Source organism: Vigna unguiculata, chromosome 4 (assembly GCF_037176805.1).
Source record: "Vigna unguiculata cultivar grain cowpea cultivar isolate G323 ecotype 2 chromosome 4, ASM3717680v1, whole genome shotgun sequence".
In the NCBI taxonomy this organism is placed as follows: Eukaryota; Viridiplantae; Streptophyta; class Magnoliopsida; order Fabales; family Fabaceae; genus Vigna; species Vigna unguiculata.
In genome coordinates, this window is record NC_140795.1 from 43,744,090 (window position 1) to 43,875,873 (window position 131,784).

The 131,784-nt window shown below is 31.4% G+C and overlaps 12 protein-coding genes, 1 long non-coding RNA gene, 1 other non-coding gene and 1 pseudogene across 27 annotated transcripts; 4 read left to right on the forward strand and 11 right to left on the reverse strand.

Annotated features, from left to right (window-relative positions):
* Positions 1–493: 493 nt before the first annotated feature.
* Positions 494–8,253, forward strand: LOC114182318 (SKP1-like protein 21). 6 transcript variants are annotated; one of them, XR_014994563.1, is made up of 12 exons: positions 505–697; positions 2,579–2,816; positions 3,717–3,938; positions 4,212–4,403; positions 4,497–4,607; positions 4,739–4,817; positions 5,634–5,731; positions 5,880–6,061; positions 7,293–7,423; positions 7,721–7,916; positions 8,001–8,076; positions 8,166–8,253. XR_014994563.1 is itself a non-coding variant. In XM_085672530.1 (10 exons), exons 2-10 carry the CDS (start codon positions 2,796–2,798, stop codon positions 7,729–7,731), a joined length of 1,047 nt encoding a protein of 348 aa, XP_085528656.1. In that variant the 5' UTR covers positions 505–697; positions 2,579–2,795; the 3' UTR covers positions 7,732–8,082. The 6 variants fall into 6 exon arrangements, 3 of the variants coding, with proteins under 3 accessions (XP_085528655.1, XP_085528656.1, XP_085528654.1); XR_014994562.1 differs by having other exon boundaries at positions 7,721–8,076; XR_014994561.1 differs by lacking the exon at positions 8,001–8,076.
* Positions 8,254–10,242: 1,989 nt separating this feature from the next.
* LOC114182553 (uncharacterized) lies at positions 10,243–11,206 on the reverse strand. Its single transcript, XM_028069443.2, has one exon. The coding sequence runs from the start codon at positions 10,997–10,999 to the stop codon at positions 10,253–10,255; it is 747 nt and encodes a 248-aa protein (XP_027925244.1). The 5' UTR covers positions 11,000–11,206; the 3' UTR covers positions 10,243–10,252.
* Positions 11,207–13,595: 2,389 nt separating this feature from the next.
* Positions 13,596–18,326, reverse strand: LOC114180859 (uncharacterized). The gene is made up of 10 exons (XM_085671782.1): positions 18,132–18,326; positions 17,291–17,459; positions 16,725–16,852; positions 16,541–16,591; positions 16,404–16,457; positions 15,650–15,754; positions 15,343–15,546; positions 14,924–15,009; positions 13,958–14,706; positions 13,596–13,876 (listed from the first exon to the last, which is right to left on the reverse strand). Exons 2-10 carry the CDS (start codon positions 17,382–17,384, stop codon positions 13,785–13,787), a joined length of 1,563 nt encoding a protein of 520 aa, XP_085527908.1. The 5' UTR covers positions 17,385–17,459; positions 18,132–18,326; the 3' UTR covers positions 13,596–13,784.
* Positions 18,327–19,946: 1,620 nt separating this feature from the next.
* Positions 19,947–23,372, reverse strand: LOC114180860 (uncharacterized). The gene is made up of 3 exons (XM_085672077.1): positions 22,499–23,372; positions 21,171–22,274; positions 19,947–21,088 (listed from the first exon to the last, which is right to left on the reverse strand). Exons 1-3 carry the CDS (start codon positions 23,370–23,372, stop codon positions 19,947–19,949), a joined length of 3,120 nt encoding a protein of 1,039 aa, XP_085528203.1.
* Positions 23,373–28,291: 4,919 nt separating this feature from the next.
* On the reverse strand, positions 28,292–33,798 carry LOC114181212 (ATP binding microtubule motor family protein). Of its 2 annotated transcripts, none has more exons than XM_028067601.2 (18): positions 33,672–33,798; positions 33,316–33,513; positions 31,895–32,051; positions 31,562–31,762; positions 31,269–31,440; positions 30,958–31,163; positions 30,654–30,844; positions 30,520–30,565; positions 30,076–30,108; positions 29,851–29,997; positions 29,697–29,753; positions 29,472–29,562; positions 29,145–29,371; positions 29,020–29,066; positions 28,896–28,917; positions 28,751–28,819; positions 28,621–28,659; positions 28,292–28,507 (listed from the first exon to the last, which is right to left on the reverse strand). In XM_028067601.2, the coding sequence occupies exons 2-18, from the start codon at positions 33,489–33,491 to the stop codon at positions 28,457–28,459; spliced, it is 1,932 nt and encodes a 643-aa protein (XP_027923402.1). In that variant the 5' UTR covers positions 33,492–33,513; positions 33,672–33,798; the 3' UTR covers positions 28,292–28,456. The 2 variants fall into 2 exon arrangements, with proteins under 2 accessions (XP_027923402.1, XP_027923403.1); XM_028067602.2 differs by having other exon boundaries at positions 33,639–33,773.
* A 1,907-nt stretch (positions 33,799–35,705) lies between these two features.
* LOC114181685 (protein MOR1-like) lies at positions 35,706–53,609 on the reverse strand. Of its 5 annotated transcripts, XM_085672185.1 has the most exons (45): positions 53,292–53,609; positions 53,020–53,125; positions 52,799–52,922; positions 51,226–51,305; positions 50,960–51,137; positions 50,802–50,866; positions 50,424–50,506; positions 50,224–50,309; positions 50,003–50,116; positions 47,878–47,997; positions 47,365–47,467; positions 46,926–47,062; positions 46,189–46,254; positions 45,978–46,095; positions 45,519–45,559; positions 45,080–45,151; positions 44,889–44,996; positions 44,677–44,782; positions 44,165–44,277; positions 43,984–44,071; positions 43,798–43,898; positions 43,064–43,171; positions 42,872–42,977; positions 42,726–42,805; positions 42,501–42,647; positions 40,987–41,062; positions 40,736–40,860; positions 40,544–40,654; positions 40,315–40,464; positions 40,115–40,189; positions 39,942–40,023; positions 39,747–39,856; positions 39,569–39,667; positions 39,421–39,495; positions 39,258–39,353; positions 39,080–39,181; positions 38,875–38,976; positions 38,309–38,503; positions 38,158–38,237; positions 37,604–37,663; positions 37,365–37,491; positions 37,121–37,243; positions 36,964–37,041; positions 36,421–36,576; positions 35,706–36,323 (listed from the first exon to the last, which is right to left on the reverse strand). In XM_085672185.1, exons 1-45 carry the CDS (start codon positions 53,449–53,451, stop codon positions 36,162–36,164), a joined length of 4,794 nt encoding a protein of 1,597 aa, XP_085528311.1. In that variant the 5' UTR covers positions 53,452–53,609; the 3' UTR covers positions 35,706–36,161. The 5 variants fall into 5 exon arrangements, 4 of the variants coding, with proteins under 4 accessions (XP_085528311.1, XP_085528314.1, XP_085528312.1 ...); XM_085672186.1 differs by lacking the exon at positions 35,706–36,323 and having other exon boundaries at positions 36,438–36,576; positions 37,183–37,243; XM_085672187.1 differs by lacking the exons at positions 35,706–36,323; positions 36,421–36,576; positions 36,964–37,041 and having other exon boundaries at positions 37,120–37,243; positions 37,365–37,432.
* A 7,336-nt stretch (positions 53,610–60,945) lies between these two features.
* LOC146887264 (uncharacterized) lies at positions 60,946–62,204 on the forward strand (annotated as a pseudogene). The gene is made up of 2 exons (XR_014994501.1): positions 60,946–61,930; positions 62,167–62,204. The product of XR_014994501.1 is annotated as an uncharacterized LOC146887264 (transcript).
* A 778-nt stretch (positions 62,205–62,982) lies between these two features.
* Positions 62,983–65,303, forward strand: LOC146887265 (secreted RxLR effector protein 161-like). Its single transcript, XM_085672432.1, has 2 exons — positions 62,983–63,942; positions 64,780–65,303. Exons 1-2 carry the CDS (start codon positions 63,735–63,737, stop codon positions 65,301–65,303), a joined length of 732 nt encoding a protein of 243 aa, XP_085528558.1. The 5' UTR covers positions 62,983–63,734.
* Positions 65,304–69,747: 4,444 nt separating this feature from the next.
* Positions 69,748–69,820, reverse strand: TRNAR-UCU (transfer RNA arginine (anticodon UCU)). The gene has a single exon. It is a non-coding gene; the product is annotated as a tRNA-Arg (tRNA).
* A 1,470-nt stretch (positions 69,821–71,290) lies between these two features.
* On the reverse strand, positions 71,291–75,126 carry LOC114181196 (Oxoglutarate/iron-dependent oxygenase). The gene is made up of 7 exons (XM_028067573.2): positions 74,830–75,126; positions 73,498–73,611; positions 73,282–73,339; positions 73,127–73,183; positions 72,305–72,362; positions 72,040–72,212; positions 71,291–71,963 (listed from the first exon to the last, which is right to left on the reverse strand). The coding sequence occupies exons 1-7, from the start codon at positions 74,895–74,897 to the stop codon at positions 71,610–71,612; spliced, it is 882 nt and encodes a 293-aa protein (XP_027923374.1). The 5' UTR covers positions 74,898–75,126; the 3' UTR covers positions 71,291–71,609.
* Positions 75,127–75,974: 848 nt separating this feature from the next.
* On the reverse strand, positions 75,975–80,352 carry LOC114182240 (uncharacterized). The gene is made up of 5 exons (XM_028069054.2): positions 78,797–80,352; positions 77,861–77,919; positions 77,322–77,450; positions 77,007–77,142; positions 75,975–76,526 (listed from the first exon to the last, which is right to left on the reverse strand). Exons 1-5 carry the CDS (start codon positions 79,499–79,501, stop codon positions 76,221–76,223), a joined length of 1,335 nt encoding a protein of 444 aa, XP_027924855.1. The 5' UTR covers positions 79,502–80,352; the 3' UTR covers positions 75,975–76,220.
* A 5,909-nt stretch (positions 80,353–86,261) lies between these two features.
* Positions 86,262–94,223, reverse strand: LOC114181821 (uncharacterized). Of its 3 annotated transcripts, none has more exons than XM_028068398.2 (11): positions 93,853–94,222; positions 92,833–92,919; positions 92,568–92,696; positions 91,636–92,480; positions 91,427–91,515; positions 91,217–91,320; positions 91,029–91,128; positions 90,727–90,802; positions 90,508–90,622; positions 89,820–90,351; positions 86,262–87,182 (listed from the first exon to the last, which is right to left on the reverse strand). In XM_028068398.2, the coding sequence occupies exons 1-11, from the start codon at positions 94,097–94,099 to the stop codon at positions 86,678–86,680; spliced, it is 2,829 nt and encodes a 942-aa protein (XP_027924199.1). In that variant the 5' UTR covers positions 94,100–94,222; the 3' UTR covers positions 86,262–86,677. The 3 variants fall into 3 exon arrangements, with proteins under 3 accessions (XP_027924199.1, XP_027924200.1, XP_027924198.1); XM_028068399.2 differs by having other exon boundaries at positions 91,636–92,213; positions 93,853–94,221; XM_028068397.2 differs by having other exon boundaries at positions 91,636–92,696; positions 93,853–94,223.
* An 11,393-nt stretch (positions 94,224–105,616) lies between these two features.
* Positions 105,617–107,319, reverse strand: LOC146887266 (uncharacterized). Its single transcript, XR_014994188.1, has 3 exons — positions 107,143–107,319; positions 106,959–107,026; positions 105,617–105,877 (listed from the first exon to the last, which is right to left on the reverse strand). It is a non-coding gene; the product is annotated as an uncharacterized LOC146887266 (long non-coding RNA).
* Positions 107,320–109,303: 1,984 nt separating this feature from the next.
* Positions 109,304–120,131, forward strand: CPSF100 (cleavage and polyadenylation specificity factor 100). Its single transcript, XM_028069195.2, has 18 exons — positions 109,304–109,566; positions 110,018–110,186; positions 110,377–110,473; positions 111,526–111,652; positions 111,736–111,851; positions 112,097–112,191; positions 112,287–112,438; positions 112,733–112,790; positions 112,864–112,971; positions 113,914–114,163; positions 114,710–114,894; positions 115,378–115,470; positions 116,173–116,271; positions 118,572–118,703; positions 118,785–118,829; positions 118,923–119,090; positions 119,282–119,356; positions 119,489–120,131. The coding sequence occupies exons 1-18, from the start codon at positions 109,418–109,420 to the stop codon at positions 119,588–119,590; spliced, it is 2,220 nt and encodes a 739-aa protein (XP_027924996.1). The 5' UTR covers positions 109,304–109,417; the 3' UTR covers positions 119,591–120,131.
* Positions 120,132–120,904: 773 nt separating this feature from the next.
* LOC114181756 (protein NLP6-like) lies at positions 120,905–126,092 on the reverse strand. The gene is made up of 5 exons (XM_028068302.2): positions 125,733–126,092; positions 124,420–124,994; positions 123,598–123,645; positions 122,487–123,423; positions 120,905–122,190 (listed from the first exon to the last, which is right to left on the reverse strand). Exons 1-5 carry the CDS (start codon positions 125,971–125,973, stop codon positions 121,022–121,024), a joined length of 2,970 nt encoding a protein of 989 aa, XP_027924103.1. The 5' UTR covers positions 125,974–126,092; the 3' UTR covers positions 120,905–121,021.
* Positions 126,093–131,784: the final 5,692 nt, after the last annotated feature.

Here is a 131,784-nt window from a genome sequence, read left to right on the forward strand (position 1 = left end):
TTTTTATAAATTGCATCAATCACTATTAAATTGGAAATAATTGATGACATCACAAACCACCTTCCAAATACATACATATATATATATATATATATATATATATATATATATATATATATATATATATTATTACAAAATCAAAATAACCATTCTCATACTTTTTTCTTCCATGCATGATCAACCAAATATTTCTCCACATGCTATAACATAATACAGCTTAGATTAGACCTAAAATAACCATACATCATCCATCATGCTAACAATCCTATGGATAAGGCTTAGATCATGGGAAAAGATAAATAGAAAATATATTAGAGAATAAAATTCTCTTTCTAAATTATAAATATTATTTAGAGCTACATTACAAAAATATCTCCTATATCTAAATTTCTTTTTCACAAAATATTATTATTAAGATTATGATTTACATTTTTAGTTTGCACCTACCTCACCACACGTGTCACTTTCGTTTTCCTTATCCGCTCTTAAAATTAAGGATACGTAGCAACACGTGCCATATCTCCTTGGTTTGGTAGACTCACGTGCCTACACTCAACGACGGTACACAAAGCCGATAAACATCGGAAAACCCTAATAATATGGTCTGTTTCCATGTTATTCACTTTATATAACTGTTTCTTCCAGCTTCCACCTTCGCTTCGTGCATGCTTTCCTCCATTTTCTCATCTTCTTCGAGGTACTTATCTGTGTATATCGCTGTGTGCATTTCAATTTACGGTTTTGACATTGAATTTTAACTCTACTGGTTACGGCGGTGATTACGGAGTTGATATTGGTTTGGTGTTGTGAGTTTAGCTTAATTTGGTGAAAACTTGAGTTTTGCTTTTTGGTTTCATGTCGGTGTTGCCTTTGGTAGCTTGACTTGTCGGAGTGGTCTTTGTTTACTTTATTCTGAAGTTCCTGGAAATGAATGGTTTAAACTTCGATTTGTGTAAGTTAGAGTGTTTAGGCTACGGCTTGTGTGTTTGTCCATTGGTAACACACTCGAGGTTTTGGAATGTATTTCGGTGTATTTTTGTTTGAATAGTAGAGTGCGTTCTGATTTTGATTTGTGTGTGTATTTTCAATTGACAGTTTTAGAAACTAGTAAATGCACATCTCGCAATGGAATTTGGAAACTATGGTTGGTATGAATGGTTAGATGTTTAAATTGGAAATCTTTTATAGAAGTCTTTTCAGTTAACACTAAATGTTAGATATTTTTAATAAAAGTTGGCTACTTTTGATTCCGTCAGCCATGAATCTAAATCCATTTAATGGCAGCAAGCTATTTTGATAATAGTAACAGAAATGGCACATTGTTTGAGTCCCATTATTTGGTTTTATGATTTTTTGAAGTAGATGGTTAAAACAAGATGCATGGTTTTGGGTTCACAAAATCGTGAAATTAGTGTACAAGGTAAAAACAATTTGTCACTTTTGTGATTAATTGTGGCAAACATAAACCAAGCAACTCCCGTTACTAATGTTTACCTCGGGTTTTCTAGCAGTAGCATTCATTGATATATAGTAGTGCGGTGGTAAGGTAATAAGACATACCATATTTTTTTTGTTATCACTTGCAATAATGTTGGATTGTAAAATATAATTGTGGTCGGTAGTGGAATTGAGGAAGCTGTTGCATGGTATACCGAACAAGCAACATTAAACAACACAGATTGAATATACAGAATAAACTGTTTCAACTTAAAGTTCTGATTTTGTTTTTTTATCAGCAAAAAAAGTATTATTATAAGCACCCAAACAAACACAAGCTGTGTCAGTGTTTGCTACACGGGTACAGAAAAAGGGAGATAAATAACTACACGACAGCCCCCCAAAGTATTTACTGTTGCAAGCTTGTGGACAGCAACAAAATTTGCCCCTGCTACCCCTTTGTCTTGAAAGATCTCACCAGTTATGGAACATATGGCTGCACCCGCTGCACCCACTTTTTAATCCTCTAACAGAAAAATATGCCACAACTTCGTGGTTGAAATCACGATGATTAACTTAATTTCATAGACTAGGTTGTGTTTTCTTGATGAATATAAATGTATGCCGCATAGATCTCAGGGTAAGTTTCTGCTTCACCATTTATAATAGAGAAACTTAGAAAGGATTTGCATTTTTATTTCTGTAATTTAAATTAAGTTGAAACATCAGTTACTGGCTATTGTGGAAAGCGGAGTACAAAATTTTATAGTTATGAGGAAGTTTGAAATGAAAAAGAAAATCTTTTTACTTTAATCACCTTTAAAATAGATTAATTCAGGTTTTTTCTGCATAGAGTAAGACTAGATAGCAGTTTTTGAGATGAAACTTTGTTACTTTATCATACTGATTTTAAAATCATTGTCTAACAATATGGTTGTTTCCCTCTGGAAGTGCAGTTATTGAATATTCAATGTTATTGCATTGATAAATATTTCTCAAAATTGTGGTCACTTCTTTGTTTTCTTGATTCTCAACATATTCGTGCATGCATAAAATTATCATTGTGATAAAAAACTTGAATTGATAAAATATTTGTAAATGTTGTAATGTTGCGACCTTCACCTTCTTTTGATATGTTTAGGCTGCACATCACAGGGTTTATTGCTATAGCACCTCCTGCTTTATCATTTAGTACAGGACTTGTGGAAACACTTCTCTCATGAGAATGCTGTTAAACCTGTCATTGGCGTCCTGAGCAATCTCGTTTTGCAAACCAAGGTCTTTGAAGGAGTGAAAGTTCCCTTTGTGTTTTAATTTCCTTGCTACCAACCTCTGTGTTTTCATTGTCTGGCGCAACTATGGCAGTTGTGAAACCTGAGGTATGGTGTCATTATATTCTATCTATTCTTTTTCTTTTATTTCATGAGTTATCTGTTGTTTTGGTCTTGTGTGTTGGCTCAATGCATATTAAACTATTGTATTTGAAATTGCATTCTCATCTTATAACAGCCAGTCCTAATGGCTGGGTAACGAGTTGGCCTATACTTCTAGTTACCACTGTTAATTCGTTTTCTTCTTTTACGTGTCTTAAATATTTTAGATTATGTAAGTAAGAAAATTGTTCAGATATAAAGCTTGGTCTCTCCTTTTCCTTCTTTTTCTGTTTCTTGCTTCTATTCTTTATGTAAATAAATATTATTTTTCTGTTCAAATTATCTGCCATTATGGTTTTTGCAGATGATTTTTTTTCTGAGAGATCACAAAGGATATGTCCTTTTATTCAATCATTTCTATGTTTTAGGCCCATATGTAGCACTTATGGGCCATTAATTTTCTCACACAAGGCTCATTACCCATATAGGATGATTAAATGAAGACATAAGAAGGAAAATTACTTGGTGTTGAAGCTGTATAATATTAGGATGGGAAGAAATTGCTTGTATCAGATCTTTGAATTTGTAGATAAGATCACCTTAACATTGTAGGGTTTTTCTAATATTACATATTCTGTTACATCTTTAATACAAATGAATATCAGTTAGGTTCAGATGCAAGAATTTTTTTTCAGCTGGGACAACTAAATAATATGATATCACATAAATAAATAAACTCATTTTTTTCTTCTTCTCCAAGTATAGTTATTTTTCTATTACTTTAAATGAAGAAACAATAACGAGGTTACTGAGTTGTTTTTGAAATTTAGAACATGGTAGTAAAGTCAGGTTTATTGTTGTCCCATGAGTAGTTTGTTGATTTCACCTTGCCTTTGGCATGCTTAGATGAAATCCTACATCTGGCTTCAAACTGTGGATGGTTCTATTCATCAAGTAGAGGAAGAGGTAGCCATGTTTTGCCCCATGATTTGCCAGGAAGTACTTCAAACAGGCATGGGATCTTCCAAAACTTGTGCTATATCTCTTCCACATCATGTCAATCCTGCAATCTTGGATATGATACTTGATTACTGTCGGTTTCACCAAGTACCAGGACATTCTAACAAGGTATGGAATAATCCAACTTTCATGTGATTCGTTTTTACTTTGATTTTAGGAATATATATTTTTCGGTATTCCTTCATTATTTAAAGATTTCATGCTTCTTTGTTTAAAAGTATATTTTTATTTTAAACTACTACTTGATCCCATCTGGGCAACATTTGGTAACTTGTCTGCGCTATCAAAGTATTATCTGTACCATTGCTTTTACCAGCTGAAATTCTGGGGAAATCACATGATTTATAGATTAACCAGTATTTGGTTGTGCTACTATTGTAGGAGCTCAAACTTTTCAATGAAAAGTTTGTTCGGATCGATACAAAGAAGTTATGTGAGTTGACATCTGCTGCTGACAGCCTCCAACTGAAGCCTTTGGTTGATCTGACCAGTCGAGCCCTTGCTAGGATTATTGAAGGAAAAACTCCTGAGGAGATTCGTGAAACATTTCATTTGCCTGATGACCTAACTGAGGTATGTGATAAAAGCAAAAGTGAGGTCATATGTTCTCATTTGCATAGATGACCTCTGCAAACACGTTTCTTGATTTACATCTATCTCTCACAGGAAGAGAAGCTGGAGCCTCTGAGAAACATAACTGATGATCCACGGATTCGACTTCTAAACAGATTGTATGCTAGAAAGAGGAAAGAACTACAAGAGAGAAAGAAACCGAAGGTATTTTCTACCATTTTAATTTCATCAATGTTCTTGAACCTTGCATATTGAATGTTCATATGATTCTTGGTTATGACAAACTTCTTGTCAGATTGTGTTGCAAGCACACTAAAATGTTTCACCTGTTTCAGGATGTTGCAGTTGAGGAGGAACCAAAGGATGAGCGTTCGGTTGAAGATCTTCTATCATTTATTAATGGCGCAGATGGAGGTATGTCATGTCATTCACCCTGACCTCTTCTATAAATTCGATTAATCAGTACTTCTGTTTCCTTGCGGCTATCTTATCAGATCTTTCATTTTATTTTTGGAGAGGGGTGATGCAGATGAACGATGATAATCTTGTATTGTTAAAGGAAAAGTATATTGCATTAATTTATTTTATTTTTCTATGCCATACTGCAATGAGACTTGTTTGCTTAGCTTTGAGTTTTATTGGTGTAAACTATATACATCATAAATTATTTAAATCTAATAATGCTGATTAAATTTTAGTTTTGGAAGTTGCTTGGAATATAAGATTTGCCTGCTGCTATTGTTGATTATAATTGTTATTATTATTATTATTATTATTATTATTATTATTATTATTATTATTTTCATTATTTTAGAATATCTAAAATTGATCTGATCATATAATTTATTCTAGCTTATGTTATAGTACAATAATGATACAATGCTATAATTTTTAGATTTTCTAGGAGACTGCATTTGGGACAATGATTTCCAGTGTTTGGGACTGGAGATGGGGTTAGTCTGGGGAGATGACAAATGGGACAAAGACCAGCTACTTTATGCTACTACTGATATTATTTAGTTTTGTTATTACTATTTTGATGCGTGAAGTTGCTCTCTTGTTTGTGATAGATCCTAGAGCAATTAGGTTGATTTCTTGTCATGGATAATCACATAAAATTTTCTACATTTGTTCAATCACATTTCTTTTAGTTATTATAATATTTTTAATGCACCCTATCTTGTTTTGATTTTTCGTTAGCTTACTTTGGAGATATGAATGTTTTGGCAGAAATAAAGGGAACTAGAGCAAATAAAAATAAAAAGAAGAATAGAAGGAAAGACCAGACAAAGGATCTTTCTTCAAAAAATGCAAATGAAAACAATAAGGTTAGACTCTGCCACCTAATAAAACACTTGTTGAGCATCTATTACACAACATATTTTATTAGACTTGTGTCCTCATTTGCATTGTTTATATTCACAATACCTGTTTTTAAAAAAGTATTGTTTCTCATTCAATATGCTTTTATATTAGGGGTTGAATCTTCTTCCTTCTGCATATCACAATGTCAATTTTGACAAGGCCTTAGAGGCCTCTTCAAGTAAACACTCAAGGATGCAAACCCTTCCAGATGTTAATTTTTCTCCAAAATTTGAATTTATTGATGGTGATGTTGACGATGATTTAGATCCTGCTGTGAAGGAGGAGCTTGACAGGTTAGATACATGCTTCTGCTAGTTCTTCAATTGATGAGGAATAAGTTCAAAACTGATGGTTCAAAAGCTTGAAGCTTGAAGATTTGATGTTTTTCTTATTTGTGCAATAGTTCGACCTTGAAAGATGTTGTAATTCCTGAAATCATAAATCACATGATATCTTTTTCCCCTTTTGTCATTATCAAATGCAATAAAATCACATGAAAAGAGAGGAAAGTAGATAACAAAGACTTATTCATTGATAAGGCAAGCTGGAATACAAGTCATTGGATAAAATATTAGAGAGAATACATTAGAAATTAACAAAAGGTAATAACACACGAATCAGAAGAAAATACAACTATCAAACCAACAAGTAACTATGAAGACACTCAATGAAAAGACAGAAAACACAAAAACAAGTCTATTTTCCCATATGGAGAGAAAATACAACTTATCAAACCAACAAGTAACTATAAAGACACTCGATGAAAAGACAAAGAAAACATATAAAAGAAGCCTATTTTCATGTGTGGAGATGCATCTCATTAATTTGATCTTTGATGACTTGATTCTTGTCACAAAGATTGTCACAAAGATTAGTGAATCCCCTTTCACAAGGTGAGAAAGGTCTTTTGTGTTTTATGATTTCAGGAATTAAAACATCTTCAGGATCAAACTATTGCGCAAATAAGGATGACCACTTGTCATCATCAAATGAGTTTGTTGGTTCAAAAGCTTGAAACTAGAAGATTTGATGTTTTCAACCACAGAGAGCTAAAGGGTTTCGATCTTGTGTCTGTAGTTTTGATTTTGTGGATAATCTTGTGTAAATGATTCTGCTGCCTAAGATTATGTAGAGGAATCATTTTGGATTGCCTTTGTAAAGGTTAAGTTGGGAAGGATATTTTTAATGGGTTAAGAACATCAGTTGACTGTAGAATATATTTTTCCTCCTCACAAGATTCTATGGACCATAGAATCTTTCTGGTTGGTTGGTTTAGTGGTTATTTTTATGGATTCATTCCTCTAAAATTATAATTACTCGAGGATTCCTGCACAATTGAATTTGGTGTGGAATGTGATGCAGTTGTCTTAGTAGTGCACTCATACTTTATGAGTAGATAACTAGTGGAATGCTTATATCATATATAACTTATGAAAGAGGATAGCCTTATCAGCTAATTCTTGCGAGGTTATTTTATTGTATTCTCTTGTACCTTGCATTTATTGACTGTTTCTTTTCCTGTAGGGAAGTGGAAGATTTTGCACGAAGATTGAATTCAGATTGGCCTGAAAGGATGCAAATTTTATCTTTGGGTCAAGGCAGAAGACTGGTACCAATCTCTGTGAATGGCAATGGTTCAACGCACCTGTACACAAGTATATCTTTCTTTCTTAATATATTCCGACATGCTGTCCTGATTTTTATTAGAAGCATCTAGACATTCTGGTCTGGTTCTGTGGTTCTGTTAGTTGTGATTCTGAACTGAGGCTAAAGAAGCAGTGATGTATTGTTGCATATGTTAATTGTTTTCAAAGGCTTGTGTTATTTCCTAGGGCTTGATCATTGTGTATGTTTTTAGTCTCTGTCTCACCCTTTTTTATCATCTGTGCATCATGCTGACTATAAGTTTTGAATCTGAAAATAATTTGAATTGATAACTGATAATTGACTAGGTCTGTGTTGAGGGTGAGGAGTTGCAGCTGAGTTCATGATTGCAAGTCTATCATTGAGCATTTAACTTATGGTACATATAGGCTTTTGATGATAGTACAGCCACTGGTTGATAATTCAATTTCCAAGTTGAGAGAAAGTTGAAGTGATCTGAAAGGATGGCAGCTCAGGGTTTGAAAGTCTCTTGATAAACACCATGTGAGTAATATTTATTTGTTCCTTATATCTTATAATCAAATGTGGCTTTGTTTTTTAAATTTGAGCTTTTTTGAATTCCGCGAGCAAGGGGAGAGGGACTACAGAGAGAGAAAGTGTGTGAAAAAATGATGAATAAAAAGAATCTTGAAAAGCAATTTGAGTATAATCCTTACCCTTGTTTCCTTGTTTTCACCTCTTATTCATTTTGTATCTTCTTCTGCTTACGTGTTGAAAAATTTATTTAAACAGGTTCGAGCGATTGGAAGGAAATGGCTTTTATGGTTTCTAAACGCTATATACTGTTGATTCATATCCATTTCTCAACTATTTCAATTTCTCCCTGCTATCTTTATTTACTGCTTTTAGCCTGTTTTTGAAATATAGAGGATAGGTATTGCAAAAAAATAAGTGGGAAATTATGGACATGTTTTATTTAAACTTAAAATAAGTTTTTTGAAATATATTTTTCTAAAAGTAGGTGAGATTTGTTAGGGAAATTACTTATCTTTAAAATAAGTGGATTGAACATGCTAATGAAAAAGAGTAGGAAATACTTATTTTATGCAAAGTATTATTTTTAACATAAACAATTCTAGGAGTCTCTCGTATGTAAGCGTAATGTAGGAATATAATAAGATAAATATCGGTTTCTTTAAAGTAAAAATTTATTTATTAAGTTAAAAATTTATCTATTTTTTTTAGGAATCAAATTGTTGTTTCATATTCATTGGAAATGGGTATATCTATATTTTTTTTAGAGGTTTTGAATATTAATTAAATAATTTTTTAATTTAAAATAAATAATAAGAAATAAATTATAATTATATAAAAGAGTATCAAATAATAATTTATTAAAGAAATTAAATAAAGTTTAAATCATTATAAAAAGATTAAAAATGATTAAATGTAAGTTGTTGTAATAAATTATGAAATTTAAGATTAAATAAAAGTTAATGTGATTTTTTAAAATGGATGGGTACAAACATGTATAAATTTACCCTAAGTTCATCTTTTATTTTAAAAGTTAAATATTATAATTTTACAATTTTATAATCATTACTTATGATTTGAATTAATAATCTTAATTATAATTCTCTCAATCCATCAATGAGTTTTTAATCTCGCTCGTAATCTCTTCAATAAAAAAATTCTTTCACTAACCTTAATAAGAGAATTATTTTAGGCGTTTTTGCTCGTAGATTCAGCTTTTTGGTTCAGTCTTCATCTTCGCTTGTAGAATCAGTTTTTTGGTTCAGTTCTTATATTTTATCTTTTATTTTTCTATGCTGTGCAATGTGCATTTACAAGGAGTGAAATTTGAGTTTTTTTTTATTAAATAATATTATAGATTTATAAAATAGAAGTTTAATTATTTCATTAAAAAAATTAAAAAATTATAAATTTATAAAATAAGAGTTTAACTCTTTCATAAAAAAATTAAAAAATTATAAATTTATAAAATAACATCGGATGAGGCCACAACTAAACCATGTGACAAAGACAGTACAACATACTCGGTTAACATAAATTTAACAGCATGAGCATGAACGCTGAAGAATATAAAATGTATACAAAACTTAATTAAGCAGTTTCTTCCCATACCTCCATAATTTCAACTTTCTTAAAATTTCAATTTTACTTCTTAGAATTTTCAGTTTGACTTCTAGAATGCACAATCTTGTATACAAAATAAACCAATTTTAGAGTTCCTGACAATGATAAAGTGTTCCGTCTGAAACAAAAATGGAAGGAGGGAAGAAGAAAATAAAGATAAATAAACCAATTCACTAATCCATTGGTGCAAATTGAAATGTAGAAGAAGAAGAAAATAAAGATAAATAAACCAATTCACTAATCCATTGGTGCAAATTGAAATGTATAGAGGTGCAGGAAGAAACTGGGATACAGGAAGAAGCTATGAGCATGTCTACTTTGATGGTTATTGAAGTCTGGGGTAATTGTCTGGTCTTCTATAATGAATTCAACTTAAATTATTTTTCTCAACCCTTTTGGCCATGATAAGTAAAATACTTAACGGCTTCGTAAATAATACAAACTTTATTTCATCAGCTTAAAAAAATATATTAATTAGTGTTTGTGTTTGTGTTATGTGAGGAATAAATTATAATTTTTAATTTAATTTTCATTCCACCCCTTATCCTTTTTACTTAAAATGAATGTCTACTGCAAAAGGAAAAAGAAAAGAAAAGAAAAGAAATAGGAATTATACATATGATATATGTCTCTACAAATACATTTTTGAGTGTGTAAAAATTATAGAGCAAAAGCTGGTAAATTGTGGTTCAAGACCTTATACATCAAAACTAAATGCATCTTCATTGCTCTTTGTCATTGTTCTGTGTGTAATAAGCCTTCAAAACTTTAGGAATATAGAGTGGCAACATGAACCCAAACAGATTGAAAGACCAAAAAGCCATGTTAGTCACAGCAAGTGCTCTTCCAACAGTGACCCTCCAAGCAGATCCACTGTGCTCCTGATTCATCTTGTACACCTCACTCCTAACCCAATCCACAATGGTGAAAATCCTTCTTGCGTTGTAGAATGCAGGAACAAGGGCTCTAATTGGAGCAGAAAATTTTTGTGAAGTGGCCACACCTTCCATGAAAACTTGGCTGGCCAAGAGAAAAACATGGGGTGTTGCTGCTTTGATCCCTTCTTTGTCACCCTCAAAAACACCCTCTAATATATAGGCTATTGGAGTGAAAAGGCCAATGGTGGCACCTGTGAGTGCATAAAGTTGAAGGAGCTTGCTTTGGGGGTTGAAAACTTGAGGATCTTTTGAAGGGTTAAGAGTGGGAAAAGCCACCTTGGATATGAAGTACATGTAAAATAGGGAGAAGAACACAAAGGCAAAGTCTTCAGGACTCACCATGCCACTGGCAGATAAGATAATTACCACTGCAAGGGAATTGAGCTGAGTGAATGAGAGAAAACCCACTTTGTTTTGTGGGGTGGATTTGTTGAATGTTTTGGCTGGTTTGTCTTCTTCTTCTTTGTAATCAATTTCCTCTTCTTTTGGGAGGCTAATGTCACAGGCAGTTGCACCAATACCACCTGACATGTTTCTGCAATGGGAATGTCCTTTTTGCTGGATCCAAGGACTAGGCTGAGTTTGTTTCTCTTTGGTTGTCTTCAGAAGGAAAATGAAAATGAAAACTCGGTCTTTTTGGTATGGAGAAATTGATGGGTTTTTGTTGAACTGTGATTTCGTTTTGTGGTGGTAAATGCATGCAAAGGAAAAGAAAGAAAGTAAATGGGGTTTGGGGTATTTATTGATGGGTAGGTTTCCCAATGGATCAGAAAGAAGGTGAGATAAGTATACGAGAAATATGGAAAGTTGAAACACCTGTTTTGTTAGTTCCAAGTTGTGAAATGTGATAATGCTTTGTCTAAATTATATATCAATCCTTCAAGTCATCTCATATGTTCAAATTGCACATTTTTTCAACTTTTATTTTATGATATTCTTTTAAATAGTTTAACTTTAATTAATGATTAATACGGCGGTATACTTTTATTTTATGATAAAAATATTTTTTGTTGAATTAAATATATTTTTCATTTTAAATTATTATAAAGTACTATATTTTATTTTAAAGTAATGCTTATATTATAGACCTAACGAAAAGTCTACATGAAATAGTAAAACATAAAGATAATGATACAATGCTTCAGTTTTTTATCCCAATTTTACTCATCTAAGTGACATGGGTTATTTTAATGTTTTGTTAAATATGAAAAAAGAACTTACGCGTGAGGTTAAGAATGGTTTGTAGTGTTCGCACAGAAAAATTGAGAAAAAAACAAGTGAAAATGAAAAAATAGAGTGCGGTTTTGGGAAAGGAAAACAGAGGCAGGCTTTGTGGCTATTGCAGCTTCCTCCACAATCGCTGCTAATCGCTACTGCAGCTTCCTCCACAATTGCAAGCCCTAATTTTGGTGTTGTTCTTCTCCAAATCAAAGGTCAATTTGGTATGTTTTATTTCCCCGATTGCAATCCCGTATTTTTGTGTTGTTCTTCCCAAAATGAAACCCTATTGTCGTATGTTCTTGTTTCCCAATTGAAATGTCAGTTTTATGTGTTGTTGTTTGCCAAATCTATGCTCTCTCAATCTTAAATGTTGTTGTGGACTATTAATTCGAAATGTGAACGGGTTTGTCTGAGCAAAAATGCTTCGAATGTGCAAATGCTTTTGAAGAAGAAGTGTTTCGACAGTGATGCTTGGGTGGGTACAAAATGCGAACTGCAGCTGTGTTGTTGGATGTTAGAAAGTAAATTTATTGGTTTCGACATTTAGGCTTGGGTGGGTACAAAAAGTAAACTGGATTTGTATTGTTGGATGTTAGAAAGTTAGTTTGTTAGTTTTTGACTATATATATTTCGATTACATTATTTCTTAATATTATTCTCTTAATAGATGATGAATAACTTATTTATAGGAGTATTCTTTAAAACTAAATTAACATATAATTAGGGTATAAGATATTTCAAAAAGTGTCATTTATCAATTTTAAGCATATATAAAATATACAAATTTTATATCATGATGTTGTCTTTTTAAAAATATTATCTGTTGTTTATTTATCATTAATCATTAATATTTAATCTTTTATTGTTGTTCAATAATATTAATTATTAATTAGAATTAATAAAACTAAAAGAACAGTTTAAAAATATTGCATCAGAATCCAAAATTTTCTTCCATTAATGTCTTTGAAACTGATTGATCTATTATTATACTTATATTCTCAAATTTATATCAATTTATAATTAAATTTAAATTTAAATTTATATAAAATTAATGTGATATTATCATTTTATAATTTTATATAATTTTACATTATATTGAATTTATATTGAAAACTTTTTTTTTATTTAATATCCTTGAAAGATGATCTCTACATCTTATAGTCCATTTTTCAAACATTAGATAATAGGTAATATTATGTAATATATTTATTCTTTTCAGAATAAATTTCAAAAATAATTCATTGAAAATTAAAATGTTTTCTCTGATTTTAAATTATGAGAAATATCTCATAATATATATATATAATAATAATAATAATAATAATAATAATAATAAAGTTTAGATTTAAATAAAAACAAAAAATATGTGAGAACAAAACTTAAATTTAACATTTAAATAAAATAAATATACAAAAACTTTTTTTTAATAAACATATTTAATATTTCTGATAAAAAATATATAAATTCAAAAATTTTAAAAAACTTGATGATTATAATTATATAATAATATGTTATAAAATATAATATTTAAACATTGTCTATTCAGTAAATTATTTAAAATTAAGTTTAATTCTTAATTTTAATTAATTCAATCTTAATATAATATTTAAAATAATTATATACAATACATTTTATTAAAAAAGTACAAAAATAATTTAATACAATTTTATTATAAAATTAATTAAAAAAATATTATTTAATTTTATAAAATAAAATATTTATATTAAATTTAATTATCTTTTAATAACTTTAAATTAATTTAATAAATATATAATAATTTTAAACTTTTAAAATTCCCGCGTTGCACGGGTATAAATGCTGGTAACATGGACATTTTCGAATTACAGCTACAAACAAAATTTAGACAATTATGCTAAAAAATAAGGAAGAGAATCTCTAGCACAATGGAACAAAAAGTAAAAGTAAACTTGTACAGAAAGAAAAGATGTTTATTAGAAAAAATGGTAACTATAACATGTAAAAAAAATCAGCTAAAACGTGTAACAAACTAATTGGAAATGTATAACTTTTCACAGAGGTATTTGTCTATTTTTCTTCCGTTTGGGAAGATTCTTGGTTCACTTTTCAGACTTCATCAATCCTGCGTCTCTTGGGACGAAGAAGATTCTTCTGAGTCAGAGCTAATATTCAATATCACATGTTCTGATGAAATAGTTTCACCCCATCCTGCATGAAAATAGTTTTTGATTCGATCACACCACACTAAATGGAAAAAACATGACAAAGGGATAAAGTCACAAAGCTTACTTCTGTCTAAGAAAGCTCTTGCATCCTGGAAGAAGGACTGCAAGCTTCTAGAGTCCATTCTACCCTGTGTTCTACCCGTGCTTAAACTTGGAACATTTCGATGAACTGCATCACCTTCTGTCTCGTCACTTTGAATTGGAACTTCATCTTCAGTTTCCATTGGCTTACCCACATTCTCAACCATAGAATCCTTTTGAGAAGCCACCGTATTACCCTCTGATTGTTTGCAAGTGTCAATATTAACAGGTATAGATCCTATCAAAATTTCTTGGCTCTTAAGTTGGTCTGCTTGTTTTTCTTGTGTGGTTTTTAAAACTCCCTTGTCAGTTTTTTCTTCAGACTTTGGACTCAATACCTTGTTATCATGCTTGGCTTCAGCTTTCTGATTGACTTCAACTTTTGGCAGAGGAGAAATATGGTCTGTATGCAAGACATTAGGTTCAGCCGATTTGCTCTCAAGATTCTGATCAGGGATGGTATCATACTCTGAAGGAGTATCCACCTTTATTTCCTCATTGGTGTCAATATATTGGGGAGGTACAGGTGAAGCTACGTTATCTGAAAATGCATTTGGATTATGAGCTTCGAGATTGTGCGTATCTGAAGATGCTTCAGTCAGTGATAAAGCCTTTACACCACGGTCAATATAGCCTTTAATTTCTGCCTCAGCTTTCTCTCTTCGTTCCCTAGCTTTCTGTTCTTTTTGTCTGAGCTTCTTCTGGCGTTTCTTCCCCAAAATCTCAGCTTGTCTATAAAATTAGAGTGAATTATTTAATAACACTTTTAAGATTTTTCAGCAGTATCTCTCGTAATTTTTGCTCAACAGAAGCATAAAGAATAACTTGAAATGACGTAGTAGATTTCAATATATATAGTATTGCAAAACAAAGCAGTAACAAAAAAAGTGTTTTGTTCAGACTTCATTCTAAATGTCATTCAAATCAGATGATTTCTATAGAAAAATACCTTTTTTGAGCAGCTTTTTCCTCCTCCACCAATTGCTCCTGACACCTAAGTGCTTCGGCATCCTGGTCAGTAAGCCACGCCTTCACCTTAGAGAACAAAAGCTCACACTTCATCATGACAGAAAAAAATAACTAATTGGGAAAGTGAGAATATTAGTGTTATAAAATACAATTTGGGCTTCATATAATGTATTTTACATGCAAGGTATTTAAACAAATTCAAATATTACAAAATGACATGAGCTGGACCTCATGAGTCAATTATTAAAAAAGAAAAGACATTTGAATTGCATTGGTTTATTCTGCAGCCTTAGATGCTGAAGAAAACACAGCTTGAAACCAAATTCAAAAGGCACGCTGCATGAAGAAGAAGGGGAGGGGGGTGTTATATGAACAAACTTTGAAATTTAAGACACTTACCAATTTTTGTTCTATCAAGAAACCTGTGCAAGCAACTAGGTTTTTCAGTTCAAGACAAATTTTTCCCGCATCTCCATCAAATACATATTTTTTCACTGACTCTGTTGTTCCGCATAACCATGTTTTTTCACTGGCATCATCAAGAAAACCGAACAACAATTGGGAAGATATGGGAAAGCTGGAAGGTCTAGATTGAGCAATACCCTGCAAACAATTAAGGTATATTGCATTAATATACCAAAGATACAAATTTAACAAAAGTTAACACGAAAAACTAATTAGAAAGTCAGACTGCAAAACTGCTTACCAAAAGGACAGCGCCAGACATCATATAATGCGGAGGAAATGAATACAATCTTTGGTTTTGAATAAGAGTTGTCAATGATTTTAAAATTGAAGCAGCCGGAACTTCCTAGAAAGCATTGTCAATAAGGAAAAACAAGATATTTAGATTAATTTATAGAAAATAGATATGTGAAAACAGTCAGAGATGAAAAGATGAGACACCACAAGGGATGTGCAGCATGCGAAAAAAGTAAGAGATGAAAAGATGAGAAATCATGTGGGATGTTTTGCCTCTCTGCATTCTGCAGTTTATGCCTTATCCAGCTTTCCTATTGGAGTCTGGAGTCATATATGTTTTGAATTCTTCCTTACTTGCTCCTCTTTAAAAATTCAGTATAAAGAAAACAGGTTCAAAGTATCTCTCAGTGTAAGGTGATTAATTTCCTGGGACAACCTTTAAAGTTATGGGGAGCATTGCGTCACTACAATGCTTCTGGTAAAAAGTAAGGACACAAATTTTATGAAGTTTACATGTTATGTGGTTCCCTAACTGGATATGCATCACTTAAGGGAGTTCATTTGTCCCCGTTTCCATACAATATGATGAAGTACACCAGAGATGTGACTTAATTTCACTGCACTCCTCATGGTCTCATCTCCCAATTCTCAGCCTAATATATATCATATATGGTATATAGCAACATGCATGCAGGGTGATTTAACATTAAAATAATTTCATGTTCAAATAACTTATATATGAAGGAACAAGATTTTACCTCCAGCAGAACATTTTCCAATGATACAACTTCCTTTGCCTCTTCTGCAGAGAGCTATTCAAACCACGAATAAAAATAAAAACATTAAAAAAAGTTGTCTTATTCATATATGTTGATTCACAATAATGAAATATCACCTTATCCCAATATGCTCCTACAAGATCCCTGCTTTTTGTAAAATCCTGAACCTATTAGAAACAGCATGGGAAAACTTTAGGAAAAGAAACAAACAAGCTTATATCTATTAGAAAATATAAAAGGGTTAATGTGTGAACAAAGAACTAACATGATATAATTATTTTTTAGATCCAAAAAAAATACCTTGTCAAGCTTTTGCAGCCGATGATGTACACGAATATGTCTTCTATAGTTAAGGGTGGAGCAAAACACTTGAGAACATTTGTCACAATGCTCCAACTGAAGCTTCATAGGAGAGAGCAAAGGCCAACCTGGAAATGATGTCAAATGAGTGAGAAGTGATATCGAATAAGGTTTTCTTTTGGATAAATTTCTCTATACATACTTATAGGACAAGAAAATAACAAGGTGAAATGGATTGAGTTTTAGGACAAGCTAAATAAAAAAGTTTCCATTAAAGTAGAGCACATAAGTTGATTTTAGTTTATATGAGTAGTTTAATTGATTTTACCCTATTTTCTCCAATGAGCTCCTATTAAAAAGTTTATCTAATTAGGACCTAAATGGCTTTTCAAAATTAAATGTGTCTGTCATGACAAGCCCAAGTTACCTATGCTATAATATCACATGATTAGTACATACTTGAATTCATTTACATCAATGTAAAAAAAAATGTTATCACCTTAATGCTGTTGAAAATGAACCTCCAAAGATATGAACATTCAAACTTGAAAAAGAATTGTTAACACCTTGTGAATCTAAAGCCTCAAGTAATCGAAGCAAATCATCAGAGTTGTCATCGCCCGTGGGAAAATAAAGGGAAGATTCTCCGCCCATCGTCATGAAATCAGGCGAGCTAGAGGCTTTAAGTTTTGCCTATCTATTCACTTGAACTGTTTATCAAGAAATCTCCCAAGACTACCTGCATAAAGTATAAAGAAATACATGTAAATAGATTGAACATGATATCACGAGAAATTGAAATTTTAATAATCAAGTTAATGCTGCCAAGACATGCTTTAAGAGGGAAAGAAAGAAAAAACACTTCTGATTTAGTTTTGATGTGATAAATCTCCCAGAAACCAATAGTTTAGTATTGAAGACTTTGGCAAATAGTTTTATTTCGCTAACCCAAAATTCGTCTACCTCAAGACGAAAGGTCTTTCTTAGCCATTACCTGCCACAACTACTGAACACACAAAACAGATACAATGGGACTTGATTAGGGTGGATAAAGAAACAAAGAACTCCCAGCTGTTCAAGTTGGGTGGCACAGCTATGTCCATTTTAGAATATCTTATTCACACATCACAAGAAACATTACAGGCTAAATTACAAGACAAGAAAACAAAAAAGAAAACTCGGAAGCTACTAGTTCTTGCCTTCTCGGAAACAGAATGGATAAAGAAAAGGAATTAAGCAAAAAAGAATCTCATTTTTCCTTCGTTGTTTCAAGAAAACATGCCGCAATCGCAATTGCAGCTGCATTTACCCACAATTTCACGTAACACCATAACAAATTTAGGATGCAATGAACTAAACCAAAAAGAACAACACCATAACAAAGTCACTGCACGTAAAAAGAACAACCTACCCGTTTACAGAGTTCAACGCACAGACTGGTAGTACTACTCACTTCATTGCTCAATTCATTCTTATGACTTTTCTCCAAAAAAGAAGTTTCAAATGCTATATATTTATAAGAATTAAACACTGCATCGATATCAACACCGCACGACTTGCTGTTTCTTTTGATGTGACTTTTTCTTTTTTTCAGAAAACAATAAATAAAATGAAGAGCAGTCCGAAACGGCCTAGACTGAGTTTCCTCTCCCTCAAAAACTAACTAACTTTTAACTTCAAAAATTATCTGTATAGAATTTAAATATTCTAAATTCATAAATTTTATATTCATATTTTTTTTATTTATAAAAATATCGTTTAACTTAACCAATCGCATGCATTGGCGACCTTTCGTAGACTTAGACTCTGTTCCTATGATAATATAGATATAGATTTGGAAGAGAGTGTGAGGATAGATTTGTGTGGATTTAAGAAGATGAATATAGTGTTTTTTTTAGTAGATTTAGATAATAGAGTGAAAGAATTTGAAAATAAATTTTGTGAAATTTAATGAATGATTTGATTGATATAATAAATTAAAAAAAAAAGTTATAATAGATAAAATTTAAAATTTACTAAAATATCCGTCATAATAAAAATTTAATAAAATTACAATTTATTAAATAAAAAAAAATTAAAATTTAAGAATATTTTAATTTATTTTTATATATTAATTATATATATAAATATAAATTAATAATAATAACTACATATATTATTAGTTTTTAACAATATTATAATTATTATTAATTATTATATACTTTAATTAATTAATAATAATAATCATTTTATATATATTACTAGTTTTTGTATCCATGCAACGCACGGGGTTTTTTAGATTATATTTTTTTGTAAATGGTAATGAACAATGAGTGCTATGCAATAACCTATATATGAAAATATGATGTCTTAAAAAAATTTTGAAGTGTAGAAATGAATTAAACAAATAATAAAATACATATTGTTGTTGCTTTGAGAAGCATTATTGTTGTATGTCATTTGGTTGTCTATTCTTTTATCTGCAATAACAAACACAAAAAAAAAAAAAAAATCACTGATAGAAATGTTAAGTTATGCTGAAAATATGATTTCTTTAGAAGACAATGATTTTCGTCCAATATACAATAGAACATGTTGTAGTTTGAAACATAACAATTGAAGAAGAAGCAAAAAGATAAATAAGTTCATGTATGTTTTTACAAACTAATAAGTTAAATTAGAAATGAAAAATACTAAATTACATACCTATAATCTCTTATTTATTAAAGAGTTTCAAAAATTTCTTTGTACACAACATTTTTTGTTGTGTTTGTGACATTTCCATCTTCATCCAGTATAAGTATTTTCAATCCCTTTTTTGTTTTGACTTTAGAAATAGCAACATATAACTGACCATGTGTGAATACAGGACGTGGAAGGTAAAGTCTGACTCTAGAAAGGGTTTGTCCTTGACTTTTGTTAATCGTCATGGCAAAGCATAAGGATATCGGAAACTGTCTTCTTTGAAATTTGAAAGGCAATCCTGAATCAGATGGAACTAAATCCATTCTTGGTATACAAATTCTGTCACCAATATTTTTTCCAGTAATTACAGTTGCAGAGATTACATTTTTTTCTAAATGGTTAACTTGCAATCGTGTGCCATTGCAAAGACCTTTTGCTTGATCAATATTTCTCAAGAGCATGATTGGGACACCTGTTTTCAACTTCAGTTCATGATTTGGTATCCCTGAACATTTGATATCATTTAAGAATTCATATGTAAACCATTCAGATTGAACTTTATCTTTGTCCATCAGATTGGCAAGGTGTATCAGAACTTAAATAAGTGACATCTTCACCACCTAATAAAGACAACATAAATTCATTTACTTCTTCTACAAAATCATTTGTTAGGCACAAGATTGTTCCATCATCAAAATAACCAGGCTTCATCATGTTAACCACAAATTTAGGATAGACAAATTCAACCAATGACATTAAAGGTAATTCTATATTTTCAATGAGCAACTGTTTTGGAATCTCAACCATGCACTCACCATTCTCATTTAAATCCATGTCTCCGTCTCCAATCTTCAATATCCGATCAGCAAATTCTTTGATATCATTTGCTGTTTTAGTATCTGTTGCAGTACTTAATCTCATGTTCTTTGATAGTTTTAGCACTTTACAACACTTCCATAACTTAGAATAATTGATTGTTGCTTTGATGATATCAAACCTAGATCCTTTCTTGATAACAGGTAAAATTTGCCTGAAGTCACCTCCCAAAACCACTGCTTTACCACCAAAGGGTTTTTCATTATTGGCATCATCAACATTTTTCATAATATCTCTTAGTGTTCTATCAAATGACTCAAAGCATATTCTATTCATCATTGGTGCTTCATCCCAGATAATAAGATTGGTTGCCATCAAAAGTTTAGCACGTAGACTACCTTGAGGTATGTTGCAAGTTGAATCATCATTAATTAATAGTGGGATGCAGAAGGTTGAGTGTGTTGTTTTTCCACCAAGAAGTAGTAAAGAAGCAATTCCACTTGATGCTACATTCAAAACAATCATACCCTTGCTTCTTAGAGCAGCTGACAATGTCTTCCACATAAATGTTTTACCTATACCACCATAGCCATATAAAAAGAAGAATCCTCCCTTTTTTGAAAGAATTGTTGTCATGATATCCTCATACACTTGTACTTGTTCATCATTGAGTGCTTGAAAGTAAATGTCATGTTCTTTGGCCATGTCTTCTTTATTATACTGCAGCTCATCAACAATAAATCTATTTTGGAATGTATTTAGATATGAAATATCAAGTTGCGGTAATGAAGGATAATCTTTTAGACATCTACCATTTGACATTAGCATTTCTTGTATTTGAAGCAGACACATTTTCTGTAATTCAGCATCTTCAATTTGAAGACCTACATGAAAAAGGTTATGGAATCAGAAATTATATTTCTATTCATTTTAAGAAATTATATTTCGTGTCATTTTAAGAAATACCTGGTAAGTTCATCTCCTTTCTTTTTGGGTACAAAATTCCATCACATAAGAGACTCCAAGTAGAATTCCAAACTACATCAGGTTTAGAAATTGTATTCATGGACAACAAAGTGACAAATAATCTTCTAATTTGATAGCCAGGAGCAAATTCGCTTGCTTCTTTGATTGCATCAATGTATTCTTTGTCGTCAGCCAACAATCCCAAAGCATAGCAAGCTTCTTCGTAGGTTTCATAAAATTTACCATCAATGGTCTTTATGCTGTCATAATCAATACAACATTTTTGAATGGTCAGTAAGATCCTCAAATAATAAAGGTCTCCAGACCCAAAAGGAATATAAGTAAGTCTACCAATGTTGTAGCCTTTCTTCCTTAGTTTCCATTCTTTTTCTTTAGCAAACCACACAAATTTGCTGGGAAATTCATAATAAGTCAATTGTTTTCCTTCTATATAAATTTTGTTAACCTCAAACCAAGCTAGAAACATTGTGTTACCATTTTCGTATCTATTGAACACCACATTAATATCATCATCATCTTTAAACAAAGCAGATTGTTGGCCAGGAATATGGAATGTCAATCTTTGAACAAGAGGCCATCTGTGATGAATGTCAAAAGCAAATATTCGCCAAGCTGCTTCACATGGTGATAGATAGCTATAATCATAATACCTCTTAATCTCATCAATAATGATTGATTTGTCTGATTTTGCAGAGTTATTGCTTATTTTAAGAGTAGCTTTGTCAGGACCTTTGTTCACATATTTAAACAAATACTTGATTGAATTGGTCTTGTTGCAATACTCTGTATTTACATGAGCTTGATACCTCATTAGAAGAGGTGGATTGTAAGGAACAACACTTTTATTGTCAAGCTTAATTCCATTCTTCTCAACAAATGTACCATTATCAAGTCTTCTGTAGGAAGGATATCCTTCTTCATCAATTGAAGTTGAAGATTTGAAATTTTTTGGATAAAATTTAGAACATCTACCTTCTTTCATGCACGGAGAATTATATCTTGCAGGTCCGCATGGACCATGGATCATGTAACTTGAAACAACTTTTTCCAATTTTGGGTACAAATCCGCATTGGGAAATTCAGCTGATATTACTTTATCATTATCAGTTGCATTTTTTCAATTTGCATTCTCCATCCAACCACAAAAGTATATGGGCATGAGGTAATCCTCTTTTTTGGAATTCTATTGTGTACATTCCTGGATATATAAAAAAATGTTATTATTTATATTATTTTGACACATTTAGTTGTAACAATTTCATTTAATGAATATGCATATAATGTATATTATTTGATACAAAACATACCTGCAGTGGTTTTTCCAAAGAAATCCTTCTTCTTAAAATCTGTCATCATTTGATCAAGCTTCATTTTCAACACTCTACATACAATATCAGGTCTGTCTGATGTAGATAATCCTTTGGCCAAAATAAACTCTTTGATTTCACTCCAATTGACATTGCATGTTATAGTAATGAACAAATCAGGATATCCAATTTTTTTACAAATGGTCATATCATCTTTACAATTGTTGAACATATATCTGGTACCACTAGTGAATGAAGCAGGCAAGACAATACGTCTTCCAATTGAAGAAGGATTTGTTTTTCCTCTATTAACAACCTCTTTTAATCCATTAAGAATATCACAACGAATTAATTTCTGATTAGCTCTAATGAAAGACAACCTTTGTGCTTCAACCATTGTATAACAATCAACTAAAAATTGTTGGAACAATCGGCATGCATTGACAATATTACCATATTCTATACATCTTTGTTGTATTTTGAATGCAATAAATTCTCTCAAAGAAATTCGAATTCTCACTCTTGATTTACTTTTTGAATGAGATTCTCTTATTGGAATATCTTCTTGATAACCATCTTCTCCATATGGAAACATGAGAGGATATTGCAGTGGAATGAAAGCAGTGTGAGTTTCATGCAATCTTATCAATTCACCAGAACATTTTTTGACAATTATATCTCTGCCTACATCCAAATTGTCAAAATCACCAACTATTAGTGCAATTATTTCATCACATGAAGGTGTGTTATAGACTCTAGGGTCTTTGTTTCTGCCTCTAAATAGTCTTAGTGTGAAATCTGATTTAGTACTTTGCAGTAACAAATCTCTAACTCTTCGAAAAGATTTGGCAAGAACATTGTTATTGTCAATCATTTCAATTAAATCAGCAATCAATGATTCATCTAGAACAGATTCCTTAGAGTTTGACCTAAAACATGATAATGTTAATTTTTACCATTATCCAAGCTATATTTCATTAGCAAAATAATCTCTTCCAAAGCTTTTAACCTACTTAATCCTTAATTTTACCTTACTTTTGTAAATAAATACATTTTGGGTTACATTGATCTAAATATACCACTAATCCCATTTTTGTGTCCTTTTTGTAAATTGGAAGCTTTGCTCCAAAAGTCCAGACAAATGAGTGACCCAGAATAGCAAGGAGAAAAGCAAAATTGTCAACAGGAAGCGCTCGGCGACACAGAGCCAGCGGCAGGCGCAACAGGCCGCCAGCGCCAAGTACCAGACAAGCGCCAGCCAGGCGCCACTGCTGCTCACTGCCTGGCGGTAGATGAAAATTTTGGCCCCTGTTTGATGGCTAGCGCCTGGCGCTGAGAGGCTTCCGCCAGGCGCCAATTTTCGCTGATGTGTCAAATGGCCCTTTTTCTTCTGTTTTTGCGAAGGGAAACTCATCTTGGACACTTTGGAGCTCGAGCAACACCTCTTGGAGCGCTTGGAGGTCTGCTAGGGCTAGTGGAAACTACCCTTTCTTCCTCTTTGTATCTCCTCCCTCTTCCATTTCATTTTGTAAGCTTGAGCTCTCCATGACAATGTAGAGCTAAACCCATTTTTGTTGGGGTTAGATGTAGCCACTGAACTTTCATGTATTTTTGAATGATTTGAATATATAAATGCTTATTCCATTGATTGCTAGTATCTTTGTTTATGTGCTTAAAGCTTGCTTTGTTTTGACTATTCATTGCATGATATTTGGGTCATTAGGTATTGGAAAATATCTCTTGAAACCTAGAATTGGAACAAGATACCTAATGGAACTTGTAACTAGGAATGGAACTTGACCCATTATTTATCTTAAACCCTAATTTGTAAAGCGGGTTTGTTTATTTAGGGATTCAAGGAATTGACTCTAAATAAGGAAACCTAGGCTCATTCAACTAAGGGATTAGAGTTTGAGTAGACTTGTGGGTTGACATTTGTAATTAATGGAGAAGAGTTTTATTGCTTAATATACATGAGAGTGAAGTAGGTGAAGTCTAACTCCAACAATATTAATCCATTGCATTTCTAGTCTTTACCATTTTTTAGAGTCTTCAAATATCCAAATTCAATTTTACTTGTTTATGAAATATTTACTTTCTTGCATACAAAAACCCAAATTATGAATTTATTCATTAGTTTAAATTAGTCACTAATTACACAATTATTTAGTATACACGAGTCTCTTGGGAAACGATATACCGATCTTACCGGTTACTACTTGCGCGACTTGGTACACTTGCCAAAGTCTTAACAAGTTTTTGGCGCCGTTGCCGGGGACCCGTGTCTAATACTAGACTTTTGTGTGATGTTTGACTTATTTAGACTTAAATTCTTTTGTTCATATTTACTATTTTTGTTTACTTATATACGCACATTATTGTTTGGCTAACTTGTAGTTCGAGCTTGCTTTTGTTGTTGCTCTATAGTTTATGCAGGGTAGGATCCGTACAAGGAGGACTGCATCTTCAGAACCACTCCTTGCCGATCCTGAGATAGAGAAAACTGCCCGTAGAAACAACATTGCCACAAGGAGAAGACGAGCTCAAGCACAACAAGTTGTCCATCATTCTTCTGCTTCAGACACTCTTTCATCTACTCCTCAGAATCTTGATTCTTATCCAGAAGAAGAAATGGCAGACAATCCTCATGGTGATGGTAGAGTTCGTGAAAGACGCACTTTGGAAGATTATGTAGCATTCACAGGCCATATTAACTTCAACAGTATTGCTAGGCCAACTGTCAATGCCACCAACATGGAGATGAAGCCAGCTCTTATTCATCTGGTGTAGAGTAATCAGTTCAACGGTCTGTCTCGTGAGAATCCTTACACTCATCTGGCCACATTCTTAGAGATATGCAATACTGTGAAGATCCATCAAGTTCCTGATGAAGCCATACGACTGAGTCTCTTCCCGTTCTCACTAGCTGGACCTGCAAAAGCCTGGCTGAATTCCTTTCCTGAAAATAGTCTCACTAACTGGGATGATGTGATTGCAAAGTTCCTGAGCAAATATTTTCCCTAGTCCAAGGTTAATAAGGGAAAACAGGAAATCTCGGCATTTCAACAAGATATGGATGAGTCTTTAGGCCAAGCATGGGATAGATTCAAATGACTGATGAGGAAAACTCCCATTCATGAGTTTGATCAACCTACACAACTTACTCTTTTCTTGGCAGGTCTGCCGGTGGGAGTATCAAATGGAAGACGCCAGAGGAAGCGTATGAGTTAATAGAGAACATGGCAGCTAGTGATAATGAAGCCTATACTGAGAGAGCCCATTCTCAAAAGAAGGGTATTCTAGAACTTCAATCTCAAGATGCTTTATTGGCTCAAAACAAGATTATGACTCAGCAGCTGGAGACCCTGATGAAGAAATTGTCACAACTTCCTCAAGAGCTTCAAAATGCCTCTATAGCTCAACTCCAACAAGTGCAAAGTTGTGAGTTATGTGGAGGAAACCATACCAATGGGGAATGTGCTATGCCAAGCACATCTCAAGAGGAAGTTAGTTATATGGGCAATCAAGGCCGACCAGGGAACTATAATCAAGGATGGAAACCTCACCAAAACATGGGCCAAGCAGGACCTTCCAATAGGACCCCACATCAACAAACTTACCAACATCCCTCTTTGACTGACAGAACCTCAAAGCTTGAGGACATGATTGCAACAGTTCTTGCAGATGTCAATTCAAAATCAAAAGAACACTGATGCATCAATAAAAAAACTTGGAGGTGCAAGTGGGACAATTAGCCAAGCAATTGGCTGATCAACGAGGAAGTTCTTTTTCCGCCAACACTGAAGCCAACCCCAAAGAGCAATGTAAGGCCATCTTCACTAGCAATGTAAGGCCATCTTCACTAGCAATGTAAGGCCATTTTCAACCTTATGAAATATAAGTTTATATTTAATTTGATTTTACAAGCTCACGTGTTGTGTATGTCTCCTGTGATTTTCTTTTATTTTAAATATTAGGTTAAATTATTCATTTGGTCCCAATTTTCGTAACTAAATTTGAATTTGGTCCCTTAATTTTTACAAGTGTTACCTAGGTCCTTAATTTTGATATTTTGTATCAATGAAGCCACTTCCGTTTAAATGGGAGAAACGACGTTAAAAGCATAGTGATTTGGAGATATGAAAGTGAACTAAACAATGAAGTGACACAATAAATGGTGTACACGTGGAATTACAAATGTTGTAATAATTCATTGATGACGAATAAAAGCTGTAATGCTTTGTATTTAATATGTAATAAAATGGAATTAGGGTTTGCAATACAGTCTATCGACCAAATTGGGAATTACACTTCGAGCTGGATTTAGGGTTTAGGTTCGTCGACAAAATTGGGGAACGAGGGGTTTGTAAAAGAATCACGAGTTCGTGGAATCACATTGATGGAAAGTTCGCGTTTGACTGCCCATGTTACTCATCGTTGCAACATAAATAGCTCTGTGACGAGTCCATGATTTTATACCTTCTGGTGTTGGATCTATTGTCAGTTATTTGCTGGGAATGCTTATATGGGGATGGTTCAATTCTTGATTGAATTCAGAAGATCCCTTGCGAATTTATGGATTCTTGTGGATTATGAAGCAACTGTTGATTGCATTTGCATCTGTTCCAATTACATGTCTTAATTTGATCTGCCTTATTTATGGTTTCCCCTCCTTTCTATTTCTCTTTTCCTCTCACCCATGGAGAGCATTAGTATCATAGGAATTTAGCCGCACTCTGCTGTCAAATATTATTATTAGTTTTGCCAAGCAGGCAGTAAGTGTTGGTTGTAGAATATGAATAAGATTGTTGCACGGGTTGTAGAACATGAATAAGGCAGAAAGAACATTAATGAATTAATGATTTACTACAGCATTTTAATTCTACGTGTATATTATTTACTATGCCACTTCACTGTTCAGTTCACTTTCATATCTCCATATCACTGTGCTCCTAACGCTGTTTCTCCCATTTAAACGGAAAGGGCTTCATTGATACAAAGGGACCTAGGTAACACTTTTAAAAATTAAGGGACTAAATTCAAATTTACTTACGAAAATTGGGACCAAATAAATAATTTAACCTAAATATTAATACCGGCTACATTACTATTATCATTCAAAATAGTAGATTTTCCAAGAAATAATTTTAAATAAATAACATATCAAAATTTTTAAAGCAAATTCATTATTATTATTATTATATATTCTCAGCCAATTACGACCTTTGATAATAATTTATGATATACATATATGATACATGTATCGGATACAACACATATCTAATATACCGATATACTAAGTTTGAAAATAATAAAACACGACATGTAATATATACGATTTTTTTTAAAGAAAAACATGAGAAATATATAACTATTTTTGTGTAAATCTAAATTAAAATCAAAATGTATTAAATATTTTCAACATAATAATTTATAAATTATAGTCATTATAAAGACATTATTGATTTATATATTAAAAAAAATACTTCATTGATAAATATCTGTAAAATATCTTAAAATGTCAGATACATATACATGTTAAATACGAATACGTGTCAGACACGAATACATGATACAAATTAAAATATCCGTACATCATAGATAATAATTATCCAAACATAAATAGGTTGAAAATGTAAAATGTTCCAACCTTTATATGCATAGTATGCTTGATTATACTTATAAATAAATAGGTTGGTATTTTTGTTAAAATTATTTGAATCATTTATTATTTTACTTGAAACTATAATTTGATTTTGATAATAAGCATGGAGAAAAATTATTTGCATAATATTTTTTCACAAAATATATAATTTTTTAATTTTAAAATCATCGATCATTACATTCAAATATCTATCTAGATATCTCATGATTTACAAATAAAGGGCAACTTTGGTTACCAATACAAGTTATCCTTACATTATAGTTCAAAGGCTTGCATAGATTTCAATAATGCATTTATAATTCACTGAAAAGCTCTCCAACTTCCTTCTTCATCATTCCCTTAATCTGTGTAAGAAAACACAATTATAATGATTGTTGATATTCTCTTACATTAACCATCGAATCAAATAAAAAATAAACTCGTAAATATTGTGACATATGCTTAGGGATTATGTTACCTGCTTTGCAGAAAGCCCAATGTCCTTTAAATCGTTTAGCTATTTGAAAAAAATGGGTTTCAACAGAAGTTGTTAGATATGTACACTTATCAAACAATATAAAAATTTATGAATTTTTTTAGAGACATACACTTTTGAAAGGTTCTGGAGATTCTTGTCTGAGTTCAAGTATAAAGTTAGCCCTCTTGTCTCCAATTCCCTGTAAGAACAAAAATTAAACTAGTTATAAGACAAGATCATCACAAGGTTTTGATGAAAGGTGAAATATTACTGACCTTTAATCTTTTTAATTCTTCCCTATTTGTATTCGAGTATTTTGAAAAGAAAAGAAAAAGTAAATCAGTGAGATTCTCAGTTATAAAAACAAAAAAGAAAATACATATAACAGCAGAAACTTACTTGTCAGCAGTGTTCAAAAATCTAAGATATTCTTGAACGATGGAACTCTGTACTCAAAATAAATAAATTATATTTATAACTGAAAAACATTACATAAAATACAGCCATTTAACTATATATCAAACCTTCATCCCAGAGCCTCGCATGCTGAATGTCTCCCAAGGACTTTTTCCATTCATTTCATTCCATTGGTTAATGTTCATGTTTTGTTTATTTATAGGAGTTTTTGGTTCTAGAACTGAAATGGGTTGTTTTTCTGAATTTTGCAAGCATGATGAAGTTGAAGAGCATAGCATTTTAAGACTATTGGAAAGATCGCGCAACTGTGAACTAATGGGTGGTGAATTATGACCTGGAAATGACAAAAAGATGGGAATTGAAAGTTAATCAAGACATGTATCATACGTTAGTCAAAAAATTTATCACTTTTATATATGTATCAACTGCTCTACCTTCGTGAACTATTATTGACAATGGTTCAGAGGAATGATTGATACAAGGGGTATGCTCCTTTTTACCGTCATCTCCATCCACTAAAATATCCTATGTGACCACAAAAATAAGAAAAATATTAAACATAAAATTAACATTTAAGTACCAGAAAGGTTTCGTTTCAGTATATTTTAATAATGTCCCACTGAAAAAAAAAAAGGTTGTGATAGCACTTAAAAAATTACCTTAGCTGCTAGGGAACTGAATTCCACTTCACTGCTGGCGTTCAAGGACGAATCACCCTGTATGGCAGAGAACACATGTCGTGACTAACTCCACAAATTTTATTGGTTGAAAGAAAATTTAAACATATTTCAATACTATATGTGTTATGATTACATTTTCTAACGTCGGATCAAGTTTCATGTCCTGACTAGCTTTTGCAAAGTCATCCTCCGTAAATGAAACATTTGTCAATGCTAAATTATTCACTATCGTTTCCACTCCAGAGTTGTCATGATTTCCAGTCTCAGGTAATGAGTTATCCTGTGTTAGACACCAAATCATGCACTGAGCTTCCTAATCTGTTGGTCAACAGTATACAAAATATGACAGATGTATTACCATCAAAGGCTTTGATGCTTCAGTCACCATTTCCTGCAAAAAGAAAATACAACTTTCTATTGGTAACACCTCATATAGTTCGTACAAATGAACAGTAATACAATTTTTTTTCCACTTCAAAGAGACCTAATTTACCAATAAGTAATAAAATTTTAATGTTTACCTTTTCAATGGTCGAACTCTTATGTGATAAGAATGACCTTACTTATATAAAAACCATTTATGATCGGATAAATGAAGTTCTAACATAAATTTAGCTTTTAATTCCTTACAACTAGAATATTTCTAGCAAGAGAAAATAATTGATTATTATGACTTCCAAGTTTAATTTCAAATCGTGTCAGACAGAATATATTTATCCCCTCTACATACTTGCCCTTCCATGTCCTCTAGAAAAGATAGTGAGGAAAGAACAATATAGTAAATAGAAAAGAAGAAAGTTACCTTCTTAACCTTAGGTGTGGAATGACTAGCTTCATCAAACAATTTCCTTTAATAAGACAAAGTCAATATCAATAATTTGAAAAAAGTACAACATACCAAACCTAATAAAATATGCACATAACCTTAGTACAAACCTTCCTTTCATTGGTTTAGAAGAACCGTGTAATTTCTTTGCTGTCCCAGAAACGCTTTTAGGTATCTGTCTCATATTTGCTGAACTTACACTTTTCTTGGTGGAATCTAAGAATGTCTGATGATGAATCCGATGACATGACCGTGATGCCAAGCTTAGCATGTAAATAGTGTCTTGGCAAAATGATGGGTTCTAAGTTCAAAATACAGAAAAAAAAAAGTTAATTACAAATCAAAGTTAAATTTGGAAAATTACTTATAAGGAATAAGAAAAGAAATTTTAAACTCAAAATCAGTCATACTAACCAAGCATGAAACCAGTAAAATTCTGCTAGTTCCCCTCAAAGAATCCTGCAGTATGCGTGTAAGCTTGCTTTCCCGGTAGGGAATATGACTTTCATTTGTACTCAAAGCATGGCAAATATTCAATAATGCATATATTGACTTGTTAATTTTGCTAATCTCAGTTAGGCAGGAGCCATCACTAGTTTTCTTTCTAGTATCTTCATACCCTGATAACAGCATAATATTGTTAGTCAAATTTTAAAAATGTTTTCAAGGAACGAGAAAAGAAAAATAGAAGATTATTTGGCATCTTTCACAACAAAGATTATAACCTGCCAAGTCAACAAAATTCATTTTGCTGACAATACTTCCTACATTCTGGGAAACGACATGCACAATCAATCCCATATGACTTCTATGAACACCTTTTTTGGGAGCTCCCTTAAAGCTAAAACATGCAGTGGAGTACAAATTCTGAAATTCACTAACTGATCTCACAGGAACCTGCAGATGGAAACATTACGCAAAGCTTCATACAACTTGTCTGCGACCCATCTTTAGAAATGTTCTCTTCTCTGCTAGACTAAAAAAGTGAGACAGCAGAAATAGTCAAATAGATTTCTACCTGAGTCAATCCTTTAAACTGAATTCTACCACGATCTTCAAAAACAGAGATTGGCGGGTTTTCTGGATTTAATAAATCCATGGCCCGTTCCTGATGATCAATCTCATAGAGAGAAACATTTATGGATTTCCCATTTTTCTCAGCAATTGAAAGAAACTCAGCAACAGCAAGCACTGCCAAACCCGGACTCTCAACAGAGCCCTTAAACAACAAAGGAGTAATTGTTAGCATAAAAAAAGGTACAATTTCATAGAGAAATCAATAATCAAAATTCATAAAAAGCACTCTTCCAACCAATAAAGTAAAAAAGAAAACAAGCACAATATGTCAAACCTGAATTATGTGGGTCTTTCCACTACCCCTAGCTCCATGTGCAATAACAGTGCTGTTATGACCTTCAAAAGCTGCAGACACAAAAGGCTTTACCTCCCTTGAATATATCATTTCACTGTCTTCATCTTCCTTATAGCAATAGTCCACCAAATAACGACTACTCAACAAAAATTAACTCAAATGAGTACCATGACCCCATGTTCATCAATTCACTCGAACAAGAAAAATATTCATAATAATTTGGAAAAAAAAAATGAAAAGAAAATAAAGACAAGACAATTCAACTTGCCAGACCCAACAGACCACAAATTTCAAGATTGTAAATACACTTTCTAATTTTTATTCTTCATCCTAAGCTTAATATTTAAAAGATGTATGAATCAAGAAAATTCTATTCCTCCAAACATTACACAATCCAAGAACCACAAACCTTCAAGATTCTTGGGCTGCATATTTAGCTAATTTTTAACAACAAAATTTAGGAAGAGGAAATGGTGCCCCAGTGTTTTCAAGGCAGGGAAAACTTACAGGTTTGAAGAGTACTAACAAATCTACAATTATTAGAGATGATACCTAAGTCTTACTCCACTCAACCTAACCTTTAGGTTGTATTATTCAGCTATAACTCAAGCTCCAATTTTGCAGCATCACAATTCAAGAATCACAGACCCTTGAGATTTTGGGGATGTGTACTATCTAGCTATGGCTCAAGAAAACTCTAAATGCCCAAACATTATACAACTTAAGAACCAAAAACACTCAAGAGCACAATGGTAAAGTAGTATCTTGGTGATCAGGAGTTCAAATCCGGAAAAGGTCGATTTGCATATGCAAGGGTATGTGAGGATAATACTGCATTAGCAAGGTTTCGGGAAAGGATTACTACTATTCAGCTATGGCACATGAAAACTCTAATTGCCCAAACATCAAACACCTGAAAAACCACAAAGCCTCAAGTGTAGAACGGTATAGTTTTGTCTTGGTCCCATACCTTCAACTAGTGAGGAACCTTCTGACTCCAGGATACCAAATTAAAAAAATATATAAATTCATATTAAGATTCACGAGATGTATAATTGTTCAGCTATTATGACTCGCGAAAAGTCCAATTCTCCAAAGTCCAAACATTACACAATTGAAGTACCAGAAACCCTCAACATCTAGGTACATACTATTCAGCCATGCTAACAAAATTCCAATCATCCAAACATCACAGAACTCAGTAACCACAAAAACCCTCAAAAGATTTAGAGGATGTATTACTATGCCATGACTAATGAAAACTCTAATCACCAAAACATTACATATTTCAAGATGCCCTCAAAAACTTGGAATTCAATCAATTTCTTTTCATTACAGTTCTCATCCATCAACAAAATTCACAAAAGCAGAAGCCACACAACTCAAACCCTAAAACGTACCTAGGATGGTCTCTGAAGGAGATGGACACATCATCAGAATTTTCGCCATTCACCGAAATCCATTCCACAGTCCTTGCAGTGCCAGACTCCGAATTAGCCTCAGGACCCGAAAACCCGCGGATCCTGGCCACGACCCGAACCTTACCACCCACGCGATCGATTTGCTTTGAAACCATTGAAGTGCTAAAGCGGTAGAATCTATGAAACAGAGAAAACACTAGAAGTTGAGAGAGGAAAGAAAGTATTTTGATTTCGAATGGAGAAAGAAGAAAATAAATATAGAAGAGATAGAAGCAGATTAGGAAGTAGCCGTTAAAATTTACAATAGATATTTCAAAAATAGTTCTCCCTCTTACTCTCTGACTAACGCTCCTCAGATAAAGACTTTTTTATTTACAACATTACAAAACTTCTCTAGCACGCTCTGTAAGTAACCATGTAAGTTCTTAAGCTGTGCGTTTTGGTGTGAATATTAAAAATAAGAGGAAAAAAAAAATTACAACATTACAAAACTTCTCGAGCACGCTCTCTAGTAGTAACCAAGTAAGCTCTTAAGCTGTGCGTTTTTGTGTGGATATTAAAAATAAGAGGAAAAAAAAATAATATAACACATGACTAATATATGCTTAAATTATGTATTCTATTATATTTGTTTGAAATATATAAACAGATAAATTTTTTAATTTTTAAAATATTTAAAATGTATCGGTGTAATAAATTTAAATTCAATGAAATGATTAATTATATTTTAAAATGAATAAATTTTGTACTAAAAAAAGTTAAGTATGATAAATTTTATTTTCATTTATTGTTTGTAAATAATAATTATGACGTAATAATACGTATACAAAGAGCATAAATTAGAAAAAAATGATATATGTGAATATGAAACTATTTTGAATTGAATGTTCACTTATTTGTGGTTTAGATTGACTTTTGTGGTTTTTAATATCTAGTTATATATTTTTCTTTTATTAAAGATTAACTATTTATTTTCATCTTTTAAATTAAAATATAACAAAAAAAAATATGTTACTTAAAATATAATAAACACAATGAAATAGTAAACTAATAGAATAATAATGTTAAATATTTAATAACCTATTGAAAATAAAAAATCATCACTTAAACTTTAATTTTCACATTTTATTTTATTTCTTTATAAATGAAATATATATTGTAAAAAAAAAAAATTCTGATCATAGCTAATCAGACTCAACATCAAAGTTCTCTTCATTTAGTGGTGAGATTTTACAAAGTTCTAAAAACATAATAACCAATATTATTGAAAAATTAAATAAAAATAATTAATGATAATGATGGAGTGAAGCCAAGTAATAATGTTACTTTTAAAGAAGAGTTGATAACGTGAATGATACAAAAATAGATGGTTTAATTACTTGGATGATATCTACTTACTTTCATAGAGATGTATCAGATACTCCTTCTAAAAAAGAATGTCAATTGTACCTAATTTTTAAAAAAATATTTTAATTAAGTCTCTTTCAGACAAAAATGACTAACACCATTAATATCATGTCACATGTCATACCTGATTTTTTTAATTTCCTTTTTGAAAAAAAAAATTAAAAAAAAAATGTCAGGTGTTAGAAATTTTACTGGTTAATATTTGGAGGAAGTAAGTCATAGGAGTTTAGTTTCATCTTTTGTTCTCTTTCAAGGGAGTACTGATCTACTTTCATGTAATTTGTTTCTTCATCTGTCCTTAGTAAGAAATTGCTACTTATATAAAGGTCCATATTTGTTTATTTACATCTGGCTTCCCCTATTCCCAGTGAGTTTAATGAATAACCTTTTAAAAATTACGTTGTCCTTTAATCGTAGCTTGTAACTAACCAACTAATTGAATTTATCAAGTTTGTCTTATCAACTCACATTCCAATCTACGTAAAATTTGGAGATCAGAAATTACTACAGGAAATTTTCTCAATTATCAACAGAATATCACGAATAACAAATCTGTCGATAAAGTCATTTATCAACTAATTTTTTTAACAATTTCACATTTTAATTTATTAATGAATATTTTTGTCGGTACAAAATCTATTTACAAAATCTAATAGAAAAATTTGTCAATAACATATAATCACAAATACTAGAAGAGGAGAAAGAGATGTGATGATGGTAGTTCGATGGTGACACAATGATGATGTGCATCAATGACGCTAATGATCGATGGTGACACACACCAAGGACACTAATGATCGCTGATGACATTTAAGTGAAAAACATTGTCAAAGATGTCAAAATTAGAGGAGGTGAAGGAAGAAGACAAATAGAAGGAGGAGACCGTGGTACAGGGGCTCGACGAAGACAAGAAGGAAAGAAGAAAGAAGATGAAGAAATAAAAGAAAAAAAAAGGAGAGGAAGGATCGGATAAAGAAGGAGAACTAATTACGTATTTTACCAAAAAAAATGTTACTAACGGCCAATCATAGAGGGATTTGTCACCAGTAATAATGGCCTCCAGATTTTGTAACCATTGATAAAGTTTACCAACATATTTGTTCTAGTACCAACGAATCATGCCCGTGAGTAATATGCTGTTTAGTGAATATAAATTATTCATTTTAAGATGCTAAATTAGGATACCGCATAAGCCGCTAAATTTATCTCATTGTATTTACAGGACTTTGGGTATTTACTATTTAGCGCAATAGAGAAAAAAAAAATACAAGTGACTTTGAATATTTGATAAATTCTTAATAATGTTGGTAAAGTAGTATATTAACAATTTTGTACAAATCTCTTGAAGTTCAAAACTCACAAAACCTGTTTTGCTTCTGGTCTTCTTTCTGTCAATTGAAAAATCTACAAGTTTGTTTCTACGAAGATGTTAACTCTGTAAGCTTGATAAGGCATTTCACGACCAGATCAGAAAACTTTTGATTTCTGGAAGCAAGTGATCCATTTGACCACCTGGATGAATCTAAAGGCCGTAAAAGAATGATCAAGACAACAAAGGATGATGTACGATCTGCATTAGCCTGTATTGACAATAATAGTTACTAAATTTGCACAATAATACATTTTCATAATGCCTGACATATCAGTTCAACAATAGAGATTGACAAAGTTTCTAACCAGAATCTTAAGAATCAATACATTCAATGCTTTCAACAAGGTTCCATCTTCCATACGAGGAACCCTGTCATCCAAGAGCCACAGAAGCAGCTCGGTAATGAGACTTTCAAGAGTGCTCTCCTTCACAGCATGCGCTAATCTTTTATTCTGAAATATCTGTATAGACCAAAACAAATTACAGCAATGGGATGATACAAATTTCAGATATATAAGGATGACTTAGTGATAAAGTTGGAATGACTTAGTGATAAAGTTGGAAGAGAAGGTGGGAGAGGTTGCTACTTCGACTCTCACCACTAATAATTTGGAAATATAAGATTGGTTTGATGAGTTTGGAAGGAAGAATAAAAAAGATTATGAGTTCAACTCTCCTAATAACAAATATTAACTAACATTGCCGATAAAAAGAAAATGATACAAATTCCCATCCCCACCACCAAAAGAAATCTACCTGCATGAGAGTCGACTAACATTGTCGATAAAAAAGAAAAAAATAGAAAAAGATGATAAAAATTCCCATCCCCACTGCCAAAAAACATCTACCTGCATGAGAGTGTTAAGCACATGTTGACAACATCGTGACGAAGCCCCAGTCAAAATAGAGTGAAAAGTTCTCCCAGCCTATTTGAAATAAATAGGAGAATAATTAAAATATGAAGATCTTTCCCCAAAAGAGGGAAGCAGTTTAGAAAACTCTGACCTTATTTGCAAGGTCTAAAACTAGCCTATCTGCATCTTTCACAAGTTCATCCATAACAATACCTTCTGGATCTTTAGTGGCTTGATGTAACTTACAACAAACAACTTTCATTCCATCAATAGACTGCAAAAGAAAATAAATTGAAAATCAGATTTCAAACTCCAATTACCAAAATCCAGAATGAGAATAGGGGAATCTCAAAAATACATTTGCATCTAACAGCAAATTATTCAGTTTAATTCACCTGTTCAGGAGAACCAAAAGAAATCATATCAAGTACTTCATTCCAATCTTTGGGTACATTGGCAAAAGCTGAAGAATGGGAAATCAACTGTCTGTCAATGTTACTATCAGGTTGACCATAACATTTCCTGACATCAACATGAGTGATAAGGAACAATAATAGAGAGTAATGTGGTACAGGGTCAATTTCCCTTTAACAAGGAGATAAAAGAATGAATTTGAATAAAACTTTTATCATACCGCAATACAGGATCACTAAGAGATCTAGACATCTCTCCACTTTGCTCTGCAACATTAGACCTGGTAATAGAAGCAATAACAGAAAATATTCACCGTTAAACATCAAATTTAACATTTTCTGTTTTCGCTCAAAAATGTTAAGTTTTTTCTCCACTTTTTTTTTATTCTCATTTTAATCCTAATTTGTGAAAATTGATATCATTTGATTCTGATTTGTGAAAAGTTGATATAATTTGGTCTTTTCATTAAATTTTTTGAAATGAGTAAAGGATTTTTCATAAAAGTTGAAACTTCTCTATAAGAATAATTTGTTTTGTTGATTTAATTAACATATTTTTAGTATCAATTTTGATGAAGAAGTTTTTATCCATTTCAAGAAATTTAAAAAAAATAACTAAATTGTATCATTTTTTAAAAATCAGTACTAAATTGTATCAACTTTTGCATATCAGAAATAAATTGAGATTGAAAAAATTAGAAGACCAATTTAATATTTTTGAACAAAAACAAAAACCAAATCTGTAATTAAACCAAAAAATAAATAATAAACGCACCTATTCCCCTTGACTGAGCTCCTTAAAATGGCCCTTGGTTCTCCATTATTCCCTTCCTCCTTTCTTTTTATCTTTGAGACCTAATAAATTACACGACCAACATCATCAAGAATTCAATATATCAAACAGACATGAGTAAGTATGTACTGACCTTGCACTTTAATCTATCATCTAAAATCCTTTTCTCAGCATCTGTTGGCTTAACAATAGATTTCCATATGTCGTTATTCTTGGAGCGCAAACCCTCCAATATATATCGGAAACATCTAGACCCAGAATACATGACAACAAATTGTTTGGTCAGCTCCCGCACCTTTTCTCGTACTTTCTCAATGTTATGCCCTAACTACAACATTAAAATAAGAAATTAAATTCTACTTCCCCATCTGTCACACCAAAGTAAATACATTACTCAAACCTAGCCCTATAACCAAACATTAGCATAAATAAACTAAACTAGGATTCATATATATATATATATATATATATATATATATATATATATATATATATATATATATATATATATATATATATATATATATATATATATATATTAAGGAGTGAATTTTAAACCTAACTCAATTTCACAAAATCGACTTATAAACGAAGGTTTGTACTCATTTATATATTCTAAATTTATCTTATTTCTAATCCACGTAAGCCTTCCAACAACAGAAATCATAATGTGTTCCAAATACAGTTGTTAAAATTAACCTTCTCTACTAGGAATGGAAGAAACACCGCCATTTCAGATTCTGTCAGAGAGTACCCCTCATCCTTCAAGGTGTCAAGAAGCTCTTGAAGAAATTCTAGCAACTGTGCAATTAAACCGAATAAAGTTACAACCGACACCATACATTTCCAAAAGAAAGGAAAACAAAGAAATTGAAATCAGAAAATAAACAATAATAAATCAAACCTTTAATAGATATGTTGTGTTTGATTGGCAAAACTGTAACACAAACCACCTCAGAAGAATGTCCAAAACTTCTATGACTTCCTTAGCAATGGACGGAAGTGCCTGAATTTGCAATTGCAGTTTGTATAAGTTCCGGTACATTCAACACTTCAAAAGTATGAAAGTTAAAGAACAACACCTTCTGCAGCATTTCAAGTCCTTCAACTTGCTTCCTAAAATCTGCACTCAAGAGTCTCCTACATAAATCCTCTCTGAAATACTTCATCATATCACTCTGCAAATTGCAATCGCATTTAACAAGTTGGAGTTATGTATGATTATTCCTCAACAAACATTCCCACCTTAAGATCTTGAATCTGTTTAGCGCGTTGGTCCTCAAACTTGCTTCTTTGAAGCACTCTTCTCTCTCTTTCTTCCTGCATGTAAGACAACCATCAAGATCAATCCACCTACGGATACTTTTGAGATCATAAGTAACATTCAATATACCTTATTTGAATGCTTGATATTCAACAAGGATTGAGACCGAACCACTGTATCTTGAACAGATACTGATTTAGATTTAGCGTCTTTTGTTACCACAGCTCTCTTTTAGATGATGAAACAAATAGTTAGGAGTCCAAACAATTTTAGAAGTAATTAACATATTAACATAAAAACAACATACCAAAGATGCAACTCTATTTCCCTGTTTTGAAACACCACTGGCAGTTGATTTCTGCACCTTCAATTTTGGTGGTGCTTCCACTGAAATTGATTTAGCTGACTCAAATGACTCTGAAAGATAAAAATTGTGAAGGTAAGAGAAAGAAAACAAGAAGCAAAAATTCAACATGATTCGCAAAGAAGAATGAGAACTTACCTTGAAAATCTCCATATGGTTTTAACTTCTCCAGAATTAGTGTCAGTGCCGGTCCGTGAATGTCTTTAACCACCTTTTCAATCTGAATAAACGATTCAAAGATGCTTTGTATCACAATATTATTGAAGAAACTGGAGAAGAAAAAAGCATTTTTATTTTTCTCACACACATACTATGTCAGGTCTACCAATTCTCAGCATCTCATTAATGCAAGCCTCTCCTGCTTTACGAACATCCAAAGATTTATCCTAAGAAGAAGCCATCATAAATTTTGTTCAGAGAATAGTGTGAATTAAAACAAAAATAATTACAATTAACATTTGCAGATTAAAAAAACCGCAAAAAATTAGAAAGCTGAGTAACCGGATTTTACTGTCAATGCAGAAGAAGCAGGCTTAAGAAGTTCTGCAGCTTCAGCAAAACTACTTAACCCAGAAAGTTGCTTAGATAACCAATCGAAAAGATCTCTACGGCCAACCGCACCAATTCTAGAGTCCATCAAAGCCGTTGCAATATATGGCACCTAAAGTAATAACCATACTTAGGACAGCAATACTAAGAACACAGAATAACATTACAATTTACACAGGATAAGGACAAACCATTTTATCAAGATGAACAGCAGCCACCCAAGAATCTAAAGTATTCAGCGCACATTCTCTAGTGTGCTTATTCTTGTCACCAAGACATTTCAATATATCAGACAGAATACCCTGTAACATACCATTTAAATTAAGTTCAAATAGCAAACACCAACTGGGCATAATTAAGAAAACATAACAGAATCCTCTTACCTTGCTTGCCTTCTCAGCAGCTTGTCCCATTGCTGATGCAACATTGCCAACTGTCACCAAGGTAGCCGTGACGATGTTTTTGTTGCTATCAAAGAGCCTTCCCCTAAGAGCTCCAAACAACTCAACTGGTAACAAAACAGTTAGGAAAAAATTAAAAGGATTGACAAAGTTTATAATAAACTAGAACAATTGGTAAAATATGGAATGCATTTTACTAAATGGGTAAAAGTTGAACAAAGAATATGGAGTACCAGTTCCAGTCGCTTGAATGCGATTATTTGCCTCTTCCAATATTTTGTCTACAGCATGAACAGAAACCACACGAACCTATAGTAAATAAAAGGTTAAATCATTTCAGAAGTCCTAATTTTTGTAGTGAAATCTCAAGTAGGTCCCCCTATTTTTATTTGACTCATTTGAGTCCCTATTTTTGAAAATTCATTGCAATTGGTTCCTTTCCGTTAGTTGTCCAGTAATGGTGCTAATTATGTGTCACGTGTCAACACCTGATTTTTTTTAATTTTTAATTTTTTTTAAAAAAAAAATTGTCACGTGTCAATCTGACATTGTGCCACGTGACAGAGACAATGTGATGTGGCAGTGCCACGTGTCACTATTGAATGTCAAAAGTCTCAATATAATCCCTGTATTTGTTATTTTGTCTCAATTTGGTCCCAACTTTGTTTAAAACTGAATCAATTTCAAAACTATATCAAATTTAATTTTTATATAAATTTACAATGGTATTTTTATTATAATTGATATTTTTAACAAAATTAAGTTTATTTAAATGTATATTTTGCATTGAACTTTATTTAAATATTGTTTCAAATATTTCTATATTAATAATTTATAGACAAATGTTAGAATTGTTATAATTTTTTTTTTAAATTTTATATTTGAATTTATAAAGTTTTTATTTTTAAAGCAACTCTAACATTTATCTATAAATTATGGATATATAAATATTTAAAATAAAATTTAAATAAATATCAGTGCAAAATATACATTTAAATAAATTTAATTTTGTTAAAAATATCAACTATAATAAAAATACCATTGTAAAATTTATATAAAATTTAAATTTGATACATGATGAAATTGATTCAGTTTTAACAAAATTGGGACCAAATTGAGACAAAATAACAAATATAGGGACTACATTAAGACTTTTCACATCCAACAGTGACACGTGGCACAATGTCAGATTGACACGTGACAATTTTAATTTTTTTAAAAAAAATATAAATTATTAAAAAAATTAAAAAAATTAAAAAAAACCACGTGCTAACACGTGGCACATAATTAACACCATTACTGGACAACTAACAGAAAGGAACCGATTACAACGAATTTTCAAAAATAGGGACTCAATTGAGTCAAATAAAAATGGGGGGACCTACTTGAGATTTCGCTACAAAAGTGGGGACCTCTGGAATGATTTAACCTAAATAAAATTGTGCAACAAAGTTAGAAACAACATCACAGTAACATACTTCTCCTTAATAACTGAAAGTGAAAGCAGAAAACTACTTTAAGTACAAAGAGATGGACTTTAGGCTTAATTCAACCCTACAAACTTGGTTTGTAAGGTAAAGTTTGCATCCAATTATATATTCTAAATTGACTTTATCTCTAATTGATGTGAGACTTCCAACACACTTCCTCGTGTTGAGGTATATACAAATCGAGCATAAGACTAATGGATAACAACTAACATTGCTGATTAAAAAACAATAGCAACAGCTAGATTTATCAAACAAACCTTCCAATCAGGGCTTCCCAAGCTCTTCAGGAGAGTCGGAGTGATCTTTCCACTGATGTCTTCGCGAGGCAACCCATCAAGTCCTCCAGTAACATCAGATGAAGAGTCTAATGTTCTGACAGTTCTTTTGGTAATTGCAGATGCTCCCTAGCACAGTGGAAATATAATGACAACATTAGGAAACCAAAACATAACACAGAACTAACCTCAGTAAACATAACATACCTCAAATGGATTCTTCTCATATTCTGTATCAAGGGCACTTAGCAGTGCAGGCTTTACATCAGTAAGAAACCCTCTAATTTCTGCAAAAAGAAAAGGCTTAGACCCTTGAATACAAAATTGAGATGGAATTTGAAACGCAAAGTCACCTGGACCAACAAATCTGTGCAGAACACCCAAAAGCTTAATTGATGCATTTCTAGTAGCAGCAGCACTTGAATGCAACCCAATGTCTTTAAGAAAATCAATTAAATCCTGCAGAAGATTTGCATTATACATAGATACTTTAACCAAATCATTCTATAATAAAAAAATACAGAAATAAAATATCCATGGTGCACCTTAAGATTTATTTGTGAGACACCAAAATCCTCAACAGCAGAAACCATCCACAAAATCCCCTCACTAAGAACCTTAGGATTCTTATGTTCCTTCACGATCTTGTAAAGCTACAGTAAATACAGTTTTTCAAGCATGATTTGTTTAATGCATCAAGATAAACAAACTCAATAATATACAGCAAAAAACGAACAACCTACATTTCATATGAATCCAGACATAGGCCTAAACCTAATAACAAATTAACTACAAAATGTAAACTGCTACGCTAAGAGAGTTTGGCTGATTGCAGTCACAAACTAAAACTATTTACTGCCAACTTTTTTAAGTCTTACCTTTTGTCAAGTTTTAAAAAAATATTATTTAAAAACCTAACAAATTATGAAATTCTACAATGAAATATATATAACTTAACCTCTACTAAGTCAACAAATTGTTAAGGAGATATAATTTTGTCAAGCGAACTATCATTCACAAAACTGCATAGATTTGACGTAAGCTCACCTCTTAAACTTCAGATGATTAATAATGGAAAATCAAGATTCACCTTGTGTAAATGTTGATATAATGAACACTAGTGATGCAGACACAATAGTGCTAATTGATCATATTTTTACCATATTCCAAAAGAAAAATTGTAAGCACCCTTTCCATGTGCATATATTTACAGGATTCACAAGCTAGAAGCACAATAGTTTTGTTAATATTTAGAATATATGCTTATAACCGTGCTTACTCTTTCAAAAATGAATCCTGGACCAACTACTTCACACAATGTACTCAGGCATCGCATTGCATGTGCACGTGTCTTAATATCCGCTACACGTTCACTTAGTCCTAACAATGAAAAACAAGTAGCAAATCAAACCAGCCCTTCAAGAAGTAAACTGGGTTTAAAAATATTAATAACTAAAATACCTACCTGAAAGGCAAAGTACTACACACTTCTTTGGAAATTTAGCCACAGTTGAACCTATAAGAGTGACAACTTCAATAACCTGAAGCTGAACCTGCGCAAGGAAAATACAAGTTTAGGAACCTTTAATAATATCCAACCCATATTTGAAAAAAAAAACATTTTAAATTCTAAAGAAAATAAGAACCTGAACATTTTTCTCGCCCCATCCAGGTAAAGTGCAGAGTAAATGAATCAAAATTTCTGCTGATTGGTCGAGGTCCTGTAAGCCTTCTACTTGCTCTTTCAGTGAAGAAATGGCTGCAAAATTCTAACTTCAGCAGCCACATTCTATCAAGCATTTTCAAAAAGCATTTATTACCAGAAAATTAGAAGGAAAAAAACTATATTTATTATCTTTTACACAATCATTTTTTATTACAGGGAATAGCAGGCCATGTTTCGTCACAGAATAGAATTCTCAACTTTTATACTTCTTTCTAATATAAAAATTTTAGAAGAGTAACGCATCACAATCAGCAAATTTGTAAGGGATGATGGGAGGGGCTGTGGGTTGAACTCCTCCACTAACACTCGGGGATATAGGTTGGTTTGATGGATTTGAAAGGGAGGATGGGAGAGGTTCAACTCCCCCCACTAACAAATACTAATCACTCACATTACCGATAAAAAAAAAAAAACAAACAGCAAACCGCCAACCTTCCAAACGCTCTTTCCACGCCGCACTTTTTAGTAGATTTATAGTATCTGACTGTATGAGAGAACCTACTCGGCTTTCAATCTCTTCTAGACTCATCTCAGTAGGCTGCATAGTGTTGGACACAGATTGAAATAACTATAATTAGTTATAAAAGAAACTGAGATGGAAGATTCCGAAAAAAAAGAGACAAGACAAACAGATATCAATTCACCTCAACATCCTCATGTTGTTCAACTGATTTCGAAGCCTTCACTCGTGCAACTACATCTGTTTTTTTCTTTGTCCCAGACTTTACAGCACCCTTTTTCTTAGTGACAGGCTAGAATATACAAATTATTTAACTAATCAACTTCCGTTCATCACAATCACATATTAGTTAAAAGCAAGAAAGTACAATCTTACAAGTGACTGAACAGGTCTCTTTCCACTAAGCATGCTTGCAGCTGATCTTTTGACAAATGCACTTTCAGAGGTCTGTATGCAAATCAAGTGACATTGATGTTGGACATCCAATATTACATTTAAACTTTAATATTAAATCATTGATAAATTTGTATTCTCTATATTTAACATTGTTCTCAAACTCCTGTGCAAAACCCATTAGCAATATAGCATTACATTGCCATGTTACATCTAAGTTAAATATTGGAATAACATGTTTTAGGGGACGGATTCAGTGGAAAAAATTCACATAATTTCTCTTAAAAAAGTAATATATAAAAGAAATCATTTGAAAAAAAAGTAACCATTCAACAAAGTAACCAATCAAATCTACTGATTCAAATGAAACTCGTGTTAAAATTATTAAACGAAAACCAAAATGAAAGAAAAGTAAATCCACCTCTGCAGAAGATGCTCTTGCACGTGTATTTTGCACAGAAGCTGGGAAATCATTATCGAATGTCAGCATAAAACAACCCCATATTTAGAAATCAAACATAAATCAAAGAACAATTTAGAGAATGACTTGAATTAGGAAGGCAGAAACATAGCAGGATTTAGGAAAATTCAAACATCAGTGAAACAAATAATTTGAGTACTGCCAATCATAGTTACAGAAATTTAATGCCTGGTTGAGGATAATTTGAAAGGAATGATCAGCATGAGCCAGTGTGAAAACTTGTAATTTTAAAAAACCATGGTCTGCTGATTTTAATTATCAAGATCACCTTTAAAAGATCATATCCAAACTTCTGATACACATCAACTACAAAGATTGCACCGTCTAGCCCAAAACTTACATTTTCCCCTTGACATCTAATAATATATTTGTTTCTATAATAAATAAAAAGTACAAAACCTGCAGAAGAACGACCAGGCACAGCATCTTCAGATCCTGAAATCATTTCCGAAAGCTTCTTTCTCCTAACATCATCAAGTTTCTCCAAAGACCTTTCCAGAGGTCTCATGCCAACCGACTATTAAAAGGGTGAATGAAATGAGGTTTATACCCTCAACAGCAAAAGCATATCCTCAAACACACAAACATATGCGGTTGAAACATATTTTACCTTAGCTATTGCTGCCAATGCTGAAAAGGCAGCATCCCTGACTTCAGGAGTGCCGTCCTTTAGGCACTGCAATATCCAAATTTTAGCTTTTTAAAATACTAATAAATAAATATAAGATCAGCACTCATAATGCGCGTTTCACAGTGTTAGAAGTTTCACATTGACTAGAGATGAGGACAATTCACACTATATAAGTGAGTGCAAACCTCAACTTACAAGCCGGTTGTAAGGGACTGAGTTAGACTTAAAGTCCATTTCTTAAGATGATATTAAAGTCATGGTTAGGACCTATCCTAGCGAATTGTTGTTATTCGTGTTTATTGTTTCACCTGTTATCGGACCACTCATTAATATTTAGTCTCACGCATGAGATGTATAGCCTCGACGTGAAGGGGTGTGTTGGAAGTCTCATATTGACTACATATAAGGACAATTCACAATATATAAGTGGATGCAAACCTAGCCTTACAAGCCGGTTTTGTGAGGTTAAGTAAGACTTAAAATTCATTTCTTAACACACAGAAACGCAATTCAAAATAAATGATTTATTAATTAAATCATGTTTCTAGTGGTCCTACACCAGGGAAAGAAGGTGATTAAACTGATATTTAACTAAAAAGAACTAAAACTGTTGAATCCTATATATATAAGCCAAAGACTCTAAAGTTGCTTTTAAATTCCACCCAAAAATCAATGCATGTGTGCTAGACAAAATTAAACAGCAAGAACAAACTGACCTCCATACAGATTGGCACATAATCCTTGTGCACCTTTGCAATAACACCTTTGTTACTTGTTTCGATACAAAATGTCACCCAGGTCAAGGTTAACGATCGCACAAGAGGGACTTTGTTTTTGGTGGCTGTCTTGATTTCTGCAACAGATTAAACATAGTTCACTCAACAAGAAGCAAATACAAAACACTAATGACAAGCAGCTACACATTATGAAAAACCAATTTAAATCGTGGATATATCATACAAATAAATAAAAAAGAAATATAAACTACTTAGGATACAGATTCTAGAGGGAAAATGACACCAAAACACTTTTGTTCTGACATCTGTAGTTAGTGATGTAAAAGGATGAAAGAGATTCTAAGATTCTGTAAGTCCAGTATTGAAAGCCCTTCAAATAAAAGACTACTAAGTTCAATAAAGAAAATGGGAAACCTGCCTTCAACAATATCTATGAGGCTGATGCATCCAGCTTTATGCATCGCTTGAAGAGTCTGTGACAATGCCTCAGCCAAAGCAGGTTTTTTCTCCTTCAATTTTTCCTATTCATCGAAAAGCAATATTAGAAGAAAGAATAAATTATTATTTTATGTGTATAAATACAATTAATTATTTACTTTAACAAGACTTTCCCTGTAAACTAAAAGCAAAATTATCATGTTAACACTTCTAAAAACATTCAAACCAGAAGATAATCAACCTTCTTACCAAAATCAATTATTAAAAACCCACCAGTAAGAGAAATGTAAGGTGATCAGAAGTTCAAAATGAGAAAGATCATAGTCTCAACAAATTCTGTTGATCAACTAATTTAAATAAAACAGAGAATGACCTGGTTGCATTTAAATGGAAGGAATACACATGAACTTTTACTTGTACATAACAAATAACTAGTTAAGACAATCAAGTTAATAAACCCCTTGTACATTGTCTGTAGGATAGAACTTATTACAAGCAAAACAGGCAATAGAAAACGAGAACTCGCAGAAAAATGAGTTCTTAATCCACGAGAAAGATTGCCAATAGCCTGAACAGCTTCAACTGCAACAGCAATATTCACATCTGAAATAAGCTGCAAACAAAAACCACTAGTTCAACTTTTGTCGCCCATAAATACATCAGTAACAAGGATAAAAAAATTGTTAAGTCAACTATGTCCATGGTCATGAAAATAGACCATGACAGAAACAATCAGATATTAGAGTAAGGGGAAAAAACAAAATGCACCACTACCAATTTGACATATAAGCAATATTTGCCCTTTACCATATAGTCAGTCTTATGATACATGTTGTAAATAGTGAATTATTAGGATAAAAAATATTTTCAATATCTCCATAGTGATTAGGAGAAAATGTTTTTAAAAAATTCTTGTTTATTTCAACACATAAAATAGATATTCATACAAATGAATCCTTGTATATTATGAACAATGGAACGTAATTTACATGGATTGTACAATACATTACATAGTGATGGGCCTAGGCTCACGTATTAAAAATACATCTAACATTTCCTCTCAAGTTAGTGCACATAAATCATATGCACCACATAAATCATTTCCTCTCAATCAAGTTAGCAAATCGAGTATTAATGTCTCTAGATACAATCTTTGAGCCAATATGAAGGGCAATTTGGTTATCACAAATGAGACATTTGTGTAAGTTCTCCAACTCTAAGTTCTTTAAGTAGTTCTTTGAGCCAAATATGTAAGGACCTTGAAAATACTAAAGAGTAGAAATAGTTTTTATAATAGATACTAAATTATTTTATTATTAAAAAGGTCCAGCTACAAATAGAAATTAATTCATCGAGTTTCATTTTATAAAAACTACTATCTCTAAAAAGTAATCTCTTTTCCTCCTTTACACTCTCTTTAAGTTTCTGACCAAGCTACTTATCTATTTGAAGATTAGAGTTCACCATAGGAGTCCTTGTGAAGAGTGCTATGGTCGTACCTAATTAGAATTTTGAAGAAAGTAAATTTATCTGCTTATGATGGTGATTAGTTGCATGTTAGTAGCAATGTAACTGCTAAACAGAGTCATTGCAAAATAAGTTCATAAGTTGCAAAACACATAGCTTTGTACTCTACTTTTGCATTAGATCTTGTCACTATTGTTTTTCCAAGAAATCATGTTGTTACTAATAAAGACACATTAATTTAAAGTGGATCTCCTGTGAATGGGAGCATATGCATTTCGGTATCCCTAAACTAAACGCCATCAACCTGAAGACAGTTTGGTGTTGCTCCATTTCCTAGATAGGAGTAGCAGCAAGGGCAATAATTCATTGAAGTTGTTGAAATGTAATGTTATTTTATTAATATTTTCTTTTGTGTGTCTTGCCCCCTTTTGTATCCTATATATTTACATCAATAAGAAACAGCAGTGGTTTTCTAGCCATTTTGTTCAAGTGAACTCATGTAGTAGACCATGGACTTTGTCCAAGTATTCAGCCATTGGGCTATCAAGGCATCTAAGGCAATGGTTAGTATCATTCATGTACAACAGTTGGGCTTGTTCTTAAACCCCATGTGTCAAGGGTGCAAAAGATCTACTTCAAGAAGCAAGAATAGTCAACTTAAGAACATTGCATACTTGACCATCAACTTTCAACCATCGATAATGATCTTTTTCATCAATGGAGGATGTTATCTGGTTAAGATGATCAAAGGTTACGAATTTGTAATTAGTGTGATTGTTATCAATAAAATAATTTTTTATTTCCTTACTTAGTTTAAGTAAACAATACAATGCAACCATATGCATCCAAGCACAAAAATGTTAAAAAATATTTGTACATTGCATATACATAAGTAAATTCGAACCTCTACAGAAACCGGGAGAAAGCTTGGATGAAAAATTGACCAACAATAAATATATATAAGTTTGAAAGAAAGGGTGCACAAATTAATAAAGGAAGTAACTCTTCACTTGATAAGCTTTAATCTTAAGTTATTATACCTGACCTTAATGTCAACTTTTCAACAATATAAGATATATCCTAAGAGTCTCTAGGAAACAGACAACATTTGAGCAAACACATTAAGACCAAAACAAACACGTAGATAATACCTTCCTTAAGGTCCGACAAACTTCTGAGAAATCACCAGGAGAAATTCTTTTAGTTGATGCAAGCTTTGTTAGCTGAGCAATAGCTTCCTTCCTTTCAGACCATTTGGTGCTTTTCTGAAGATTAATATGACAATAAGTAAAGAACTAACTTACACAGACTCAAAACATATAACAAACCTAAAGGTGCCACAGTTACTAAGAAGATGGAGTAGAAAACTGACCACTCCCTTCCAAAATCCTGACTTCTCCAATGGAGTCAATATATCAACAGGATCAACAAGTTCAAATTCATCAATTTCTTGGGAAACTAATCATCAAAACATTTGACAACCAAGTGAAGGCATTAATTAGTAATACTGAAGAAAGACAACAATGTCTGAGAGAACAAAAATCATTACTCCATACACATAATTTTACATACCATTGTTCTCAGCATTTTCAATAGGACCAGAACCCAAATCATCTGACATAACTTCTGGTTGGGATTCTTTTCCTTGCTCAGATCTAAAACATGACAGAATGTTTTATTACGGCGATGGTGAAGACAGAAGTCATATAAAGCATCTCATCATATCTAAAAGAAGTCCAGATCATAAAGCAGGTTAAAATCAACAAAATACATCCTAAAATTATATCAAATATTTCACTTCAGAAAATTAACGACTAGAAACAAAATAAAAGGATTTAGTAAAATGAACATGGATGCACATAAGTTATTCATGTCCGAGTAAGTAAGATTCTATTGAATACTTAATATGGATAAATTCAAAAACTAAAGAATCCAAAATTGGACATCCACCTTATTTTACGGGTTGGTTGTGTTGTACGGTTAATATTTACAAGTTCTGCTTCTAGCTCTTTCTTCTACAGAAATGACAAAAATACTCTGATTTTATTACTAGAAGAAAATAATAAAACAAATAAGCTACAAAAAGATGAACAATCAATTTAACTTACCATTGTGTCTCTCATTTTTTCAAACAAAATTGACTTCACACTATCTTTACCAATCCAACGACAAAGTTCAATAGTCAACCCTTTAGCAGACTCACGAACATTTTGATCTTGATGATCAAAAAGTTCCGCAAGCATCTTCAAAATTCTTTTTGCGGGTACAATTTTCACTCCAAATTCACTATATATCAACATAGAAAATAATAATTTTAAAAAATTCATTTAAAGAAAACATCTATCATAGATCTTGCAACAAAGAAAATCTAAACCTTAAAGCTTGAAACATAACATCTATTGCTGGTACCACAGCTTTAGCAACTTTATTTTTTATTGCTTTCTCCATTGCATCCTAAAATTAATAAAAGCCATCAGAAAATATTAGAAAGGAATAACATGACAAGTAGACCCAAAGTTATTTATGTGCAAACTTCCAAAGAATTTACCACGTTATAAACCAATCAAAACTATTTGAAATCAACTGTATCAAAAGTTAGAAGTAAAACAAATATTAAAACATATATTTGGACCTATATAACACTGTTACATTAAAAAGGGTTTCCTACCAACAATTGGCACTTTTTATAATGTATCATATCATTAGTTTATTCTTTAGAGCAATTAAAAAATTAAAATTACAATACTTCTAGATACTCATTTGTGGAAGGACTTCTTGGATTAAACTTTTTGCATACAAAAAGCCCCAAGAGCAATAAGGAAGAAACAGAAAAATTAAGAATATATAGTAAATGCACTGTTATTTACATCAAATCCATAGAGAATTCACCATGTACGACATTTCCGGGATTGGTGACAAAGAAAATGGAAACAAGGCTACTTGAAATAAAAAAAATAGTATGAAAGATCATACCATGAAAACATAAAATAGAAACGGAACTCTAAATAATATATATTTTATCAAAATGATATTTCCTATTATTATTAATTAATATTTTTTGCATATGCAAACCCTTGATAAATTTGAACAAAAAAAAAGAAGTCTAACACTCATTTTTGGAATAGGATAACTGGCAAAAGTGTATTTAAAACAATAACAAAAATAATACTAACCACAGTAAAAGTCAAAAAATTATTTCAGTAGACATTATGAAATACAGAATAAAAAGTTCTGCAAAAGGAAGCCCAAGGTAAACCATTCATTCAAGCAAAACAAAGAAAAAAACATCCCCAATACAATTTCTGTGTTTACCCAATATATTTGGAATATAATTCGACAAATCAATGTTTATCATTAAATTAGTTAGTATCCATATAAATGAAGATTATCTTTTATTATAATTTTAATATAATATTAATCATAGTTAATCTATGAAAAAGGTAATTCTTTATTATTGTTATTATTATTATTATTTCATTTATATCAATAATCCCAAACATAAAACATATTGAAGCATGTATAATAACAAACCTACCATAGTTCTCACTTCTAATCTACTCTACACTTACTATTCTTATTATTTTACTAACTTGAGAACCAACTATCGTTCTTAGCTGACCCTCTCGATTAGGTTCTTGGTTCTACCTCATTGAGGTAAAGTTTTTTCCTCAATATTATCCAGTCCTCAACTTTAGATATCAGAGTTTTCACCTCATTGATTACTCCGCTAGAAATGTTCAATATTTGGTAAAAACACTACATGAAAATTATAACGAAAGTACTCTGTCAAATATTGCTATAACAGCACACTTTGCCCACAAACACAAATTATTGAGAGAAAGAGGGAGAAATTTTGGCATTGCCCAGCGACTGAAAAGAAAGACAAAATTCAAAAGAATCATAAGGTAGAAAACCATTCAATAATTAAGAAGCCAGAAAAATATTACCAGAAATGCATCCACGGCCTCTAATTCCACCCATAGCAAAAACACTATCTGAGCTTTTTCCACCGTCTTCGGCCTTCCTGTCAGACATTTAGCCACAACGGCATCACATACCTCCTTCCCATACCTACTCCGAAATTCAAATTCATACAAACGGTAATTTCCTCAAAACAAAAACATGCAAATGAATTACAAACCCAACCAACAAAAGTAACGAAATTCACCTCCCGGCGTCAGCATCTGCGGCTCGCAAGTACGCAATCAACGCGTCCAGAGCCTTCTCCTGCACCGGCGCATTCGAATCAACCACGGTCTTCTTGAAAAAACGGCCTGCCAAATAAAAACACACAGAGCAAAGCCAGGCATAAAAATTCAAACGAAATTACACCTTAAAAAATACAGCCTCGTCAGAGAACTTCATCCAGATCCCCATACAGAAATTATAAGCGAGTCAAACAATGTAATTACACTATCCAATAGAAACCGAAACACCAACCAAATTCGCGGATGCGAGAGTCTTTAGGATCGGTTATTGAGTTGCATAACGAAGCCAAATCAATGTTTGCTTCGCTGCGCACCTTCCAATTCTTGTGAAAGAGACGATTCTCCCATGGCAATTTCTTTGCCTCCTTCAACAACTTCTCTTCCTCCGACATTGCTGTTTCTCTCTGAGAAAAGTACAATCTCACCTACCAACCCTACACCACGAATTCTAACCACAAAACAAAGAGATTGTTTGGTTGTCTCTCTGTGATGAGATTGTGATGCTAGCAAATGAAGGAAGAGAAAGAAAACTGAAAGAGCGCGCAAGAGACTTTTATATTCTTCAAATATACAAACATGAAAGATGGGGTTTATTCTTCAAATATACAATATATTTTTTCTCCAATAAACTAATTAAAAATATTCATGCCGAAATAATTCGTAATTTGATAATTTTTAAATTTTTTTTAACAAAAAATTACTTTTGAATACATTTTTAATTTAATATCAAATTTTAATCTATAACAATATACAAAATATTCCTTTTGTGTTTATATTTTCAAATACTAAATTTATCTTTTAAAATATAATTACTTAGTAAAATTAACCGATATTTTATAAATTTAAAAAAAAATTATCTATTTTTGTTTTTTCAATTTTTTTCTATTTATTAACAGTTATTATCTCATCTTTTGTGATATATTTTATTTTACTTTTAATAAATATAATTTTATTTTATATATTAATTTAAAAACATTACATCATCATCTACAAATATAATATTATATATATTTAAAAAATGCTGCTAATTTTAAATATTATTTACTTAAAAAAAATCAAAAACTTGTCATGTATGTATGTATTTTTAAATATTCTGTTATTGTAATTTTTTAAATTTAGTTAATTTGATTCATAAATGATAGGTTATGGTGCTAAAAGTATTTAAAAGTAATGAAAATTAATAAAATTATTAAAAAAAATTAATACAAATTTATTTAATTACAACATAAGCATTTAGAAGAGAGGATGTAGGTTACAAATTTTAAATTAGTAGAAGTAACCGAATTATACTGGTGAAAGATGTGAGTCATGGAAATATTAAAAAATTAAAATATAAAAAAATAGTAAAAATTTAATCTAAATCTGAAAGTACCACTGCAAAGTATTTTCACATCAAATATAAATAAAATGTAAATAACTTTTAGTAAAAGTTTTAATACAACAAATCATAATTGTTCACTCTTTTTTCATTTTTTTTTTTAACTGTTTCTGCCTGTTGGCTATCCATCATACAATAATAGTTCTTTAACAATACATTTTTAACTTGTCATTTATATTTTCATCTTTGCAATTCTTGTAATTAAAAATTAAACATCATTTATCATGCATTTCAGTGTCGTTTGATTTGATGATGTTTGATTTTTGAATTCTCACTAAATTAAAATAAAGTTACTTTATTTTTAGCTTTCTGTTTATATATAAATATTTTTTTCCATGTTTTCAACTTAGATGAACAATAATGAAAAATAAAATTTTAAAAAAATAAAGATAACTTGGAATATAAAACAATGTAAAATAAAAACTTTTTACAATTTTATAACCGCCTTCAACAAATAAGTTAAAAATTATAGTAAAGATAAAATATAAGAAGTAAAAGTATATCTCTTTATATAAATATGGATAATTACTAAATACAAGTCATCATTAAAAAACTTAAAAACACGTTTATTATATAAAAGTTAAATTAAAACCTACATAACACAAAATTACACACAATGATAGGAACATGAAAATAAATTAAAACTTAAATAACAATAGCAGAAAACTGATATGAAAAAATTATTTTAAATAAAATAACAAACAAAATAATCTGTTTCATTTATATTTATATGTCTATTTTTTTCATTTTGATCATCATTCATTTTAATACAATAATAAAACTATTTTTGTCACATAAAATAATTAAATTAATACTTTTAAATCGAGTCTTTAAATTTTAATTAATAATGATACTAAAATCTTGAAATTAGTACTAATAATTTATTTCTTCTAATTTACTTTGATAATAAATTAAATTCAATAATAGTAATAAATTTATTAATTAATTTACTAGCTCCTTAATTTTCAAATAATAGTAATTTAATAATTTTAAAAAAATAATATAAAATATTTTAAGTAATTCCTTTCCAAATTATAAAATCTGATAAATTATTATATTGAAAAACTTATGTATATTTCATTTTTATATTTTATTTTAATATGTAAAACAATTTTTTAAAAATCCTTTCCTTATCCAACGGCATTCCAACATAAACAGATTTTGGCGGGAGCGATATGGTTCGTCTTTCCGGATCGTCTATAATATTTTATTCTGTTCTTATAGTTCAAAAAAAATTATCTTCTAAATAAATCAGAAAATTATATATATATATATATATATATATATATATATATATATATATATTATTTGTAGTATAGAATACATATTTGTTTATATAACTGCAATTTATAATAAATATTTTTTTTGAAATATATCATTTATATTGTAATTAAAATCCATAATGAATAATTTTGTGAATTAACACTTAATTAGGTGTTTTGAGGATCATCGGTGATTGATTGTCGTTGAGAGATATATGTAGGCTGTGAAAAATATATGTTAGCATTATATATTGATAGGATGTACAAGTATTTTAGTGAATTTTATTTGAGTATAATTTTTAAATTTAAATGTAAAATATAATTATTAGTAAAAAAATATTAATTATGAAATAATTATTTTGAAATTTGAATTATATATTTATATTTGTACATTTATATCTGCAAAACTGGAATTAGTTTATGAATTTTTAAAATTTATATTTTGGATAATTCATTTAATTTTTTAAAAAATAATCAAATTTATTTGCATTAATATTTTATTCAATAAAGTGATTTGAATTGTACTTGAATTTTTTAATTTTATATTTTAAAAGTTGTTTTTAATAATTTTATTTGAAATTATATATATATATATATATATATATATATATATATATATATATTCGTAAATATTTACGGGTATAATTTATATAAAATTTTCACAATTATTTTTTTCACACATATCCAATGAATAACAAGACAATTTTTTTTAAAATTGAACAAATAACAGATACGTGTTCATTTCTTATGGCTAGAATCTTATATATGTGATTTTGGATGTAGAGGATACGATGTTATATTCGAAGGAAATAATTTTAGTGGAATTGTGTCGTCAGAGAAGAGTGAGTTAAAAAATAACAAAGGAATTTCAATTCACACATAGTGGTCTCATAACAATGTTCAAATTGATTTCACTAAAATTGTGACATTGTCCATATTTAAAAAAGAGATCAATTAAGTCCAATATATATATATATATATATATATATATATATATATATATATATATATATATATATATATATATATGTATATATATATATTAAATTAATAACTAACTTTTTTTATTAGATTGTGGTTATCTTTTGAGTGACATTAACAGAATTAAATTAATAACTAAACTTTTTATTAAATTGTGGTTATCTTCCGAGCGACATTAACGGAATGAACTGTGAGATCACTCTCTCCTATTCTTCTGGTCTAAGTATACCAATCCATCCCACACTCAAACAAAACACTTTTCCACCCACATAGTTTTTCTCTTAGTTTTTCTTCCAAACAGTTGTCTTTCTGTTCTTTCCATAACTATGTTGATTTCACTGTAGCTTCCTTCCTCCAAGTAAGTCAACAATGCTGTTTTATCTCCTTTCTAATGTTCAATTTGAAATTCTGACCCAAGTTTTGATATTAATCAGAAAACACATTTTTTCCATGACCTTATGTTGCAATTCTTAGGTTGAATTGAGGTTTTTGCCCTTACTGGTTGATGTTGATTTCACCAATCTTAACATCAGTAAAAAGGTAATGGGAGCTAACTGATTTTCTTGAATTTCGTATAGAAACCATTCTAATGACTTTGATTGCATGAATTTGTGCTTGATTGATGCTTGTATCACCTGTTTGTGCTGAATTGGAGTTTTTGGTTTGAATTTCTAGGCTTTGCATGTGAAAACAGATTGGGAATCTGATGTTTTCGCCCAAGCGAGCAACTCTCGCCTGAGTGAAAACACCAGAACCTCCACTCTGCCTCTGCGTGAATTGTCGTCTAGGCGAGTGATTCTCGCCTGAGCGAGAGAAAGTCTCGCCTAAACAAGAAAGCTCAGCCTAAGCGAGAATTCGCTCAGTTCTTGGGTTACTCTCTATTTTGAGTCTCGCTCAGGCGAGAATGATCTGCTTAGGCGAGAGAACTCTTTCGCTTAGGCAAAACCTTCTAACTTGAGCGAAAATCACTACAGTAGAGTGTTTGTTTCTGTAACATCCCGATAGGATATTACGAATTTAAATAAATAAAATAAAGAAATATACTTAAACTGTATTTAATAAAATATCATTTCCCAAAAACGCGGGAAATTTTAACTTTTATTACACCAACAATAGTCCAAAAATCCATAATTATAAATACCATTATAATTATCCAAAAGTCTGGTAATGTAAATGATTACAATTTATTCAAAATCATAAAAAAGAAATTCTCTAATGAAAATCTTTATCCCAAGTCTAGCCCCACTTCGGCTCTAAGCCTCACCAGATCCACCTGCAACATCATCTGCTTCCGTGTACCGCGTACACGATCATCGTCAAACACAAGCAGATAGGGTGAGCTAACACAATAAACATGTATATAATTCAAATACATATATAAACAAAACTCATCAAAGACAATTACATCCTTTCATCTCACATGGCCACAGCCATGCTTGATATCCAATTCAGTCCAAAGGAATTCCATCCTCTGACCCCTCATGGCCACAACCATGGTTTAATATCCAATTTCATCAAGGGACTCTCATCCTTTCCTCCAACATGGCCACAACCACGTTAACCGTGTTCTACATCTTCTAGTGAGTACCTCCAAATGTCTTGCTGCCACACCTATCGGCCACAACCGATAGAGCACGTGCGGAAAACCATGTTACGGATCACACACTGTAACGCCAGGTGGAGTTCCCAATACGAACATAGTATGTAACGTCCCAAGACTACCAAACTCGTCAGCTAATTACTGAGGAGGACAATCTATCTGGACCAATCCGTACTAGCCACAACCAGCACACTCACACCGACAACTCAAGAGTTCATCGTGTTCATCCGCTATCTTGATCCACAACTCATGGGACGTCATTCCGAGCCACAACTCAAAGAATGCCAAGTGCTTAACCCATATCCCGAGCCACAACTCCTCAAGGGATATGTTCCGAGCCACAACTCCAGGAACACCAGCAAGCCCATCTATGAGATATCTTAGAAGCCTTGTAGACAACACATCACGATTCAACCACAACCAATCTGATAGCGCATTATCAATTTCCTGGAAACATACCATTGTACTTTTCTTTGCTTAGGCTAAAGAGCCTTCATCCAAACATCCAAACCCACCTCGCTTAAGCTAGGCTCACTAGCCTGAGCGAGCCCATAGTACAACAGCAGCCCACGAAGTCTCGCTTGGGCGAGACCATCCTTCGCCCAGAACTGATGTGCCTCGTATGACGATAATTTTTTTAATTAATATTATTATTTCCTACCATATACTTATAAAATTTAAGGGCAAAATCATACTTAAAATATTCACACACACACACACACACACACACACACACATATATATATATATGTATATATATGTATATATATATATATACATATATATACATATATATATATATATGTGTGTGTGTGTGTGTGTATTTACAATATTGTATGCATCCTATATCTACATTGTTTAGTACATCTTATATTTCCTACACTAGAAGAGGAAGAAGTGTTATTTATTTACAGTTTCTCCTTCATATACGGGTTATCAAACAGGTGGAGGGAAAAGGTTATGGATAGGATTCACTTGGACTGTTGGGGGTAAATAGAAGGTAACTCCGATTTGTCCTTCGATGACAATCGGCGCGTTTGGAGCAGAGAGAAAAGTAATAGTAGAGTTTCCCATTCCCTGAAATGTTACAGAATTATTTACTGCATTGGTTTGCCATGCATTCCCCGGAAAAACAGCCACAATGTCGGCGAAGAAGGGACCAGGCATGTTGGGAGCATCCATCTATGATAAGGCTATAAAACTTTGTTTTTTACACACAATAAAAAAATAGGGAAGTGAGACAAATATCACAAAAGAAAACAACATATCATAATAAAATAAAATAAAATGAAAGTTCTCCCAAATCCATAAAATTGGATTTTTATTATACTTTTATAAAGATATTGATTAATTTTTTAGTGACTAGTCAGGATAAATGAGCTCATGGCCAACAAAGTAACTCAAGAAGATCTCATCTTGAGTAATACTAACTCGTTTAAATTCCCAAGGTCATACCTCCAACTACAATAATCAAATCTTCATTTATCATAAATTTTATTTCAGTATTAAACCATTTAATTATATAATTAAATAAACATGATCGATGCATAATTAAAAAAAATATATATATAAATAAATAAAAAGGACCAATATGTAACTGGAGATATAAATAAGTAAATAAGAGTAAATATAAATAGGATCAGTACTCAACTAGAGATGAATATAAATAAATAAATAAATAGAAATGGGAACTAAATATAAATTAGAATCAGGTTAGGGACACCTCACTTAAGGTAAATATAGAGATAAAAATAATTATGAACAAATAAAAAATAATTAAAGTAAAAAGATAAAATGATAGATGTCTCCTTCCCTTACCTTAGTTATGGAAGATATACTTTTAAAGATGATCTTTGTATTTTATTTTTCTTCTCTTTCTTTTCTCACGCTTGCAAAGACTCTTTGCTTCTCCTCCCTCTCTTTTTTTTCTTCACTGTCTCTCTTTCTTTCCCTCCTTTGATTCACTTCATCCATATTTATACTACATTTTGTAATGATTACACTTAGTTTAAATTGCACTATCTTGTTTCTGTTTCAATGCTTCCTTGGTTTAGTTTAGTTTGTTAATGTTGAGATGTAATATTTTATTTATCATGTATGGGATCCCTTCTTTAGGGTTAGGGTTAGGACTGGGCCTTGACTCTTTGTATTCTGCTTATTATTTTCTTATATAAACAATAGTAAAATAGTAACAGTGACAAGTTTTCACTGTTTCATTTATCTAAAATCTCTTCAAGATGGTATCAAGAGCCAGAACATGAGTCTGGTTCATCTTCAATGTTTGTCACAGTGACTGTCATCGTCTGCCATCTCCCGCCACTGTCCGCCGCCGTCTGCTGCCGTTCGCCGCCGTCCGTCGTGTTGTCCGCCGTCGCCGCCAGCGTGTATACTCCGGTGAAGTCAGGGTTAGGTGCGCCTCGAGGAGCGCAACCCATCCCCACAAGTCACGTCCCCAAAAACCTCCGCACGCGCCGCCACTCTCCGCCTCTCTCCGGCGACCTTCAAGTGCGTGTACACCACGCGCCGCCTTCCCGGCGCCGGAATCGCGCCGCGCCACCGTCGTTCGTCTCGCTGGAGCCTCCTGGTCTTATATCTGCTCTTGGTTCTCTGTATCGGAGACCATATCTTGAACCTAGGATTTCTTCTCAAAAATTAAGTTTTTTTAATGGCTTCTACGGGTGGAATGTCTCCCTCTCTATCAACTACTCCTATTATTACCTCTGCGAAACTGAACTGGAAAAATTACTCTTCTTGGTCAGCTTCGGTGGAGTTGTGGTTTCTTGGTCAAGGCTATCATGATCATCTTGAAAAAGAGGTCTCTACTATTTCAGAGGAAGAGAAACCTAAATGGCAGAAATTGGATTTTCAGTTGTGTGCTGTTTTATGGCAATCAGTTGAGCAAGGGGTCTTAGACATTTTGAGACCTTACAAGACATGCTTCTCTTTTTGGAAAAGAGCACAAGATATTTTTGCTAATGACGTTCAACGCCTCTTTGATGCAACTCAAAGAGTAGCCTCACTCAAACAAATCAATCATGATATGGTTTCTCATATAGGAAAGGCTAGGGCTGCAGTAGAAGAATTGAAGAGTTTTTTTGTGGCTGATTCATTAGAAGATATCAACAAAAAACTTGATAAGTTTTACATGGTCTTAATTCTGAGGAGCCTGCACTCGACTTTTGATCATGTGCGTGATCAAGTTTTAGCTGGTGATCAAATCCCTTCGATGGACAACTTAGTTACTGGACTTCTTCGTGTACCTACATTGGTCAAAGATGAAAGTTCAACTGATGTTTTTGAAACATCAGCAATGGTAGCACCACGAGGAAGAGGAGGAGGTCGGAGCAACCGTGGAGGACGTGGTGGTCCAAGTGGGCGTCCTTAGTGCTCATATTGTAATAGAATGGGCCATACCTAAGACAAGTGTTATTCCTTACATGGGTTTCCCGATAAAGCTGCTCATGTGTCCAAGTCTGATCATTCAGAATCTAGAATTTTTGATGAAGAGTACCAAGAATTCTTGAGGTACAAATCTGAGAAATCCAACAATCCTGGCCCATCCTCTTCAATGTCAACTGCATGCATCTCTCAATCTGTGGAAGGTCTTAGTCCATGGATTCTTGACTCAGGTGCCTCAGATCATGTCTCTGGTAACATTTCCTCATTTTCCTCCATTTCCTCTCCCAAAAGTCCTCATTTTATTACTGTTGCAAATGGATCCAAAGTGGCATCTCAAGGAATTGGCAAAGTTTCTTTATCACCTTCACTAAATTTAAACTCTGTTTTGTACATTCCTCATTGTCCTTACAATTTAATCTCTTTGAGTCAATTGACTCGTTCCTTAAATTGTTCGGTAACCTTTACTGCTAATTCCTTTGCTATAGAGGAACATGGTACGGGTCGTCTAATTAGAGAAGGACATGAGTCACGAGGACTTTATTTCCTAAAACCAAGCTCCTCAGTATCTTGTTTTGCAACTTCATCCCCAAAACTTTTGCATGATCGTTTAGGTCACCCAAGTTTGTCCAAGTTGAAGATGATGGTTCCGAGTCTCAAACACATTCAAGCCTTAGATTGTGAATCGTGTCAGTTAGGAAAGCATGTTAGATCTTCCTTCCCTAAAAAGTCTGAGACACGATGTAATTTTGCTTTTTTCTACTGTTCATTCTGATGTTTGGGGACCAAGTCGTGTCACTTCTTTTGGTTTTAACTACTTTGTAACGCTCATTGATGAATTCTCTCGATGTACTTGGGTTTATCTAATGAAAGAAAGATCGGAACTTTTATCCATATTTGTGTCCTTCTTTAATGAAATTAAGAACCAATTTGGGAAGACAATTAAAATTCTCAGAAGTGATAATGCTAAGGAATATTTTTCTGCTGCGTTTTCCTCATCTTTATCTTCCCAAGGAATTTTACATCAGTCAACATGTCCTCATACTCCACAACAAAATGGCATAACCGAAAGAAAGAATAGACACCTTATCGAAATTGCATGCTCTCTCATGTTGAACACCAATATTCCTATTCATCATTGGGGAGATGCAGTCCTCACTGCTTGTTTTCTAATTAATAGGATGCCTTCTTCTTGTATTGAAAATAAAATATTATATCTCTGTGATACTTTCCTTGTCTACCATTAAGGTTCCTAAGAATGTTGATGAGGCACTTGGTCATCCTGGATGGCGACAAGCCATGATTGATGAAATGCAGGCACTTGAACATAGTGGGACTTGGGAACTTGTCTCTCTTCCTCCTGGTAAGAAGTCTGTGGGTTGTAGATGGGTCTATGCTATTAAGGTTGGTCCGACTGGTGCTGTAGACCGACTCAAAGCCCGTCTCGTCACTAAGGGGTATACTCAGGTTTACGGCCTTGACTGTTGTGATACTTTTTCTCCTGTGGCTAAAATCAGTTATGTTCGTCTTTTCCCTGCTATGGCTGCCATTCGCCAATGGCCTCTGTATCAGTTGGACATTAAAAATGCCTTTCTTCATGGTGATCTGGAAGAGGAGATATACATGGAGCAACCTCCTAGGTTTGTTGCTCAGGGGGAGTCTGGGTTAGTTTGTAAGTTACATCGTTCTCTCTATGGCTTGAAGCAATCTCCTCGAGCTTGGTTTGGTAAATTTAGTCGTGTTGTGCAGAATTTTGGATTGAAACTTTGTGAAGCGGATCATTCAGTATTTTATGGTCATACTTCTCCTGACAAATGTGTTTATCTTATGGTTTATGTTGATGATATTGTTATCACAGGAAATGATATCACTAGAATTGCTCAATTGAAGAACCATTTGTTTAGCCACTTTCAGACCAAAGATTTGGGTCGTCTTAAATATTTCCTTGGTATTTAAGTGGCACAATCAAAAGAAGGTGTCATCATTGCACAGAGAAAATATGCTCTTGATATTTTGGAAGAAACAGGTCTGACAAATTGCAAGCCCATTGATAGCCCTATGGACTCAAATCAAAAATTAACAAGAGATCAAGGTGAACTTTTCTCAGATCCAGAGAGATATAGAAGGTTGGTTAGAAAACTCATCTACCTTACTATAACAAGACCTGATCTTTCTTACCCAATGGGAGTTGTTAGTCAATTTATGCAAAATCCCCACATTGATCATTGGAATGTTGTGATTCGCATTCTCAGATATGTAAAAGGGAACCCAGGACTAGGGATGGCAAAATGGGTCGGGCCCGAAGGGCTGGGTCGCCAGCCCGTCAGTAAATACATGGGCCGGGTCTAGAAATTCAGCCCGCCAACCCGAGACAGCCCGGCCCGTCAAGCCCGCTGGCCCGTCGGGCCAACCCGTGGGCCAAAACGAGTCAGCCTGCGGCCCGTATCACTTAATAAAAAAAACAACACGTGCACATTTTTTTCAGTATCCCTCCCTCACATACACTCTGTGATTGTGTCTCTTCTTCTCGACTCTTCTCTACGCTCACTTCTCCTCCACCCACGGCGTCGCTGGCCACCACGAACCACGCTGGCCACCACGTCGCCGCTGGCCATACCCGCTTCTCCTCCACCGTGACATCCACCACGTCGCTGGCAGCAACACGACCCCTTAATCGATGTTCATCCTTAAATCTTCCCCAATTTCAACTTCGTAGTTGCTGCCGTTAATCACTTGCAGCGTTCTGGTTCCATTTCAACTTCGTAGCGTTCTGGTTCCATTGCAGGGCTGTTTGTGTTGTGATAATTTTCTTGTTTAATAGATCATTGTTGTTGTATTCTTAATTGCAGGAGAATTTCTTTTGGTAATATAAAATTGGGACATTATTCAGTCAACTAAATTTGAAATGAAAAAAATTAAAATCTGATTGGGCCACAAATTATACAGATGAGAAAAAACTGGCGGGCCGGCCCGCCAGCCCGCGGGCCGGGCTCAGAAATGCAACCCGTTTTACCATGTCGGACCAGCCCGGCCCGACCCGTTTAATACGGGCCAAAAACGGGTCGGGTCAAAACGGGTCGGGCTGGCCCGTTTTGACACCCCTACCCAGGACAAGGATTGTTGTATGAGAACAAGGGAAGTACTCAAGTTGAAGCGTATTGTGATGCAGATTGGGCTGGTTGTCCAATTGATAGAAGATCTACCACAGGGTATTGTGTATTCCTTGGAGGGAACCTTGTATCTTGGAAAAGTAAGAAACAAAGTGTTGTTGCTCAATCTAGTGCAGAGGCGGAATATCAATCTATGGCTCTAGCTACATGTGAACTAGTATGGATTAAACAACTCCTTCAAGAGTTGAAATTTTGTGAAAATGAGCAGATGAAGTTATATTGTGACAACCAAGCAGCCCTTCACATTACCTCCAATCCGGTGTTTCATGAGAGAACAAAGCATATAGAAATTGATTGTCATTTTGTTAGAGAGAAATTACTATCCAAGGATCTTGTTACAGAGTTTGTCGGCTCTAATGAACAACTTGCAGACATTCTGACTAAATCTTTAAAAGGGCCTAGAATTCAATTTATATGTTCCAAGCTTGGAGCATATGATCTATATGCTACAGCTTGAGGGGTAGTGTTGAGATGTAATATTTTATTTATCATGTATGGGATCCCTTCTTTAGGGTTAGGGTTAGGGTTAGGACTGGGCCTTGACTCTTTGTATTTTGCTTATTATTTTCTTATATAAACAGTAGTAAAACAGTAATAGTGACAAGTTTTCACTGTTTCATTTATCTGAAATCTCTTCAAGAGTTAAAGATTGGCCTATCCAGATTTTTTTTGTTTATCCAATCTGACGTTAATATTAACTTATCATGGCATTAATTGTGATTTGCCATTTTGACAGTGCATGTGCATGAATTGTGACGTGGTGGTGGAGATTCAATCTAAAAAAAATTCTTTTGTTTACCTTATCATAATATATAAAGTGTCTATACATATATCATTAAGGTTCAATTTGGAGAAGACTATAAATATTATTATTATTATTATTATTTTATTAAATATATCCATGATATTTAAAATTACTTCAATAAACAGGACAATGGTGTATAATGGAACAATATTATAAAATTATTGTGTAATATGTATTATAAATGTATTCATATTCATAATAATAATAATAATAATAATAATATTATTATTATTATTATTATTGTTATAAAGGCAAAACATATGTTTTTATGAATCTGAAATGTAGCTATAATGTTATAAGTATTATAACTTATTTTATTATTGAAGTATATTATTTTGTAGTAATATTTTTATTATTTTAGTTGCAAACACTTAAATTTTGATTTCTTGAATAATTATAATTTTTATATCATATGTTCAAAATTTATTATACTAGTCACAATACCTAAAAAAAATAATGTATCATAAACTTTTAGGTATTGACACACTGAAAATATTGTGGTACAAATTTTAAGATGTTACACCTCGCCTAGGCGACGAGTTTAAACAAAACCAATCAACCATCGAATTCTCACTTAGGCGAGGGTCTCTCGCCTGAGCGAGACGAGTTTTCGCCCAAGATTTGAAACTTGACGCCTGAGTGAGATGCTCAAGCAAGGGCTCCCAACACTCTCAAGTTCTCGCTTAGGCGAGACACACTCGCCTAAGCGAGATGGTTTGTTGCCCAAGACCAAAACTTCCCGCCTAAGCGAGACGCTCGCGCAAACACAGATGCAACTTTTTGTTAACCTCTCCTAGGCGAGCCTAGCTCGTTTGAGCGAGAATTGCAGACTTTTGTACTGTGACACTTACAGACACCAGCAACACATGCACAAATCACATCCCAAAACCAAACCACGCAATTGAAAGAAGTGCACAGAGCTTATTATCATGCATTAACACGATTTTTTTATGGCATACATTCACCAAAATTATACACGTAAAACAACAATTACTAAAAATTCAGTTCAACTCCCCTAACCTGGACTTTCCTTCGCTTATAATTTGAATCAATGCCCAACCTTCTCTTAGGGTTTTTTATGCCCTATCAAATTCAAGCCACAACTAATTGTTAACAAAAAAAGGAAGTCAAATTTAGCTTCACCAAGGTTTGAACCCACAAACTTGCCAAAGTCAATTCAATGCACAACCACTCAAGTCCTCCTGCACAATCGAGTACTTTCAACCACTTGAGCTAGTACTTTTCCATGTCAGACAAAACAGAATTTAATGGCATAAAGGCTCCCACTACCCGCATTTATTAATTCATTATTTATTTAATTAACTAAATTCCACAGGTCTTACAGTTTCCATGTTAGTGATGGATGAATTAATACCTTCAATGTTAAAGTGTGAATTGAGATAATGATACGCATGAATTGGTGCTTTTGACAAACATGTGTGGTTTTAAATGTATGAATTGGATGATGAGAGATATGGTTGACCTAGAATTCCAAGGGCAAATTCTAAAGGGTATGTTCTTAGTGTATGTAAGGACATGAGGACTCACTATTGGGGGTATCCTGAAACTTCAATAATCATTCACACTCAGGTAGAGCAGAATGGATTATGTCGTGAGGAGTAGTAGGAGGTCCTAGTCTTTGGACTTGATTAAGTCTTAGACGAGAAAGGGACTTACCTTGTGAGTGGTTGGGTGATAATCCCTTGAGGCCAAACTCTGCAGAGTTTGGGAACCATCACAAGTGCATGCCACCAAGAGGTCCAATGTCGCTTACATAATCCGAATAATTGAGTATAGAGTCATCTATCTTTCCTGTGTTATGGTGATTTAAGTGATTTTGTTGGAAATGTGAAAATGAATATTATGTTTATAATTCAATTGTATGTTTCTTTTAATCAGATTAGCTTACCCTTCTTGCTTTTGTCTATTTTCTTGAGTGGTTTTCCTTTGTGCAATGGTCATCAATTAATTGGTGTGAGCAGAGAAAGATACAGGTGAAGATACCCCCTCTTGGATAGGAGTTGAGACAGTAACATGGAATATCTGATAGTAGTCTCTGTTTCATGTTTTTGTTTGCAAGTTGGAACTTTTTGTTAACTCTTTTCTAGTAAAGGTTGTACACATAGTTGGTTTTTCTATAGTTATTTGGATGACTGTATTAATACTCTATATTGACTTATTTATATTATCTGTTTTGTTTTATCATGATATGATGTTTTATTTGGTAGTGTAAAAACTATTAGATGGGATGTTACATGAACCAAATTAATTTGAAGAAAAAAACAAATATTGGGACAAAAGTGAATCAAACCCAAAATATAAGACCAAAATAATAATTAAACCTTATTATTATATTAAAAAAATAATGAATTTAAATAATTAAAATTGACTCCAAATTTATTGTTAATATTATTAAAATATAATTCAATCCACATTAAATTTATATAAATTTGATTTTTCTTTAAAAATTTATCATATAAATTATATTAAATTTTTTTCTTATATATTTAGCAGAAAATTTAGAAAAAAAAGTCCATCTCCTCTCTTGAATAGCGATATGATCTAATTTCAATAAAACTTACACCTATACACAAAGTATATTTATTTTATAAAGTATATTTCAATAAAACTCTTTTTATGATAATAAAATAATAATAAAAATTATTATTATTATTATTATTATTATAAAATTAAATATAATTAACTTTTACAAATTTATTGTAACTAGTTCTTATTTATTTTGTAGATAATAATTATTTCAATTTAAAAAATATATTTAAAAGATAAAAATGGAAAATAAAATATACACCAAAATATAAAATCCTTTGTATATAGGTACAAATATATATCACTAATTTATAAAACATTATAATTAATGAAGATAATATTATTTTAATAATTATTATTTGTATAAAAATATATTTTAATTCATGTAATTATATTTTTTTGCAATTGAAATTGTTGTAATAAATATATTGTTATGTTTTTATTCAAATCCATGGATAACATTAATAGATATATTTTCCAAATTTATAGTATACTAGTTTTAAAATAGGGTTAAATATGTTTTTGGTCCCTCAAGTTTCAGCGAAATTTGGAATTAGTCCCTCATCAAAACTTTTGACCAATTTAGTCCTCCATCTTTCAAAATGCATGAATTTAGTCCTTTTAACCAAATTTTGTTAAGTTTATCTGACGTTTCAAGCGCATTTCATGATAGTATTTAAGTTAACATTGAAGCAAAAATGTGTCAAACAGTATAAATAATTTAAATACTATCATAAAATACGCTTGAAATGTCAGATAAACTTAACAAAATTTGGTTAAAAGGACTAAATTCACGCATTTTGGAAGATGAAGGACTAAATTGGTCAAAAGTTTTGATGAGGGACTAAACCCAAATTTCACTCAAACTTGAGGGACCAAAAACATATTTAACCCTTTAAAATAAGCTCACTAAATTATTTTAAAGTTTTTAAAAAGTAATTAATATAATTAATATTATATATATATATATATATATATATATATATATATGTATATATATAGCCATGTTATATTTTTTTATTTCATTATTAGTTCAGATTCATTTTTTCTTGTTTTATAGGTAATAAATAAATATAATTTAATAAAATGAGGAATGTGTGCCACAATCTCAACCAACATATACACATGGTTTATAAAACAATCTAAAACACAAAAACATATAGAATCCCAAATATATGAGTAAACAAACCATTATAAATTCCACCTAAATTTTCAGTCAAACTTATCATTCACATAGGATATATGCATGACACAACTATCTCACAAAAGTTTCATTGTATATTTCATTAAAATTCTCTATAAAGGTTGAAAGATCAAAATTTGGTTAGATTAAAAGTGTTGAGGTTTATTAGTGAGTTAGATATGTAATTTATAACTTTTAAATATACATATATATATATATATATATATATATATATATTTATACGTAAATTTTAATTATAAATTTATACATAAAATATGATATGAATGTAAATACATGAAGAAAAAATAAAAAAAAAATAAAGAAAAGTAGAAAATAGAATTATAAATGAAAGAAAATAGACAAAAACACACCCAGTGGGACTCGAACCCACAATCGCCTGATTAGAAGTCAGGCGCCTTATCCATTAGGCCATAGGCGCTTTTTAATTCTATTTTTGAACATTATTAATATTAATCAATTAATATTTTAACATGTGTCATAATAAGTTTCCACCTTCCTTACCTTAGAACTAGTAGGAGGCAAGGTCGTGTTTTTTGTTTTTAAAATTTTGTTATTTTAAATGATTTTGAAAATTTTAATTGTTAATTTAAATATATTATGTACTTATTATATTGATTTAATAAATATATAACTGATATAATTTTGTAAAATTAATTATTATTATATGTTATGTATTTTATAAGTACATTTGAATGATGAATTTGTGATAAGATAAATCAACTAATGAATTAAAATTTATTTTACCATCTATAGATGTAACTATTTTTGAATTATTATTTTTATTTGTCGTTACATATTTTTAATTAATAATACATAAAATAAAATTAAAAATAATAAAACATTTATATACTATAAAATATATTCGTAATATATATTTTTATTTTTTCTACTATATATTTTTATTTAATGTTAGTGTGTATAAATCAATTATTTGTAATTAAATAATTTTAAAGACTTTATTTGTTAATTTTAGTATATGTAATGATTACATTTATTAAGAAAATATAATTTTGATATAATTAAGTAGAACTAATTATTGTTATATATTATGTTTTTTTTATTTTGTTTATATTTGTAATGTTATTAGTTTTTAAGTTTATTAAATGTAGATAAATTTAAATTTAACGTCATTAGGATTAAATGTTATATTGATGATTGACCGCAATTTTATAGGGTTAAATATTTTTTTTGTCCCTCAATATCGTTTGATCAAAATTAACGGCAAGAACCAAATTAAATCATAGTTAAGAAAATGATGACCAAATTAAATTGAAACAATGAACATCTTAAGAACCAAACTAATATTATTTGATAAATAGAGTGACCAAAAGAATAATTTAACATTTTTACTTTTATAATATAAAAAAAAGAAAGATAAAATACTAAAACAACCTTAACTATCACACGAGTACTCATACTTATTCATAAAAACAGTAACGCAAAAAATTATTAAGATTTTTAAGAAAGAGTGTCGAATTTTGGACAATGCATGCGGCCAATTTATTTTCAATTCTAAGATGACACATGCAGTCGTACCTATATCCAAATGACCCTTTTATCATGTAATGAAGGTAGTATAAACTAAGAAAACATTTAATTTATAAAACATTACATGAGAAGACACGTGCGGTCATACACATATCATACATATCCAAACGTCTTTATAAGCCAAACAAATACATTAATGTTGATTAATTAATTAATTAAAATGAAAGAAGAAGAAATGAAAAAATAAATTAAAAGTATTACCTAAACTCTAAAATGAAAGAAGAAGAAATGAAAAAATAAATTAAAAGTATTACCTAAACTTGGGAGTTGACAACTTTATAAAATTCCTAATTGATTATTACTTTATTATTTTACTTAAAAACTATACTGTTCATTATAATAAAGGTAACGGAACTTTTCTTTTATTCATGTAATTGGACAGCACCTAGTGTCTTCATGTAACGTCAACAACACTCAATCATCACTAAGGATATTTAAAAAGAAAAAATACATCAAAATTGAAATCCAAACCCTGTCAAAGTCCCAATTTCCTATACACTGTTTTGAGCACCTTTTGGTGCGCAACCCAGAAGAACATGACAAAATTTTAAGAAAAAAACTTGATAATTCCACATGTATTTCTCTATAGCAATAGGAAGGGGTAAAGAACTTGAGGGTGAATATTTATACTAACAGAAAGTGTAAAAGTCAAGTTGTGATCAGCATGCATTACAACTTTTCCTACACGTACCATAATAATCAGGAGATCCAACCATGAACACAGGGTTTCTTTGACATTCTCCCATGGATGCCCATGCAGGACAACTGTCATCTTGATCAGTACATTCATCGTCTTCTGATATGGCTGAGACCTTGCCCCTGCTAATTGGTTTCGCATAGAAGTATTTAATTGCAGACCACATGTCCCCTTCAAGCACAGGGCATCTAGAATGAAAACTACTCCTGTCAGGAGTAGCACTTGGGTGAAGAGAGAAAAACAGAATTGCATTCCCTTTTACTGGTTGGATGGTCTTGTTACTGTTACTGCAACTTGACCAACTGCTACTCCTTGGCTGAGAATAATAGGACATATTCAGAAAGAGGTGAAAAGTGAACAGCACATTGAAGAAAAAACTCAAATGGCCTTACCACTGATTCAGGAAAGAGAATTTGACCCCCTTTAGTAGAGTCTGAGAGATATAAAATAACTGTTGCCATTAGAGGTCCACTCAATTCCAAATTGGTTTTGTTTGTAAAATAATCTAGGGTTTGATCATTCTGCTCCGACTCATATTGCATGACTTGCAAAGGCTTGCTGTTCTCTGGTGGAAAAGATTATCAACAAGCAAGACAATAATATATTAGTCTGAGTATCATAATCTGACAATAATGGCCTGAACTGACCAATAGCTACCTTTAGGAAGTAAAGTCCAAATTGAAAGTCTTTCTTCAATCCTTGCAAGAATATCATCCTAACACATAATGTAAAACATCATTACAAGTCATGACGATGTCCAGAACACCATGTCAATATAGTAATAAACTGTTCAGGTCAAGCAACAAGCTTTAAACGAATGCATTGGCTAATCAATCTCCTTATAATGGGAAAAAAAAAAAAAGGCTCCAAGCTTTCTAGTTCAGTATCGGTGATACGTAAAATGATCACAATTCTTTTATACCAATACGAATACTTTTTTGAACTTTTAAAGTCACAGTAACAATCAGCAGAACTGTGAGCAAATAGAACCTTGAACTATATAGGAATAGATGCACTCTAAAGGATATGCTTGGTTTTTTCCCCAATTTCAGAATAAACTCCTGCTGAGAAAGAGTGTATAGGATTTTACCCGAAACTGATATTATTCTTTTGAGAAAACGGTAAAATAGACATTATTGTGGCGAAACATAAGTCACTACATGTTTGATTGATTGAGTTCCGAAGGCTATGAACTAACAGGAAAATGTGCATGAACAAAGTAATGCAATAACATGTCAGACTTGGGACCACTTGGTCAAAAAGCTTTTGGTATTCAATTAAATCAAACTAATTTAGAATAATAATAATAATAATAAAGGGAAAGGCTTTTATTGTGGGATGCTAATTAGTAATAACAATATTTAGAAACACAATTAGGTCTTAAACCAAGAAAGTTCAAATATAAATCAACTACGAACAGAACCTAATTTTGCTAAATGCTAGTTTGCAGTACTTGGTCCGGAAAAAATTCAAACTCACTTCCATCTCCAAGGAAGTTCCACCATTCCCTGAGGATTTTTCTTTCTCACCATATGCCTGAGAAAAAAAAAACAAAACAGTTGGTTAAAATTAAAAATTAGCCGAGTACTAGAAACACAAAAAAAGAAAACATCTCAAACAGAAACACATCTTACCACAGAAATAAGGTACTCACACTCCTTATCAGACAAAAATCCTTTGTATAGAAAAACCCTACAGTGGCAACAATACATCAGAGTTCGAAAAATTAAAAGAAAAAGAGGCTAGCAAACAAGCAAACAAATAAAAATATATATAATAGAAAATTCGCATATCTTCAGCAGTAATACAATCACTGATGATATAAGGGAAAGTTCTAGAAAGTACCTGACCTTGGTTGCCAAGAGATTTGGACAACACGTGATGGATTAATACTGTTGGAATAATGAACTGAGCCCTCTAATATCTGTAATGCAGTTTTCTCCTTGTCCCTTAATTCCTTTCTACTGCTTATGCAAATTAACAACGTGAACAACATAAACATTCTGATTAGTAACTAGTAAATAATCAAATACTACATCAGTCATGAATAATGGAAATTAAATCCTTGCAATGGTTATGTAGCTTTCAAAAATAAGTCCACAAGATCGATTAGGGGAAAACAAATGGCAACAAAAACATAAAGGCCGGTTATTTGAGAAAATGTCTTCTTTCATTAATTTTTACAGACAACTACAAAACTGTTGTTGCTTTATTTTTACTTTGTTTCTGATATAAAAAATTTTTGGATGAACCTAGCTAGAGACTACCAACTCAAGATAATGAGTAAAAGGAGATAATTTCTCTGAAGGATGTATTTCCTGCACACACACCTGGAAATCGAACTCTATACTCTAAGGGGTATGATTATTCTTCAACCACACATCACGATTTTTGTTGATCTAAACTATTTGTGAAGTTAAACTCTTAAGGGGGAAGGATCACACCTAATTATTCACAAAACAAAAAAACAAAAGGAAATGGAAATGAAAGTTTCTCGAACTAGTCACCCTTGTAGTAGCTTCCGAAACCTTTGGCATAATTTCCATTGCTAATTAGCATCCACAATACTGTTACTAACTGTTATTAACATTAGAACAAATTACAGTCACAAGAGATTTAATTGAATTTCACACTATATCTCTTCTTTTTTGTTCACCGTAACAACTTTTCTTAATTCGTATACCAATATAAAACTGAATAGCCTTTTTGTCAAACCAGATCTTTGATTTGTTATTCTCGTTATTGAAGATCCCACATCAACCCTTGCCTTAAAAACCAATCTTGTAAGATGGGTTAAGTCTAAATCTAAATTCTAAACTTATATCAGAGTTCATCTTAACTATTATTATGGTGGAACCATATTTGAACTATTATTATCATAGCCCTCAAATGTCTAGTATCATAAGAATTCTCATTAAACTTCAACAGGACTAAATCGTAACAGAATAATAGCAAATAGCAAAAACAGTTATACGTTACATGTTGTCTTGTTTTGGAGATTTCTCATACATATTAATATAATCAAATTAAAGAATATAACTGATACTTTACAAGCCAGATTTTATTGGATTGAACGAGTAACAAATCCAAAAAGTAAAAATGATTTTCAAAGCACTTGGTTGTAACAAAACTACAGCAAAAACGGTAAAAAAATATAGAGACGGAGTGTTTGAGCAATTTACCTGTTTGAAAGAGAAGTGCCAATTACGAAGAAGACGAGCAGGGCGAGAAGAAGGGTAACAGAAGCCATTGAGATCGGTCAATAGGAAGAAGCGTTGAGAAATGAAATCGGAAATGAAAACAATAAAAAAAAGTGCTTATTCAAACGCGATTTCTGTGTGCATCGATAATGTGTAATTGTTAATTTCCAATTGACAGTGATGAGACATGACGCGATTCATCGTGAATTTGCTTCTCTTCGCAGTTTGCTTTTCTTCTCTGTTATTCTTCACCTAATTTCACACTCCCATTACTCTCTTTTGTTTATTGTTATCTCTCTCATTTATAAAAAAAAAAAAAAAATTAGTAATTACTTTACTTCACTTAATATTTTCGTATATATAAACATAACTTTTCAATACAATATCCTTGGTATATCTTTTCTATGAGAAGAAAATTTTAAAATTACTAAAATCTTACATACATAATTATTTTTATAACATATAAACTACTTATACATGAAGGTGTTATTATTACATAACCAATTTAGTTGTAGTAGTTTAAATGTAACTTTTTTCCCTTGTCTAAATTTTGAATTGTTGTTTAAAGTATTAAATTGATTCATAAATGGATTCCAACCGTTAGTACATTACTAATTTAGTTAAAGTTGTTGAAAGGTAAGTTTTTTACCCCTTTCAACTTGTGCCTAAATTTTAAATCGATGTTATAGGTGGTAAAAAAAATAATGCTTTCATAATATGTTTCCAACCATTAGTTTTTCAACTAAGTCCAAGTAGTATTAGATACATGTTCATTAAGTTCTTAAAAAAAATGATTAAATCGTGGGAAGACTTTAAGGTATGTTTACTTTAGTGGATGGATTCAAGAAAGAATGAGATAATGAATTTCAAAATAAAATATGTGTTGTTTTTTTTTTAAGAGATTTAAAAGTGATGATGAGTAAATTTAGAAATAAAATTTGTGAGTGATTTGATTGAAGTGATATATGAAAAAAAAAATAATAGATATAAAATTAAAACTACCAAAGTGCCCTTAATATAATTAAGATAAAAAAATGTTTTAGTAGATATAAAATTATTTAATAAAATAATTTTTTTTTGGTAATATATTTTAAATAGTAAAATCTCCTGCGAATGAAACCGCACCATGAGTGAATCTGTTGAATATTAAGGAAACTCTTTCAAAATTTGAATTTACAAGACTAAGAATGTTCCATGAATTCCCGTAACTATCAGCTTTATGAATCTGAACTTCAAATGCTAAGTACACTGGAATCCTGAATCCCATTAACACCTAAAAAATTCATTATTCCCCTAGTGAAGCTCAAGAATGAAGGAATTTTACTTTTTTACACTAAACAAAGCATATTATGAAGTCTCGTAGAAGGACTTGATCATTGTTTCTTGAGCACAGTGTGGCCATGTTCATCCTTGTCCAAATGACGCTCAATCAAAGCATCCCAGCTTTCATCCACAGAACTTTTATTAGAAGACTCACCCTGAGATCTTGTTGAACTGGCATCTCCCTCTTCATCAAAAGTGCCATACTCTGATGGTGGTGTGTAAGCATGTGGAACATGTAATGTTTTTGCCCTATGTAATGCTGCTTTATATTCAACCTTGTGTCTTGTTAGGGTTTCCTGACGCTCCATTTTTTGCTTGGCAGGAGCTTCCATTGGTTCAACCTTCTCCAGCATCAACTGCAGTTGACATAAACCATAGGGTAAAGGTTAAGTTTTGTTCATCAAAATCTTCAGGTAAAGACTGAGTTTTGTTCATGTGGGTCCTGCTAGTTTTATGGCACCTACATATTTAATAAACCCAACATGATATACTTTGAGATGTCGGTCTAACTGAGATGTCAAAGTACATAATGATATCTATCGTGAGTTTTACAGAAGAAAAAAAAATCCTATAAAATTGACTCGTGAGATGAGAATTGTTCAAGATTATCATAGGCTACATAGATCATAACACAAACTCAAGTAAAACCAACTAGTATGGACTAGATTTTTTGTATCTCTAGTTCATGTGTAATCTTAGCATATTTTTAAGGGCACCGGAAAAACAGGTCCTAGAAAAGAGAACCATATATTCACAGCCACAGTTAATTATGGTTATCACAAAGAAGAAAGACAAAGAATAAAACTTTACTTATCCCAATAAACAATTACACTTACATCCAGAGCCCTTTGGGCTTCTTTCTCAATCCAAATGATGGCATGATCAGATGTGGCATTACATGAAAGAACTATATGCTCAAACCTTCCATCTACCGGCACTGCTGTTCTCACTACTGGGGGAAACCTTCCCATTCTGCATAAAATGTTTAGAAGTTTAGATAACACCACAAGAAAAGGCAGTATAAAATACTTTCGGCTTGATCTTTGTTAACATTTTTTATTCTGCAAGAAACTAGAAGAAACACAAACGAGATTTCCAGAAAGAGAGATAGAATTCGGCATAAGGCATGAATTCTTTTTTCTTAACCATACTTAAAAGGTTTCCTCTCAACAATGTGATAAAGGCGACCGGGTGCATAGAGTCTTCTTGGATCTTTGAGCATCTTCTCTTCTGGAATGCATGTATCCCTCATGCACCTCATGCACAATAGGCATGGCAAACTGCCAGAAACAGAAAAATAAATTATTACAAGTAAAATTATCTCACCATGAACAAACACTCAATTATTTGTTTCAGTGATATATGATTATATTACAGTATATAAATAGGTAAAAATCTTACTTTGCAAAACAGATTCTTATATGGTATTGTAAAAAGTTTGTTGCGTCGTATTTTATCGAGCTACTATCGAGCTACTATCGGCTCAACCAGAGATAGTTAGTCTCACACTAAAAACATTCAGTCCTCAGTAGGAAAGAGTATGTTGGAGATCTCACATTGATGACCAAATTATAAAATATAAGTGGATGCAAACCTCATGCAAGTTGATTTTTTAGGGTTAAGTCTAAATCTACTTTCTAAGAGTATTGATAACAAAAAAGGCATAATTACACTAGTCCTTAAGACATACCAGAAAACAGACTTGAATATATCTTCCAATGGGGTGGCTGTTCTTGGTAAGAAGTCGTCCTGATCAAAGGTAAAGAGTGGTCAACTTCAAAATATCAGATTCATCAATCATGGCATCAAGTATAATGAAGCATGAAGAAAGAAAAGATTTGTAATGCATCATAACATATATTGGAACTTTAAGCGATATACTACTTATAAGAATAAATCATCTACTAATTCATTATGCTCCACATGAAAAAATCTTTATCCAGATATTTGGCCTGTATCGGGCAGAATAACACTCAAGAAAGCTCTCCAAATATTTTTTTTATCTCCAAACACTTAAATGTGTTAATTCATCTCACACTGAAAGTTGTTACTATGGATATAATTGTTTTCAACACACCGAGACATCAATAAGACTGTAACCTTACCTCACATGAAGTTAGTAGAATGCTTATGAAACCTGAATATGCAAACCATCATTCAAGAAACATAAAATTTCATGTACACAAATCTGTAGCCCTGAACCTGAGATAAACTGGCAACAAAGCTATGGATCCTAGTTAGAAGTTATTGGATTCGGACTCTATTCATTTTTCATCCCTTTAACTTGTTTTGAAAGTAATACAAATGAGTAGTCTTCCAAAAATAAATTCATCACGTTAAAAATTCACTACTCTTTGCAGAATGTTATCTTTCTATACACAAAGCAAAAACTGTTTATAAACACATCAAAAAAGAAGGTATTGTAAAACAAACTACATTCTACAAACATCCACAAAATGCTTGGTTTATAGAATCGGTTACATTGTAATCTCAAAGACTGATAATTTGTAATTAGTAATCCAGTCCCAATTATTTTATATATCCTTTAGGTGTTCAAGATTTGTTGACACAGCATTCTACACTAAATCAACCAATTAAACAGAAACAAAATTAAACGAAAACTTGCCTGCAATACAACAGAGTTGATGACATCTGCATATCTGACTGCCAAATTCAGTGACATGCACCTAGCAGGTGCAATGGCATAACACCTGACCCTCTTCCGATCAATATTTCCCAGTCTATGACTATTCTGCACCACCAGCATTGTCAGCATAGCTGCAACACCAGATCCAAGGGAATGTCCAACAAAAGTCAGCGTGTAATTTGGATGCTTTTCCACCAAATCCTTCAAAATTTCACATTCTGCATCCAAAACCCAACCAGCAGCTTTCAACAACCCATTGTGAACATACCCACCATCAAACTTTCTCTTCCCCAATCTATTGTCCAACAGAACCGCATAATCACTCTCCTTTGCCAAATTTAGACCCCTGATGGCAAGAACTATATCCTCATGCTCGTGATCGAGATACAGAACATAGGGTGGTGCCCTTCCACATGTATCTTCATATGTCTTTTTGAGAAGTAAAAAATCAGGGATAATTCCATAGCCACCAGGAGGTGCCCAAAGGGGTTGCCGAAGATCTTCTTCATACACAGATAAAATATAGCGACAAAGGCGTGGTATAGGCTCAAATTCTTCCACTGTGGCAAAACCCCAATTCTCACTGTCATGGCCAGCAGAATGAAGACATCTTTTCCAAGCCCAACGAGCACAAGCTAGACAGTACACACACTCAAGAAGAGGAAGGCCACACAGGAATGACATTATGCCTACAGCGTAAGCTGCAAACAAATGGAGATTTTGTACCAATTTTCTCTCAAGTGCAATGAATTTCTCACACTGACAAATATGAACACAAAAAATGGAATCTGAAGCTTGAACTCACAAAAGGGGTCTCGAACAAAACATAATTCAATATAAATACAGATTGTAAACAATCATGGATCTAGTGCTGACTTACTGTAGCAGCAGATGTACACAATTAACTAACTGCCACAGCCACAGTGACCAACAAAGTAACTAGAGACAATAAACAAAAACTGTAATTTCCCAGCTCCAGTTATTGAATCCTCTAGAACAAGAGACAAACATCACAAGAAGAGGGTGAAAATCAGTACACAATATGCCGAATCCAGTAAACTCACAAAAATCTCACACGCAGAGTGACTCAAAACACATCAAAACTATGACTCACAGGTGATCATTGATCAAAATCACAAATTCTGCACTGGTTAAAGGACCCACCAGAGAACAGTGAAGGAAAGTCACTCAGTTCCAAAAATCAGTGGGGATGAAGAATTAAAGTACCCAGAACTCCAAAGAGGAAACTTTATTTAATGGGGTTTAATCATATGTGGTCACGGTGTGGGAAAAAGAGACAGCGGATTTTCCTAGATTTATAATTGGTCGTGGGGTGCGTTGTAAACTTTGTACTATGATATTATTGCTGCAAATTTTAGGATGAAGAAGAATGGAAGAAAAGGGCAGAAGGGTAGCCAAACCTACAATTCAAACTCAGACAAAAGATTGGGTTTTGCATTTTGCTGACACCATTGGATGAAAGATTCAAACCCGGAACCTTCTGTTCTATTCTTTCATCCCACTAAAGTGTGAATTGAAGAAAACAACCATATGAATGAATAAAAAGATATTATCTTTTTTTTTCCTCAAAATAAAAGTATTCTTTTTCTTTAAGTTGTAGTAGTAAGACCCTAACAAAATGGAGAGACTCCCAATATTTTTTAAAAAGTGTCCTTACATTCTTTATATATAAATCATAATAATTATCTTACATGAATGTGTTTTTAAAGTGGTTAATTTTCTTTTTAATTTTTTTTAAATTATATTTGTTTGTTATATATAATTTTATCTTTACTTCTAAATTAAATTTTAATGTTTTAAAATGAAACTATTAATGGTTAAAAAATATGTTTCACTTTGCATATTATCAATTTAAAATATCAATTATATTTTAGAAAATATTTATAAGAAATTTTTAACTATAGTATACATCCTATATTTAAAATTTTTTATTTATAAAAAAAATAGATATATGAAATATATATTTTTTCTATATATGGTATAAACTAACATGGTAATAAATAAATAAAGTAATATGATAAATTAGTCAAATTTTAAAAATATGCATAGCATATTGCAAGTATTAATAGCATATATTATAATTCAATACGTTCAATTACTTTATGTTAGGGAAGTAACATATTTCTTTGGATTTATTGAAAATATTTTTCTATAAATGAGTAGTTACTTTTTAATAAACTAAAGATCAACTCAACATATATTAAAGTTACTTATATCTTTATATTGTATTAATTACATGTTTAGTACAGATTTTTTTTCCAAATATCAAAAAATACAGATTTAAAAAAAAATCTTATGAAATTAATAAAAATAAATAAATAATATATAAATCAAACATGGGTTATGTAGCTCACAAAATGTCAAAGTTAAATGATCTCTTATTCTTTAATAAAATTATAACATAATGTAAAAAAAATATATATAATGTAAAAAAAAAAATTACAACATCATGGAAGGACTAATAAATTGTCATATGAATATATTTTCCTTATGATATAGTGGTGTTGATTTGGATAGTTATTATACTGGGTTTAACTGCCATTAGGCTTACTAGTAAGTGTTTACTTTTTTTTCTTATAATAATAATACAGTAAAAAATATTATTAATTTTATTAAAAATATATGTTAATAAAAAATAATTATAAAATAAATTATTTTAGTATAATTATTTAATTCAATTAAAAAATAATTACAAAATTTTAAAAATAAAATAATAAATGAGTTATAATAATATGGGTAAAATTGATAAATTATATATGAAAAGCAGATAAAAAAAATGTTATTAAGAGAATTTCACTTAATAGTTATAGATTATATTATGTATATCAGAAAATTTTATTTCGGGTGTGGTAACTTTATGAAATTTTATTTTTTATACAATTAACTTTTATATTAAATATTAAAATGTTTAATTTAATATAAAGTTTTGTTATAAATCAAATTAAAATCTATAAAAGCTGAAATAAAACAAGATATCTAGGGAAAATATAGTTAGCACATATTATTAATATGACACATTTTCTAATAGCAAAGATCTAGGACTTGTTTGATGACAGACATATAGTAAGATGTGATGTGATAACTATTTTAATATATTGTAATAAATATTTTGATATTTTGATATATTAATAAGATGTAATTTCTTTCATTATTATGATTTTTTTTTTTACTTTTAGAGACCGTTAGAAAATACATTATAGAATAGTTGTCTTTCCTCTGAGGGTAAACACGATTATAACCTTTAAGGTTGGAATTAAATTTATATTTCATAAAAAAAAATATTTTGTAGATTTAAATTTAAATAATTATATTAAATTTAAAATTTGTGAGAAGAAGTGAAGTTTAAGTTTAATTTTTCATAAAATTAATTTTTAAGATAAAATTTACGCTCACTTACATATTATAAAATTATTTTATTTTTAGTTGAGTAGTGATTTCTGATATTTATATTTAAAAGAATAGTTTAGATATTTATAAATTAATTTGACATTGAGTTTTAAATCGATTATTTCTTCAAAATTTATTTTAACTTTAGAATAATTATAAATTAATATACATTTTTTAGAATACTTTTTAAAATAAAAACTTGTTGAGTGTTTCATATTTTTATAAAAGGTGTAAATTATTTAAAGGTTAAATTATGTGTTTGGTTCCCATTTAGGAGAATATCAATTTAGTCTTTTCTATTTTTATTTATTTCAATTTTATCCCTATTTTGAAAATTTTGTTACAATCAAGTGTGTTTCATTAGTACTTTAGTAACAATGTTAAATAGGTATCGTATCAGTTCCTAGTTTTTTATTTTTCTTAATGTCTTAAATAAAATTCAAAATTTGTCATGTGTCATTCTTGTGTCAAGTGTCATTTACTCATTGTCAATCTTGTTTCTGCATTTTTATTGTCTCAATTTAGTCTTAATTTTCTTTTAAAATTGAACAATTTTGACTCTCTCCAACTTAAAACAAAACTTAATTTTTATATAAATGTTATACAAATATTTTTATTGAATTTGATATTTTTATTCAAATTGATATTTTTATTATATATTTTTAACAAAACTAGTTTATTTAAATTTGTATTTCACATCCAACTTTATTTCAAATTATTTACAAATTTTAAATTTATTTGTTTTAAATTGTTATAAAAATTATTTTAAAAGTTTAGATTTGAATTTTTATAATTTCTATTTTTACACTAACTCAAATATTTGTATAGAAATTATTGAACTTTACACATTTTAAAAATATACAATTATTTGAAATATAAACTCAAATAAAAACAATATTAAAATATGATGTAATAAAATATCAATATAATTATTTGAATTTTTTTATATTGACAACTTAAAAAAAATAACGTTTAATGTCGAATATAAATTTAAATAACCTTAATCTTGTGAAAAATATTTAATACAATATCAATTTTAATAAAAATATTTATATACCATTTATATATAAATTAAATTTAGTTCCAATTTGAAAAGTGAGAAAATTGTTCAATTTTTACAAAAGCTAAGACTAAATTACAAAACAAAAATATGATGATCAAATTGAGGATGAGAAGATGATACCTGACGCAATAGTAACACGTGGTACTGACACGACACTGACATGTTACATAACATTGTCACTACACGTGGCACGATGTCAGCTTGACATGCTGCAAATTTTTAATTTTAAAAAATAAGTAATTTAAAAAAAAACTATGAACTGACACGTGAGACCTCTTTAACCGTGTTAGTCTAATACTAATAGAAAAGCCTTGATTAGATCAAATTTATTAAAATAGAGACTAAATTGAGATAAATAAAAATAAAGTGACCAAATCAATATTTTCTTACCAATACGAAAACCAATAAGATAATTTAACCTAATTTAAAAATAAGTAAACTTTATGTGATAGTGATGCATCGGTTTTAGATTTATGTATAATATTTGGTACATTTATTGGATGATAGCAAATAGTGTATTAGTATTAAAAGGTATCATTGGATAGAAATAATACATTTATTAGTATTATTGGATAGAAATAATTAAAAGATGAAAATGGAGAGGTATTTATTACAATATTTTAATATAAAAGGTATGTTAAATAAACATGAAGCTGCATTTGGGTTTGCTAGACTTCCACATTAAATAAATATATTTTCTTTTCTTATTCCGTACTAAATCAAACGCAAACTACAGTAACTTATTTTTTAAAAAATAATTAACGCACATTTTTATCAGTATGTATTCTTTTATATCTAAAGGGTTAATAATATAAAATTACGATGACATATTCATGGAAAGTATATTTTCTTAAACTATATTCTATATATTTTTAATTAATATTTATTTAAATAAATTATATTTATTTTCAGTTTTATCATATGAGATTATTACGTGGAATAGATTTTGAGTCTAATAAACTTTTTGTTTTAATGTTCTATGATATGTAATATTCTCAATATGTATTTTGTCATTTTTATGTTAAATTAATTTAAATTAAATATAATAATTAAAACGAATTAAAATTTAAATTATTTATTTGAAGAATCGAGAGTATCATAGGAGTTTCGGTGTAGAAGGTTATCATCCAAACCGATTAGAAACTGAATCAGAGTAAGTTTATTTTTAAAATTTCTTTTGAGTCAGTTTGGTGATATGCTTATATGGAGAAAACTTGTTTGCATGACTCTTTTGGATTCAAGATAAATCTCTGCATGTTAGTGATCTCTAAAGTGTTTTCCTAAGCATGTAAAATGATCGTGTCCGGTAGGTCATATGAGCAAGACTTGGACTTAGTTCCTTAGGCCTAATTGAGCCTAAGTTGTTTTGTCAAAATATATTGTTGTGAGCATATAACCTGCATATTATGTGATATTTCATTGAACACATAAATCTTCTAAAAGTAGATTATGTAATCATGAACATGTTGAGGAGTAATTATGTGCATGACATGGTTGAATGTGTATTGTGTGTGTTCTGACTCGAAAACGAGGTAGTTGTTCCTAACGATGTTGTTGGATAGACTTGGGTCGGGTAGGAACAGTATGAAAAATATAGTTTATTTTATTCTTGGCTTAATTAGTAATTTAGTCTAATAATTTATTGGTTTGATTCATTTTGGTCATCTTATTATTTATTTTTTCAAATTAGTCCTCCAATTTTTTAAAAATATTTAATTTGGTCCTCCAATTGTTTAAAAAGGTTATTTTTAAAAAATTTCAATTTAGTCGCTCTATCTAAAATGTTGATTCAATTTTGTTCTCGTATTTTTTTTAAATGATCCAATTGTGTTCTCTCCCATTTAAGACCAGATTAATAATTAAGGTTAATTACAACTTATACATACATGTTAAAATATTTTTTATAATTTATACACCAAATCATCCCACCTAAAGACTCAAATTATTTTATTTTTTCATTTTTTGCACTCCACCTAAATACTCAAATCTCTTACATATAGATGGAGTATTTTGATGTATAAATTCTAAACAAAAATAACATGTATATATAAATTGCAGTTAAACTTAATTACTAATTTGACCTTGAATTCGAGAGGACAATGTCGGATTGTTTTAAGACATAAGAGAATTAAATTGAATCAAAATTTTAAATAGAGGGACTAAATTAAAAATTTAAAAAAATAAACTTTAAAGAGCTAAATTGAACATTTTTAAGAAATTAAAGGATTAAATTGAGTCCAATAAAAAATGAGAGGATCAAAATGAACAAAACCAAACTCAATAGATGATAGATCACTAATTAAGCCTTTATTTTTTTTATAAAATGTATATGTGTTCTTTTGTTATACTCCTATGAAGAAATATGTTGAAGTAAATTATTTTAAAAGTTTTAATTCATGTGAAATGTAAATATTTGAATATGTGTAGAAGTTTTCTGTAGCAATATTTCTAAACAATTTGTTAGATGATTAATTATATAATGACTAGTTAGACAAGTGGTAGTAGTAATATAGCACAATGCCAGGAGTGTTAATAAACAAATTAAATCTTACGATTTTTTTTTCTTCACATTCTTACTCTTACATCATCACATCTTTGTTACAACAAGTATTTTTATTATAATTATTATTTTTTCATTATTGTCACTTCAACCATCTTATTAATATTATCATTATCATCACAAACATCCTCACAAACTTATTATTATCCTGTCTTTATAATAACAAACTCCAAACATTAAATGATATTAGTATCTATTTTTTATTCTATCATATTGTCAAAAATTATTGTATGTCCAACTGTGCAAGTCCTTGACGAGATTAAAACATATATAACACACGTTTTATACCTCAAAATCTAAAAATACAATTATTAAACTATATATCTTCTATACTGTTTTAAAGTTTCACCTACCTCGGACATAAATAAAACGTTATAATATATATTCCACCTTCATTTTAATCATGGTAGCAGTGAATCACAATCCAATATCTTTATATAGTTTAAAAATGAAATCTCTTATTATACTAACACCCTTATTGCAACGATTCCTAATAAAGAGGGCGTTTGAGTGAGTAATGGTCATGATTCATGACAACTTACACAAAACATGCTTCAAAAGAAAAATATCCATGCCTCTGATGCGATGCAGGCATGACAAAATCTTGAATTACACCTGGTTATTCCTCAACTACAATTCTTACTAGTATCAATTATACAAACAGGGCTTCATGTGAACATGTTGTGATCTTCAAAAGGCAGTCATTAGAACCGCCAATGTCCCTGCATCTGTGTCTGGTACACATCTCTATTGAAGCACTGAAAATAAATCAAAGGTAACCGGCCACTCAACAGCCAATAAGGTTGAAAAATGTTGAGGGTAATAGATATCAGGTCTTGAACTTCTGTGTGAATTTTTGAGTGATTTTCTCAACCCCTTCTCTACAATCACCAGCAACACGCTTTGCACCTTCTTTGAAACCAAATCCAACTTCGATAGCACTTTGTTGCAACTCACTGGCTGACTTACCTACCTTTGATATGGCAGCTTCTCCAAATTCTTCAGCTTGTTTTCCTGTTCTGGATGCCCATTCCCTCAATTTTGATATAAATTGGGAGACCAGGTGGATGATTTTGTCAAGTATGTCTCTAGATTTTCCTCTGATATCTGATGCCATTAGTTTGAGCTTGTCCAATAAGTTTTCGGCCCTGTCAACTGTTCCTTGAACCGAAATCTGCTCTGAGGCATTGAGCCATGTAACTCCGGCGGAGGCCTCCTTGCGGAGGTCATCGTCAACCACCACTTTGATCCCATGCCTCTCCCAACGATCTCTAGCCTCCTCTAAGGCTATTGCTTGCTCTCTCACTCGTTTAGCCTCATCCTCTGCCCAAGCCCTGAATCCAAGAATTAACATAACAATTTATTCAGATGCTAATTGGGTAATAATCATCATTTTATACAAAAAATGAGTTTATCTAAACTGTTTCATTTAACTACAATAAACAATTGCCAATAAGGCATTTGTCTGGCTGGACTAAATATAATATACTGGTAGTGCTAGTAACATTTCATAAATTCAAGCACATCTGTGTTAATTCCGTACAGCAAGTACAATTGGAAGCAGTTAAATAGTTACTAGAGAAAATTACAGTCGCACAGAGGAATGATGTCAGAAAGGAGAGCATGTACGGTGATCATTCGTCTAATTAGTGTACCTGTATAAGGAAGTTTTATAATTAGTTTTAGTTGGGTTAAAATATATTTCTGATCCCTTCAGGTACCGCTCATTTTCGATTTGGTATTGTATAAAGGAAAATTAATTTTTGACAAAATTTTATTGACAAACTTTTGACAATGCACATGTGATAAACTTCATTAAGGTAATGCACATGTGACATTACCTTAATGAATGAAAAAAATGTTTGATGTGACTTGGAAAAAGAAGAAAAATGTTTAGTGCGTGTTGAAAAGCAAATTTTGTCAAACTTTGTCAAAATATCACAGTACTTGAACAAAATATGCTCCAGTTTATCCATATAAAGTATAGTTAAGGCTGGATAAGAGCGAGCAACAACCTATAAGAGGAAAGGTGATGAGAAACATAAAGGGAACCATTTTGATATTCAGTTTATGAAGTTACTGACACCGAGTTTAAGAAAGAAGATAAATGATAAGTCATGGGATTGATTACTACTACAAATTACCATGATAAGATCAAAATTTGAATTCATTTAACTTAACTCCATAAAGTTCTCACAAAGAAAACTTAATTTTCCTTCAGAATTCTTATATTTCTCCCTTACATGTCATCCTTTTATATGCTAAATTATGTATCACTCTAGACAATCATAATAAGGCAGACTAAATTCCACACTTCCTTCAACAAAAACAATTAAGCCAATATCAGGATAAAAAAACCATCACTTTATTCGTTTTCCATTCTAGAACTGGAATCCCTTCAAATAACGCGTTGTTTGTTGAGCCATATAATGAAAAAAACTTTCTCACATTGTTGAATGGACAAAACATTTTCACAATTAGAAAAAATATCTCTACTATTATTTTTTTCCTTCCTCTTTGTCACTTTTTTTTTTATTTCTCCTTTACTTTTTATTCTTTTATCTCTTTTTCTTCACTTTACTTTTCCCTTAACTTCTTTTCTTTTATTTCTTTTCCTCTCAAGTCCTCTTTTATTTCTTTTTCTCTCAAGTCCTTTTTTTTAATTTTTCCATGAACTCTTTTTCTTTTATTTCCTTTTCTTCTCTAATTTTCGTTTCTACTAGCTCTCTTTTTCTTTTTCTCCATCTCTATCTCTCTCATCATTACAATTACTGCATCTCTTTTCCAATACTCATAAAAAATTCTCTCTTTATCTCTATATATTTGCTCTCTGTTTTAATGTCTTTATCTCTTAATTAAAAAACATAATAAAGATTACGAAGAAAACCCAAAATTAGATTTGACCCTTTCTAAATTATATAAAAAAGTGTCTGCAGGTTTGCTATAGGAAGAGGAAAGTGGCAAAGTTGTAACAAACTGTTACTGAGAAGTAGGGTTAGTGGTCCTTATTTGGGGTTAGTGGTCCGTATTTGAATAGTTGTTGTAAATCTTATAACCTATAAATAAGCCCTCTTTATAGTAAAAGGGGCATATTGAGAATATATTGTTTAATGGGAGATTTCCTGTGTAAATGGAGGAAGCTCCTTTGGTGTAGACCTTAGTAACTTGATCCGTGGGTTACTTTCCTTTAAGCAATAAAGAAGTATTTTCAGAATTATTTTCTAATGTGTGTGATTTTTCCCTAGTAGGTTCTATTTTTCTTATCCAACAAAGAGGAACCAGACAGTATAACTGTTTTCAATTTAGTCCTTGCTACATGCTACTGCTAAATAACCCACATTTTGGAATTTATAATATACACGACAGCCATTTTCAATTTGCTCTCTATGCTGCACAGTAACTCCATACAAAACTTCTAGTGTTAGAAGAAGGTCTACAAATGGCAAGGAAAAAATTGAGAGCAATTGCTCGGTAGAAACTAAATAAAACTTTTTCACAAAGCAATTGAAGTTACATACTTCATTATGACATAGTTTCATACAAATATTGAAGTGTGACATATAGGTACCAAAAATATATATTTGAATCTTTAATTTGCGTACTTCATTAATTCATCATGAACAATAATGGGCCAAGCATATCAAAGAAACAATTGCAGTTGCTTCCTGTAATCTATTAGCTCATTGGCTTGATTTTCTTATTTTTGAAAAGAACATAGAAGAATCTATCAGATTTCATTTTAATCATGTTATCTATTGGTGGGATTTAAGTCCCTTCAATGTGACTTCATACACGAGATGGAGAGTAATTGCTTGATTAATCCTAGCCCAAGGCAAAAATAAAAGGAAAATACAATACATTTGTCACTGCTTCTCACCCCCATATCATATCTACTTTTACCAATCCTACAAAACTAAAATTGAAAGCTGGTATAACATATTTAGCTGCCCATAAAAGTTTCATGATTTTACCTGGCCATAGACAGGGCTTTACGTTCTACCTCTAGCTCATATTGTAAACGAGCAATCTCCTTGTTTTCAACTTCTGCTTGTTCCCGGAGTTTGTTAATCCTCTCTTTTTCGTGTGCTATTTCTACCTTGTCATTCATAAGGATTTGTAATTGATCCTCAGCCTCATGCCTTAACTTTGAAAAAACCTCCATTTCTGAGTCAATAGCAGCTCGTTCTTTTGTCAATGCAAGGTTATCCTTTTCTCTCTCAGCTCTTAACCTTTCCAACTCGAGTCTTGCCTCCTCAGCCATTTTTTCAACAGCATTGATCTTTTCCCTCTCTAATAAAAGCTCCAGCTCAAAACTTGCATTGATATCCTTCTCTACCTGAGCTACTAAAGCACTATGAGCAGCAACAGCATTTTCAGCAATAGATTCTGCTTCAATGCGTGCAAGCTCTTCACTAACTATTTCAGAAGCTTCTCCAGTAGCTAGAGCCATAGCTGCTTGGGCTTTTGTTACAGGCTTATCTGGCTGGAATAATCTTGTATAACCTGGAATATCACAGCCCCAAAAATACAAGAATATTGAAAATTAAAAACCAAAATCAGATTAGAAATAACTTGGAGAAAAGAAACAGTAAATAAATTATATGAAAGTGAATCAAAATTCACTATCAAGCATATGATTAAGCATATTTTTAGAATTACCAAAAGCAAGAGCTATTATTCCATGCTCGCCAGCAGATAGATCAGCTACTAGGGCAGGGCATGCATTAGGATGTATCTTATCAGCGTCCAGAAAACCAGAAAGTTGGTACAGTGTCTGTTCATCAGTCAACGAATTAGATCAACACATTCATTAGTTCAATTAAGTTGGAATTGAGAAGATAGCTTAAACATATCAGACAGAGAAACAAGTTGAGTAACCTTTCTGTCAGCTTCTGGAAGCTGCCTTTTCTCCAGAGCCATTTTCCAACTGACAAGATCTTGACGTGATAAAGGACTGCAGAAAATAACATAAAAGAAGGAGATCACAATGGTAGCCTACAGCATACAAAATTAAAACCACATCTCAAACAGAAGGTTGTGCAACTGCGTACTAGGAAAAAAATAGATGAAATATTAAGTCTAAAAGTTCAATTGCAATAATTTTGTATGATGATTGTACATTGCAGAGATACAAAAAAATGTACCCACAGATTACATATCCAAATTCAGAAAGAACATACCTTCCAGGGGAGAAGTAAAATGGACTATCATCTTCATCACCAGATAACCGTATATCTTGTCTTGAAAGCCTGCTCTCAATAAGTCCAGCTTCTGCCAAGCCTGAAAATTAATATTGGATCTTCTTTAGACAAAATATGAATATGGCAACATGTTGTAATGTTAAAAAATTATGAAGTCACGTACTGACCTTGAATGGAAGAAAAATCAGGGTCCTCAGGGGTGACATCGTCAAATGCAAGCTCAGTAACATTGTCTATGTACATGGCCGGATACACTTTCGAAACAGTGCTCCTAACAAATTACCAGAAAAACACATGTAATGTCAAGTATTAAGTATTACATATATAACACATTTTGTCATTCACAACAAATGTAAAAGGAACAAATAAAGTACTACCTTGAAAGTGTGCTGCTAGCAGACACCAACCAGCGAGCATATTCACGACGAGTACATAAATCACTAGGTTGAACATCAGGCTCAATGACCTAAGAATGTAAAAATATCCAAGTGAACAATAACAAGTGGATAAAAAAGTAGAATTAAATTATAAATGCAAAGTGTATTATAATCACCTTGAAACATGAAAATAAAAAACAAAGAACTACCTTTAAAACTTGCAATGCAGCTAGTGCTTGCCCTTGGACTTGATCAACAGCTGCAGGAACTAAAACCTTTCCAGGAAACACTTGTGCAGTTGCAGAAACTACGGATGGAGCGGGAATACCAGGAACAGAGAAAAAGGATCCAAAATTTGGAGATTCAGATTTAACTTCATCAACCTCATAACTATCATTTATAACCTTCTCATCTACCAGTGCATTGGCTGATAATAAAACAGATGATTTTTCAAACACGTCATTTCCAGGAATGCTCCACTCTTCAAGGGATGGCTCATTTCCCTCAGCAGAGACCTGCGGAATTTTGTTCAGATCAAGGCTTTCTTTCTTTGAAGCTGACAGAATATTTTCTTCAACAGCTTCATTGAAAAACTTATGATCTGAAATCGTGTTATTTGACTCAGGACTGACCACAACACTAACAATTTCAGTCTCGTTATCAGCACCTGAACTAGAATAGGTTTCGCTAAAACCAAAACTAACACTTCCACTTGAACTGGTTATTTCATCATGCTGAACAGCATTAAGGTGGGGTGGTTTAGCACCATCGTAGTTGGGCAGATCTCCTGGATCAACATTGAATAGGTTTTCTTTAAGATTGGCAGTAGATTCTGCTGTATCTACAGTAGGGTTGCTATCAAAATCTCTAAATCCATAAGCATTAAAAGAATCAACAGTGTTTTCAGATTCAAGTGATACTGGGCTTTTACTGGCAAAAACTAACTTGTTATCAAAAGCTGACTCATGCTGTAAGTCTTCTTGAACAAATATATGTTTAGTGGCATCATCAACATCAACGGAGGAGTTTTTACTATCATATATCAACTGGGATCCTATATCAGAATCATCAACAATACTATTGTCACGGTAAACATTACGAGACTCAGAAGATGAATAATCGTTGGACATATCTATCTGACCTTCTATTTTATCATTTCCTTGCTCCACCTTATCAACATTTTCTGGTTCTGTTGTTTCATTATTATGATCATCAGAAGACAAAATTTCCTCCTGCTGGGTAGTCAAGGGCTTCATGTGCTGCTCTGGTCCTGTATCCAGCCATACACATTCCAGTTTCCAACGGAGAAGTTTAGTTAAACAGAAGACAAATTAATTCACTCAAATGAAAGCATTTCACGTAACTCAATGATTATGACATGAGATAAGCAAGCAAAGACAACTTACTGGAACCGGTTTGTTTGCCAAGAGATAAGGCAGCAAAGGTAAGCCCTGAAAGAAGAAGCACTCCAGCCACTCCTACTCCCACAACTCCTGAAAGCAAGCTACTTCAAAAGTGTTATTAAGTAATGTGAAATTGCTAACACTTCACAAAACACAATTGACATTTCAGTAATTCACATCCCACAGTCGCAACCATGTTTATTATTACTTACATGCAATCCGAATGCATCAAGTCAATTAACCAATCAAATTCAAGTGCAATCATGAACGAAACGAAAAAGTCCATCATGTTTAATATGTAGCAAAAACCACACGTAAATTCAAACTATCCTCCGCAACAACGGCCAAATAATGAGTTTAATTTAATGCAATGTCAATGTTGGCATGCCTTCTAAAATAATTACTACAAAGTCAACCAATTTATCATGCACAGTTATTTGTGATTATACGACAATGTAAAAATTCACAAAATAATTTCATGTTGTCCGTGCATACACTTTTTACTCAAATAATAATAGTTTCAAACTACGTTCCATGACTTACAAATTGTTACAAACAGTCAACAGTGTTCTACCATACATGATGCAATTCAAGATTGGCCAATATTGTAAAAACTGTTACACCACCAATGTATTCTAACCTAATATTTATAAATTTTTCACCTTACTTTACTTAACGTAGCAAATATTTTTACTAGTTTGCATCATCATCGAATCATCACTAACACTGACCATTCTTGAAAACTTTAAATTTAAATAAAAAATGTTATATCCAAGTTATGTCAAACATACCTTCATTACTCAAAATTAAAAAAAAGAAAAGAAAAAAGAGAGAGTAGGTTAACAGGTTTTAACATAAGCCTTCAAAACATCCATATCGGTAATCAAAACATCCATGCATCATAAGTATTATCAATGGGAATACTTCAAGTTATTTCACTTTTCTTGCAAAATAAAAACGGATAACTAAATTAAACAGTGACGAATTGCGAACGATGAGTACAATTTTGGAGAACGCACTCACCTCCATAGGACTCCTTCTTCTTGTCGGTCTGTTGCTCGGCGTCGGTGTCGGACCAGCCGGAGAAGCCGTCGAGGTTGGGTCCGGACCCGGTCCACTCCGAGGCGGCGCCGTCCCGCTCGGCGCGTAAAGGGCGAACGCGATTCTTGTTGAGGTTGCGCATTCGCAAGTGCGGAGTAAGGGGAAATTTGGGTGCGGCGAAGGCCAATCGAAGCTGGAGGGAGGTGGGGGAGCACGTGAAGGAAGCCATTCCGTTGCGACGATGAAAGAGAGAGAAAGTGGTTAGAGAGAGAGGGAGATGGATAAAAGGAGGGTGTGAAGAGTGAAACAAAATAGCTTTTGCGTTGGAATTTTGGGATTTGTGACTGTGATCCTCTTCTCTGTCTTCTGTAGTAAGGGGAATTTTGATTTCATCGATTAGTTTTCGGAGTGTGAAAGTAAATAGATTTTTAGGTTAACAGGAAAATAGATTTCGCCAAAACTTTTGACTTAATTCAATTTTAACTTCACCATAAATTTGAGATATTTTAATAGATTTTTTATTAAATTTTTGTGATCTTTTTACTCTTCAAAAATTTAAAATTTTGTAATTGAATATGTATCGCTAAAATTTTGTATTAATTATGTCATCTAAAAGTTATAATATCTTATATGTCATTATATTTTGTTGCACAAGAGTATGTTAAAACATATAGAGAGATGATAAAACACTTCACATAATTAATTGAAAAGATCTTATTTTTTTTAAAATAAAAAAAATCTCAAATTTATTATGTTAATTAAACCAAAATTATTTTATTTGTTAACACTTCATCAATAAGTTAAATACACAGTAAGATAACTTCATTAAGTTAACAATTAATTAATAATAACACAAATACCAAATTAACATATTTATTGAGTATTAAATATGAATGACACTATTGTCTTACGAATAATAATTGATACAATTGGTTTAAGAGTAATAAAATAATTTATTAATCTGTTTATTTGTGCTTTTAAGTGATTTTTATATGAACAAAAACTGAAATGTTTGGTTTACAATAAAAATGTTTTTTCTTATTAAACAATTTCTTTTTTCTATTGTTATTTTTTATTTACCATCTTACACTATAACTCGGAGAAAAAACAGAACAAAAAAAATACTTAGAAGAGAAGATGAGAGCGAAACTTTTTTAATGCAATAATAATAGCATGAGAAACCACTCCATGTGTTGCGTATTAAAAAAAAGTAGAAAAACTGATTTTTCTGCTTCTACTCTTTTTTTATAATAAGTTTATTCGTGTTAATAATCATAATAAATGATTATTCAATTAATTTATTTTATTAAAAAGTGTAAACAAGTAGATTCATTAACATATCAACCTTGTTGATTTAAGAATAACAGAATAACTTTTTAAATCAAATTAGTATATTTATTGAATATTAAATATTGTAGTATTAGAAAAATGTTGGAATTGCCAAAAAAAATATTTAAGTCTATTTAAAAAAAGTATTTTTTTTTCCTTTTGCATTGGCTATACAGCTGACCCTTAGAAGTTGTTAAGAGACACAGGAAGAAAGAATAAAATATGTGACCACCAGAATCATAAAATTGTATAATAAAAAATAAATATTAATTATTTTAATTATTATTAAAATCAAATATATTAAATTTGTAAAAAGAAAATCAAACAATAGTTATTAAAAAACAGCTACAAAACTTAAAAAGTAAAATAATCAATAAAATAATTTATACTAATCAGTATTAAGGTAGTAAGATGTATACACAAAAAGTAATTACCGAGCCGTTAAAATAAGCATTTTGTTGGAAAACAAAAATTGCTCCTTGTTAAAATTGAACAAAAAAAAATGTGTAACAATGTAAAAACACGAAAACAAAATTTGTAATATTGTGAAGATAGGAGAATAAAATGGTTGAAGTAGATTTATATAGGAAAATGGTACGGTGACTACCCAATTTGACTATCCAAGTTACTACCTTAAGTGAAATATAATATTTCATTTTATTTTAATTGAAACAAATGGAGTGGCACGTGAGTGATGGAAATCTGAAATTAAGTTACCCTTTCACGTGTTGCCGTCAATTAACAGCCATCTCGTGAAATTGAAAAAAGAGAGAAAAAGTGAAACTGCAGAAACTTCGCAAGCAGTGTTTCGGCTTCCATACCAACGGTTTTCTTCTCCACCGCTCCACTGCACCTCTGAACTGCCACACCCCTTCAAAGTCCACCGCACAGGCACGAAGTCCACTGTCCGTTTCGAAAATCCACCAGCACGACAAAGTCCACCGTGCATGCGAAGTCCCCCGTCCCTGCGAGGTCCCCCGTCCGTGCGCAGTCCACCGTTTTGGTGGTCTCCTTCAAAAATCCACCGCCCCGAAACACGGAAAGGTAACTTCTTTGTGTTGTTGTGTGTATGGTAAGTGTTTAGGGTTTTTCAGTGAAATGGGGTTTTTAACATCACAGTGTTCTCCATTTGCAGGGTATTCTTCCATTTGGTTCAAGGTATGATTTTTTTTGTTTTCCCCAAACCATTGACGTCGTGGTTGTATCGTTTTGGTGTGGCATTGAAAAATGTATGTCTAATAATGGTGGATTTTATCAAAAATGTCTCTCTAATATCATTGTTTACTTACTTTTTTAAGATTTGCATGATAATCATTGTGTTGAATCTAGGTTTTGATTGGTAGTGTGTTATTTAATTGTAATATTGACTGGATGATTTGTTATGAATTTTGATCAGTGCATTTGTGTTGAGAAGTATTTTACTTTTGGACTTAGCATCCTTATCCTAATACCTTCATAATTCATGCAGTTCACGAATCTATAATAGAATAAATAGTAGGGGCTGTGACTAGCAAGTAATTTACTCATTTTTTGTTGTTCTAAGCCTTAGACCATTGTCAGTGATAGGAAATCATACCAATTCATGAATCATCAGAGAATTGAAATCCATATGTATGCCATCACTTAATATATGTAGTTTTGAATGAAAAAGAAAATACTGATTTTAATTCTCCCAAATAGAACTAGTTTAAAACTATTATTTATTCATTCATAATGAAGTACCTTGTACTTAATCTAATTTAGTCATTCATAATGCAATAGCTTTTATAAAGAAGATAATCTAATTTTAACTTTGATACAAAATCTCAATTATTAGTGTTGTATAAGTATACCGTTGTAATGTTTGTGGGTTTTCACTTTAGATTATAAGTTTTTGATCCCATGAATTTACTTGAATGAATTCAGTAGTATGGATATTATTGATAATTAAAAGTATTATGTAACATTTTTTCGTGCTTACTTATTTATTTTGGTCTTAGTTATTACAATTGATTAATAGTTGAATTAGTTATATGGCAGGGAAAAGGGAAGTGAAATCTTCTCCGCATTCATGGAATAAGGGTAAGAAGACCAAGATGGAGAAGGATGCCTATGTCAATTTTCACCCCTTAGGACCATTTAAATGAAATTATGTTTACTAATTGTTCAACTAAATTGTACTATCATGTATTATAGGTGAGGATCTTGCATCGTTGTGATACGAAATACATTGTTGAAGTAAACAATGTAGTCAAAGCAACCCACCGTACGCGGATTGAAGGAACACCATTTAAATGGTGTTTGTCTCTGGACAAGGTGTTGGAAATAAATTGCCCTTTGATTAGGGAAGTTTTGAATCGGTGGGTTGTAGATGGGGAATTCATTCGTGTTGGCCCGCACTTAGTTCGCTTATCAATATATGATAGTGAAGTTAGTGGGTTAGTAGGTTCACTTTTTGAGAACAAACATATTTCGGTCCGAGATATAAGTAACAAGATTAAGAACTATGTTAGTAGTGATGATGATGATGATGTACAAAGTGTTTGTAGGTTGTACTTGTTACTTTGTTTCTCTATCTTTTATTTTCCTAGGACTTCTAGGACCGTGAACACTATGCCTTTCAAAATCTTATTATAAAATACAATATGCTGTATTCACTTCAATATTATTTTACAAACCAAAATATGTATCCTAAACAAAACAGTTGAATATCAGTAACAAGTCTTCACTAACAATTTCAACAAAGTTGTATGAAATAGAATTGTTTCACAACTACCATATGTAAATGTGAATTTAACATAATCCAAGCTGAACTCTTAATAACACAAATCAACAGTCATCTAAATCAAGTATTGACTGCGTTTCCTCCTGCTATATGTTGCAAAAGAAGTTCTTAATGAAATACTCTTGAAACATTTCCTTTGATCATCCATGCGTCTTACATACATATTGCTTTGTTGTATTTCCTTGCCATCCTGATGTAGACCATCTTCTTCTTTGCCATGTTGATCCGTCGATGTCTCAACAAAATTACCTTCATCAATATCCCCAGATTTATGTTGAGCAATCTCACTGAATTTTTCTTCACCTATGTCAGCAACACTAGATTCATCCCATTGATAATAATTATCTTCAACCTTATCATGGCCTTGTTTCTTCCTGTCACTCATATTTGCTTTCAACTCATAAAGTTCTTTTTGAATTTCACCCAACATTTGTTCTTGACGTTCTACAACTTCCATTAGCTCATCTTTTCTGACACCCTTACTTCCACGTCCAAATTCCTCAAAACCTTCTTTCACAAAGGTATTGCTGAGCTCTTCTGCAGAGGCAGCAACATCTAAAACAACCTGCAAGAAATTCAAAAAAACTCTCAACAAGTACTAATCACATAATTAAGAAAAGCTTAATATTAATCATGTCAAACAGCCTACCATGTTTCTATGCACACTCCTTTTAATTACATAGTCCCATACTTTCACTTCCATCCAATGCAAGATTCTAGGGAATTGGTGGTTGGACGCCGTTCCTTTGAGTTAGACATCAGAAAATGGTCGAACGACCATAACTAGAACATTTTAAAGGAAAATTAGTCACAACTCTTCACCACTTACTTTTATCTCATGAAATGTAAAATCAACCAAATTAAAGATACGGTACTTGTAACAAGTAAACACATCCCATAACATGGAAGTTTTTTGAACCTGGTTTGTCTCTCATCAACATTTTAGCTTCACAAATGCTTCCAACCAAATACTCATACACCACACCACCCCAATTATATTTCCCAATACTACAAACGTCATCAACAATGTTGAACAAAATAGAAAAGACTCTGCCACTACGATTGGCCAACAAAAACTCAGAAATTCCTAACAAAAGATAAAACTTACAAAAATCATTAACTTCTAGATGTTTACTATGTTTTAATAGGTAGTCATATACCATTTCAACATCAACAACTTTTTTAGGTCCATATAACTTCTTGCAATGACTATCTAGGCCTTCTCGGGTTAAATCAATGTTCTGACCAACTACCCTCAAACCAAGACCAACACATACGTCTAATAAGCTAAAAGCAACAACTTTTGTATCCATGTCAAACCCCCCCAGCCTTTCAATCCACCGACTAATTAACAGACTCAACAGAATCCTAGATATCTTCACAGACTCTTTCAACTCAACCAACCATGCAAATGGTGTTGCCTCAATAAATGACTTTTGATCGTTTGTTAACTTCTTATTCAAACTACCAATAAATTTGGTTCGGCATGAATGCCTAAAACAAATATGGATCAACACAAAAAATAAAGTTATAGCAATTTTAATCAAACACACATTCAAAATAAAATGAATTAAAAACATATCATACCTTCCGGTCAACACTAAAATCGCTTCCTTCACTAACTTCACTCATAATTCTCACCTGAAAACATATATGAGGTCACCATAAATTCATAACAAATCATCCAGTCAATATTACAATTAAATAACACACTACCAATCAAAACCTAGATTTAACACAATGATTATCATGCAAATCTTAAAAAAGTAAGTAAACAGTGATATTAGAGAGACATTTTTGATAAAATCCACCATTATTAGACATACATTTTTCAATGCCACACCAAAACGATACAACCACGACGTCAATGGTTTGGGGAAAACAAAAAAAATCATACCTTGAACCAAATGGAAGAATACCCTGCAAATGGAGAGCACTGCGATGTTAAAAACCCCCCTTTCACTGGAAAACCCTAAACACTTACCATACACACAACAGCACAAAGAAGTTACCTTTCTGTGTTTCGGGGCTGTGGATTTTTGAAGGAGACCACCAAAACGGTGGACTGCGCACGGACGGGGGACCTCGCAGAGACGGGGGACTTCGCAGGCACGGTGGTCTTCGCAAGGACAATGGACTTCGTCGTGCTGATGGATTTTCGAAACGGACAATGGACTTCGTGCCTGCGCGGTGGACTTCAAAGGGGTGTGGCAGTTCAGAGGTGCGGTGGAGAAGAAAACTGTTGGTATGGAAGCTGAAACATTGCCTGCGAAGTTTCTGCAGTTTCACTTTTTCCCTCTTTTTTCAATTTCACGGGATGGCTGTTAATTGACGGCAACACGTGAAAGGGTAACTTAATTTCAGATTTCCATCACTCACGTGCCACTCCATTTGTTTCAATTAAAAAAAATGAAATATTATATTCCATGTAAGGTAGTAACTTGGGTAGTCAAATTGGATAGTCACGGTACCATTTTCCATTTATATATATATATATATATATATATATATATATATATATATATAATCATTTTCTTACTTTTCAATTAAAATTGTTACAAAAAATCGCAAAAAAAAGTTGATTTTTATAAATTTTATAAAAAAATTGTAAGAAAAATTTCATTAAATATAAAAAATTCTGATTCTAGTAGTGTTTTATCATATTATAATACTTTATCATGATACATTATGATAAAATAATTAAAAATAATTAACTTACTCTGTAGAAATAGTTAAATTTAAATAAATAATAAAATGTAAGATAATTATTATAATTTTAAAAATAAATAAATTTAAATTAACAATTACCTAAAGAGTAAAAGTAATGATATACTATTTTAGTTTAAAGCAAATTATCAACATTTTTAAATCATATATATAACCCTATAGATTGTATAAATTCGAAGACTTAAAAGTACTTAAAAGTAGGTGAAATGATAACTTTGATCGAATGATTGCCTAAAGTTCATTAAGAATAATTCGTTGGCTTTTTGTCTTCAAAGAAGTGAATATTGAGGTCATAAATTAAAATAAAGGATAAAAGTAAAATTTAGAGATAATAATTTAATAGAAATGTAATTAATTTATTAGAAATATATTTATAGTTTGAACATTTTATTATTAAAATATTATAGTATTTTAAAAAAATCATCATTGCTCATTTATGGGTTGAATAAATTTTTTAAAAAAAAGTATTCGTGAAATTTTTGAAGACATTTGGTTGTAGAATTTTGGATGAATGTCAACTAGTTAAAAAAATGATTGAAAATATTTTTACAAATAGCTTATGAAAAGTGATAAAAGTTAGTAGTATAATTTTAAGTTGCTATGACCATACTTCTTGTATTATACACATTAATTTTTCTTTAATTATACAAAGCAAAATATATTTTGATATGATATTTCACTAAAATAATGTTACTTTGTCTCTTAGAAGAAAAAAATTGGCAATTTCATCATTACTATTTAATATACATAGGTGTTTGTTAAAACAAATATTTTATCGATTCACTTAATTCTAAGTAAATTATATGTTTTTTGACCTTACATTAACAAAAAAAATTCAATTGATAAGGACAAACTCATACATACGGTACAACATTTGCCAACAATGATGACATTTCCTTAGTGACATTTATTAAAAATGTTAATATATATATATATATATATATATATATATATATATATATATATATATATATATATATATATTAAAAGTGTTACTATAAAGAATATTAATAATAATATTGTAACATTTTTAAAAATATCATCATAGATTATTACATTTGTTTCCACTTTTAGTAAAATATTTTTTATTAATTATTAAAAATGTTATTATAGACTAATATTTTAAATTATAGGACCATTTCTTAAATATATTTTATTGTAAACAAATATTAATATAAATTATATTAATATTATATGATAATATTTTAAAATAAATGTTACTATTAATAAAAATAATTTATTATATTATTATTTCAAGAAAATTTTATTAAACATTAAATACTAATATTTGTAAAAAAACATATTAATAACATTATTCATAAACATTATGTATTATTAAAATTTTTAAAAAAACGTCGTATTAATATTATTTATAGACTTATTTTTATAAAATGTATTATTAATATTATTAAAGACTAATATCTTTTCTCATTATTTTTCCATAAATTAAATTGGCACGCTTAAGTTCTATCTTTCAATGCATTGATGATGATTTTTTTACTGTCCACTTTTAATTACATGTAAATTTTGAAAAGAAAAAAGAAATCAGTAATGAAAAAAAGAAATAAAACGTATTCTATTATCCTTATTTATGATGCACCGATACTTCAACTTGGATCTTATGTATGTGTCTGACACCTATCGTGACTTTAGGATACTTGAAGGATATTTATCAATGAAGTATTTAATTTATAAAGCCGTAGTACACTACAATAAAATCTTTGAGTAATGACCAATTTTAGTAACACAAAATTATTAGTCACTAAATAGTGATCAAATTGACAACTAAAATAGTTCCAAAAAATTATATTTGGTCTCTAAATTGATAATTAAAATAGTTTCAATTATGAATTGGTTTTAAAATTGGTCACTAACATAAATTACCAAGTTTTGGCTACCAAAATAATTGGTCTCTAATTCGAAAATTTGGATTCAAACACTAACAATCATATATTTACTATGTTTGTAAGAATTATTACACACTTTTCAATATTCATATATCACATATTGTATCCTATTATTTTGATAATAAATGTATCGACATATTGGATACGTGTCGTATCCGATACACGTATCGTATCTATGTATCATAGATCTTTATAAACAAAATCTTCTAAACTCATGAATAGAACTCTACCCACAACACACGGTCTTCTTAGAAACACATGACAAGTTTATCAGTGCTCCACTTTAAGTTCCAGAAGCTCCCATTTGAATTTCAAAAGGTGCCATAACCTTATTTTGTTTTTGGTTTCTCTTCGTCTTTATTTAAACATTTTGCATTTTCAGATGGTGATTTTGTTAGGTCTATAGAGGTCTGCACTCGTTTGAGTCAGTTTTAACAATCGACTCTGATACCACTTGTTAGGTTTACAGAGAGAATTTCACTGGGGATATAATACCAACGAAACCTGAGCTCAACTACATAAGACATTAACATCACTCTCAATCCAAAACTTTAAGATAACGAGTTTATGGATCTTTATCCTAGTATAGTGGTCCACTTTCTCATATCTAGCTAATGTGAAACTTATAATTATACTTGGTAGTGGTGAGTTTGACACCGAAACAAATAGGTTTACCAAGTTAATACACAGTGTACACCGAGAAGTATACTCTCGTTGCACAAATTTCTCCAAGTTCTAAATTGTTGTTCAATCGCTACATATTAAGAATCTCCATGGATGAAACAATGTGTCATTTGAAACACGAAAAATTTCACAAGAAGTGTAAGTTTAATAAGTCTTTTAATAAATGATAGTAATGGTTTGGTTAAAAATATTTATGTATTTGTTATACCAATTTATCAATATTAGTTATCTTTATTCAGTTGTTAGATAGTACATATACGTTTTTACATGGAAATTGTGAGTTGAAGAATAGCGGTTTGATTAAGGTGTGAATGTTTTTTATTAGATACAACAAATTGTCATAGGATTCTATTTCAAATGATATTTTACAAAATAATTTGATTTTGAGTATACAAGAAGGAAAAAGAATGAGATTTAAAGTCACTTATATGAGTTTCTTCATATTTCATTTTTACATTATGATAAACATATTGTCTTTTTCGGCCGTGAAAAATAACTAGATTGTATTATAATAATTGACTTTTATCTTACATGGTTGGTTGTTTTGAAAATAACAATTTTAGTTGTAAGTATATGTAATCTCATGGAGGAGTCAAGAATAATCTTAGGACTTCTTTAGTTGTGGTCATAAAAGTCATTGCCAAGAAAGTCAATTATATGGAATGTGGTAGACAAATTTTATTAAAATCCGGATGATTTGATGTTTTATCTATTTGTGTATGATAATAACAGTTAATACTAAGAAAATGATCAGAACATATCATTAGAGATTATTAGTTTTTTTCCTCCTTTTCTACATCTAAATTATTATCAAGTTTGAAGAATAAGTGCGTGTATTTGTTTCATTTGAGATAATTTTTCAAAAACATGGTATACTATTTGTTTTTTACTTCTACTCTGCTTTGGCATTATCATTAAGTAACAATGGTTCAAAAAACGTATTCTGGTTTACTAACATTAATGAAGATAATTGACCAACCCATTCTCATCATTTTCTTCAATTATTTGTAGTAAGAACTAAAAATAATAAAAATAACGGGAAAATATACACAAATAGTTGTAGAGGTTAAAAATAATTGATTTATAAAAACTATAATATTTTTTTTTTTACGAAAACAAAAATCAATTGGTCACAATAAATGTTGGTGTGCGATATTCCTATATTTTTATATTGTTGTTTCATTAAAAAGGAATATCAATATTTTTTTTTTAATAACAATTTGAAAATGTCCCTCTGTTTTAAAAAAATGTTAATAAAAGTTCGTAGTAACGTTTTTATAATGTTACTTGTTTATAACAAAATTAGTTTTAAAAAGGTTTAGTAATATTTCTATAAATATCTCAATTGATATGTAAAAATGTAACATGTGATATAATGTTACTAATTATATTAGTAATATTTTTTTATAATTTATTAACATTTTTTACTTTTTACTACAAATCAAATAAATAGTAGTGATATTTGTCCGATGTCTTCAACCTTCAAAGTTACAGTAGGAATATTCATTTTATTGTTTTATTACTGGGTTAAAATGAAAGATATTTTATTTTCTTTAATAATTCATCTAATTAAAGCTTTATGAGCTCTTCAAGTGACACGTTATTAAAACATTTACATATTCTTAAACTGATCATATGAGATTTTCATTGATTACAAAACTTCTCAATATTTTATCAATAGGATCATATTTTTCATGATGTTTGTCTAAGGAGTAAACCACATTCAATATGGTTTGTAAACCTAACTTGTATAATATCACTTTGTTCCATATTAAACAATTCATATTGATTTGTGAGTAAACTAAGTCTATTATGACGGGTAAATAAACCAAGTTCTTGAATAATTCATATTAAAAATATTTTTGAAGCCTTTCATAAGATGGTCTGGGTATATGATCATCTATTAATTGAAAAAAATGCTCTTAAAACATTTTTTTTGCAAACAATTTTGTAAGAGAACCAGAGTTAGTACAAACATAAGGGAAACTTTGAGATATGAATAAACTTATTGATAGTTTCTTTTAAGACGTTTTGACAAATTGATAATTCAAATTGAATTTAAGTCTTTTTGTGAAACTTTATCCTAAATAAAGTGTCTTATCACATAACTCATTAATGAACGCTGATTAGAAGTCCTTTGAAAGAAAAAAAAATAATAATTGAACTATATACTTCACTTTTTTTAAGTAAATTTTACAGTTAATTTCTTACAAAAACACCTTTTATATATATATATATATATATATATATATATATATATATATATATATATAAATTTATTAAATTAAATATTATTAATTAATATAAAATTATATAATATACACATTGTGTAACATCCCATTTAATAGTTTTCAACTCCTAAATAAAATATCATATCATGATAGGATATGATAGGACAAAACATAAAGCAGGAATAAGTCAAGATAGTGTATTAGTACAGTCATCCACATAACCGTAGGAAATACCAACTACACGTACATCATATTCTAAGAAAAAGCTAACAAAAATTCCATGAGCAAAACGCAAACAGGGACTACTATCGAAGTCCCATTCTACTGTCTACTCCTATCCAAGAGGGGAATATCTTCACCTGCATCTTTATTTGCTCACATCACAATGATCATTGCAAGAAAAGAACCAGACACAGGACACACAGAGAAAATGAAAGGGTAAGCTAATCTCATTAAAAGAAACATGTAGCTCAATTATAAATACCATGCAATTTTTCTCATTTTCACCATAATCACTTAAACCACCACAACACAACACATATATATGACTCTAGACTCAATATCCGGATTATGTAAGCGACATTGGACCTCTTGGTGGCACGCACCTGTGATGGTTCCTAAACTCTACAGAGTTTGGCCTCAAGGGGTTATCACCCAACCACTCATAGGGTAAGTTCCCTTCTCATCTAAGACTTGATCAATTCCAAAGACTAGGACCTCCTGCTACTCCTCACGACATAATCCATTATGCTCTATCTGAGCTTGAATGATTATTGGAGTTTCAGGATACCTCCAATAATGAGTCCTTATGACCTTACATTCACTAAAAACATTCTCCTTCTAGGATTTTCCTTGAAATTCTAGTTCAACCGCACCTTCTCATAATCAAATTCATACATTTCTGCCACACACACATTGCCAAAATCACCAGTCCAAACATATCATTATCAAAGCCACACTTTAACATTTCAGTTATAATTTCATCTAGCATAAACAGAAAATAATCACTTAGCTGCAGTAGTTATCACTCAAGCTAGAAGGTTTCGCCCAGACAAAAGGGTTCTCTCGCTTAGGCGGATCATTCTCGCCTAAGCAAGACTCGAAACAGCGAACAACCCAAACTCTGAGTGAATTCTCACTTAGGCTAAGTTGTCTCACTTAGACGAAATTGTCTCTTGCTCAAGCAAAACTTGCTCGCCTAGCTGACAATTCGCGCAATAACAGGGATGAGTTTCTGATGTTTTTGCTCAGGCCAAAGTTGCTCGCCTAGGCGAAAACACCACATTCCCAATCTGTTCTCACATGGAGAAGCATATAATTATGCACAATTTCAATCACACACTCAAATTCACAATTCAAGCACCTATTCAACACCCAATCATGCAATTAAAAGAACTAGAAATGATTCTCGTACGAAATTCAAGAAAACAATATATCTTCCCTTACCTCTAGACAACACTGGATTGCAGAGAAGAAAAACCCATAACAGAAAGAGTTTCACAACCGCATAACACCTAATGAATTGGAATACAGAACCACATAGAAGGATGGGATCCTAGATTTATCTCAGAAAGGGACAAAATTCCAGAAATTGGGAATTAATGGGAATTGGAAACTGGAACTGACTTACACGAAGGGGAGGATGCTCAGCTTGGAGGGAGGATCCTGCATTGGCTTTAAGCTTGCTTGCTGCCACAAGACAAGAAAGGGGCAGTTTAGACGATGGGCAGAGCTTAAGATTTTGGAGAAGTGGAGGAAGCATAGAGAAATATGAGAAAAGGAAGATGACTTAGGTGAGACTGTTTTGTATACTTCAGAAAAGAGTTAAAGGAAAAAAGAGTCTCATACATTGTCTTATATATGAATTTAGATTGGTTATCATTTATTAATAATTAAAATATAATTTGTATATCAGATTATTTAATAACAATATTTATTATTCTATAAAGTATCAAATAAGAGTATAATTGAAAAAAATATATAAAAAAGTTACATAGCATTTTTTGAAAATTATAAAAGACAAGAAACAAAATATATAATTGTATTTTCTATTAAATAATAATAATAATAATTTTGATACGTTTTAGTGGTCGAATAATCATATGTTTAATATTACTTCCGATATTTATAAATTTTGTTCAAATATATAATATTTTGTTACTTTGAGTTATTCCCTTTAGAAAGTATTTGGTTGAAAATAAAACAAAAATTATCTACGTATCCTAGGAATTGAAATAAAAATATTTATATTTGTAAGTCTAAAGCAAAATAACAAGGACAAAACTAATTCATTTTTAAAGAAAAGGAGTCAAATTATTTTATAATAATTAAAAATAAAACAAGAACTATATTTATTTTTAGTGCACTAAAACTACATTTTGAACAGTAACATCTTTTTTTTTCTTATAAGAGTAAAAACTAATTTGAACTATTTATAGTTATACTTATTAATTAAGATATTAGAATGCATGAGTCAACATTTTGTTCCAAAATTTCAAATAGGTTATAAGAGGTTTTTTTAAGTCTCAATTAGGTCTATAATTTTGAAAATGCATAATAATTAGGTCAATTTCGTTAGTATGATGTCAACGGTGATAAAAATGTGCCACATGTTAGCTTCTATTTTTTTGAATTTTATTAAAGTTTTTGAAAATTATTCATGTCATGTGTCACATGTTAAGTTAGTAAGATAAATCATTATTTGAATTTCAAATTAGTCCATATATTTGTTATTTGATTATATTTCAGTCCATCTTTTTTAATTTTCAATTTCATCCTCTCTAAATTGGGACCAAATTTAACTTTTATATAAATATCATAATGATATTTTTATGACATATTTTTAACAATATTAAGTTTATTTAAATTTAAATTTTACATTAAACTATTTATTTATTTTAAAATTTTAAATATATTTATTTTAACTTTTTACATAATTATTTTAAAATTTTATATTTAAATTTATAAAATTGTTATTTTTAAACAAACTCTAACATTTGTATATAAATTATTTAAAAGAATTTTGTAACAAGTTAAAATAAACAGTTTAAAATTTTAAAACAAAATATAAGTAAAGTTTAATGTAAAATAAATTTAAATAAACTTAATATTATTAAAATGTTTAATAAAAATATCATTATAAAATTTATATAAAAGTTAAATTTGGTGTCAATTTGGAGATGATGAAATTGAAAATAAAAAAAAAGATTAAAATATAATCAAAATAACAAATATATAAACTAAATTGAGATCGAGACTTGACACGTGTGACCTTACTGACCTCACGTGACACAATATTGACATGACATGAATAATTTTCAAAAAAACATTTAAAAATTAAAAATAAAATTAAAAAAGTAAAAATAATTCAAAAAAAATTTAAAAAATAGAAGCTAACACGTGACACATTTTAATACATTAATTCCATATTAACATAATAAATATAATTCTTACACATTTTAAAAAATGTAAACTTAAAACTAAGAAAATCTTAAAACCTATTTAAAATTTTTAAATAAACATGAATCAATAAAATATTTTAACCATGAATCGACCATGAGTAATTGAATGCGGTATAAACAAAACATATGAGATCCCAATTCAATTTTCATTACCAGTGTAAGTTGGGGTAGGTCAAATTAGTTCATCTATATTTTCTTTTAAATGTATTAATTAATTAATGTATTTCACACACTTTTCTTAATATATATAGTTACTACTGATTAATAATTATAATTAATTGTATTAAAATTAATCGTGTTCTAATTATTACCATTTTTTTTTATTAAAGAAAAGATTTGCATTTTCCCCCTTCTCCCTCCACCATCTTTCCCATAAACCCCTTCTGGTTTGAGACACGAAAGGGTTTGTGTGTGTGTGTGTGAGGACGAAGTTGAGAGAGGAAAATGGGAACATCAGTGCAGGTAACGCCACTGTGTGGAGTGTACAATGAGAACCCTCTCTCGTATTTGGTCTCCATTGATGGCTTCAACTTCCTCGTCGACTGTGGCTGGAACGACCACTTTGACCCCTCCCTCCTTCAACCCCTGTCCAGGTCTTTTTCTTTCTCTCACTGCTTCAATTTTTTTTTTTTCATGTTGAGAGGCACTAGAACCAGAAAGAAGAAGAATAATGTTTTTTTTTTTTTTTTTTATGTGGGGTGGGGTTGTGATTATGAATGACAATGGAATTGTGTTTTAGGCATGTTTGTGGCGAATAAGATTGAATACTTTTTATGTGGGTATCTTTGTTTCAATCCGTCTGCCTTCTTTGCTTCCTAACATGATATGAATTTCAACTCCATAGTATTGATTTTTACGAGTTATTTTCCTTTATACCTTGTTTGTTGTCGGGGAACTAGAGTTTTGAATAAGAAAGGAGAAAACTTTTTTTTTTTTTGTGGGATTGTATTTGAATGACAATGAAATTTGTGTTTTTTTTCCCTTTTGGGCGTGTTTGTTTTGTTACCTTTGATTTCTTATTGAGGTTTTATGACTGGCATGTAGGGTAGCATCAACCATTGATGCTGTCTTGCTTTCACATGCTGATACACTTCACCTTGGTGCCCTCCCATATGCCATGAAGCAGCTTGGACTCTCTGCCCCTGTTTATTCAACTGAGCCTGTCTACAGATTAGGCCTTCTCACTATGTATGACCAGTACCTCTCAAGAAAGGTGAAATTACGCACTGGTTTGTCTGGTTTTGCTGTTGAGAAGAAGATTTTTTGTGCTTCTTGGTTTGTAGGATGTTGGATCTCTCATATTCTTATATGTTCACTTGTCTTTTTAATCACTAGATAGAATTTGGAAAATGTGTGTGTTTCATAGCTGGATGGTTATATTAAAATATTCTGCTCTTTTGTAGCAAGTGTCGGAGTTCGATCTGTTCACACTGGATGATATTGATTCTGCTTTCCAGAGTGTAACGAGGCTAACATATTCTCAGAATCATCATCTGTCAGGTAGGTGTTTCAACTTTTGTTAGCATGTCATGCATTGAAGTGGTGGCATGTATTTTGTTTCTCTTCTTCCACTCCACCATTCTATTTGTATATAATATAGGTTAGTATCTGGATCATAATCCCATTCATACCTTTATTTATTGCATGAAATTAAAGATCATTAGGAAATCCAAAGTTTCCTCCAAACTGGAAACCTTTGTCTTGGCAACAGGTCTCTTGAAGCTAAGGATATTTCTCACAAAGGAGTCAAATATGAAAATCGCTTTGTTTTGAGCCAAGTTAAAAAGATATATTTGCCTCATGTTGAAATATTTAGTGGGGCTAAATGGCCAAAGTTTAAGTCACATAGTATAGCCTTTTAAAGGATCAATGGTCAATGCTGAAGGTTTTCACCTAATTTTTTATGTTTGTCATGCTATACAGTGAAAAAATATTTTTATGTGACCTTTCATGGTTATTTGGCAAATAGAAGAGGCCTGAATGATAACAACTTCACATGTTTCCGGTCTCTAGTGTCTAGAATTATTTGCATGAGCAATGGAAGATTTTTATTAACTAGAAAAAATTGATTTGAAAGTTTAGTTTATCTGTGAATACACCTTATTTTCAAATGTTTTGGAGCTTTGAATTGCCCTAAATTTAGTAATAATGTGAATCCACTAATTCAAAGTATGAGATTAGTTTAAAATTTTATTTTCAGAAGTTAATACGTTTTTTTGTAGTAACAGTTTACTTATTTTCACCGTGTGAAATATTTGTCCGTGCTGTAGAAGTTATGATATAAAAGTGTACATTAATTAGTGATGTGAAATTAAAGCATGCATTATCAATTCATAAAAATAAAGCTTTTGGTGTGAGACAAAAAGTTGTCCACACTTGAAAGAAATCTGTACAGTCTCCCAAACCTTGCATATAACCTTCTCGACCAGTATTGTTTAATCTTTTTTAGAGTTCCTCTCTGATTCTGATATGCCTTGATGTTTCTGTACTTAATATTCCCTCATTTGGGTTGTGTTATCTTTAATGGCATTTTAATTTTTAACTTCTTTTAGGCAAAGGAGAAGGAATTGTGATTGCGCCTCATGTTGCTGGACATCTTTTGGGAGGTACTGTTTGGAAAATTACAAAGGATGGTGAGGATGTAATATATGCTGTTGATTTTAATCATAGGAAAGAAAGGTAAATTACTCATGGTTCAATTTTATCTTTTATACCTTTAGAGAGCAACAAGGAATCTTCTCATCAATATATTTTTTTTCTAGGCATTTGAATGGAACTGCTCTTGGTTCTTTTGTGCGGCCTGCTGTTCTAATAACTGATGCTTACAATGCTTTGAACAATCAGCCTTACAGACGGCAAAAGGACAAAGAATTTGGAGGTAACCATCTTTTTAATCCTGTAACTTCTGCAATGTGACTGAGCTAAGCAGGGTTTTTCCATTTTTTGTTTGTTTTCGCAATAGCCATTAAGAGTAAGCTGTAATATTTTATGTCTGGTACATTCACTTATGAGGCAAGCATGTACTTTTAATCTTGACCAAGAAATGAAAAAAATTGTTTAGGATTCATATATGCTTTGGCTTTTCTAAATTTCTGATGATCATATATCTTGTTGTCTATATAGATATCTTAAAGAAGACTCTAAGAGCAGGTGGCAATGTATTACTACCTGTTGACACTGCTGGACGAGTGTTGGAACTTATTCTGTTGTTGGAATCGGTCAGTACGAGACATGTGCTTCTACTCTCTTTCTCCCTTTTTTTTCCCTTATGGTGTTATGTCTGAATTAATATCTCAGATCTTTGTTCGTGCAGTATTGGTCTGATGAAAACTTGAACTACCCTATATACTTTCTTACATATGTTGCTTCCAGCACAATTGATTACGTGAAGAGTTTCCTTGAGTGGATGAGTGATTCCATAGCAAAGTCTTTTGAAAAAACTCGTGAAAATATTTTTCTTCTGAAGTAAGTGACCTCATCTTTCACTTATAGTTGAAGTAAGATATTCTTTTGTCAAAGTTTAATTTTATGCTGTCTTTAGGAATACTTTTAACACCTAATTAGTGCATGGCATATTAAACCTATGATTACTATGAGTTTCTTGAGATATCTATTATATCAAGCAAATGATTTCTTCAATAATAAGTGAAAAGTGGCTTTGATAACCTCAGTTTAAGGATATCAAACAAATCATTAATATGTTGTTATGATTGCTATTATCTTGTGTCTAAAACTAGATTGCAATTCTTGTACCTGTAGGTATGTTACCCTTCTGATTAACAAGACTGACCTTGAGAATGCTCCAGAGGGTCCAAAGGTTGAATAATTTGTATACTTATTTTTCGTCAGATCAACTTCCTTACTGACTCTGACATGTATACCTTTCATAGGTGGTTCTAGCATCCATGGCAAGTTTGGAAGCAGGCTTTTCTCATGATATATTTGTTGAGTGGGCCAATGATTCGAAAAATCTTATGCTTTTTACTGAAAGAGGCCAGGTATATACTGAGAATTTTTTTCCTTTGTGTTTCTGTATTCATGAGAATCACCATAAATTGTAGCATGTTTCTCTAAGTTTATCTGCAAATCTATTAACAGCTTGTAAGTGTTGATGCCACAGTTGCATTTGTATTTTAATTTTCAATATGAATATTGTTTTAGCTTTTCCCAAGGCACCAAAGATTAGATAAGTCAGAAAAGTTATGATTATGTTTGCTGTTGCTAGTTACTTTAATGCTCTACAAAGTATTCTTTTTTGCATTTACTGATGACCTACCTTGACACTGTTCCCTGTGAATAAATAAAGTAATAATGTTCGTAAGTTGGTTCTAAAAGTAATCTGACATGTGCATGGATTTTTTTGCTGTGAAAACAGCATCTAATTCAAACTTTTTAATGGGGTTTCTTATGTTGGTTGTTGGGAGAGTGCTTGAGTTTATTGCTTACCCATTTGTAATATACGTTGATTTCTCTTTGTTGTCTTCTTGGCTGTAAAAGGTGTAATGAAAGCAACCTTTCTTTGTATCCGTGGGGATATATCTTTTCACTGTTGCATTCAAGATGATACAATCCTGGTTTCCGCCCTTACAATCTTCTCACCAATCATTTTGTTTCCATCTTGCATAATATTTTCAACAACACATGCACAAATGCAAATACTGCTAATTTTCCATCTTTTGTCATGTATTGCTGTCGTGTATTTAAATTCTAGCTTAGGATGTTGTATTTTCTCTCCTACTAGCCTTACAGAATACTGTTGAAGATTTATCTTTATTAAAAGAATGCTTTATATTTGTGGTAATGATGTTTTCTCTTGTTTAAGCAACGAGAATGGAGCAGTTAGTCATGTAATATTTCCTGTCATGTGTTTTCTTTAACAGCTTAAAACTGATGATAGCTATTATTCGTTTCAACTGATTCTCATGTGTTTGGATATGTAGTTTGCCACACTAGCTCGTATGCTCCAAGCTGATCCACCACCAAAAGCTGTCAAAGTTGTTGTGTCCAAGCGTGTTCCTTTGGTTGGGGAAGAGCTAATTGCTTACGAAGAAGAGCAAGATCGAATAAAAAAAGAAGCTTTAAAAGCCAGTCTTATGAAAGAGGAAGAATTGAAAACATCTCATGGGTCTGATAATAATAATAGTGATCCAATGGTCATTGATTCTGGCAATAATCATGTACCACCAGAAGGTATGTGTAGTATAAATTATTTTGGAGCTATTCTTATGAAACGTTCATATTTTTTTCATTTTAAGTATAAAATATAAATTTGGCACTGTTCTCTTGTGAAATGTAATTGGACAAACAAAATTGTCCATTTCAGATTTCTGTAATAAGTACCTCTTCTACTTAACTTCCTCATTCAGAGTTGTGTTTTATATATTTGAAATTTTCAATGATTATAGAACTGAACTTTTTGTCTTCAATTGGTTGTGTGTGTCTTAATGTGTACTGAACATTAAGAGTTTTAAAATAAAAGACTACCATTTCAACAAATAACATGATGTTGAATTGTCTTTGGAACATTATTCATCATTTTATGAACTTTCTAATGTGACTGCTATTTAATTTAATCTGTATTTAATATAAATCATGTTATGGCATATTTACTTTCTGCATATATTGAATTTGTCTGTTATTATGCATATTTTGAATTTTTTTGGAAATTTTTTGTAATGTTTTTTAAGTTTCTACAATTGTTTAAACTTCCTTCGCTAATTTGATTTGTACTTGCAGTGGCTGGTCCACGAGGTGGAGGATACCGGGATATATTTATTGATGGATTTGTTCCCCCTTCCACGAGTGTTGCTCCAATGTTTCCCTGTTATGAGAATACATCAGAATGGGATGATTTTGGTGAAGTCATAAATCCAGATGATTATGTAATTAAGGATGAAGACATGAATCAGATTGCAATGCACGTGAGTTTCTTTTTTAAAACATCTACTTCCCAGTTTCAGCTTGTAATTTTTATTTTTAAAAAAATCTACCTTGCTGTTTATGCCATGTTTGTTTTCTGAATTAGAACAAAGAAGGTTCAATGGGTAGAATATAATGAATATAAGTATGTACAAAGTTCAGACTTGCGACACATAAGGTCAATTGCATTAATGGATCACAAAGCATAAGGAGACTTTATAAAGGAAAAACTATGATACAAGAATCTTAAGCTTAGTAATATGTTATGGTCTATTTTGCATTTGGTTTGGTTGCTTCTGTCTTTAACTCTCTTTTTCATAGACATTTGGATGGCGAGTAACAGATGCAACTTCTAACTAATATTTTTTACTCATTTACTATTTTATGAGTTCTGATATAGAAGAATGGAGAGTTTTGCTCGCATCTATGCTGCAACATGTTATTAATACTATTACTTGATTATCATTTTTCCTATTTTCTGTCAGGGAGGTGGTGATATAAATGGAAAACTTGATGAAGGTGCTGCAAGTTTGATACTTGATACAAAGCCATCAAAAGTTGTATCTGATGAAAGGACTGTAAGTAGCAGTATTTATTTCTTATTTTTAGTGTTTCTGCTTTTTATGAATAGTAAATTTATTACGTTGTATTTGAATTTGGACATGTTACCGTTGTATTCAGAAATTGAATAGATGAACCAGGTTAAATTTTTTTAATTTTGCCTTCCACTTTGGCACTTTGAATTTTTTTTTATCAGCACTTTTGCACTTTGAATATTATTAAATTCTACGACTTTCACAAATGTTTTACATCTATCAGTTCTTGAGATTTACAAAAGATGGTATTATGTCTGTTTTTCCTGTAGTCATAGTAATCCTACAACTGAATTTTCTTCATATCTGTTATTTGTTCCATAGTCGTGCGTGTGTCTCTGTTTCTATTTATGTCTCAGGAATCTTATGTTTTTATCCCCAAAGAAATCAAGCATAATATTGAGTTGGAACCACATTCGTGGTTTTTTTCATACAAAATTTTGTTGTGTTCATTTTGAATTTTATCATGCTCTTCAGCTCTTGTTATCCATTCCTTTAATTTGGATTTAAACACATCAGATCAGATAGGGAGCATTACATGGAAGCTTCTTTTAGTTATTGTTGTACAGACAGATGCATTTCTTATGCTTTGAATATCTAGTATGTATCACTCTACTTGTGTGAATCTTAAATCTGCCAAATCTACATATAATGGTGTAAGGTATTGACATTATTTTTTTTTTCCAGGTGCAAGTTAAGTGTTTATTGGTTTACATGGATTTTGAAGGACGTTCAGATGGAAGATCCATTAAAAATATTCTATCTCATGTGGCTCCCTTGAAGCTGGTATGCATGTCTTTAATGCTCTTCGGTTAACCAAGCACATCATTAAATCTTTCGTAAATTATATTTGGATTTGTCTTTTTTGGAATGGGAACTGCCTCAACCAGGTTGTTTATTTTGCGACCTTTAAAAACTATGGTATCTTAAGTGAGGGAACATTTTGATCTTCTGGCTACAATTGTGTGGTGGCAAGGAATTATGATTTAGCGGGATAGTATTATAATGGGTAGATAAAGGTGCAGGAAAATATATTGATATTGTAGGCTTACTCGGCGGGCTTTTTATGGTTTGGAAAGCTGAATAACCCAAGGCTTACTTGGTGGGCTAGGCCTAATCAGCCATCAAACCTAGCACAATGAGGGAAGATTACCCAAGACAAGGGGTATTTCAGCCATATTTTTTTGCCAATGAGAGACCTTTTAATAGGAACTCTTAGAATTTTTGTTTAGTGTCTAATTCAACCCGCAAAACTAACTTGTAAGGTGAGCACTATCTGATATTAATAGCTCCACCCTTCAAGTTGCCATTAAGACATTTTCCAAAGAGGCTGCAACTAGCTTTCCAGCACACTTGTGCCAAAAAGTGTGTCAAATGCAAGTGGAACAATAGATCTTGTATAGACTTTAATACCATAAGAATTCAAACATAGGATCTATATTAATTCCACAAAATTGACTTGTAAGGTCAAGATGATCCTAGCTTTATAAGTTCGACTTAAGTCATATCTCTCTATTTGATGTGGGTCTAAACTCTATCATTGAGGCTGCAATCATGGCAAACCCCAATAGAGGCTGCAGCTAAGGCAAGCTAGGGGTGATTGCAATTAAGACGACTTTTAAATAGTAACAATATGTGAGAAAAAGTGGAGGGAAATTTCGTGAATGTGCTTGAGTGTATTTCTTCACCCAGAATGGCAAAACAATTTACAAGAGAACAATTAAGATTAATTTTCTAATATACATTTAAGGTAACTATACTAAGAATTTGGACAACTTTGAAAACAAACAATAAAGAAGCCCTTATTTCTTAAAATATTCATATCTTGTACAATATAAGGGACTATTCGTTTGGTTTTTTTCCCTTTCTATTTTCTTCTCGAGCTAGTAGAGAAAACCTTTTCACAATGGTCCCACCTCAAGTTTTATCTCCTGATTTATCCAATTCCCAATCAGGTGAATTTTCTTCGGAAATGCAATTTCTCTCTAACATTTTTCTTTTTCCCCTTCTTCCTAATGGTTACTAAAAATTGCACATAAACACATTTATCCCTAGAATCTAGATATTAAAATATACCTAAAATCCTAATTTGGTAAACTAAAGGCTTAAATCTACTTTTAGTCAGTTTCGCAAATGTGCAGTTTTGATCCCTATGAAGTCATAATTGAAGATTTGGTCCTCCAGTTTTCCAAAATTAAGCAATTCAACTACTGTATCATTCAACTGTTAAGAAAATATGTTAACATATATGTCAGATTAATATGTATTTAAAGTTAAAGTTAATTGTCAAACCTTAATGTTAATATCTTACGTAAATGAGTAATTGACTATTATCACTTATAAACATGTAGCATTTTTTGTAAGCAGGATGAAATATTAACAGTGGACTAAAATTGCTTAATTTGCAAAATTCGATTACCAAATTTGCAATTAAAACTTTATAGGAACCAAAATAAGACATTTGCCAAAATATAGAAATCAAAAGTGGATTTAGGCCTATATCAAATTGCCCAGAAAGATTCTGTTGCCTTGGTGGAACAATCTTCCCTTGAGTAATATTAACTCGTACTATGGTCCTTAAGTGTTATTAAAGTCCCTTGAAATTAATCCCTGTAAAAAATGTCTGTGATACATATTAATCCCTCACGAATGTCAAGTTTTGTTGCATAAATTTAACATTTGGGAACAAGGGGACAACTAATTCCCTTATATCTATTTGTGCTTGTCAAATTAGTTTACTTGACGGACTAATTATGTTCGCTAAAAATTTAATGGACTAATATTTGACAGACTGTTTACTCGAAATTAAAAGTTGAATACCTACTTAACTGAGAATTATCTTGAACAATCAATGGCTAAACTAGGAATAAGGAACTGTATATCACGAGACATGCAACAAATCTGTGCATGTATTATTCTGATTGCCTCCCAACTTCCCAAGTATTACTATTTAACATTTTAGCTATTATGGTCTAGCTCACTGGCACATGATATTGGTTGAAGCGATGAACTAATGATACTATCATTATTATCATTTACTTGGTTTATTGTCATGCATGATGATGAATACTTGATTTTTCCAAAAGGTTTTGGTGCATGGATCAGCAGAAGCTACAGAGCATCTGAAGCAGCACTGCCTCAAGCATGTTTGCCCTCACGTTTATGCTCCCCAAATTGACGAGACAATTGATGTGACCTCTGATTTATGTGCTTACAAGGTACAATGATGTCAAGTTTCATACATTCCCAAAATAGCTTTACACGATGTCAAAATTAATCATGTGCTTTTCTGGGTATAGGTTCAACTATCTGAGAAGCTAATGAGTAATGTACTCTTCAAAAAGGTAAAAGTATATCATGTTGAATATCTACAACCAACCTTTTTCCACAATGTTGGAATTCATTATTTTGAATAATGAAAATGAATTCAACTGCAGCTGGGAGATTATGAAGTAGCTTGGGTAGATGCTGTAGTAGGGAAGACAGAAAGCGACACGCTTTCTCTGCTCCCTGTTTCTGAAGCAGCTCCTCCGCATAAGTCTGTTCTTGTTGGTGATTTGAAATTGGCAGATATCAAACAGTTTCTCTCCGGCAAGGGTGTTCAGGTACTTGTTCAGTTTTAGTTTCCGGTTCCTCTGATTTTCGATTGGCACATGAAGTGATTTCTATTTCATGATCAGCCAATTAAAGTTATTGAAAATGTCGTTTACTGTGTTCTTTAACTGAAATCCGAGTAAAAGAAAATTAGAGAACACTGACTATGAAAATATGTATCCTAACTCAAGTAACTTCATAGGTGGAGTTTGCTGGTGGGGCTTTACGTTGTGGTGAATACGTAACTCTTCGGAAAGTTGGGGATGCAACTCAGAAGGTAAGTGCTTCTTCTGAACATCTGTTATTTCTGTAATCTTAGAAAACTGGTAATTTTTAATATAGACGAGTTTATTCAGTTGTTGGGTCATGATTCTGATCTGTTAAGATGATTTTTTCTTTATTCTTATAGGGTGGTGGTTCTGGTGCTCAGCAAATTGTTATTGAAGGTCCTCTGTGTGAAGATTACTATAAAATTCGTGACTATCTCTATTCACAATTTTATTTGCTTTAGATTTGGTTGGACTAGTGGAATGGCTGATCATGGATTTCTTTCCTTGCCCTATTTTCTGACACAACAATCTAGAGCTGTTTTTCTGATAAGATAGAGAACACAAAATTGCTCGGTGAATGCGCAAGGATTCAAGACTAAATATGTCTGAGTAGCAATGCTGGGACAGTTACAAACTGGTTCATTTAGGTAGCCATTTGACACAAGATTCCCAGGGCCCCTTGCTGAAATCACGCCAAATCATTTTCGTCTTTGTATCTCTGATTTACGCCGACCATCGCTGTTTCTGGTGGGTGTGAACTTCTCTGCAGATAGATACTTTTCAAGTGTGTTTGACCTTTGTACAATTATAGAAAAGGAAATGTAATTTGTTGCTCATGTGTAGGCTTCGGATATTGTTAGGTTATTCATTTGTCACATTCGGTTTTCACACTAACGTGAAATTAGACTGACAAAATGAACAAAATTGTCCTTGTTAATTTGTGGCTAATATCACTGAACAAAATTAGAGCTTAATCACATCTGTCTCTACGTTTGTGCTGAACTTTGATTTACAAGCACTTGCTGAAAATTTTTGCTGCTTTGAATTAGTTTGTGGAAATAACTTTTGTTGGACTGAATTAAGACACTTGCTGTTCAGCCAAATGCAATGCCGTTTACCCATTAAATTGAATAAATAGTGTGAACAATGACAGTATAATTGGCTTTTGCCCTGATTTAATTGCAAGTTGCTATGAACGACTTTTTTTTCATTAATTTTATAATAATCATTGTGAAAGTCGTATTGAACATGATTTTTTATTGTAACTGTACTATTATAAATGCAAATTGAACCTTTTTAACATAAAAGAAAGAGAAGGGTAACACCGGTGAAAAATAGTCCAATTGAGTTGACTTCAAGAACTCAGATTGATGTCAAAAGAATTTCAAGGTAACAATCATTTTGTCCTAAAAATTTGTTAAATTGATGCTGAGTTACACATTTTAGCAGTAAAATAACATTATTTACAACTTTTAAGTGTCATAAACAAAACAGTTCAATGTTAAAATCAGGGAAAATTAATTTTAACAAAATTTTATTAACAAACTTTTAACAACCACGATGGATAAAAAGAAAAATTTGGTGTGACTTAGAAAGAAATAAAAAAATTTGATATATGTTGAAAAGTAAATTTTGTTAAAAAAAAAAAAGAAAACTGTCAAACCACGTCAAGTGTGCCACAAATGAATCGAAACTTCTTTTTTTTTTTTTTTCCATTTCTTTCTGTGGCTGATAATCAACTAATACTGGAAGATAGTGATTGTTGAAACTTGAAGTGCTTAAATCCAACGTTACGTTTTTTGCTTTATGCACAAATCTAAAACCATATTTTTTTTTATGAGAAACCCTATCCCTTACAACTATAGATTCTGAATAGCTAAGTACAAACCAAACTATATACAACCTTTCCAATCTCCTGAGCTCTCACAAGAGCTTCCAAGAATGGGCAGAATATCATGCACCACAAGCCTGATTATGTTGCTGCCTGATGATCTTGAGATGTCCATGCACTCCTGCAGGTCTGCATCACAGGCTATCAAAACCCATTCATGATCATCATCCAGATACTTGATATCAAATGTTCCCTCCTCTAGTTTCAGCCTTTTGGCAATTTCTTCTTTCAATTCCACAATGCCACAGTTCAAAGAGATCTTAAACCTTATGATATCTTCTTTGTAAGTTGCCTTAATGGTCACAATCTTCACCTCTTTCCTGACTGCAAAAGGTGTCATGTTATTATTATTGACAGTATCCATGTGTTGCAGAGGACCCAAGTCAGAACATTGAGGATTCATCCTGCAAGGTTCTGGAACCTGATCCTCCAAAACAGCATCGGCTGAAGGACACAGATTCCTCAAGTCCTTAGAACTACCAACACCCTCAAGTAGTTGTCCTCCAAATGGTTCTTGAGGTTCTGTGGTTTCCACGAAGTTAGGCATAGGGTATGCAGTTGCATGGTTTGGTGTACTAGTTGAGTGCAGTGTTGACCCCAGTGATCCCCTTAAAACAAGACATTGCTCACTGATGCCTGTTACAAATATATCTTTTGGAGGGGACATTTCATTTGGGGGACTACCTTGGCATGAACCATGGGGAGAAGGATTTGCACTTTCTTCACTTGAGCCACTGCCAGTTCTAAACCTGGTTGTGCCTTTAGTGCCAATCTCCTGAATGGCCACCACAACTTTTTCATTCATCACTTTCTCAGGATTTTGTGTCCTTGTACTTAGGAAGTGACCTTCCACCCCAGTTTGTCTGTTTGATTCTGGTGCTCTAGAATTATCAAAATCATTTCCATTGATCTTAGGTTCTGATGGCCTAATGGTCAATGAGGTTTGGCGGTTGAACTTGTTTGAAGTGGAGGGCTCAGAAAAGGAACCAGCAGCAATGGGAAGTGAACCAGTACTTAGAGAGTTCAAACCAAATGCACCTTCAGCACCATGGACTGATTCAATAACACACTTTAGCTTGGATAGGGAACGGTTAACCTTTTTGATCTTTCGAGATGGCCAACGCGATATCCCATGTTGCCTACAGATGCGTTTCATTGTGGTAGGGCAAACTGCATGCACATCAATAATATATCTAAGAATTTCATGTTTGAGCTGCTACTAGTAAAAATGAAAGCTACTAGCAATAAACAATGACCACTTTTTTTGTGTTTTTGATGATTAAGTATTTTGTATGTAACTTTGTGTTTCTAGAAAGTAGCAAGAAAACTTAGATATTGTAAGAGAAGAATTGTTGCCATATAACTACTATATTTCATGAGCTCTTCATTGCTGTAGAGCAAAATTGTATCTTAGCAGAGACACAAAAGTATTTCGTTTAACTGCTAAATCAGAGAATGAAACATACCACCAAGGCTCTTTGCAGCATCCTTAAGGCTTCCAGTGAAGTAATGTTGCAAAACATCAAGACTAATAGATTTCTCAGCTTTTCCACGTTTTCTCTCTGAGGGTTTCTTTTTGCTTCTGGGTTCCAAGGAAGTGTTCTGATCAATGTGGCCACCTGTATTGTCACCAAGATTCCTTCCATCATTTAGGTCATCAAAGTCTGTTGTTATTTGCTGCTCAGATGGCTCCAGTGGCAGCCTCTCCCCCATATTTGGTGAGGCATGTCTAGGTGAGGACTTAGAAGATTGAGTAATTGGAATTGATTCAAACCACAAATGAACTCTTTCTTTTCTTGCTTCTATAATTTCAATGGAACAATTCTGCTCAAGTTCAACACCAGCAGCAATCTTAAGACTCTGAAAATGTGGCTTCATTGTGGCCAATATTGACCCCAACAAGCTCTTTTGTTCATTAAAATCTGTGACCCTTGGAGGAAGAAAAAACTCTAGCACATATTCATCATTTCCTGTGTGAGAGCTTTGTAAGCATACTGCAAAAGAGCTGTTTAAACCAAACATGAGAGCATAATGTACTAATGGATATTCAGTTTTGCAGAATTGAGTAATGTTCCCACAGAAGCACATGTTGTGAGACAAAAAGGCCCTCCCAGCTACCCCTTGACCTTGTTGTAAGTGATGCTCAACACAAGCCTCATGGAAACCCCATGTATGAGCATCTATGACATAGAATGCTACCTCAGTTATAGACATGCATACTTGCCCCATGCAACAACCATCAAAACTTGAGCAACTTTTCTTATGACCACCACCATGTGCCAAGACACTCCGATGCTTACATGGAACCCATGTTTGTGCTAGAGGCAAACTATGAGTCTCACACACAACTGTCAGTATCTCCAAAATCTCGGCTAATGCGTGCTGGCGATCTTCATTACAAATCTGGTTTAAAAGAATTGCCAAGTTATATCTGTGATAACAGAGGGGTAAGATAGAAGTCACAGAACAACATACGCATATACATGTATATACATACATATATATACATATGTATATATATCTTTGGAGAAAATAAACAAGACAAGGGAAGCATCATGCATGATAGTAGAAAACGACCTGATTGTATGGATGCTCCGAAATTTCTGAACTCCTTAAATTAACTGCCTGCAAAGAAACTGACAGCAGGTGACTCAGGAATTTTTAAGAACATATTAATCAATTCCGACACTGCAAACAACAGGGTCACATGACATCACTAATGGAACATTGTGACACTGCAGAATTGAATTAAGAATTATATATTCATGCTTTAGAAGTGAAGTTAAACTTACAATTATCATGTGATAATAACCCTCAAAAAGTAACACTAGGGAACGAATCTAGCATGAGCAAAACATGCAATTATAAGTTATAATGAAGAACAAAACTTAGATACAATACTCTAAGTGTTGTTTGTTTCAATGTTATTCAACCAGAATTGAAATTTCATATAGTGAAAATAACACCTAGAGTATCGTATTAAAATTTTGGTTAAGTATGTTTTTAGTCCCTAAACTTAACGCAAAATTGAAAATTTTCCTTTTCTCAAACTTTAACACAATTTTGTTCCCAAACTTTAAAAATAATAGATATAGTCCTCCTAATCTAATTGTGTTAATTCCTTTTTCAGGATGACGTTTGAATTGTTTACCGCATTTGACATGTTTCAGCTCAAACCTCAACTTGGAACACCATTTATTAAGCCTAAAAACTTTACCATGTTGGGTTAAAAGAACTACATCCATTCATTTTTAAAGTTTGGGAACCAAAATGTATCAAAGTTTGAGATATGAACAAATTCCAATTTTGCATCGAAGTTTTGGGACTAAAATTTAAAAGCACATTTAACCCTTCAAGTTTTCTCCTATAATAAATAGTACAGTGCAAAAGAAATCCAACCTCAAGGGCTTTGCAGATTTTGTCAACCTCAGGAGCATAGTTAATCTTCGGTGAAGTCATTATCAACTCCAGTACAGCTACACATGACTGCCCTGCAGGTTCAAACACAGGTAGAGCCAAGGTTCCACGAACATTGTAATGTTGTGCATGGTTTAGGCGCTGATACTCTTTGCTAGAATAGTACTGAACATTTGGAGTCCATTCTGGAATTTTTTGCTGAAAAACTCTACCGGGAAGTCCCAGTATTTCATCATTCTCTCCATCCACAGAAAACATATACCTCAGAGACACTGTTCTATACTGATAAAGTCCATTACTATGTGGATCAAGAACAAATGGTTGGCCTGAAGTTGTGAGTGCATACCGGTTTCCATTCCTCACAGGTGCCCAAACCTGAGCAAGAACATTCTGTTCAGTCAACTCTTTGAAGTGGCGAAGTGCTTGTGTCATTCTTTCCTTGATTAGACAATAGCCATCTGGGTTTTCTGAAGGTGGCACAGTTACAGGAGATGGTGACACAGTTTTCTTGGTGTCATAATTTTCAACCGGATTTTCAGTTACTGCTTTTGTGTTACCTGAAAGTAGTAGCTTCAGTCAGAACAACAACTGCAGGTCCATAGAAAACTATAGCGTTCATGTTTAGCATAGATGTCTTTGGAATGAATGAACTATGAAAACTTATTCTTGGCTCAATATTATTATATCTAGTACTTCTACATTTAGAAATAACTACATTGAGATTTACTTTTAGGCTCAGGTGTCACTGGAACAGTCTATGAAAATTTGTACAATTATGCTGATGACATTTTTGAGCTCAATTTCATGTTATATCCAGCATTTCTGTGTTTATATTATACATAACTACAAAAGCCATAAACTCATCTTACATACACATGCCATAGTCAACATCCCAAGAAAGTTGGAATTGTTGACAAAAGAATAAGGAAATGAGTGCACATAATGAAGCCTTAAAATTTAACTGTTCAATTTATAAGATGGAGATGAAAAGAAATTTCATCTTTAGATTTGGAAATGCTACTTTATCATCTATGAAATAGAGCCTCACGAACGGCAAGGGAAATAGAGAAAGAAACTCCAAAGAAAAACTGTTGAAAAATACAATTCTAAATCTTAAATTTCACAATCAATTGAAGCAAGTTCAGTGGCTGTTATCAAGTTAGAGTCAACTTGAAATGAATCAAGTCATGAAAGTTGAAGAAAACTCCAAAATCCAATTCAAAATCCAAACTTAAACAAACCAAAACAAAAAAAACATGACAAAATAGGAAACTGTGGCAAACAAAGAATGATACCTGCAGTTGCAATTCTGATTTGTCTCTCATCTTCAACATCAGAAAAAGCCCAGACAGGAGAAAAAGGTTGTTCAGAGATAGTGGATAAGAGAAAAGGAGACATGGGATTGGAGATCAAAGATATATGATCCAAGGGCCATAGACTTTCAAAGCCAATGTCAAAATCCATGGAAAACCCATGTTCCTCCTGTGGCTTTGACTTGGGAAGAAGGTCAGAATTTTCTTCCTTGGATTCTGACATTTTCACAAGGATGTTTTTCCTTGAAAACTGGGTGTACAGAGTGATAAAGTTTGGAACTTTGTAATGATGAGAAGAATGAAGAGAGTTGAAAAAACTAAACAATAGATAACGATGGTTGAGTAAAACTGCACAAGGTGGAGAATATAAGAATATGTAACAAAATGAAAATTTTACTATGGATATGCCACTTGCTTGTTGAGAGAAAAGATAATTGAATGTTGAATAAACAGTGTTAAAAAGAAAATAATGATACTTTCACATCAACATAGTTTTTACTCTTCACACTACCATTCATTTTATTTTTTTCTTTATAAATACAAAAATCCACTTTTATTAGAACCATTTTATTCCTATAATAAACTGTGAAACAGTTATTGTGTCAAATAATTTTTTTTCTAAAAAAAATAAATATAACAATTTTTTGTTGTTGGACCAAATGCCAGTTGCCAAAAAAGATGGTCCCTAGGTACTTGTCTTTTTCTATGATATTATTGACACATCTTTTACTATTTTGTACTGAGAAAATAACATGTTGGGGTTAAGAAAATAACAACATGGTGCTAGATTTTTATCAAGGTGAGGTTAGTTACAAATTTATTATTGTTTTTTGTCTTGTTACAATAAGACAAATTATGTAAGAGAAAATTTATGCAAGATAATTAAAGAAGATACTGGCATAAAAAAATTAAGATAATCTTCGTATGTTGCTGTGTAACTAGTAATTTTTTTGTCTCGTAGTTGTATCATTGTGGATGAAATAAAATAGCTTTCCATCAAAATCTGCCTTTTAATTAATTTACTTTATGAAAAGATCAAAGAAAAATCATGGGTTTATGCATATCCAAAATCACCATATTCTACTAGTCCTAACAGTGACTAGTTGTGGCATTCATAAATTTATAAATGATATTTCAAGAACTACCAGGCAAAAATTCAAATCCAAAAACATTTGAATTAAACAAGGGCTTTGATATTGTCAAAGCAAAAACTTGACAGTTATTCATTTTCTTTTGCAGTGTTCTTCAGTTTTTTTGTCAACCATGTATTGTTTATTATGCAGGCATCAAAGGTAGTTGGGGATGCCCTAACTCTGAGAATACAACAATTATAGGAAGTCTAAATTTTATGTGCAGGGCATATCCAAAAAAGTCTAAATCAAATTATGTTTTTATTTTATCTGCAAATATTAGATGTTAGTTACTATCATTAGCTGTGCATTTCTGTGCATTTCTGAGGCATTGTCCGCTTTATAGCGTTTGAACTCTGTTACGATTTTGTTTTTAAAAGACATATAAGAGGGTAGAAGGAGGTAGGAGTATTTAAATTTCGTTTGACCTCGACTCTTAAGCGATGTGGAGCTTATTGGATATACCGAAATATATATATATGGTAAGAAACTTTGTGTAGGAATCTCATTCCGGAAGGAGTGGACTTGACCTTGTTGAGTGTTGCAGAAGAGATAAAGACATTGGAGCGAGATACGGAGATTAAGGTGGTGAATCAAATGTAACTTTGCAGATAAAAATGGATAGGAATCTTTCTTCAATAAGAAAGGAATGTTGGTCCACAAGTGCTTTTTTTCTGTATATGGTGAGTGGATAAGTAACTGTTCCTCTATCACTTGAGAGGACATAGTTGAGTGTATGAGATTCAACATTGTTTCAAGTCAAAGATTAGATTCTGGTGCATGATCAATCATCTATTGGTTGTCCTTTAAAAGTTGTAACTTTACTCATTCATATTCATCCTCAACATTTATGGTATATGCCAAAAAAAAAATTGTATCAAGAGAAAGGATTTAGTCTTTTACAACATAAAATAAATATTGATTTGAATTTCATTGAAAGATTTAAATATCTTTTAAACAATTGTTTTATTGGAAATCAAACCAATAATTTTGAGTCTCATATCAATCGTGAGAACAATCATTATCACTAAGATAAAAACTATAGGCATTTAATTATTTTTATATAATGGTATAACGGTCTAAATATCATAATTTATTTGTGATTTGACCTACTTAAACTATTAATATCACCTACAAAAGATATTCACATTAAGTTTGTAATGTATCTACAATCACAAGTTATTTTCCAATTCATTTTTGTATTATAAATTGTACTTCAATTTTTTTTAAATAAGACAATTTATTTTCTTATTAATTGATAATATGTTTCATATGTTATTTATAAGACAAATGTATGAACCTATATATCACATCAAAGTAGCATTTTTTTTTAATTGACTAGTTGAGCAAAATGATTTCTTTAACTATTTCTATTAATAGCGGATTTTTTTTCAATCAATATGGAATGTAGTGAAATGTTCATAAATCGTCATTAAAGCAATATTTCATCAACTAAAATAGTTTTTAATCTAATTTAGAGTTAAGAATTCCATACACGTTATATGTTATAATTACTATTTTTATTGTTAGTAAAATATTTTTCTTACATATTTTAGTTTTAAGTATTTTAAAATATTCATGTAATATGGGAAATACACATGACTAGTAAAAGTTAATCTCATATTTTGATTCAACAAATTTACTTTAAGAACAAAAAAATATATTTTGTTCAATGAAATAATAATACAACATATATGAAAGTCAATGTGATACTACAATGCATCCAAATAAGTGGATAGTTTTTTGTTTAATTAAGAACAATGTTTGCTTACGACATGCAACTGAAGGATTATTTTATGGATTGCACATTCAAAACATGAAAAGAAGAAAAAAAAAACGAGTCAGATATGGCAATTCTTGTTTCATTATGGTTTAATGGGTCATTAGTGACACTAATTAGTAATTTGTTTATTCAAAAGTAAGTTTCTTAATTACTTAATTTGGAATAAACAATTGTCCTCATCACCAAATCTGTCAGAAAATATTATTCAATTAATTGTCTCTTTTATTATTACAAAATTTGTTGTCATTACTTGTTTCAACGTTCCTTCCATGCTTTCGATAGAGAAATAATTTATAATAAAAACTATACTCCTACTTATATTTATTTAAAATTCCAGAATATTTTCTTACAATTGATTTTTATCTTCTTCTTTTTTAATTTTACGTTGATTCTTTTGACTAATTCTGTCAGTATTTGATATAAATAACGTTAATAATTCATTCTACGTTCATTTTAAGACTTAATATAATCACTAGTAATAAAATCTATCATTGAAAAACTTTGTGATGGTAGTGAAAATCCAATTCATATTCTATTGATACATTAGTGGAATCTTTATCAACTCATGATAGGGAAAAGGATGGATAAATTCAGAGGTCGGCAATGAAACAAATTTACTAGGACGAATTTAGGGTATAAAAGAGTGACTAATAAATGCGTAACTAATTTTTGTAATATATATCAAACCCCACCAAAACTAGGATGACAAATATATCCGCACTCGTGGGTATATTTGCGTATAAAAAAATTTGGAACAGACAAATGATTAGTACTAGTGGATAACAGATATTTTAATATTTGCTTATAAACAAGTCGAATGCGGGTATCATACTATTCGTCTCTACAGATATTCGTTACCCGAAAAAAATAAAAATAAAAATAAATTTATATTTTATTAGGTTAGATTTAATTAAAATTAAAATTTAATTTATATTTTATTTGTTTATATTTTTATTTAAATTTTATTTAAAAAATTATAATTTTTTTTTTAAATATTTGCGGGTATGTGAGTATCCATGGGTATTTGTGGATTTTAAAAAAATCTGCCGATATTTTTTAAACGAGTACCTAGCGAGTAAATGGACAGGTAGCGGGTGGATATTTTTTTTGCGAATCGGGTTGCGGGTAGGCACTATCTGTGCTCAACCCGACCAGTTGTCATCCCTAATCAAAACACAATTTACAAATCAGAAATGATCATTTGAACACTTTTAAAACATAAAATTAAATTGAATTTTTTAAAATAAATTAACCCAAAGAAAAATAAAAAAATAAATATATACTTCATCCTACTAAAATATATCATTGAGTTAAATATGTTTTTAGTCTCTTTTCTTATAGTAAGAATTAGAATCAGTGCCCCTTTTAAACTTTGAACCAATTTAGTCATTCATAATTATAAATACGTGAATTTAGTCATTTTAACTAAATTTTATTAAGTTTATCTAACGTTTTAAACGTGTTTTCCAACTAACATTGAAATATAAATGTGTGAAACATTGTAAATAGTTCAACTACTATCATAAAATACGTTGAAAATGTCAAATAAACTTCAAAATTTGGTTAAAAGTATTAAATTCACGAATTTCTAATATTGAGAGACTAAATTAGTCCAAAATTTCAACAGAAACTAACTTTAATTTTCACTGCAAGTCATGGACATAAACATATTTAATCCTATATTATTTCTATATTAATATAAAGGAATGAAGATTTCTTGAAGCCACATCCATATATGGTAATAGCACATGAATATTATTTGTAAAGGAATGAATATTTCTTGGAGCCACATCATATATGGTAATAGCACATGAAGAAACAATTTTTTGTTAATACACTATATTCTCATTTTACACCTTCACTCTTGGTTTCGTTAAGAGTCCCTATAACGTACCGTATTTATCCTCTTTTTTTTCTAGCAATATGATGACTTTTGATAAGTTAAAATAAATAAAAAAGTGTTTTGTTTTTATATTTCATATTATAAAGAGGATATAATGAGTTTCAATATATTCAAATAATTTGTCTTCTACCTGGTTTAAAGATTAATTGATATTGAATTCAAATAGTCCTTTGTTTTTCAATACTTAGGTTAGACATTTCTATATAATTTGACGTCTCAACAAACATTTCAGATCACATTTATTATTTGTTATCACATAACAAATATTATTAAAATATAAAAAATAATAAAGAATACACAATCATGAGAGCAAAAAACAAACTCATAAGAATGTATGCAAACTTTTGGTCTTCTCTTTCTTTGGTGTGATTGTCGGTGTTCTTCTCAACATCGTCATTGTTCTCACCCTTAAAAACAATGATATTATTTCAATTATATCTAAGAACCTTGCAATATATAAAAATAATGGCTAATTTTTTTCCTCAATTTTGTTAATTTTGTTAAATTAGTCCTAATTTTATTTTTTTACTTAAATTGATCCAATTTTTTTTCAATTTTATTCAATTTAGTTTTTTTTTTTTCTAACATCTGACTCATTAATGGTAATGAACTACGACTATTATATGTCACTCAGTGATTTTTATTTTTTTAATTTATATATATATATATATATATATATATATATATATATATATATATATATATATATATTTAAATATCCATGTATCATCCAGCAGCGTGTCACGAGTTAATGTTTTATATTCAATTTAGTTCTTATATTCGTTAATTTTATTCAATTTAGTTCTAATTTTGTTTAAAATTTAGCAATTTCGTTTATGTAGAAATTGTGACAAAATTTAGTTTTTATAACCTTAAACTAATTGTAACCTTAAACCAAAATATTTAATAAAAATGTGAATTTTAACAAAAACATAATTATAACTTTAATATAAAAATTAATTTTGGTCTCAATTTCGAAAGGTACATAATTGCTCAATTTTAAACAAAATTATTATGACTACATTAAATAAAAATAAATAAATATAGATATTAAATCGAATATAAAACAGTGAGTCTGATACGTGACACATGACTAGGTTGACACATGAATATTTAAAAAAATTAAAAAAATAAATATTAAAAAAAAAACAAAGAAGTGACACGTGATCACTGTTCATTACAATTTAATGATTTAAAGGGTATTTGCAAAATAAAATC

Coding starts and splice junctions, on each gene's coding strand:
- LOC114182318 (XM_085672529.1), top strand. CDS start 2,796: ATGGCAGTTGTGAAACCTGAG. Junction 4,608..4,738: donor AAGAGAGAAAGAAACCGAAG/GTATTTTCTACC, acceptor CACCTGTTTCAG/GATGTTGCAGTTGAGGAGGA. Junction 6,062..7,292: donor GTGAAGGAGGAGCTTGACAG/GTTAGATACATG, acceptor CTTTTCCTGTAG/GGAAGTGGAAGATTTTGCAC.
- LOC114182553 (XM_028069443.2), bottom strand. CDS start 10,999: ATGTCAGGTGGTATTGGTGCAACTGCCTGTGACATTAGCCTCCCAAAA.
- LOC114180859 (XM_085671782.1), bottom strand. CDS start 17,384: ATGACGATGGGCGGAGAATCTTCCCTTTATTTTCCCACGGGCGATGAC. Junction 16,853..17,290: donor TGAGGCTTTAGATTCACAAG/GTGTTAACAATT, acceptor CATCATTTCCAG/GTTGGCCTTTGCTCTCTCCT. Junction 16,592..16,724: donor GGCTGCAAAAGCTTGACAAG/GTATTTTTTTTG, acceptor TGTTTCTAATAG/GTTCAGGATTTTACAAAAAG.
- LOC114180860 (XM_085672077.1), bottom strand. CDS start 23,372: ATGATTGACAATAACAATGTTCTTGCCAAATCTTTTCGAAGAGTTAGA. Junction 22,275..22,498: donor CTTTGGAAAAACCACTGCAG/GTATGTTTTGTA, acceptor AAGTAATATCAG/CTGAATTTCCCAATGCGGAT. Junction 21,089..21,170: donor AAAGGAGATGAACTTACCAG/GTATTTCTTAAA, acceptor TTTTTCATGTAG/GTCTTCAAATTGAAGATGCT.
- LOC114181212 (XM_028067601.2), bottom strand. CDS start 33,491: ATGGTTTCAAAGCAAATCGATCGCGTGGGTGGTAAGGTTCGGGTCGTG. Junction 29,754..29,850: donor TTGATCCGACGTTAGAAAAT/GTAATCATAACA, acceptor TCTGCCATACAG/GGTGATTCGTCCTTGAACGC. Junction 29,372..29,471: donor GTCAATAATAGTTCACGAAG/GTAGAGCAGTTG, acceptor TGTCATTTCCAG/GTCATAATTCACCACCCATT.
- LOC114181685 (XM_085672185.1), bottom strand. CDS start 53,451: ATGTCGGAGGAAGAGAAGTTGTTGAAGGAGGCAAAGAAATTGCCATGG. Junction 52,923..53,019: donor GCAGATGCTGACGCCGGGAG/GTGAATTTCGTT, acceptor ATTTCGGAGTAG/GTATGGGAAGGAGGTATGTG. Junction 38,977..39,079: donor ACACAACATATCTATTAAAG/GTTTGATTTATT, acceptor TTAATTGCACAG/TTGCTAGAATTTCTTCAAGA.
- LOC146887265 (XM_085672432.1), top strand. CDS start 63,735: ATGGACTCAAATCAAAAATTAACAAGAGATCAAGGTGAACTTTTCTCA. Junction 63,943..64,779: donor TCTCAGATATGTAAAAGGGA/ACCCAGGACTAG, acceptor TTTGACACCCCT/ACCCAGGACAAGGATTGTTG.
- LOC114181196 (XM_028067573.2), bottom strand. CDS start 74,897: ATGGCTTCTGTTACCCTTCTTCTCGCCCTGCTCGTCTTCTTCGTAATT. Junction 73,612..74,829: donor GGCACTTCTCTTTCAAACAG/GTAAATTGCTCA, acceptor TTGCATAAGCAG/TAGAAAGGAATTAAGGGACA. Junction 72,363..73,126: donor GAACTTCCTTGGAGATGGAA/GTGAGTTTGAAT, acceptor ATTATGTGTTAG/GATGATATTCTTGCAAGGAT.
- LOC114182240 (XM_028069054.2), bottom strand. CDS start 79,501: ATGTCATTCCTGTGTGGCCTTCCTCTTCTTGAGTGTGTGTACTGTCTA. Junction 77,920..78,796: donor TCAACTCTGTTGTATTGCAG/GCAAGTTTTCGT, acceptor ACCTTTGATCAG/GACGACTTCTTACCAAGAAC. Junction 77,143..77,321: donor GTTGAGAGGAAACCTTTTAA/GTATGGTTAAGA, acceptor CATTTTATGCAG/AATGGGAAGGTTTCCCCCAG.
- LOC114181821 (XM_028068397.2), bottom strand. CDS start 94,099: ATGGCTTCCTTCACGTGCTCCCCCACCTCCCTCCAGCTTCGATTGGCC. Junction 90,623..90,726: donor TTCCAGAAGCTGACAGAAAG/GTTACTCAACTT, acceptor ACTGATGAACAG/ACACTGTACCAACTTTCTGG. Junction 90,352..90,507: donor AATAATAGCTCTTGCTTTTG/GTAATTCTAAAA, acceptor GTGATATTCCAG/GTTATACAAGATTATTCCAG.
- CPSF100 (XM_028069195.2), top strand. CDS start 109,418: ATGGGAACATCAGTGCAGGTAACGCCACTGTGTGGAGTGTACAATGAG. Junction 109,567..110,017: donor CTCCTTCAACCCCTGTCCAG/GTCTTTTTCTTT, acceptor ACTGGCATGTAG/GGTAGCATCAACCATTGATG. Junction 112,192..112,286: donor TTATTCTGTTGTTGGAATCG/GTCAGTACGAGA, acceptor TTGTTCGTGCAG/TATTGGTCTGATGAAAACTT.
- LOC114181756 (XM_028068302.2), bottom strand. CDS start 125,973: ATGTCAGAATCCAAGGAAGAAAATTCTGACCTTCTTCCCAAGTCAAAG. Junction 124,995..125,732: donor AATCAGAATTGCAACTGCAG/GTATCATTCTTT, acceptor TACTACTTTCAG/GTAACACAAAAGCAGTAACT. Junction 122,191..122,486: donor TGCTGCAAAGAGCCTTGGTG/GTATGTTTCATT, acceptor ATGTGCATGCAG/TTTGCCCTACCACAATGAAA.